Source organism: Equus asinus, chromosome 16 (assembly GCF_041296235.1).
Source record: "Equus asinus isolate D_3611 breed Donkey chromosome 16, EquAss-T2T_v2, whole genome shotgun sequence".
In the NCBI taxonomy this organism is placed as follows: Eukaryota; Metazoa; Chordata; class Mammalia; order Perissodactyla; family Equidae; genus Equus; species Equus asinus.
The window spans coordinates 48128583-48272761 of NC_091805.1; the positions used below are offsets into that span (position 1 = coordinate 48128583).

The 144179-nt window shown below is 46.8% G+C and overlaps 1 protein-coding gene and 2 long non-coding RNA genes across 6 annotated transcripts; 2 read left to right on the top strand and 1 right to left on the bottom strand.

Moving 5' to 3' along the window:
* Positions 1–2077: 2077 nt before the first annotated feature.
* On the bottom strand, positions 2078–94885 carry IGSF3 (immunoglobulin superfamily member 3). 4 transcript variants are annotated; one of them, XM_070487130.1, is made up of 12 exons: positions 94730–94885; positions 93396–94061; positions 43758–44135; positions 41102–41512; positions 35565–35954; positions 34182–34238; positions 31348–31749; positions 27269–27673; positions 15247–15657; positions 11596–12003; positions 7288–7773; positions 2078–5185 (listed from the first exon to the last, which is right to left on the bottom strand). In XM_070487130.1, the coding sequence occupies exons 2-12, from the start codon at positions 93436–93438 to the stop codon at positions 4935–4937; spliced, it is 3642 nt and encodes a 1213-aa protein (XP_070343231.1). In that variant the 5' UTR covers positions 93439–94061; positions 94730–94885; the 3' UTR covers positions 2078–4934. The 4 variants fall into 4 exon arrangements, with proteins under 4 accessions (XP_070343231.1, XP_014703744.2, XP_014703746.2 ...); XM_014848258.3 differs by having other exon boundaries at positions 34182–34241; XM_014848260.3 differs by lacking the exon at positions 34182–34238 and having other exon boundaries at positions 94730–94884.
* LOC139040411 (uncharacterized) lies at positions 7780–11589 on the top strand. The gene is made up of 3 exons (XR_011494935.1): positions 7780–8754; positions 8866–9038; positions 9757–11589. It is a non-coding gene; the product is annotated as an uncharacterized lncRNA (long non-coding RNA).
* A 23991-nt stretch (positions 94886–118876) lies between the features above and the next one.
* Positions 118877–131431, top strand: LOC106835693 (uncharacterized). Its single transcript, XR_006514793.2, has 6 exons — positions 118877–119115; positions 119714–119939; positions 129542–130370; positions 130489–130634; positions 130775–130850; positions 131277–131431. It is a non-coding gene; the product is annotated as an uncharacterized lncRNA (long non-coding RNA).
* The last annotated feature ends 12748 nt before the right edge of the window (positions 131432–144179 follow it).

Here is a 144179-nt window from a genome sequence, read left to right on the forward strand (position 1 = left end):
GCCCCGGGCTGGTAGGAACTCAGGTCGACTTGGAAAGGAAGGATGGGTGGGGTGAGACCTTTAGACACTGGGAGCCCCTGAAAGTTTTTGAACTGGGAAGTGACATAACAGCAAACATCTGTTGAGCACTTACTATGAGCCAGGCCCTGTGTTAAGTGCATTAACTGGATTAATTTAACCTTATTGTCCCTGTTTTTACAGATGAGGAAACAGACTCAGAGAAGGTAAATGACTTGCCCAAGGACACACTGTAATGGGCAGAACTGGGAGTCCAAATAAGGTCAAGTCCAAAACGCCATGCTTACCTTTCATACAGGAGTAGGATGCATATTTTGGAGCAGCACCCATGCTGCAGTTTGGATTGACCAGCAGGAGCTGCCAACCCCGTCAAGAGGAGGGCTGAGGAGAGGACTGCCCAGTCACTTGTGGCTGGGAAGTACCACCCAGGCCATGGTGTCCAGCCGCTGGGGGAGGAATGAGTCATTAGGTCTTCCTTGGTTGGATGCTTCTCTAACCAGCAAGCAGTGCCAGCTCTTTCATTAAGAGAAATGCTGTGCTTCCATCAAGCATTTTTAGAAACGCTTATATGCCTTAGTTTAGCAGACTTCATGAATCAAAAGTGGCTCACAAAGGCTGGACCCGCAGTGCGTTAGGCAGACAGCCAAAACGTTCCTTTCATATACTGGGAACTTACCACCAAAAGGAGAGCTGTACCATTTTTCATCCTGTGACCAGTGTTGAGACAGCCAGTTTTATCTGCTTGTCACTGTAGATAATCACGGAGTAGCAAGTAAGAAAGAAGGCCTCGTTCAGCCTGCTCATGTGGCATGGGGCTGCTGTTCTTCCTGGCATGCCAGTTTCTGGTTCTCTGGCTCTACTTCTTGCCAACCCTGGAACCACCCCCAGGAAGCGTAGGAATCTGAGCACAGAGAGAGCAAAACACTGCTCCTAAGCCCACATACATGAAAATCATCCTTGCCTCCTGTGGAAAGGTATTCACTTCATTTATGAGCACGGGGCATATTCGCTCCAGGGCACGGAGGGGTGATGTTATTCCATAACACTCTATTTCCTTTTTCAAAATGTTCCCTGGCAGAAAGAGAGCATTCGGAAAAAATTAGGCAAAAATAATACATGACTTAACATGGAACCATTCTGGGTATCCAAGGGATAAACGGTCACATATCAACTCCGGGCCAAACCAACAGCTGCACGAAGTTGATAAGAATGCAGCAAATGGGGCTGACGAAAACACACAGTCAAGCCTTTGAAAGGCTTGGGTTTGAAAAAGACAAAGAAAAGGAAGCACCTCCTTCTGCTTTCTACCCTCTGTCTAGTTCCTTTTGCATATTCTTCTGTGAATTTTAAAGAATTACAGATGGGTTCTGACTAATGTCACGCTGCTACGGCTCTCATCGTTCCCTCATGCTTCTCACTTTGCAGATGTGGTGAACTCCTCCCAAACATACCAGCAGTTGAGGTGTGCAGGGAACAGAGACTGGTGTGTTGCATGGTCTCACGGAACAGGAATGCACAGCTCCTGCTCTTTCCTCCATTCTGGAAATGCTTGCTGAATACTACACGGTTTGAGAAAGATTGTGTGGTCTTGCTGCCAAGACCAAGGAGAAAGTTGTCCTATATTCCTGCTCTCCTTCTCCATCAGTCTCCTCTCACCCAATCCTGCCCACTCCCTCCCCCCTAAAAAAGAAAGCTAGCGGTCATAACCCCTGCCTTTTGAACTTGCCTATCAGGCCTCCAGGTGTGTTGTGTGTTGCACAATTCTAGGGACAGCAACGCCTTGACAGTCAGGTAGCTGTGTACGTTTATTAGGATACACTTTCAGCAGGTGGCAGTAAAGTGTCTTGAATAAGGGGTGTTCTCCATCTTTTGTACAAAGGCACCATTTAGGCTGGGGGTGGGGCGTGATGATAAGGGCTGCAATTTACAAACCTTGAGCCTAGTAGGCCAGTGTCAGGGACAGATCTCCAGGCCTCCTGGGTCAAAGTTCCACAGAGGAGAGTGGCTGATTATGTGAGGAGAAAGAAGGACAGCGGACTCCAGTCAATGCAAACAGCCATATTTTCAACATAATTTACTACAGGTCTCTGAAGTGTATATAAAACATTTTAGTGCAACATCTTACAAATAGTTTTCCTTAAAAAAACAAACAAAATCAAATCAACAGCTCTCTACATCATGCATGGGTAGTTTTCTTATCCCATTTCTTTTTTTTCTCTTCAACAATTAACGCAGAGAAACCATTGTTTGTAAAGAATATGAAAACTTGCTACAGAAACACCCTGGTGAAAGAGGGTGTGGTCATATCCATGTCCTGGAACGGGCCTCACACAGTGTAGTTTTTCATGAATGCAACATGGTAGATGTCGATAAGTCAAGAGAGCAGTCAGCAGTTTTCTGCTCCCGTCTCAGAGGACAAAAGCTCCAGGAGGCGATGTGCAGTGAGGTCTTGCAGCCACTGGGGGGCACCATTACCATTCTTCTGACACCACATTTCCATAGAAATGGCCAAAGAAACAAGGTCCTGGGGATTTTCACTGAAAGCTGGAAAAGCTGCCCCTTGGAGGGTATCCCCCAGCCCAATAGAAAATACACAGAAAAAGCAATTATTAAAATACTGGCTTCGGTTTCTTCTTTCAAGTTTCCCACAACTGCTTCACATAATTATGTGCAATGCCTACTTTTCTACGGCTGTGAACTAATTCAAACTCGAACCTTCATTACCCATCCCAGTCCCAGCCAGCCCTCCAGCATCATTCCACTCAGAGGAAAAATCAGTCATCTTCCCCCAGTGACTCATTCTATCAATTAGGGGTCAGCAATTTCCCACTGAAAGCCCACACCCCAGAAATGAAGAAATGGGGCAAAAGACTGCTTTCTCTCCTCACCACTGAGCTGACTGATTCTGTACCCCTAAAGCACGGCTGCAGCATAAGAAATGAAAATGAGCATGTTAGGCAGCAGCGGGGCTGAGGTTGGCACCCACACTGTCTCCTAAGAGTACTGGAAGCCTATGCAAACGCGGCTGAGCAATCGCCGTGCCTCCCCTCAGCTGTGGTGCACAACGCATCCACTGAGCCCCGAGGCCACCTGCACGCCTGCAGACCCCGACAAGATCAGCGCCCACACGGCCTGGGGAACCCCAGAGCCTGCTCCGGAGTCTGTTCAGTCTCAGAACAGAGTTTTGCGGCCATCTCTCTAGTCACACTTAGTTCCAGAAGGCCTAGTGGCTTTTTCCAAATTGAGAAATCATTTGGGATTCAAGAGGCAAGTTCACAGAGGAAGGGAGCTGCCACCCTTGGCCAGCAAAATATGGGAAATCCAGGGCATAGAAACATCTTCAGGGAGTGAGCAAAAGGAAATACTGGCAACTGATGATGCTCCAGGGGAGCCAAGCATCTCGCCCAACAGTGTAAAATAACAGGATGATATCAGCCCTTGTTGGGCTTTAAGGGTATTCAAATGAAAAGCTGCCATCACAATGAACTGAATCACTAAAAACCACAAACAAGATCTAACAAAGGGCAAAAAACCCACACACAACAGCAGGTGATCACTTTCTGCTGAGACTAGGTAAGCCGAAAGGATTACAAAGGGCTGCATCTGGACCTCCTCTGGGCTGATATTCTCATGGCAGTGAGATGCACGGAGAGAGAAATGGTGAACAAGGAAGACAGAATTATCTTTGAGGAAAATCTAAGTGGAAGGAAGAAAAACCTAGTCGTCATACCTCCAGAGAGGCAATTATTCCTCCCCACTCTCCGACGTCAGGCCCGGGAAACCCCCCTCCCACCCCTGGCTGGCCCACTCTTCAAGGAACAGCTGTCAGCCCCAGTGCCCTCCATCAGTGCACACGGTGGCTGCTTGGGCCCCGTGTGTTCAGCTCGGAGATGTCCCCCTTCCAGGTTCAGTGGCCACTTCCACTTTAGAGTTTGGCAAAGCACCTTAAAATAGAAGCCACCTGCTCGCAGTTATCAGAGACTGTCCGTGCAGAACACATCAAGCCAACAACCAGCCTTCTCTCTCCTTCCTTCACTAATCACTGGCTTTGATGCCGAAAGTTGGGAGCTGCTAAAAGCAGCCTCTGCCTCCTTTCACTTGGAAAGTGTGTGCTGTTTGGAGCTTCTGACTTGTTCTCCAAGAAAGTTTTCTTGTTTTTTGGCAAGGTTGGGATGAAGCCTTTTTTTGCCTCCCTAACACATAGTCTGGCCGGGCACCATCTACTCCTAATGGGGTTATGCAGGATTTCTCTTGTACAGACAGTTCTTTGAAGCAAAATTCAATGCTTTCATTTCGGTTCCAAAGTGGTTCCAAGAACTCCAGCTGAGGGAAAAGATAAGATACAAATTGGGCCCACATTACACATAATTTTCAAGTCTTGTTAAGAAAGTAAAAAATGTTTGGGTATATTTTGATCCACAGGCGGCATTTTCAAGTGTGCAAAAACGAAAAGTCTTGGAAGAGATTCCTTTGCGCTATAAAGTTCGTCCTTCCTTTTGCCATCAGTTGTATGTAAGAGAAGTTCGTCCACAACATTACAGAAAAAAGGGGAAGCCAAAGGGATTTAAAAAGAGTCCATTACAAAGAAGAAGAGCCCCTGTAACATCGATCTGAGAATACTATCTAAGTCAGTGAGTAGATGTGGCACCTGGAGCTACTCAGTACGCTACCAAAAATAAAAACAAACCTAATTCCGCAGGATGACGGCATCTGCTCAAAAATAGCTAACCACCAGGACTGCCACCTAAAGGCAGTCTGTCTCTGTGACTGACGGGGACTTGAAACACTTCTCAAGTCTGACAATTCTCTGCGCGAGCACTCCCGAGTTTGGGTGCTATCCGCCGTCTGACTGCAGAGCAAGAGGCAGCAAGGGAGCTCCTCTGCTCCTCCGTGGCCGATGTCTTCTTAGGACCCCCTTAGTCTATGGCTCCTGGGTGGATACTGAGCACAGGGGGCTCCAGGCAAGTGGGGGAGTAGTTGAGGTGTGGTTCTTTGATCCACAACAGCGGCACCCCATTCTTCCCGTCAGAGTTCTTGCTGGAGTTCCGGCTCTTGAAGCGCACCAGCAGGATGGTGATGATAAGGATGCCAAAGATGGGGAAAGGGTAGAAGAAGATGAAGTAGAAGAGAGCGTCGTTGGAGCAGATGACGGACTGCAGGGTGGAACCTGAAAAGGGCCACAAGGGAGACAAGACAGTGAGGGCTGAGAACTGGGATGCTGACTTTTGTTCCTCATGACCTCGCTCAACCCAACGGAAGCGACTGGGTGGAACTCCGGCGCCCATCCTGTCTCTCCACTACTGCCACTCGCGGTGGGGGGACTGCCCTTCTCTTCTTGTTCTCACAACAGCCCCTCTTCCAATTCACAGCCGTCAGTTCAAACAAAGCAGTGCTTCCATTTCCCCCTGAGAGCCAGGATTAGTGCTTGGAAAGCCACATCCTAAAAGGTGGTGTATGGATTGTGAACTCAGCTGCTTCTAGGATGGGGAAGGAGCTGACTCCAGCTCAGCCTGAACCTCCTGCACAGCTCTGTTTCTCGTGTCCCTCTCTGCTTAGTTCTACTCCGAAGGTTCCTCTTTGGGATATAACACGTTCCCTCCCCACCAGCTTCTGAGAGCAGTTTTACCAGAAATGATGCTTAGTTGACTAACATTATCAATGACAATGTCATTATGGACCATTTACAAATGTCCGCAGTGTCTGTGGCTGCACAGAACGCAGTGTTAATTATTCCTGGATATGGAGGAGAATGCAACCCCGTGCCCCAGACTCAGTGGAGAACTGCTCTATGACCTCTGAGACCTCGGCGGGAGCTCAGCCTCTGGAGTCTGCATCTTCTCTGTAAAGTAAGGCTGCCGGATGCTGTCTCTGTTCTATGAAGCTTAATAAATATGGATGTCCACAGTGGACAGATAAAATGTGGCCTAACCCCCTGCCCTTTTGGACAGTGTACTTTTATTCAGTAGCTTGTTAGGGGGTCTGAGTACGATTTAGGTCTTTTTCTGCTCTCCCTCCTACTCGTGCTGTTGCTCATCAGTATGACTAAGAAAATTTAACATACACTTATTAGATTTCCAAAGCGTATGAAATTGCTGATAGTCAACCACTTGTGATCTACAAAAGCTCAATTTCATACGGTTCTCTCTAACACAGTGTAAACAGGAGGTAATCAAAGAAAAGCAGCAGCTTGTGACAAAACTCAAAAACTCAAATCAAAATGGTCTGGTAAGGGGCCTGCCCGGTAGCACAGTGGTTCGCATGTTCCACTTCTCGGTGGCCCAGGTCTCGCCAGCTCGGATCCCAGGTGTGGACATGGCACCGCTTGGCACACCATGCTGTGGTAGGCGTCCCACGTATAAAGTAGAGGGAGATGGGAACGGATGTTAGCTCAGGGCCAGTCTTCCTCAGCAAAAAGAGGAGGACTGGCAGTAGTTAGCTCAGGGTTACTCTTCCTCAAAAAAAAAAAAAGATCTGGCAAAATGTTTTGACTGAAAAGAAACTGAAATTTCAAGCAAATTTTTAATTTCTACACTATACGCTAATGCACTATAACAAACACCATTTTCAGTCTGATATACTCCACATTTTGACAGAGGGCTAACCAAAAGAGTGCCTTGTTAGAACAAGTAATTCAGGTCAGCAAGTATTTCCTGCAGTCTCTGTTCACAGAGTCCCTCAGAATGATGAAAACTGAGTTCTGGACTATTCTGCAGCAACAGCTGATGGGAGTGGGGTGTGTGAAGCTCTTCCCAGATGCCCTGTAACATCACTGGCCTTCTAGGCTGGTCTTCCCAACGAACTGTGCAAAATCCACCCAAACCTCCGAGTTACCCTCCAAAATAAAAACGACCCAGGAATTTGAGAAGAAGAAAGAATGACAGTGAGGTATTCAGGCTTCAATTTTTTTCTTTCCCTTATGAGTCCGAAGCACTTACTAATTAGTGCTAAAGAGAGACTAGGTTGGATATTCTAAAGAGTAACAAAGTAGCATCTAACGATATGCTTGTATAATGAAATCTTACTAAAATAGAATCTGGTGGAGCATCAAGTTGATTATGAAGATTAGGTGGGATATGATGGCTTTAACTCTATCCCTACTTTTTTGCATGAGCTATCAAGGGTCAATTATATAAGATGGTTGGTCAAATCCTAAGTGCCCGTGACAGGTAAGAAAACTGCTTATTAACCTATAATCAAGGTCTGAATTTATCCCCCAGACACAGTTGGAATCAACAGTCACACCTTCCTCTGTAAATTGGGAAAACTCACTTGTGTCCAGAACACGGATGCCGATGGGAGCGGACTCCTCCTCCGTGAGCCGGTACCATTCCTTCTGCGGGCTGGGCAGCCACTCCTCCACGCGGCAGGAGTAGTTGCCCGTGTCTCGGGGGCTTGCCTGCAGCACCGTGAGCCGGTAGAGCAATGGGGAGAGCCTCTGGAAGCGAAGCCTGCCCTCCCAGGGGCTGCCCTCTGGGCCAAAGACAGCATCTGGGCCCACGCTCAGCAGGGCCATCCGCTCCATTGGGTCCTCCTCCTCCCCCTCCTCCGCCTCCGCTCCCTCCTCCCCCTCCTCCTCTTGTTCTTCCAGGCCAGGGCTGCCCCTTTTCCCTCCAGCTTTAGTCCTCAGGGAATACCAGGCCACGGCAAAGCGGGAGTCCTGGCTTGAGCGAGACACGATGCTACAGTCCAGCTGGAAAGCTGCCTTCTCGGACACCGTGGCGTTGGGGACCACCGTATCCACCTGCAGGGCGGCATCTGGGGGCAATGAAGGACAAAGAAGGAAGAAAAGGCTGTTTTAATTTCTTTGCTCAAAACAACTTAAATGTCCATCACTAAATACATTATAGTAACATCCATACAATAGAATGCTATGCACTTATTGAGAGGAATGAGGTGGTGCTATGTGCAAAGACATGGGAGGAGACTCAAGAAACATTGTTAAGAAACATTGTTAGAGGACAGAACACTGCGTAGTCCACCTATCATTGTATGCAGAAGAAATACATTTTATTCTGACATTCTTCTGTGGAAGAATTCACAAGAAGCTGGTAACGTGGCTGCTTATGGGGAATCCAGGGAGGGAGGGACACATTTTCACTGTAACCCGTTGGTGGCTGAACAGTGTCTCCCCAAAATTCATGTCCATCTGGAACCTCAGAACATAACCTTAATTGTAAACAGGGTCATTGCAGATGTAATTAAGATGAGCTCATACTAGATTAGGGTAAATCCAATGATGGGTGTCCTTATAAGTAGAGAAGGGAACACACTGAGAGGAGGACATGTGAGGATGGAGGCAGAGGCTGTTGTGATGCAGCTACAGACCAAGGAAGGCCAGACAACACCCGGGGCCATGAGAAGCTGGAAGAGGCAAGGAAGCCTTCTTCCCTAGAGACTTCGGGGGGAGCATGGCCCTGCTGACACCTTGATTTCAGACTCGGAGCCTCCAGAACTGTGAGAGAATACATTTCTGTTGTTTTAAGCTATCAAGTTTGTGCTAATTTGTTATGGCAGCCCTGGGAAACAAATTCACTCCTCGGCAGCTCTTGAATTTAAACTGTGTGCACGTAGATTGTTGCTCATGCCTTAGTGAACCCAAGGAGCTAAATATTCTCCAAGGACTGAAGCCAAACAGCCAAAAGACCTAAAAGGGCCCCTCGCCCTCAGCGTGGCTCTCCCAGGAGGATGACATGGACAGTGTCCTCCCAACTGAGCCATGGAGAGCAACCCGAGCAGGTGAGTCACATCTCACAGACGCCACCAGACAGGCTGTAATCTGTTTCTTTATTTTGTTGCCTTCTTTTTGGCTCACTGGGGTAGGTCCTAAACAAATAATTCATTCACTAGCTCCTAAAAGGCCTCCCTTCGGCTCTGTTTATGAAATGCTCATGAAAGATGCCAACGTAACATCAAGAAAACTACAGATACTAAATTGGATTCTACTTGGATGAAGACCAATTAGGAGCATTTCCCAAGTATTATCCTGGGCTTTCAATGAATTGGCTTAATGTCACTCGCAGGTGAGCACAAAGCTGGGGTTCCTACCACTTTGTGGGGCTCTGCCAAGCCCCTCCACATCCCCCTCGGCCCATCTGGAATCTCGGTGTGCACCGCTGGCACACAGAGGCTTAGGAACTGGCTACAAGTGGCGGGCATGGTGCATCAGCTCAGCTCTCGTGGGGGAGAAGATGCTGGAAGGCAGAACAGCAGGACAGAGAAGACGAAATCAGTTTAGGCGACTCAAACTGCCTTGCTCATCAGCTTCTCCTTCCAGAGAGCACAGCTGATGTGGAACCCCCAAAGCCATTAGAGAGAAATGCTGCAGACCAAGGGCGGTCTAGATGCTTTTTTGCCCTCCAGAGTCCAACAGTGTCCCTAAAGCTCCTAGTGGCCAGTGTGTCACTGGGCCAGTGTGTCAGTGGCCCTGGGTAACGTGCGCAATGGATCCATCATGGCAAGGTGGTCAGAGACCATTAGGACATTTCATTTCCCCAGAAGGAACTCTTTCCCCCATCTACTCTCCCCTTGCTTTCTTCTATTCTAACCACTTAAAATTTTTTCTGGCCCGTTCAAGTGCCTTGTCCGCATGAATGACTCGATATAAGTTTTTTGAATGAAATTAATTTCCACCTTCCCACAACACCCCTCCTCTACCAGTTTGGTTCCTCACGTCTGTCCCCTTCTAGAAAAGGCCAAATCATCTCCCTGTTCAGACTTTAACACACTTTCCTTTTGCAGGTGTAAGCGACAGGAAGGCAGCTCATCTCGGCCCCTCCCTCTACATCATGCTATCTGCTCCCATGGCCGTTACCTGGACTACCGACTCGTGTCTGGTCTGTATGTGATGAGTTGTGTTGAGCCAAACACAACCTCTCGGCTATAGTCTCACTGAGGGGAGCCCGTCTTTGATGTACTTCATACTATGGTTGACCCTAAACACGCAAGGCAATGATTTTCTTAACATAACTATTAGAGCTATATTATTTCAAGTCTTCTATATGTTCAACTTATACCTCAGAAAAAAATCTTTGAATACATCTGCATAAAGCAGTGAGATCTTGACTTCAACAAGAGAGACAGAGGGAATATGAAGATACATAGGTAGTGAGATTATAGATAACTTTGCTTTTCCTATACTTTTCTGTTTCCCAAATGTTTTGTTATTAACATGATCAGCTTATACAATCAGGGAAGGAAGGAAGGGAGGGAGGGAGGAAGATCGATCCAGGCTGCTCCTTTGGCTGAAAGGTGAGACAGGCTGGGGTTACAGGTTTGGGCCACGCCGGGAGCGCAGAGCGTGCAGGAGGGACAGCTGGGGGACCCGTGCAGTCTGCTCGCACTAGCGTGTGATGCTTCCCTTCAGTTCACTCCTTAGTAAGATCTACCCGTCGGGGTTGTTGTGAGGACTGAACATAAATCGCCTAACTGTGGCTGGGATGCAGCTGGCACTCCATAAACATCTGTCTCCTCCCACTCCACTCAGGGGCCTCAGTGTGGTGATCTGCAAAATGGGTGGGAGGTGGCAGAGGAGGGTGTTCAGTGTCTGTATTTGTAAAGTTTTACCTTTGCAAACAGACAAGCAGCAGTTTTTAGGCAAGATAAAAACAAGAAAGAGAAAGGTCATGGGAAATGTGAGTAACTCAAAGTAGAGGTGACTTCCCTCCAGCTTGGCAAGACACAGGGGAGTGAGACAATGCCCCTTCCTGCTACAGAGGGTGTGTCCGCTCCCAGAAGTGTGTCCTGCGACCTGCGGGGCTGGCGCGATGTGAAGCGCCCATGTCCCACCAACCAAAACAGCTGCTCTGCTCAGACGTGAAGACAGTACAAAGGCTTCTAACAGTACCAACGACCGCGAACAAGAACCTCGGGATGCTCAGAAAGCAGACAAGACAGAGCATGCACACTGACGTGGCTCACAAGTTCATTGCTGCTCCACGTCCTTTTGCTCCGATACGGATGAACGATGGTGTGATGCTGCAAAGGACACAGGGATCCTGCAATCTTAGCTTTAATAATGTGCTTTAATGTGTAACAATAGTTACACCTATTACACGCATTGAGGTACTTTAGAAACAACAATAGAGACAAGCAAAGCAAAAGGCCACACAGAACAGTCATTAGTACCAGGAAAATTAGTAGGAAGTGAGAGAGTGAAGGCTGCAGATACTTCATCTTTTTCTATTTAAAGCGTGTGAATCAATTCTTTTCCACTGAAAATCTACAAACTTAAGTTTTTGAACCACACGGCTGCTGTTTCAAGATTTTTGCATAAACACCACTTGTCCAAATCTGAAGGTATTTTTTAAAAAGAAAATAGCCTGTGCTCTGGAATAACTGACACATGTTATTCTAGTTAAGACACAGAATCGCCTTAGGCCAAAGCCAGATGTGCAATTTTGCATTCATTAGAAAAAAAAAAATGAGACAATTTCGAATGCAAATGCAAAATGTAAATGCTCATATATTGAACTGCAAACAATTTATTAACTAACAAATTAATTGTATGCAGTGCATAAAATATTACACTCACAGGGGAAGCACTGACTGCCGTGGAGACGTGGGGACATTAACTCTCACCTGGTCGCATGACCGTAACAGCCGTCTGCCCAGCAGTATCCTCTGCCCGCTTATACCACACACCACTGGGGCTGGGCAGCCACTCCTCCACGCGGCAGCTGTAGGTGCCGCTGTCCTGCACTGCCACGTTCTGGATGAAGAGCCGGTACACGCCCGAGGAAGGACTCTCCAAGTGCAGCCTCCCCTCCAGGTTGTTTTTCGCTGCCTGCTCTCCGTAGTGGAAGGTGGCCTCGCGGCTCAGGCGGGCCACGGTCTCCCGCTCCGGGTGGTTGGGCTTCCACACAAACCACTCCACCACGAGCTGGGAGGCCACGCGGGTGCGGTTCACGACCACACACTCCAGCTGCACCTGCTGCGTCTCCAGAACCGACAGGTTCCCCTGTGCTTGGCTGAGCTTCAGGCGGCTATCTGGAAAGGCGAGCAAAGAGATATCAGCAACAAGAAAATAAGCAGCTTGCACGAACCCTTTCCAAGCACAGGTGAAGGGGGGCCTTCCAAATACAGAAGGACAGCAGTGCACTCGAGTAGCAGAAACACTTCTCAGGCGTGGCACCCCAAACATGCTGAGTCCCTTGACCCTGTGTCCGAGGGTCTGAGTTTCGAGGAGTTCACTGTTACATTAACAGCTGCACGTCCCCCAGTCTATAACCCCATCAGTCAGACGCCTGGAGAGGAAAAGCAGGAGCTGTGGATGCCTGTACATGCCAATGACAGCTGACCATGACACGTACGGCTGACTGGAGGGGTGGCTGGGAAGGGACAGGAAAGGGCATGTGGCAAACCCTCTCAAAGCATGAGCAAATTTTCAAAACTGACCATGTGACGGCTGGAATATGCTGGGCTGTCAACCAGCTGCAGAGGAAACCCAGTTTAATATGTCCACGAGCTGGCCCTAAGAATCGCAGTTCTTACCTTCCTACAAAAAACCCACACAGGTTCTCGCTCAAGGTGGGAACCGAGCTGATCTGACATCAGTCAAGAAAGGACTGACACTGATGGAACTGGTGGTTTGAAAACTCAGCCAGGGAGGTCCTCCGGGGGAAGTGTCGTGAACGACGGTGTGTCCTGATGGCAGAAACCTAGCTTCATCAAAGGCCCCAACGAGGCCTTTGTACACTTCAAAGTGTACACTTCATACATTTAAAAACTGTCAGAGTGCTTTATAGTGCACGTGATTATGCTTGTAATTACAAAGTCAAAAAATTAGAAATAACAATATATATTTTAAACCAGTTAACTCTGGTTGTCTCTGGACTGAAATATGATTTTCTTCTTTTTGTGGTTTTTTTGTACTTTCCAAAAGTTCCATAAGGGTATGATTTCTCATCAGAAAAAAAAAGAGGGGGTGGGGGGGCGGGGAGAAAAAGAACTAGAAGCAGAGAAAAAGAAAAAACAAAGAAGAAAAACATATCAACCAAAAATCTCAGCTGAAAAGGGGAACATGCTGATTTAATCTGTGCCCTGTGAGACTCCTGTTTATAGCGCTAACAGTCCCCATAAACAGAGATTTCCCTGAATGTGTGTTGATGAGGATCCTCACAGCCCCTCTGCACTGCCCCAGTTCGCCAACGTGAGTCTGCAGTCTCGGATGGGGAGATTCCCTCTGTCAATTCAGGCTCCACCAAGAAGTTCTTGGTTTTGGAACAGACAAAAGGGAAAGGCTAGACGGCGATGAAGCAGGACGGCCGGGCAGGAGGGTTGTCCTGTTCTCCCAGGAGAGAAACGTTCAGAACTGAAAACAGAGGAAGAACAGAAACCCAAAAGAGCATCTGTGGGCCAAATGACAACCTCCCGTCGAAAGTCCCAGGGACTGGCCTGAAGGTCACTGGAAATACCAACAGGAACCATGTAGACCAGAGCTTCCTTCTTAATGTGCCGGAAGGGCTGGCATGGAAGGTAGCTGGGAGGCCGATGAGAATCCCTGGATTGGGGCGGTTTTAGAAATACAGTATCCTGAGGAAAAGGAGGGAACGGTCCCAGGCAGTCAGTGCAGGCCAGGCTGCACGTGGACCTGTGTGTGGCTCCGTTTGCTTACTGAACAAACGTTCATGGAGGCCTCCTGGGAGACAAGTGGTGGGAAGAAAATAGTGAAGAAAACCAAGTCCTGTGCTCACTTAGAGGGCTTCTAGTCCAGGGGAAGAGACAGACAACAAATGTATAGATATGAGAATATATAAATGAATAAGTAATAAATAAATGATAAGAACTGAACTTCCATATGTATAAATATGATTAAGTAGTTCCTAACTACTTCCATATGGAGAGGTAAATAAACAAGATGCCAGGTGGTGTATGTGCTATGGAGGGGATGGGGAAGGGGATGCAGAGGGACTACGGTGCTATTTTAGTTAAAATAAGCCAGAACGCCTCTCTGAGGAAGAACGAGACAAATGAAATGAATATCTATGGTCAACATGTTCCAGGCTAAGAGGACAGCAAGTACAAAGGCCCTGGGGCATTCAAGGAAAGCAACCATTCATTCCTTATTCAACCACTATGTATGAAGGGTGCCATGCCAGTGGCTGAAGATACAAAGACACAGCCCTGTCCTCAAAGTGCCTACAGTATAATGAAGAACAAATATAAATGAGCAGTTATTACACTATGTGTTTTATAAGGAGCCCCTGGTATTATAGGAGAGATCAGGGAAGGCTTCCTGGAGGCGGTACTAAGTGAAGTCTTGGGGATGGAGTGAAGACAGGCAAGAAGCAGCAGGAGAGGCGCATTCCAGGTGGAGAGGGCAGCATAAGCAGAGGCATGGAGATAGGACTTGGGGTGACAATACAGCATCCCACAGTGGCCTGTCAGGAAGCACAGGCAATGACAACAAATTGTAGGGCATGCAGAATGATGGAGTGGGAGCTTAAGGCCACATTATGTTCAAAGAACCAGAGTTCTTTAACAAGGAGGATGGAAGACTGACAGGGGCATCCAAGAGCTCCCTTCACATATTTGAAAGGAAATGACCCAAATTTGTCTCAGGTTGTTCTAGGTGCAGACCCAAAACCCGAGAGGGGAATTACAGGGAGGGGGACTTCTCAATGACCAGGGCCATCCAAAAGTGGAACTGAGGCCTGCGGAGGTAGGCAGCTCGCCCTCCCTGGAAGCTTTCTGGCCATGGTCAGATGCCATCTGTCTGCAGCAGAATAAGGCTGCACCCACAAGGACTGAGAGGGGGAGGGGGAGACTCAGTTTGGGGACAGGAAGGCCTCATCCCTGGGCAGGGGATGGGTGGTAAGGCAGAGGGGGAGGCAGATGAGGGAAACCAGAAAATGCCTTCTGGGCAGGAAACCTGGGGATGGAGCTGGCACCAGCCCGAGATGCAGGGTATAAACTACAAACCCAGAAAGAGATGCAGGAGCTGCCAGGAATTCTGCCTTGCCATATCCTCCCAGCCAGCTGCCCCTCAGGCCTCTCCGGGGAAGATGCTGCCCATAATAGCAGAGTCAGGGATGCTTTTCCAAGTTTGCCATCAGCACCAGGACCCACTACAGGAAGGTGGGTGGGCCCGCAGTGCAGCAGGATGATGGTCTGTGTACCTGCATCCACATGCAGCATGGACCTCGCAGAGCCCTGCGTGCCCCCTCCCCGCTGAGCAGTCTCTCTACACTAAACTCACTGACCCAGGATGGCTGTACCCTCTGTCCTTACCTGGCTGCTTCACAGTGACTTCCGTGCGCCCTGAAACCTCCTCTGCCAGCTTGTACCAGGCGTAGTTGGGGCTCAGCAGCCACTCCTCCACATGGCAGTAGTAGCTGCCGCTGTCGCTGACTTCAGCTCTCTGGACAGTGAGGCTGAACAGGCCCCCAGACACGTGCCTCTCAAACTGGAGCCTAGCTCTCAGGCCCTCCTCCTCCGCATAGGTGCCGTACTCAAAGGCCGAGTTGTGGGTGGTCTTGAGGATGAGCTTGCCGTCGGCATCCGAGGGCTTGTGGACATACCAGAGCACAGCGAAGTGGGAGTTCTGGCTGGTGTGAGACTTGACCGAGCAGTTCAGCTGGATGGGCCTGTCTTCCACCAGGGTGAGGGTCCTCTTTGATTTGCTCACCTGCAGCTTTGTCACTGCAGAGGAAAAGAGAGCAGTCAGCAGAATCACCATACCCTCCTGGAAATGGGGCCCATCCCAAATCTCACCTTTGTCCAGCACAGTTCCTAGAGGATTGGACAGTGCTGGGTTCCCTTCACACAATGGCTCAGTGTGAGGAAAACAGCATGGAGCCGATTCCACTCCAGACATCCCTCCATCTGCCTCCTCCTTGCCTCGCCCCCGGCTTCGGCCCTCACCATCTCTCCTGCTCTCCTGATTGCTCTCCTTGCCATCACATGGCCTCCAGGGGGATCCAGCTAAAACACCACTCTGCCTATATCATTTCCCTGCTTAAAAAGTTTAATGGCTCCCAACGGCTTATAGGTTATAAAGAAAAAAAATTCCTTTTTCCACGACCAAGTCCCTCCAGGATCTGGCCCTCATCCGACTGTCCTCACTCATCTCCATGACTCACCTCCCACACCCACACCCACACCCGCCCAGGGAGTTTCTCCCTGACCTCTGCTCTCTGCTCAGCTGCCCTTTCTGCCTGTCTCCTTCCACCATCTCCCCTCCGACCCTTCTTTCGACTCCTCGTCAGTCCTCGCTCCCTTGTTCCCACCTCCCTGGGCCAAATGGCCCTCCTCTGTGCTTTCATCGGCACCCTCTCTATGTATCCAGGCTGCTTTTCCTTCCCCTAGCCTGTGAGCTCCCCCAGGGCAGAGATCAAGCTTTCTCCATTCAATCTGCAAATATCTAGAGTGTGCCACTCTGTGCCCCTCATGATGCTAAGTGCTGAGGATGCCCTGAAGAAGACAGTCTTGCCTTGTGGATGTTCTCCTCCCCACACCCCCTGAGCACGGCACAGTGCCTGGGCTTCAGACAGTGTTCAATCAATGTTTGCTGAGATATGTAAGTGGGTGAGAGAGTGAGAGTGTGCTGCAGAAATATGGTAGCAGGTAGTTAGGATGCTGGGGTGATCTTCCTGGGGGGAGAGGGGGGAGAGGCTGAGAAGACAACGACAAGCAATAGGACAGAACAGAGTCCCCCCTCGCTATCCTGCTCCAAAACCAGAAGGGAGGGCAGACTCTGGAGCGCCACCCTACCTGCTAACTAATGACTACGCTCACCCTTAAGGTGGCAAGAAGCCAAGATCTAATGAAATATATCCGACGAAGGAATATATATATTACGAAGGTAATGTGAGACCTCACCCACTCCATCATGATTACACTCGGCTCTGCTTCCCCCTACCCTCCGCCCTCCCCCTACTGAAAAAGAAAAAAAGGAAAAAAGACACAACTCCAAGTTCCTCTTAGGGAGCTAATAATAAAAGCACCATCCCACCTCCAGCCCTCTTTGCACTTCGATTTTCAGGGACTAAGCCACTCACCAGCTGAGAAGGAGACCCAGGGCAAGGCAGAGAGGCGGCAGAGAGAGCGAGTCGCGCCTCCTGCGACGCGCCTGCCTGGAGGGAGGCCCGGCAGGTTTGCCTGAGCCCCAGTCTGCACCCCTGCTGGTCAGTCTCTTGATCCAGACCAGGACTGAGCCCACCAGTCCTGCCTGGGCCTCCTCTGGCAGGGTGGCTGGCTGGCTCGCTTAGAGCTTGGTGTAGAAAGACAGCATGAAGGTCTGGGTCCCATGCGCCAAGGCAACTGAAACTTCTGAAAGGCAGAGACTGTCACTTGGGCGCCTGGACACAACCACATAGACAAAAGTTCTGAGTGGCTGAGAGGAGTGGCAGGATCTGATACCCAACACCACTACTGCAAAAGCAACTCTGAGGACGCCTCCCGTGGTAAATGAGGTGACGCTGTACACAAAGGATGGCTGAATTCACATACCTACAGGCCCTCTCAAGCCATCAAGAACACACCAAGCACAGGTTCGAGAGAAACCCCACATCCCAGGCCCCTCCCTTCTGGTTTCAATTATTTTGTGAAAAGCCCAGTCTCCTGCCTTCTCCCTTCTTCAAACGCACAAAGTTCCCAGGGGCACACTGGTCCAGGGCAGGGTTTACCAGTAAGCTACCAAGCTCTGGAGACTAGATTCCCATTAGCCTGCCAGCCGACTTTTCAGATCGGATTCCTATAGTACTTGAAACAACCAGCTCCCTTTTCATTCCTTTCCTAACCCAATTCACCGCATGCAAATGACATCTATATCAGTGCAAATGACACCACCTGAATTCTCTGGTTCTTGGCCAAAAAAACTGGGTTGTTCAGTGTAGAGTAGAAAGAGCTTTAAAATGTATTATTAATTGGGGCCAGATTATTTTTGCAACTGTTACTAAGGAAACCTCAATTGCTATAGTAACTGCATATGTTAAACGGGAGTCCTATGACTAAACTTCAATACAGTCACATGGTCTCAGGACAAGAATCCAAGGAGGAGAAATGTTTCAAAGCATTTCCATTTCTCCCCTTCCCATGTCAAAATATTGTGAAGTGTTGAAAAGCTTGAAAGAGAGGTATTTTTGAAATTTGGTGCATGTCTGACAGGTGGGCGAGGGGTCAGCTGCTATTCTACGCTCTGAATTTCCTCCCACATCTCAAGGGCAGGGAGGACCTTTCCTGAAGCCCAGGGGAGACTGGAGCCTCCAGGACTAATTAAGAAGCACTCATGCATCCTGCCCAGTACTGCCCTGGGCAGCGTGATACGGATCACCTTCCGCCAGAGCTAGGAGAGCCCAGCCCCCTTCAGGACTGTAGGTGTCTTCATCTCCAAGATGAAGACAGTCATAGTACTACCTCATCGGGGTGTTGGGCAGATTAAAAGCAAGAGTCCACAGAAAGAGTTTAGCAACAAGGCTGGGGTATCATAAACACGCAATACATTTTCACTGCTCCCATTTCTTTTGGTTTCTGGGCTCAGGCCCACAGTCAAAGCTCAGCATCAGAGAACCATCAAACATCAGTGGCAAACTTGCTATGAACAGTGCTGTCCATGGACCAACAGCATCAGTGTCACCTGGAAGCTTGTTAGAAATGCAGACTCTGAGCCCCCACCCCGGACCTCCAAAATCAGAATCTGCCTTTTAACAAGATCCCCAGGTGATTCACATGCACCTTAAAGAAAGCCTGAGAGGGGGCCAGCCCCGTGGCCAAGTGGTTAAGTTCGCATGCTCCGCTGCGGCGGCCCAGGGTTTCGCCAGTTCGGATCCTGGGCATGGACATGGCGCCGCTCATCAGGCCACGTTGAGGCAGCGTTCCATATGCCACAACTAGAAGGACCCACAACTAAAAGTACACAACTATGTACTGGGGGGCTTTGGGGAGATAAAGCAGGAAAAAAAAAAAAAACAAAAAGAAAGCCCGAGAAACCGTGGACTTGGCTGTGTGAGTGAATGGACTTAGGCAATAAACACAGAGGTGAAAGAAAAGATGCTGAGGACTGAGGCTTGATTAATCCCCAACAATGAATCAGCAGGAGAAGAGGCAGGAAAAGGGTAAGAGAGGCTGCAGACAGACAAGGCCTCACCTGTGAGAGCCCTACCTGTAAGAGCGCCACCTGTGAGCCCAGACTCCGGCTCACACCAGCAGCTCCCTTCTCGGACACTCCCAGAGCCGGGCTGTACCCTGTTTAAGGAAAGGATCCTTTCTTTTTGCATCTGGAGTTTCCTTCCTAGGCCTCTGATCAAAATGTGGTAATGGGGCTGGCCCTGTGGCCAAGTGGTTAAGTTCGCACACTCTGCTTCGGCAGCCCAGTGTTTCGCCAATTCAAATCCTGGGTGGTGACGTGGCACCGCTCATCAAGTCATGCTGAGGTGGCATCCCACATGCCACAACTAGAAGGACCCACAACTAAAAATACACAACTATGTACCAGGGGGCTTTGGGAGAAAAAAATAAAATAACATCTTTAAAAATAAAGCATGGTGAATGGTGTGTTTTGCATTATCGGAGGGGCTGCTGTGTTCCAGCAGGGACGGGGGTAGGAAGGCGAGAAACAGCAGGAGGGAGGAGGAGCTCGGCAGCAGAGAAGAGCGGCTGCTTCGTCAACCTACCCATCCTGCGGATTCCGCTTTGTGTGTATGCTTCTCACTCAAAACTCATTCCTTCCACCAATAAAGGATTCCCTAAACCCTGCTAGAGCTGCTACAGGCTGCCTTATGTTGAAGTTAAATTCTTTTTAAATTTTTTCCAGAGATTGGCACCTGAGCTAATATCTGTTGATAATCTTTTTTTTCTTCTTCTCCACAAAGCCCCCCAGTACATAGTTGTGTATTTTAGTTATGCGTCCTTCTAGTTCTGCTATGTGGGATGCTGCCTCAGCGTGGCCTGATGAGCAGTGCTAGGTCCACACCCAGGATCTGAACCGGTGAAACCCTGGGTTGCTGAAGCGGAATGCGCGAACCACTTGGCTGCAGGGCCGGCCCCTGAAGTTAATTTTTTAAAGGTCTTATCTTTCCTACTAAATTATAAGCAACCGAAGGGCAGAGACTATGACCCAATCATTTGCTGAACAAATTAATAAATGGAGGATTGAATAAATGTGATTTATCTTTTATTGCAGGTATGGGAACATTAAGGAAAGGCATTTAATTCTGATTGTGCCAGGAGGGAGGGAATGTGTTGAAAATATGTGACATCTGAGCTGGGCCCTGAAAAACAAGGGAGGAGGTGTTCGCCGGGCAGAGGAGGCGAGTGAAGGGCACCCTGGAGACAGGGGACAGGTGAGCTGAGGTGAGAACTTCTCTGTGCACAGTATTCAGGGACAAGAAGCGGTCAGGAGCAGGAGATGAAGTTAGAAAGAAAGCTTCGGCCAGATTGCGAGGGGCCTGGAGCGTGCACCTGTGACCCTCCAGACCAGATCCCGACCACCTGTGGCTCTCAGGGCGCCATCGGTGGACCTGCAGCACCAGCATCACCTGAGGACTTACTGCAACCACTGAATCAGAACGCTGCTGGTGGAGCCCAGCGACCTGCGTTAGCCCTCCAGGTGATTCTGCTGCACACTATGTTCAGAAGCCACAGGTGTGGTGGTGAGGGGGCTGCGGGTCACTCTGGAGACAGCAGTTTCCGTGCAGTGGTGCGAGCAGAAGCCAGAGGGTAGCTGGTGAGGAGACAGGGGCAGTGAGGGAGGAGAGGGGGAGAAGGAAGACACTAGTTCTTCATTAAAGATCTGTGATAGTAATCAGTAATGTCAGGAATGCGGGGGCAGTGGCTAGACAGCAGAAATTTTTCAAATTGAGGGAAATAAGTCAGCCAAGAGACTGGGAGAGAATGAAGGGAGAGCCGCCTGGGAAGCTCCCACCACCCACATCGTGCCCCATTCTCAGGGAAGGAGGTGGCAAAGGCATCTGCCAGTCCAGTACTTACTCCACCTTAGAGACCCTACATCCTTAACACGGCCCTCAGCCCCCCGGCTCCTCTCTCCCCGCGGACACGGGCTATTTGAGCCCCTAATGATCTCTTTCTCAGGCCTCCAGCTTAGCCCCCACCTGGGAGAGCTTCCTAAACTGCCAGCAGAAGCTTGTTGCTCCCATCTTAGAGCCTGCCAGCAGCTCCCCACCACAATTTTCAACGAGGCGGCCACGCCCCAGGACCAGCATGGAAATCTGTGGGCAGGTCTTTCATGGCCACATGGACAAGGCAGGAGGGGGAGGTATTTAAGGGACTAGAACCCGTGATGGATGTAAACTCACATCTGGGATGACTCCATGCAACACATCTCTGCCTCGTGTCCTGCGTGGCTTTCAAATGACACTCATACGGGTGAAAACTCTCTCTCTGAGCCTAGAACCTACTTTCATTTTACTATTAACACAATATATATATTTTTTGCATAGTTTTAATATGTCAGGTCAATCAAGGGAGGATTTTCCTCTGCCTTGCTCAGGATTGTCGCAAGAGCTGCTCAGGATTTCGGAAACTCCATCCCAGTGGCCAGTGCCGCGTGGGGTGGTGCGTCTGACACGCTGAGTCGGTGTCGCCCACCTGCAGCATTGCCCTCGGTGCTGTGCCCCTGGTGCAGCCGTCCCTGAGCACTGACAGGTTAAAACACATTATTCATTAGTAACTACTCTTTAAAAAATTCCTCCCTTCCTCCACAATTAGGACATTGTAACAATTTTTAGGATCATGTGAATAGGAATGTTATATTGCCTATGAATTTCATTTTAGGGTGTAAGGGGACTAATCCAAATTGTTATAAAAAAGGAGTATATGATCTGTCATCTAAAATCCTAATTCTCAGTTTAGAATATTCTCATTTAACATACTTACATAATCCTTTCTATGTGCTGAGCACTATTCTAAGCACTTTATAAATATTAACTATTTGGTCCTCACCAGACCTATGAAATAAATATTACTGTCCCCAATTTTATAAAAGACACTTGTCCAAGGTCACACTGCTGGTAAGTGCTAGCGCCAGCATTCAAATCCAGGCTGTCTGGTCTGTCCTCACTTTTAGCCATCACAGATGGTGACCCTTCATGCTTCGGTGCACCAAAGGGCTCCCCTGGCCTTTGCCAACCCACCTGGGGAGGTGGGTCCCTCCTGGACCCCATGCTTCAGTCACATCAAAACAAGCACACTGCCTCCTCCCTCTGTGATGTTCTTTACTCACACTCTGTTCTGAGCCCCAACGCAAAACAATTCCCTTCTCAGGCCAATGACCCATACCCTGGGTCAGCTCTACACCACCCTTGAAACTTCCCTGCCCTTCTCTCTTCCTAGGCCTCCAGACAGCCCATGAGGCAGGAAATGTGACAAACCCATCTCTGCAGCCGCAGGACATAGCATGGAAACTGGCACACAGTAGGTACTCAAACATGCTTGCAGAAGGCATAGAAACTGACACACAGTAGGTGCTCAAACATGCTTGCAGAAGGGACTGGGAGGGAGGAGTAAGGAGAACAGCAAAAGTTCAGGGGCAGGAACAGCTAATTCGGAATAATCCAGCCATGTCCTGTTGGCTTTACCTGTCTGCAGACAGAGCAGTGACCCTTGCTCGCTGACTCCCAACAGGGGCATCTGGTGTCACCAGGACAAAAAGGCCTGGGTGGGGGGAGGGCTGAGACCCCTCTAGGGCTCTTGCACTCATGCTCACTCTATCTCTGAACACCCAGCAGGCAGAAGCCACATGCACACGGGATGGAAAGAGAACCCCAGGTTCTCCTGAAAGAAAGCAGGGACCAATCCCTCTGAAGAATGAGGCAGCCAGTCACCTACTAGGCTGCGACAAAGAGAGCCACTGTCACATGCCCTGGACTCATGGAAGCCAAAGAACAAGCCCTTAGCTCTCCCAATCTGCCAGGTCAGCACTAAGAAATTGGAGAAAACAGATTTGGCAGCATCCAGAGGGTATTAAATATTCATCCTGCCTACCCATCAGTAAAATCCCGGCAGAATTCACCCACTGACAAGTCGGCTTTCTACACCGGAGGCTGTCCTCCTGGAGGCTTGTTTATTGCTTTGTCAATTTTAATGTGCAATATTTAATAGCCAGACCAAGATATGGTCGTAAACATTTGGAAAATGAGTGCTGACATTTCCCTTATTGCTTCTGTATTTAGGGATATGTAATTGGAGGGTGTTTTTGGTGTTAAAGAAAATCAGAAGGAAGCAAAGCAATGCCTTGAAATTAAAAGAGAAAAGAATTGATTAAGAACTAAGAATCGAACATGTTGAACTGGCTTAAAGTCTTGCCTAAATGCCCCTTGGGGGTCACACTCTTTGATCAATGGGAGTGAGGCTAAGCTAAACCAACAACAGAATGGGAGTGATGGCATTCCTTGAAGATTCCTTGGAGATGTGCATACCGAACAGGAAGCACACATATAGAATGGTCAATAACAGATCCATAACAAGTCACTAGTGCCATCCAGCCAGAGAGTTGAATGAATCAAATACCTGTGATGTGGTCAGGTCAGCAAGTGGCTCTGGCAAGGGCTGGTCTGGGACACAGACCACACAGGGCCTTCCTGGGAGAAGATGACAGCAGCAGTGGGAGGACCAGCCATTTATCACTCACATGAGTGAGCCAACAGCCCCTGGGTTTCTACTTGATTCTGCTGGAATCAGAATATTTGACAAAATATTCTTAAAGTGGGAGACATTCACCAAAGCAGGCATAAGAACCTATGTTTTGTGGGGCAAGGTACATACAGAGAGAAGAAAGAAGAGAAGCCAGCACTGGTTTTGAGGACTGGTGTCCCCAAGTCTTAGAGCCATCTTGTGGCAGAAGTTAGAAGAAATAGAGAAGTCAGAGGTGGCACAAATAAAACTCCTATGCCATTAGCCAACTGTGTCTTGGGAACCTCTACAGGTTCTTGGGAACCTTGGGGTCTACCTTGTGACTCCAATTTACAAAAACAAATTTAAGTATTTGCTAAAGGGGATCAGGGAATCAGGGATGGTAAACCAGAGACAGGAGAGAATAAATAAATTCATGGTACCAAAGAGGATTCCTGAGAAGAAAGATAAATGTCTAGAAAAATACCACCATATAATAAGATTAAGAGCTTAGACTCTGGAGCCAGACTGCCCGTCTGGATTTGAATCTTGGCTGTGCCACTTATTACAGATCACTGGATAATTTATTTACTTCTGTGTCAGTGTCTTCATCTATAAAATGGGTGGGTCAGTACCCCCTCACGGCACTGCGTGGATTAAGTAAGAATTAAGTAAGTGATTACATGCAAAGCATCAGGATGGTGATGACATGCAAGATGTTCCACAAATATCAGCTGCTTTGTTACTATGCTCACCACCAGGGCTAGGACTCCTCCACATCAGCCATCTACAGAGAAACCTCTTCTGTTACTGAGACTAACTGAAGGCACAAAGAATAATTTCTGATTATATGGCCTTAAAAAAGGTCAAAGTCTCCCTTTTGTCCACCCCAAATGCTTTTTAATAAGGCACACCAGGGTTCAAATTCCAACCTCCCACTCACTCTTTATCCGACTTTGGCAAAGCAGAACCTCTCTGAGCCTCGGTTACTTCATTTATAAAGTGGGAAAGCAGTACCTTCCTCCTGGGGTTGTGGCGAAGATGAAGTGAGATGGTAAACACCAAGTATCTGAAACAATCGCCAGCACAGAGTCAGCCCACTGGTATTTTTCCACTTCCACTTCCCCAAAATAAAAAGCACGAGTTTCAACCACAGTGTGGGGGCAAAAAGAGTAAAAATGAACATGAAGCTCTTTGGAAAATATTAAGTGCTAAATGTATAAATATTTAATAAGGGAGAGAGAGTAACACTTAAGGGGATGCACTCCCCCGGGCCTCAGCCGCTCCCCGGGAGGCGTGCGGCCGCAGCACCTGCCTTCGCTCTCTGCAGCCTCCAGAGGGCCCCGGGTGCATTACTGTGCATCTGTGAGCACCACAGCCGCTACTTGTTGTCACTTTACAGTGAAAACAAGCAAACCGACACAGTGAAAGCCACACAAGACAGTGCTCGGAGCAGCTCCTGCAACGGCAAACTGTCCAGCTACTTTTTCTACCCAGGAGGCAATAACACAGTATAATAGAAAATGGAGATATATGAAAGGGAGAGAGACCTGGGCTCCAATGGCAGGTCCCACCCCAGTTTTACACTTGCTAAGATGGTTTGCCTCCATCAAGACTCCTACACACCTGGAGCCTTGGTTTCCTCGTGGGGAAGCCAAAATGAGGATACAAACATCTACAAGATTTCATTGTTGGATGAATTTAAAAAGAAAATATAAGTATTAAGCATAAAACCTGGCACCCAAGAGGTACTCCATACATTTTTGTCTCTTTTCCCCTTTGGGAGGGAACACCATAAATTAATCAGAATCTAAACAACTTGAACCTTCCATGAACTAATTCCTTATTCTTCCCTTAGGCGCTCCAGTCTTAGAATCCAAGCAGCAATAGACAAGCACATATTAGGAATTTACTCAAAAGGCAATGTCAGGCAAAGTCCTGGGGTCAGCACTTCCTCACCCTCTACAGCTGCAGAACCACGTGACAGGTGCCGTGGCTCACCACGCTGACTTTGGGGGCCAGAGGAAAACACAAAAGGCGTAATTACCGTCATGATGTTCTAATCAGCAAGGCAAGCAAGTGGGTCCCTTGGCATTTTCCACAACAAGGGTTCACACAAAATGGGGTCTCTGCTTAACCCTCCATTAACCTGAAAATCCACTTAAGCAGAACAGCCTCTTCCCCTGAGCATCTTATTGTCCAGGTTTAGGCTCTAACTGGCAAAGGAACCATCCCATCATTTACACAGCTTGTTCACTCCACACTCTGGTACAGAAGAGGACTCTGATAGAGGGTTAGAAGAGGCAAAGGATAAAGTCAAACATTAACATTATGAAAACAACATTGTGTGTACTTGGAGTGGTCAAGCAGACAGGGTTGGGCACTGATCATGGCTGTGAGTGGGCAGAAAAATCCTTTTTGCAAGATGTTCAAACCATCTTTGCAAAGTGGGTGGGTCAGAAAGTCAGAATAAGTCTTTGTCAAGCCACCTCCCATCCAACACCCACCCTTCACCGTGTGGGTGCCTGTGTTCAGAGGCCAGGCAACCAGAGGGAAGCAGGACCCAGGCCTGGGCTCCACCCGCCACCAGGCGCCAACCGCAGGAGCCGGGGACAGACACTGAGGAAACCAGAGAGCAGCGCGTACGTAACCGCTCCCCATGTCAGGGGAACGGCCTGATGAAGGTGAGAGTGTTGGCAGACAGCTCCCCTGACTAGAACTGCCCAGATCAGTGCATCCTTACCACCTGCTGTGAGACACAGCCTCCACAGGAGAAGGGAGCTCAGACTCGGCCCACAAGGACAGGGCCTGGGTCACGATACAGCGTGGGAGAAAGATGGACAAGACTTCAAACCCTGGCTCCACCACTTACCAGCTACGTGACCCTGGGCTCGCCACTTCATCTCTCCTGAGGCTGTGGTGAAATTCTAATAAAATAAACGACCCTAAGCACAGAGCACAGAGCACAGAGCAGATGCTCTATAAGTGCCTGTTATCTTCCCACTCCCCTCCAAGCTTCCTTGTCTGCAAATCGGGGGCAACAGTACCTCGTTCACATCACTGCTGCAAAGATTATAGGAGATGGCATTAAATAAAGAGAGGAAGCTTTCGCAAAACAGCCTGAACATCTCACAAACGTCAACATCTTCACACACATGTGCACAAGTACACACACGGCTAGGGAACTGTTCTAGATTAAAGGAGCCTCAAGAGACATGACAACTAAAAATGATATGTGATCCCCAATTGGATCCTGGTTTGGAAGGAAAAATAAACTATAAAATGAGCATTATTAGGACACCTGGGGAAATGGTGATAATGTCCCATAACCACGTTAAATTCCCCGAGTCTGATCACGGCATGTGGTTGGGCAGAAGAAGGCCCTCGCTATTCAGAGACACACTAAAGTGTGCAGGAGGAAGAGTGCTGCCCTCTGCAACTTACCCTCAATGCTTCAAAAACAACAAAACAATACACACGGAGGGAGAAAACAAATACGGTAAGATGTTAACAACTGGCCATCAAGAAAAGGGACTATGACTCTTGCAACTATATAGATTTGAAATTTCTCAAACTAAAAAGTTGAGAAATGAAAGCAGCCATGCCCAGGCTCAATGCTCACTTTTCCCCCCAACCCGCGTGTCTCATCGTTTGGTGCAAGCACACGTGACCCCGAGACCCTCACCTGGCTGCAACACCCTGATCTCCAGCAGGTTGGAGGTCCTTTCGGCCAGCCGCGTCCAGGTGTTGTTGTAGTTCCTCCGCCACAGCTCGGCCACACACTGGTACTTGCCCGCCTCCGTGTCACTGGCTCGGCTGATGCTCAGGCGGACGTTGTTGCTGGACTCAGCCTTCTCGATGGCAGTTCGAGTTCGGAAGCTGGAGGACCTATCCCCCCACTGGACTCCTCCATCCCGGGTGAAGGTCACCAGGTCATGGAACTCGACAGTGCCCACTGGCTGGAACCGCCATGTCACTGACACAGGGACCCGTGCTGGGTAATGGGGTTTGATGATGCACTGCAAGTCAAAGGAGTCGCTGTAGGTCACCCCCGGCGTGCGGGAGATGGCTGTGACCGCGAAGCCTGTTTCTGGGGAGAGAGCAAAGAGACTCAAGCCAGAGGAGACACTTGGCTTTCTCCGGGCCATGTGACATGGCGGTGGGGCTCCTGGCAAAAGCTAGCAGAGCAGGGCCAGGGCTCACCGGTCCCTCTTGATGCAGGCCAATATTACTTTATCATGCTGAGGCACAAACCCAACAGTTCACAAGACCCCGAGAAAGAGGCCAGAGGCAATCCTCCTTAAGCAGCCCCAGCAAACCCTTCCAGATAAAACCCTCATGTCAATTTGCATCCCATCGGTCCCCCTCCCAGGGACTGACTACATGTAGGCAGGGCCATTCCTAGAAATCTTGGGATTCCATGTTAAAACAGGAGAACAAAAAAGCCCCAAAGCCAACTTCCTTTATCTGTGAGAGGCAGCCGCATGCCCCCAGCCCTGACGCCTCCTCTGCCTGGCCCACCAATGCGTCGGTGCTGGAGAAAGGGGAGGCGGATGGAGGAGGTGGGTTGTGTTCCCCGGGATGGGCAGTGTGGCCTTGCTCGCCAGTCCCTTTCCATTTTCCTCATGAAATCCAGGGAAGAAGGCAGTGAGGGACCCACGGCAGGAAGGGCTGAGCTTCAGCAGGTGGGGACCTGGGGTGAGGTGGGGTTCTGCAGTCACAGCAGGCTGTGAGTCTCTCAATGTTCCTTACTGAATGGGCAGCATCACTAATCCCTGACACTGACTCCTCAGCATGAGCGATCAGAGTCCTGCAGCCTTGGGATACCACTTCATAGTAACGCATGGGTTATAATCCTAAACCCAAGCAGCTACTATTACTGGGCACTATCACGGTGCCAGGCGTGGGCCAACTGCTTTGCTCTCATCACACTTCACTGAGTCCTCAAAACGACCTTGTAGGACAGATGGGCTTATCATCCCTTTCTTACAGATGAGGAAACTGAGGCACAGAGAGGTTAAACAAAATGCCCACTATCAAGCTGCTAGTAAATAGCAGAGTCAGGCTACAAACCTGTGTGTAACTGACTCCAGGGCCCTTATTAGGTCCCTTTACCACTGGGAAGCAGAAGGCAGTAAAGGCATAGAGTAAAGGCATAGAGCCTGGAGCCAGATGCCCAGCTTGAATACTTTCTAGCTGTGTGATGTTGAGCAAGTTACTTAACTTCTCTCTGCCTCTATTTCCCCCTCTGTAAAATGGGTCCTCGTGAAGATTAAATGAGTTAGTATTTATAAAATAACTTGGAATAGTACCTGGCACAAAGCATATATCTTGTTAAATATGTAGTTTGCTAAAAAAACAAACAGACATGAAGGAAAGTCCTTTAAACTCTGTAGGTAAAAGACTAGGCACAGAATGAATCTTTTGGCTTTACATGGGGAGATTAAGTCAGCAAAGAGGTAGGCATAAGTTGCTGAAAACTCTGGACCTTCAATTTCAACTTCAGAAGCTATCTTTATGTGTCCTTAAAAAGAACAAGTTGAGACACAGAGGCCCATCCTTAAACATTAAGTCATTGTGATGGCCACTTGTGCATCTGTGTGCAGAATGTTGTCATGAGGGTGGCAGAGCACAGGACCTGGGGGACAGGACCCGCACCAGGTGTTCCTGGCCTCAACACCTGAAGGGAAGAGAGCTTCTCCAAGCAAGTGACTCTGTCCAGGCCTGACACAGCACAGGCCATGTCCACGGCGCAGAGAGCACTGAAGTTACCCTAACTGAATGATTATAACAGCCCATGTGCGGCTGGAGGATGTACCCGCCTATTATCTCACCTGGGCACCTGTCCTTGTCACCTCCCTGCTGGGAGGGGATCTGGACCTAACTGTACCAATATGAAAATTCACGTGTCATTGTTTAGACTACAAGGTGACTTAACCCCAGCGTGCCCTCTCACTCTTCCCTGTTCCACCCCCTTGGGCCACCCTGATTATGGCTTTAGCCAGAGGCACCCCAGGGGTGGAGAACAGGTGATCAGAACCAGGCCCCAGGATCCCAGCTCAGAGCCCCTTGGCATCCCCTGGCTGTGGGAACCACAAACATATGGTGAGTATGAAAAAATTCAGGGGATAACCTGATACTGTAACATTACTTCTAGAGAAACAATCCTGACTAACTCTAACCACCCCTCGGACATTCCTGACCTCACGGAACAGGAAACACTGCCACTGTTGGACACCTGGAACTTTCCTCACAGGTTCCATGGCCACAGGTCCACACTGGTGTGAGCACAGGCACACAGATTGAGCTGACTGGAAACTCAACCACTGGACGAAGTTGCTAGAGGCAGAAATCTGAGCTGTATGATTACACAGAGAGCAGGTCACTCTTCGGGATTAAGTTTTTGGAAAGTCAATGTAATTCTAATCCCGATGGGGGATTGGGGATCGAGGACTCTGTTGAGGGCAAAACCACTGGGGGTGCCATCTTTACTGGGGTGTGTGCAAAAGTACCACCGGCCCTACCTATGAGGAAGGTGGAAAACATGGTCCAAGGAGTGGGAGACACAGTCCCTGAGGACAAGTGATGTCACAGTGTCCTGATAAACACGAAGACCTAACATGACAAGCTGCCTTTCCAGCGAACTAGCAGACTGGCCTTTTAAAATTTAATATACTGATTACATTAGGCAGATAAATGTTGACAGAAGCCTCTTTACCTCATGAAAAGCAAATCTAATATTCTTTGGTTTTAGCAAATCTCAAGGTATCTGTTAATTTCATGCTAATGAAGAAATGGCTTTCTTAAGGAGGGGCTTTACAGAGGACATGAAAACACAGGCTTTGAAAAAAATTATGATACGTGGTGGGTTTCCTGGGTTCAGACTGTGAGTGTGTCATTTAAAAGCTGTAGCCTTGGGGGCTGGCCCAGTTAAGTGTGCATGTTCCACTTCAGCAGCCCAGGGTTCACCGGTTCGGATCCCAGGTGCGGACATGGCACCACATGGCAAGCTGTGCTGTGGTAGGTGTTCCACACATAAAGGAGAGGAAGATGGGCATGGATGTTAGCTCAGGGCCAGTCTTCCTCAGCAAAAAGTGGAGGATTGGCAGATGTTAGCTCAGGGCTAATCTTCCTCAGAAAAAAATAAATAAATAAAAGCTGTAGCCTTGGGCAAATCAGTTAACCTATCTCACTCAGTCTCCTGGTAAAATGAAAGTGTCTACCTCTTGGCTAGGTGAGGATTTAAAGGGACAATTAAGCTAAAGTGCTTAGACTCAGCCAGGAACGCAGTAAATGCTAAATAAATGGCACAAGTGATTTTCTACCCGCATCTGCTCTGCTCTGAGCTTTTCAGGAGGGTGAGCCCCGGCAGCAAGGCAGGAGAGCCTGGGGGAACAGGAGGGAGAGGCTTCTCTTCGCTCTTCCCGGACAGTTTATGCAGGGGCCACGTTCCTCTACCGGGGTCACCACTCTGCTGAGTGGCCTTGATCCCCTGGCCAGAACTCTTATAACTTCACTCCCACTACCCAGACACAGGAGTAGTGACAGCTCCCAGCTGTCGCCAGTCCCTAGGGGCCCCACCAGGCATTGTTGTTTCCTTCAACCCCACCTGCACTTCCATAAAGGGTTCCTTCAATTAAACTCTTTGGGAGGTGCCGAACGTTTCCTGCCAGGACTCCGACTGATAAAACTCAGGGTAAGGGTCTTGACTTGGGAGCAGCCTCCCTAACATTACCACTGAAAGGCTGTCAGACGCTTACTTACCGAGAGCCGTGATGGAGACAGGGGTGCTGGCCCGGCGCTCCCCGACGATCTGCCACTCGCCATCCACTGCCCGCACCCATTCGGTCACGTGGCACTCATACTGGCCCTCGTCCTCCCTCCTGCTGTTGAAGATGCCCAGGCTGAACGAGTTGGGCTGCACCTGCTCCATTTGGACGCCCCCAAAGCTGCTGCGCTCCCAGTAGGATGCCCCTGGCTGCACAGTGCCATCCCGGTCTAGCCACATGATGTTACTGCGGCGGTTCTGCCTGTCCACGAGCTGCCAGATGACGGAGAAGCGGCCCTGTGGCCTGCCAGCCGTGCGGACGCTGCAGGAGAAGTGCAGGTTCTCACCCTCAAGGATGACGCTGGCATTGCTGGCCACCTCCACGGAGATGCTGCTCTCTGGGAAGAGGGAGAGAGTGCGACGCTGGGGCCTTCTGCTCTCTACTGCACCCTCCTTACAGATGTAAAAGGAGGATGGGTGCAAATATGTCACCCTATTCAAGTACAGTGAACTCTGAGAATAAAAGCAATCTGACACTTCCTGCTGCAAGCCCTGGCTGGTTCTAGGCACTGCGCCCCATGACTTTAGCTCTGATATCCTGGGAGGTCCTTTGCTGTGTGTGTGCAGAGGACTAGGATAGTGAGGGTCTAAGACCTGAGACTGTATCAGAACCTAAGAAATACAACACAGTGACATTACACCTAGAGCATAAAACTAGAGATCGGGTAATCTGTTCAGATTCAGATTGGGGTGCAAGGATTTTCAGCTTGGATTTTCTGTAAGTTAACTCAAAACTTCTACTTCACTTCAATCTTCCCATCATTCAGTGCTACAGCAGTCAAATAAAAGCTGAACATCCATAATGTGCCATTTGAGTCCTTCAAGGCAGTATTAGGAAGTAGGAAAAAAAACGACAGAAGTATTTGGAAGATAAGGTGTGCTTGGGTGTGGATAATAACAGAGCACAGACGGTCTAGTATCACAGGGTGTGGGGAGTGAGCTTTCACACTTTCATTAACACAGAGTAATAGACCAAAGCCACTGGCTCGCCACCCTGCCTGCCCACATTCAGCCCTGGGGTTCCACTGCTCTCGACCTTGAAACATCCTGCCAATCAAAGTTTAGGATAAGGATTCCACTCCTTTCACTGCCTCAAGTGTAGCCTGTGCTACTCACTGAGCAACACGAACTCAATCAAATTATTTAAACTCTACATGTCTTCTTCTGTAAGATAGGGAGAGTGTTATTTATATTGTACAATTTTTTAAAGTTTGAAAAGTAAATGAGACAACATATAGAAATCACCTAATACACAGTAGGTTTTCAAAATGTGTCATCATCATTAATTTTACTATTCCCAATAACTTTGTTCTTATAAACATCACAAATATTCTAATCTATCTTAATTATGCACATATTATTTTGTACAATTACCTATATTGAGTTCAAATGGCCAGTAAGTATTAAAGAACCCAAAGTTTGGCTCCAATTTTCCGGGCACCACCCACACGAAACACATATGACAATTTTAAATCAATCAGTTAAATCAAATCCCAGATTAAGAGGCATACCCAAGTACCGAGGGGAAATAACCATGCATTTGAATCAATCCATGAATTTCTCCCCTGTATTTTCCCCACAGGCAGAAACAGGCAAAGGTGAGCATGGAACCCCAGCGTGTAGCTCTTGCTGTGGTAAGTACGCCTGCTACCTATTCTGCATTGGCTTGTTTCATGTGAATAAAGGGTTCTGGACAAGGTGGGGAATAGGAATTTTCCCAGTAGGGCAACCTCCCCGGAGCCATATCAACATGGTTCATGGAGATGATGAGGCTCCTGCGAGCCACCATCTACAGCACAGGTGGCTAAGAACATGGATTTGGAGGCAAGCAGAGGGCTAGAGGCCCGGTCTACTACTTCCTAACTCTTGAGGTTCTTACTTAACCTAATCAAGCTTCAATTTCTCATGTGCAAAATGGAGATACCAATAGTTCCTACTTCTCAGGGTCACAACACTGAGAGCAGATAAGGTAACTCTTCTGCATCATCATCTTTAAAAATAACACTGTTCCTCTTTGAATTAAAGACATCCCCACTATTATGAATTCAAAGTGAGGGATTAAAAGGGCAATTTCAGCATCAAGGGACAAATCCCTTTGCTTGCCTCAAGCAGAAGAATGACCTGGAGGGCGTCACTCTCATCCCCTGGTGTCACCCCAGGGGACTCTTATATGAGCCCTGGCCTGTTTACTACAAGGGCTGCTGTTTGGTGTTCTGTGGCTCACGCGAGCCTGGAAAACCCGCACAGTTAGAATGTGGAACTAGGAGAGGAAAAACCACTCTGGCAGCCCAGGCAAGGGCCGATACAGGTGCAGAGCTGCACTGCCCGTTCAGACTGTTTGCAAGTGCGCTCAGGCCTGAGAAAAGGCAGCCGACAATCTAAAACTCTGGATTAAGTGAAAACTAGGACAGAACTAATGAGAATCTGTGTAGACATCCACAAATGAAATTCCAAACCAGGAGGCTGACGATGTAGCACAGGCCAAGCGCAGGGCAGTGGATCTGGAGTTAGAAGCAAATATTTCCAAGGCGATGCAAGCTCAACCACTAACGGACCCAGCTCAGCCCCTTCCCTGTCTGGTGCTCTGGCTTCTTCATTTGTAGAATGGATATCATGTGAGCCTCTCTGGGGACTTGAGGGGTCGGGGGGGGGGGAGAAGGAGATGATATATGCAGAAGCACTTTGGGATCTTAGGAGGAAAAGCGCCCTTCAAATCCCAGGTAAAATCACCATCACCGACGTGATCATTGCTGTTCTTTGGTAGACTTACCCAAGTGGCCTTGGGGCAGCATCTGGTGGTGCTGAGGGACTTTAACTACCCAGTTATCTGCTGGAAAAGCAATACAGCAGGCCACAGATCATCAAACAAGTTCTCGGAAGGGCATGGGGGAAATCTCTTAGTACAAAAGATAGAGGAAGGAAACAGTGTGGCTGCCCTTCACTGGACCCTTACAAAACAATGAAGAATTAGTTGCAGATTTAAAAGTAGAGAGTCCGTGGTTACGGCAAGCACAGACCAACAGGAAAACAGGAAAGAGAGTGGGCATTCAAGTCAATAATTTTAATCCTACAAATATTCAGCAAGCACCTGTCCTACGCAAAGCCCCATGCTAGGCATTGCAGGGGGAAAAAAGAAGCAAAAGGGGGTCAAGAGAATTAGGGGTGTGGGTGAAATTGTAGAAAAAGGATGAAAGAAAGTAATCCTGTTGGTGAGAAAAAAGAACAGCAAGACCCCTGTGTCTATTTTTTTCTTCACACTTGAAGAGAACTATATTAAAAATGTAGAAGTGTAAATACAAACGTGAAGAGAATTATGACAAGGCTAAGAGAAAGAACAGTTGAGCGGCTGAGAAAGGTTAAAGGTTAGTTTAAACACCACCATCTTATTTAAAATCAGGGCATTATAAGCTTTAATTCTCTTTTTACTAAAAACAGAACTACGAGAGAAATGAGATATTAATGAGAACATCCTGAATCTATGGATGATTAACACAACATGAGCAAACAAAGGTGGTCCCCAGCGTCCCCAGCCACGACCATTACCCACCCAGACAACACTGGCCAGCTCACGTGGAGGCAGGGAGCCCACCGAAGCAGCCTCACACATCAGCTAAGCTTTCTAAGTCTATGCTCCAGGAGACCTGAAGGGTCCCACCTACAGACTTTTAAAAACACAGTTTCGATAAGGAGGAGATAATTAGGGAAATGCCAACCTTTACACCCCAAAAACCCAGACAGCAAATCCTTCTTGATAATGTGCTTTATGATTCAAAATCCTCCTGTAAAAGACCAACTCTCTGAAGTGAGATTTCACGTTAGGCATCTACCCACTTCTTCTGGGGATTAACTCCCACATGGGAGCAAACAGCTGTCCTGGATTCCTGGTTTTCCTCCAAGCCGCGCTGGCACTGCTGGCACTCACACAGAGCTGCTAGAGCTCGGATCTGCGAGGTCCCTCTGCAGCCTGCAAACACAGCCCTGACGCTCTGCCTGCCCGGGGGGCTGCTAAGCTCTGACTGAACCCTTGAGTTCCACCTGCCCTCCCCTCCTCTGCCCTCTCCTCTGCCACAGCTCTTCTTGTCTGCCTTAAAAGCTGCTAGCTCTTGAGCCAGACCAGTGGGAGGGGAAGGGAGCAGCAGAGCTCTCCACTTACTGATGGGGAGGACTATGATGGGGATGTTCTTGGGACGCTTGCTCTCCTTGTCGATGAATTCCCCAGTGACTGTCTTCTCTCTCTCTGTCACACGACAGTTGTATTTCCCGCCGTCCTCCTGGCGGAGGTGGTAGATCTTCAGCACAAAGACACTGTCGCTCTCTTTGGCCACTTTAAGCTGACCTCTGGCTTCCCGATGGGTGAATTCACTGTTGAGGACTGGCACAGCGTTAGGCCCCATACTGGCAATGAGTGAGCTGTTGAAGGCCCAGGAGACAGCAAAGTAACGGTCAGGAATGTTCTGAGCCTCCAGGATGCATCTGAACTCCACCGGCTCACCGACCGTGTACAGCCGCTTCTCCGTTTCCAGCCGGACGGTGAACTCTTTGTCTGAGAAAACAAATAACAAAACGGATGCATTCTGGTGAATGAGGGCCCCAGCTACCAAACTGTATCAGCCAATTCCCATCACCCATGCTTCCTTACACTGCTAACCACAGGAAAGGCTACCACCACCCGTATCTTGAGAGAAAAATCCAACTCACATCCAGGGGATCTAAGGCCCAAAGTAATTCTCAAATATCAGAGAACTCCAAGGTGGCTAGACCCAGACAGTCTAAGGGGCTCGTTATCCCAGTCAAGACCCATGGGGCTCTGCCTGCAGCCTACAATGCCCTTCATTAGACCCCAGAGGGCAAAGAGGAATATCACTCCTAATATCACTGACACGGCAGATCGAGAAGGTCTAGCCTTGATCTATTCTCCCAGAACTCCATTGAAGCAATAGGATTACATGTATTTTCAGCAGATATTATAGGACTTACCCCATTGAGGTTTGAGAGACAAAATTACCAAGTGGCCTAGGTGCTGACCCAAGTTCTAATAAATACTAAAAAAAATATATTGAAATACATTCTCTACCCTCAAGTGAATACTGGAAATAAGACACAGGTAAGACAAGCTCTAACAAAATTACATAGAAAAAGCAAAAATTAATGTCTTTTCACTAGTCTACCACTGTCAGGTCAAATCTTTAGAAAGACGGAATGGGCAAGACCTACTGCCCCAGAAAGCCAGATGACCTCTGAAAGGGGAAATGAACCCAAGCACCCTTCAAAGAGCTGGGTATGTCATCAGGCATCGCCACGAACAGTGACCCGCACACCATGTTATGGCATACAGTGACTGTCAATCCTACAAGACAGTGATCGTATCTCATAGGCACACACACAGCAGAAGTAGGGGGTAAAAGACAAAGGAGTGAAGGGTTGGAGAAAACTTTTGTCCTGGAAAGGTGAGCCACAGAGCCTTGGGGAGGACAGGCTGTAGCCATAACCACTGCCCCAGTCCTCTTCCTTCCAGTTCTAGCCCTGTTCTTCGAAAGAGAACACTGACGGAAAACCACATTGCAGAGATGTTAGAATTCCTTGTTGATTCGATAGCTTCAACCTCAACTGCCTTCCCTACACTGGCATTTCCCAGCCTTTACCACTATCTTCAAGACGCTTGCCCATTCCCACCCCCATCCCATGCCTCTTCAAGCAGATGAGAATCTCATTTCCCCGAGAAAACAGAGGAATCATCAGTGCACTGCTTTGATGTTCCTGTTCTCCAGCCCAAGCTTGGCTTTGGATTCATCTGGTCTTCAGGCTCATTGCCTCCCCTCCCACATGGGCCAGTGTCTTGCCCTAAACACCCATTTTCTCCAGCAAAGTAGCTCCTTCCTTTATTATCTCAACTTCCTGACAGAGCAACCACTCAACCACACCGGGGCCTCACTGCCAATTGGAAAGCTGCTGCCTCAGCTTCCCTTTCCCCAAAGACCAGTCCTAGGAGATGTGGGTTGGAAGAAGTAGGTTTTATTGCATCACCCTCTGCCTAGATGAACACACCCACATGGGACTTTTGCCCATGCTGTCTGCCAGATGCTGGTTCTGATCAACGAAATTACAGTAAGGTATACCTCAACGTCAATGATAAAAAAGTACCCCTTCCACAGAAATGCCAGTGAAGACATGTGAACAGGTGCCCTGGACCTCAGAGCTTTCCATTTCTTCAGAGTTAGCCTGGCTGCAACTGTGGCTTTCTTCTTTTGGCAGCCAAAGACTCGTACTTGTGGGAACACACCGTGGCTTGGCAAAGCCTTCACGTTCCCAGGTTGAAGACACCTGATTTACAGCGTACCACCTTCCTTTCTGCATAGCCATCTGCCCTTGGCTATACCCAGTGGATTAAACCTCTAGAAATTGATTTACGCCTTTTCCGATATCCCCTCACTCCTCAGCTCATGGCAATTTGGCTTCTGGACCTTCTCTCAGACTTTACTGACCTAGCAAATGTCACCAATGACTTCCCAGCCCCCATCACAACTAGGGTCTTTTCTCAGGCACGCTTCAGCCTCTGGACCTGCTCTTCACCCTTGGGCTCCACGACACCTTTGGTCCTGCTTCTCCTCTTGCTTGCCTGACCACTCTGTTTCTCTCTCACAGTGGGACCTGCTCCTCTGACCACCTCTTACTGCTGCTGTTCTCCGGGGCCCTTTCCTATTCTGACCCCATGGGCTTTTCCTGGGCCCTCACCAGGAAATTTCAGCCTCTAATTGAGCTCCATGTCCACTGACCCACTGGGTCTTTCATATACCAAGTGTCTTTATAAGAGTCTGCTTGCAGGATGGCCTCCTTGACCAAAATTTACAAAAACAAAAGCAAAGACAACCAGTGCTGCCACTAATGGGGAAGCAGACTTTCAAGCAGGACTCTGCACATCTTCATTATCTTCTTATCCCCCTCCCTGCCACAGTTCAAGGAATCACCCAGAGCCCCAGCCTCAGGACTCCCATAGTTGGATTCTTCCTTCCACAGTGCTCCCCATCCTTTTGTCTCTAGCACTCATTGTCTGTTTTCCAGGCCACTGCCACTGACCTAGCCCTGGCCTTATTAGCTCTTTCCCACCTGGTCTCTTGACTTCAGACCCAAGCTGTTTAATCAACCTCTAGGTGGCCTCCATGGTTTTTTCTTCTAAACCCCAGACCCCATTGTGTCACTTCCTGCTTGTAAATCTCTATCCATCCCCCGCCCCCCATGTCTGCTGCAGTGGTTTTCAAACTTTACTTGGAGGGGGGCAGAGGAGGGGGACTTCTTTCTTCATACAATGTCTTTTGCTGCCCAACAGAGAAAACATTTGGTTTACACAAGGGGGGAACACTCACATGCCTTCCTCCAGCACCCCATGGCATGCATGCCTGCACTCCAACACACACCCACACCCACATGCAACCTCTCAGCACCTCTAAGGGGCTCCTAAGATTCCAAGAAGAACAGCTTGAAAACACTTGGTCTATGGAATCCAGGCCAAGCTCCACATTACAGCATTCCCCTTCTCCTCTCATCTCTCCTATTCGGAACTCAACATCTACTCATACTTGAGTTCTCTCTGCTTGCCAAACACGTCAAACAATTTTATGCCTTTATGCTTCTCCTCCTGATGTCTCCTCAAGCTTCAAGACTTGGCTCAAGTCACCAAATTTGCTGGTTTTCCTGGATTTGCCTTAACTATCCCATCCAGGAAAACCTACTGTTGCAAGAACATTTCATATTCACTGAGTTCCCAGAGCACTCTATACGCAACACTATCACAGCACTTAGCCACTGCCTTTCACATCTGCAAGTTCCTTGAGCACAGGAGCAAGTGGTAGTCATCTTTGAATCCCCAGTGCCCCTCGCCACACCTTCAACACTGCTGAGACTCCCTGAATGTTTACAGAAATGAACTAAGACAAGGGCGAAGCTGGGGCTGCGGCCACTGAACCTAACAGCACAGGGACACAGAGTGAAGTCATCGACTTTTTTTCATCTTGTTTTCCCTTTGCTGGCTCAGTCTGGATACATTTGCTGGGCAAATTCAAAAAGTCCTAATTCCAAATTGGTGAGATTAAAATAAAGAAGATTAACTGATGCAACCTAATTTAAAAGCATTAAGACAAAATTTGGTTCAGACTTTTGAAGTTGATCTTAAAACCATCCAGGAAGGGAAAGGATAAATATGAAATAAAGCACCTTCCATAGATTTCTTAGTACTAGAAGATCCAGAAGCTGCTAAATGCTCTGGGTCTTACAGTGCAGGTAAAGTGCTACCCACCCAGGAGCCCAACCCTTCTCATAAAAGCCTTCATATCCATTAGACCTCCAGAGCATCATGTCTGCCCTATTACCTCTAGAGCTGTGCCTGACAAGACGCAGACAGTGCAAGAAATCATCTGGGAAATGGATTGGAAATCCAGCTTCCCAGGTCCCACCCAGGAACCTGATTCAGGCATCTGTACTGGTAGGTAAGTCTGAAACAGTGCTCTAGGATGGCCAAAGAACCAGTGGCAGAAGAACTATGCAAAGACCAAGACCACTGACTGTAGCAAGTGAGATAGGGAGGTCAACAGTCAGGTCTTGAAGAGGGGACCCCACCTGTACCGCAGACTCCCCAGCTCATCTCCCACAAACCTCACTTTCACTCACCAGGAAAATGGTAGCCCCTCACCAGAGGTGAGCAGCAACACAAAGACAGGCTCTTGGGCCATTTTCTGCACCTCAGGAACAGCAAAAAGACCACCTCTAGCAAAGCCAGGGGACTAAGGGGCCATGGAGAGTCTGCCCCAGCCCAGCTAAGGCAGCCAACAAGAGCTCTCAGCTCATGACTGGACTCGGGGGCCTGGAGAGTGCAGTCTGAGATTGTGGGAGAATAATACAAAGAGTCAGGGAGAATCTCAACTCACATTCTGTTCATCATCTTGCCCCAACTATAAACATGTCACTCGACCTCCTCAGGGAACCCCCTTTCCAGGTCTTTCCCTAGAGAAGGCATTCACGGTGGAACCTGGCACTCTCTGGGCTGGCCTCAACAACACACCCTGTGATGTCCTGGGGCCCCACCATAAAGCAATCTGCACTTGGCATCTTCCCTATCACCACTCACCTCGAAGAACTTCTGAGGGACTGTGAAGTAATATGTGACAAAGCATTTTGGAAATTATAAACCACCAAAGAAATATTATTCATTAAAAAATAATAAGCCAAAATTTCTCTAGTTCACCATTTTATACCTACGATGGAAAGCTCATAATCTCAAATGTCTTCTACAAATGAAAAAGGATTGGTACCTGACACAGGCAATGTCATCAAAGGGGGTGGCCACTGTGGCTCATGGGAACCCAGGTATGAGACACAAACAGTTTATGTGAAATCTCCCAATTTTTAACAGGGTTTGTAATTCAATAAAATGTAAAACTCCATGTAGGTCAAAGAAACCATGTCTATAAGCAGGATTCAGTCTGTGCGGCTCCTCTCTGTGACTCGCTAGAAGTTCAGGCCTTAGGAGACCTGGGCCTGATCCATCCCTCACCTTCCTCTGGTCCTCAGGCAGGGCCATCTGTAACTTCTCATGAAAACCTAGACGCTTATTAGAGGTCACTAAAGAAGGAGTCTGCACTCCGCCCCAGTGTGTGACAACCCTCCCCACCAGGTAGAGAATGGGGACAAGAGACTGACCAGTGGGCTGGACGTTGACCACGGTGCCCTCAGAACGCTTTCGGGTTATGGCATACCACGAGCCGTCTGGGTCCTGGATCCACTCAGCGGCCTCGCAGTAGAACTCGCCCTGGTCGGAAGGCTGCAGGTGGAAGACAGTGAGGCGGAAGGTGGTGCTCCCCAGCTTGTCCAGCCGCACCTCCCCCAGGCTCTGCCTCTGGCCGTATTCGCTGCTGGAGTGAAGCACGAAATCGCGGCTCAGGGAGATAACCTCCACCGGCTTCTCGCCGCCTCGCTGCCGGAGCCAGGTCACAGACAGGTGGCTGTGCTGGAATGTCTCCGTGGCCACCTCACACGTCAGCTCCAGAGGGTCCTGTTCCACTTTGTGCAGCGTCTGGGGTACAGCGGTGGTCTGCAGAGAATCTGGGATCACTGCAACACAGAAACATCCGAAGGGCACAGTCACAAAGCACAGAATCCCACACTCACGGGCCTGAGCTCCCATCCCACGCAGCCTTCTGCCATCGCTGCACGGCCACAGGGGACCCCAGAGGGCACAGAAACAGAGGGAGGTTTCAGTTTGGATTTGGACTGCAATTTTTTGGCACTTACACATCTATCTGTTTGGCATTTTAATAATACTCAGATACAAGGGGAGTTGTATTTTGTACAAGTGAACTCCCTGAAAATATTATGTAAAAAGCGTTTTCTTTTAGGTCAAGTAAGATTTTGCTATTCATTTTGGTATTGCGTCAAGATATTTTAACTTGGCTTCTGACTCATCTTCAAAAGGAAATAGTTCCCGGAACTGGGAGCTTGATGTTTCTACACAACTTCCTCATTTCCTCCCTCTAGACACCCAACCCTCCGTATTCCCCCAACTGACTTCAGCAATGCATCTAGGAAGGCTATTTAAAAAAAAAAAAAAAAAAAAAGGTTTTGCTAAAGAAAAGTAGCAGGATCTTCAATTTTTTAATAGGTTTAATTTAAATATAATTCATGTGTCAAAGTGGTCCATGTGGGAAGGAAGCCACCATATGGGGATAATTCAGGCAAGTGAAGAGATTTCTCCTGTGGCCCCTTGGTCAGAATTTTATTGTGGAGACTAAAGACCACCCACTCTCTGACTGTTGAGGATCACCCCCTCAATCGCAACTAGTGTGTGTCTCCTCACTTCCCATCTCAGGACTGCATCTTCAGGCCTCCTGTTGGATGCAGACTTGTCCGAGAGAGCAAAGCAACCAAAGGAAGCTGGGGGAGGAGGGGGTGGGAAGATGCAATGTTGGTGGCGTTGGGCCACAATGTTTAGCCAGGGTGAAGGGTCAACAATCCTTGTTTTTATTATCATAAATTAAGCCTGGAAATTATGACTTGGGCAGAAAAACACAGCAGCCTTGATAGTGTTGACCCTTCACCTTGACAAACATTGTGGTCCAGCGCCATCCACATTGCAATCTCCCCAGTGCCTCTAGCTCAAGCTCCCTCTATCGTTCAGGGAGCACCAGGGCCGAGGGAGACAGCTCGTGCACAGCTCTTACTCATGGAGCCACAGGACCTACAGATGCACACCAGGTCTGAGCAAGGACCCGCAGCTGCGTTCACTTCCTGATTCAGCAGCCCCAGGTGTCTCAGAGCCTCCAACGCCTGTCATTTCCGAGACGTTTTGCCTCTTCTAGCTGATGTCACAAGCTTCACCTTCCACGTCATTTCTTTAGATTATCAACCACAAACATCCTCGCCTTACACTTTCATATCCACTTTCATGAGCTAGAGGGTCAGTTAACCTCCTCAGAATTCTTCGCATCTGCATTAGATCTTTCTTAAGTTTCAGCCTCAACCTTTTTTTTTTGTTTGTTTGTTTTTATTAATGTTATGATAGATTACAACCTTGTGAGATTTCAGTTGTACATTTTTGTTAGTCATGTTGTGGGTACACCACTTCCCCCTCCGTACCCTCCCCCCACCCCCCCTTTTCCCTGGTAACCACCGATCAGATCTCCTTCTCAATATACTAATTTCCACCTATGAGTGGAGTCATACAGAGTTCGTCTTTCTCTGACTGACTTATTTCGCTTAACATAATGCCCTCGAGGTCCATCCACGTTGTTGTGAATGGGCCAATTTCGTCTTTTTTTATGTCAGCCTCAACCTTTTGGTATTTACAAGGGAACACACAAACTTTGTCCACTTGTGCTCCCTGTTGACCTCTAAAACATTTGGGGAGCTTTTGTTGTTGTTGTTTTTAAGTCCAATAAAGTTGGACTATTAAAAAAGTGACTCGGTGTTACGGACTGAACCTTTACGTCCCCTCAGAATTCCTATGTTGAAACCTAATCCCCAGAGTGATGGCACGTGGAAATGAGGCTGTGGGAGGTGATTAGCTCTTAAGGGTGGAGCCCTCACGAATGGAATTAGTGCCCTTATAAAGGGACCACAAAGAGCTCTCTCGTCCCCCTTCTGCCATGTGAGGAGACAACAAGAAAACAGTAGTCTGCTACCCACAAGGGGGCTCTCACCAGAACTGCCATCCTGATCTTGAACTTCTAACCTCCAGAACCGTGAGAAATAAATACTTTTTTGTTTAAGCCACCTAGTCTACGGTAATTTGATAGAGCAGTCTGAACAGACGACGACACTCAGGCAGGGCACTGGCCACGTGAAAACAGTTTCCCCTTACCCACTAGGTTCATCTTGGCACTGTAACTCCCAAAGTATTGCTTCTCGGTATTGGGCGTATGGCATTCATACTCCCCCGTGTCCCGGGCCTGGAGATCGGTGATGTGCAATAAGGCCGAGTTCCCCTGGACTCTCTCCACGTAGATCTTCCCACTGCGGACACGCTGGGTGTAGATGGCGTAAGGGAAGGAAGAGTCCATGGTGCTGACGATCTGGACCTCACGCTCTGGGGCGGAGGGCAGGTAAATGGACCACTGGAAATTCTGCTCAGAAGGTTCCTGGTAGCCGCTCACGTTGCACCAGATGGTGATGTGGGAGCCCTCTGTGCGGTACAAGGGTCCTTCCTGGACCGCCACCTGCCGCTGTGCGGACACTACACCTGCGGAGGAGACACATACAGCACACTCGCTGATTTCTCAGATCAAAATGCAAAGCAGGCAGCAATCTTCAAAGTGTTATTTGTGGGACATGATAACAATATAAATAGCTTACTGGCCCTTTCTGCAGCACTGATTTATAAATATTAATTAAAACACTCTGTGGTAAAGCACTGTCCCTAATTTGCATATACGGGAATCTGATGGTGCAAGGACATGGTTCTGTTACTCATTCAATGGCTGGCCCTTGGGAATTTCATTTAGTCCCTCTGTTTGTCATTTATGTGGCAGTTTTATATCTATTTATTAATGCTGTTTATAAAGTTTTTAATGAAATGAGCAGGAAAAGTTGAATCTTTGGCTCAAATCCAGATGAAAACAAATAAAACCAACTGGTTTGCAATCTGGCTGAAATTAAATACTCCTTTCTTGATTAGAGGCTGGTAGGGGAGAGTCCTGGGGCCCTTTCTTTGGTGCTGCACCCTTTATTTTCAAATGGAGCTACTCGCAGGACACCAGACAGAGGAACATTCCTTACTTCCTCTTCCCTCCATAAATGGAGGCAACGAGAGGCCCCTGCAGGCTGCTGCAGCTGTAAGCTGAGAACACACCAAGATGAAGGCGAGGGCTGACGCAGACCCCTGTTGCCCAGATGCCCACATGCTGATAGTGCAGGAACCAACAGGGCACACCGGTACCAAGGAAGTCAGGCTGCCCTTAAGAGCACTGGCCCCTGCCTTCTGGCTGGGATATGCTTCTCCACAGTCACCTCTGCCTGCCTTCTCCACGTTCTGCTTAATCTCTCCTTGCAGACTTGCAGGGGGCAGGGAAATACAGTGGGTTTAATTTCTCATTCCATGCCAGCGCAACACTGCTTGTGCACCAGCCGCTGAGGAGGTGGGAGGGGCACACCACTTTGCCCTTCCCCTGGGCTGCAGCCGGCCACGGCAGCACGGCAGAAGGAGCAGGGGAGTTCTGGTCACAGCTTTACCAGGAACTAGAACCAGCTGTGTCATCTTGGACAAGTTGCTTTTCCTCTCTGGACCTTGATCTCTTCATCAACAAAATGGTTTCTAAGAAGGCTTGGAGCGAACCAGCACAAGCGCCAATGCTGGCTCTGTCACTTATTAGCTGTGACCTTGGATAAATTACTTAACCTGTCCCAGCCTCAGTCTCCTCCTGTAAGGTGGGGATGATAATGTGTGCTTCACAGAATTACTGAAAAGCCTGAGTAAGATAACACCTATAAAGCCACTAGCACAGGGCTTAGCCCACAATTAGTGCTCGATTAAGAGCTGCTAGCTAAGAGCCCTGCGGCCAGAACTTTTGTGGCTCTGAATCCACAGAGGACAGGGTTTGGCCAGTGATTGTTCAAGAACATTCCAATGGCCTTTAGTAATGACACCGTCTCTGGGCCCCCCACAGCTGCAGCCCACTCCCACGAGAGCTTCCTCTCTCCCCCTCCAAAAGGGAAACGCAGCTGCCCTAGTGTAAACCTGTCTCAAGTGGGTCCAGCTGGTGAACAGCCGGGACAACTCAAGTCCTAGTGGGACGCAGCTCTAAACCCAGCCTGGGGGTGTCTGCGCCTCAAAACAAGCTGATCTAATCTGCAAAATGGCAGACTTTAAAACAGACCCTACAAGGAAAGGCCTGTGGCTTACAAACTTTTATTCATGCAGAACCTTTTCTGCCAAACAAAATCTTACATGGAACCCCATCTTGGCTTCAGCAGTAAGAGCAGGAAAACTGAAAAAAGGGGGGAAGGAATAAGGGAGCAAATAACAGATCAAAGTAGGATGTGAATTTACGTGATACATTCTGGTTGACAGCATTCATCTCTATGTTGAGGGTCATCAAGAGGACAGCTCATCAGTTATTTTCAGCACATCAGAATTTGCTGTATAACATTTTAACTATGTGTACTCTTTATGGCAATTTAAAAAAAACATATAGTGACATTTGAAACAAATGTTTGCAGTACTCCAGAAATGCAGAACTTTGAAAACAATTTAACTACATTCATAACATTTAGGTCTCCTTGCACTGCAATGTTCCATGACAAAACAGCCACAGCCACCCCCACCAGCAGCAAAGACGGCTGGAGGCAGGCCAGGACGAGCCAGCCTCTTCCTTCAAGGCACTACTTCTCCACCGTGGACTCTCACTGGAATCACCTGGGGAGCTTTAAAAAATAACAAAGGCCTGGACCCCACCGATGCAACTGGCCTGGGGTGCAGCCTGGGCATTAGGATCTAGAAAATTCTAAAGCATAGCAGGGTCAAGAACTGCTGGTGTCTCTACCTATGGAGTGCCAGCCAGGTGCCCAAATTAAAGAACATATCCTAATTTAAGGCTCTTAATAGCTTTAAGCTCCTCCCTTCTGCAAAGACTCTATATGGATTTGGATCAAGAAAGTTTCATTCCCCTCTTGTGAATGGGCAGAAGAAAGCAGCAGAGGCCCATTAGATACTGGCTATTGTGAGGCAATAATGAGCTTACCCAGAGTGCATTCTATTTACAGACCTCACAGAAGCACTTGATCATACACATTACCCCGTGAAAGGTAAACAGTGTTAAGTGGCCTGAATGAGCCAGGGTGTCAGGGTCAAAATAACTTGTCTAAGCCGGAAGCAGGTTATAAACAGCCGGGACAAATAAACAAATACTAGATTGTACTTTAACCACACACATTCAGCTGCACCTATTTATTAAATATCTCCTTAATTTCCTTCCCACTCCATAAACGGCCTCTGACCCCTGAAAATAATGCTGCTCTTCGGAAGTGGACCTTAACATGGAAATAAAAATTAACTTTTTCTTCTGAGTCCTTTAACTCCCATTCCATACCCACTCTCCCCACTCCCTTCTCCTGGCACTGCCCGGGCTGCGCAGACCTCATCCCCCACATGCTGCTGCCTTCAAACTGACACAGGCCCCCCGCCCCCCCAACCAAGGCAGCCCCTCACCCTGCCGCCCCTTCCATCTTCCCTCTCAGCCTCCAGCAGAAGGTTCCTCCTGGGTGTGTTTTTTAAAATAACTGTTTTTACTTTAAGACATTTGTTTACTCTTTGAATTACTTTGCAATAAGCAAATATCACTTCTGTCATTTAAAAAGAAAAGATCAAAGTATTATGTCTAACTGCATAAAAAGGACTTGACACAAAAGGCAGAAAAAGGTGGAAGACAAAAATAGGAACAAAGAGCAAGAGCAACAAATAAAAAATAATAATGCATATGGTAGCTATTAATCCAACTCTATCAGTAACCACTCTGAAAGTTACTGGTCTAAATGAAACAATTAAAAGACGGATTGTCAGAGTGGATCAAAAAACACAACCCAACTGTATGTTGTCTACAAGAAAACCACTTTAAATATAATAGAACATATAGATTAAAAGTAAATGAATGGAGAAAAATAGACCACGTTAACTAACACCAACCAAAAGAAAGCAGGTGTAGCTACATTAATTTCAGACAGAGCAGACTTCAAACTAAAGAAAGTTATCAGGGATGAAGAAGGATATTATTGTCTCCAAGAAGACATAACAATTCTTAATGTGTACACACATAATAAAGGAGCATCAAACTACATGAGCCAAAACTGATAGAACTGTAAGGAAAAACAGATGAATCCACTATCATAGTTGGTGACTTCAACACCCCTCTATCAGAAATGAACAAATCCAGCAAGCAGAAAATCAATAAGGATGTAGTTGAACTCAACAACACCATCAAGCAACCGGACACTAGAAAAGGAAAAGCAAGTTAAATCCAAAGTAAGCATAAGAAATAATAAGAATCAGAGCAGAAATCAATGAAATTGAAAACAGGAAATCAATAGAAAAACTCAACAAAACCAAAAGCTGGTTCTTGAAAAGATCAATAAAATCGTTAAGCCTCTAGCCACACTACCTAAGAAAAAAAGAGAAAGGACACAAATTACTAATATCAAAAATGAAAGACAGACCATCACTGTAGATCCTGTGGAAATTAAAAGGATGACAAAGCAATCCTACGAAGAACTCTGTGCTCACAAAGTTGATAACCCAGATGAAATTGACCAATTCCTTGCAAGACAATCTGTGAAAACTCACACAAGAAGAAACAGATGATCTGTATAGGCCCATATCATTAAATTAAATTGATAACTCATAATCTTCCAAAACAGAAAGCACCAGGCCAAGATAGGTTCACTGGTAAATTCTATTGAATATTTAAGGAAGAAATAGCAACTTTCCACCATCTCTCTCACAAGACAGAAACAGAGGAAATACTTCCTAAGTCATTATATGAGGCCAGTATTACCCTAATACCCAAACCACACAAAGATATTACAAGAAAACTACATGCCAATATCTTTTATGAACATAGATGTAAACATCCTCAACAAAATATTATCAAATCAAATCCAACAATTTATAGAAAGAATTATACACCAAAACCAAGTAGGATTTATCCCAGGTATGCAAGGCTAGTTAATCCAAAAATCAATTAATAAAATCTATCACATCAACAGGCTAAAAAAGAAAAATCACGAGTATCTCAAGAGAAGCAAAAAAAGCATTTGACAAAATCCAACACCCATTCATGATAAAAACTCTCAGTAAACTAGAAATAGAGGATAATTTTCTCAACTTGATAAAGAATATCTACAAAAAACCTACAGCTAACATCATACTTATGGGTGAGAAACTTGAAGCTTTTCAACTAAGATGAGGTACAATGCAAGGATCTTCCTTCTCACCAGTCCTTTTCAACATCATAGTTGGAAGTCCTTGCTAATGCAATAAGGCAAGAAAAGATATACAGATTGGGAAGGAAGACATAAAACTATCTTTGTTCACAGATGACATGATTGTCTATGTAAAACAAATCCCAAAGAATTGACCAAAAAAAACCCCAAAAACCCTGGAATGAATAAGCTATAGCAAGGTTGCAGGATACAAGCTTAATAAACAAAAGTCAATTGCTTTCCTATATACCAACAATGAACAAATGGAATTTGAAAGTAAAAAAAAATACCATTTACATTAGCACCCCCAAAAATGAAACGGGTATAAATCTAACAAAATATACACAAGATCTGAGGAAAACTACAAAACGCTGATGAACAAAATCAAAGACCTAAATAAATGGAGAGAAATTCTGTGTTCATGGATAGACAGACTCAATATTGTCAAGATATTAGTTCTTGCCAACTTGATCTATAGATTCAATACAATCCCAATCAAAATTTCAGCAAGTTATTTTATGGATATCAATAAACCAATTCTAAAGTTTATATATGGGCCGGCCCAGTGGCCGAGTGGTTAAGTTCGCACACTCTGCTTCGGCAGCCCAGGGTTTCACCAGTTTGAATCCCAGGTGTGGACATGGCACTGCTCATCAAGCCATGCTGAAGCGGCATCCCACATGCCACAACTAGAAGGACCCACAACTAAAAATACACAACTATGTACCGCAGGGCTTTGGGGAGAAAAAGGAAAAATAAAATCTTTAAAAAAATAAAAATTAAAAACATATGAATCTAGACACAGACTTTATACCCTTTACAAAAACTAATTCAAAATGGAGCAAAGACCTAAATGTAAAATGCAAAACTACTCCTTCCCCTAGTCCTGTGCAAAGAGTATGTACTAGGTACACATTTAGGGGAAAAAAATTTAACCAAAAAAACACAATGTTTGATTGCTGTATAAGATTTCTCCTCTATTGACTAATATGATATAATAAAAAACGAAGAATATACAACTATGTACCGGGGGTCTTTGGGGAGAAAAAGGAAAAAAAAAAAAAAAAAACCCTAAATGACAGGGTCAGCAGAACTTCTGCATCAATGTGCTAGGAGGGTGGTGCACCTACATGGAAGTTACCCTCCGATACCTTGCCTTATGCGCTGAATAGAGATGACTTGTGTGACCTAAAGGAAATGTAGAAATGAAGGAGTGTGACTTCCACGGCTAGGTCATGAAAAGACACCAGGGTTTCCACCTTGCTTTCTGGGACTGCATATTTTGAGGAAAGCCAAACACCATGTCATGAGGACATCAAAGCAGCCCTATGGTCAGGTCTACAGGAGGCGTCCCACCAACGAGCAGCATGTAACTGAGCCATCCTGGAAGTGGACCATCCTGCCCCAGTAAAGCCTTCAGATGACAGCAGCCCCAGAAGACATCTTGACTACACGCCCCCAGGAACCTCAGCGTCAGAGATACCCAGTTAAGATGCTCCCAAATTTCTGAGCCACAGAAACTGTGTAAGATAATAAATGTTTACTGCTGTTTTTTGGGGTCGGGTTTTTTTTTTTATCACCAACTGCATAAGAATTTTATTGACAATTGCAGTAATTACTGCTTTAGCTGAACACAGCTTCTCCAATCAAGTTTTCTTTAAGTCTTTTTTTTTTTAAGAGCAGTTTTAGGTTTACAATAAAATTGAGAAGAATTTACTGTTGTTTTAAGCCTTAAGTTTTGGGATAATTTGTTTTTTAACAATATATGACTAATACAGACACCTGTGGGTCTTAAGAGTGAACACAAACTTGTGTTATATGCATGCGTGTGTTCTCCTAGAAAAACAGTCCAGCAATTTCAAAAGATTCTCAGAGAGACTCAAGATCCAGAAAAAAATTAAGAATCATTGCTTTAGACAATAAATTGCCAGTGGGAAAGGCCAGGTCCTTTCAGATTTAGTTTTGACAGTCCCCAGTCACATAAACAAACACATAAGATTACTTAACTAGTTTTTCAAGATATTGCTTATCCAAAGATGCTCCCACTTTTTCCTTTGTGCTGAGTCCTAGACAAAACTGGCTAGGGGCAGTATGATTCAGGAGTTAGTGAGCAGGGAGGGGCCACAGCACCTGTGAAAGCCAGCTTCTTGTGCATTTTTTGGAACATGCCTGGGCTCAGAGACCCACATCGTTAGGCACAGGATCCAATTTCTACGTTCAAGATGCATGATTGAGCATGTCAACCCATTAAAAGGATCTGCCTCACCATTCCACACCTACTCTGCCACTTGTGGCCTCTACAATCCAAGTTCATTCCCCACCCAGTTGTTACAAAGTCCACTTGTGACTCAGCCACACTAGTATATCTCTTTATCTGTAAAATGGCAATAATGTCATGTACCATATATCAATTTCACAGGTAACCCTAGAAATTAAACAATACTGTGAAAGCCACCAAATGAATATTTTAAAATTTCATTTTATTTCTACCAACGTGAGGTATCAATCTAAAAACAGGAAACACCTTTGTAAGTACAAGAGCATTAAAAAGAACATTAATGTTCAACTTTTGGTTAAAAAGGCAAAACTGCACATGCAGTAAAATTATGTTAAAAAAATACTGTACCTAGAAAAATGAGCAAACAAAACATTGGTGACTTGGGGCTGGATCTTTGAGTGGTGAGAATATGGGTGATTTTCCCCCTCTCTTCCTTTTATCTGTTTTCCCATTTTTTAAAATAATCAAGTATGTGTTGTTTTAAAATGAAGACAAATGATGATACTGATCAGCACTTTAGTGTGTCAAGCATTGTCCTACCTGCTCTTCACACATCATCTCATTTAACTCTCACAACAACTACATGAGGTCGATTTCATTATAGTCACATTTACCAGACCAGGGAGTGGTCTTCAAGGTTAAGTCACTTTCTCTATGACAAAGAACATGGCTAATAGTGTTCTTAGTCTGTGGCTCATACTGAATGTGCTTGGTGAATATCGGTGATGTAGGGGAGGAAGACATTTCCTCTACCCATTCTGGGTTCTTCTGGCTGGAGAACGAATTAAATTCACATGAAACAGAATAATAGGAGAAAATTAAACAAAGCTTTATAACACGTATACATGGGGGAGCCTCAGGCAAGCTGAGCAACTCGCCAAAATGGCTGAAACCACCACCTTAAATATCATCTTCAGCTAAAGACAAAGGAGGATGTTGGGGGTGGGGGGAGTCAGTTACTGGAGGTTACCAAACAAGTACAGTAAATAAGAGTAAGGTTATTAAGCAGATTTAAGTGCTTGCCTTCCACATTGGTAAGAGTTTCTAGAGATAAGGTCATCCCCCCTTCTTTCTGGTACAGAGAGGGAGACACCTTTACAGATGGAGATTTCCCTTACAAATGTAAATCTATCTTAACAAAGCGTAAGTAAACTCTGCTTTTCAGAGTTTCTTTCCTGTCTAGTTTTTTTTAAAAGTAACCAGCCCAAAATATTTCTCATGCCAAAGAGACATCTTGCAGTGGCCAATTCCAGTCCCCCACAGTGATAAGTAATGATAAGCCACCCACTAGGTTTTCTTGCCAACCTGATCCTGAAGACTATGATGGGCAATCTGTATAATAAGTTAAAAATGCCTAACAGACCCACCATGGGGTGGAGACCAGGCCAACCAAGTGCTTCATAGAACATAAAGGCTCCAGAGAGAGAGTAGGCAAGATGGCCACTCCAGTAACAAGGTCTGTGGATTCTCACTTTTCAGCCTTCAGCCAAGAGAGGGCAAGAAGTGGTGTGAGCTAAAAGCTCCTTTGTTTGACCCCTTTCTTGACCCGGCAACAGACAGACACAAAGCTTGGCCCTTACTAACAATGACAGCCAGCACTTGCTTGGCCCCAATCAGGTACTAGACATTTTACATGTATTAATGTGTATTAACAAATTTTAATGCTCACAGCAACCCTATGAGGTCTATACTCTTATTGACTTCACCTTACAGATGTAGAGCCTGAGGAAAGGAGTGAGGGAGTCAATGACGCCAGGCTGGAGACGCTACACTACGAAAAGTACTTTTATAAAGAAGGGCCCTACTAGGTCAGTGTCACCACCCTCCAGGGGAAGCTGAACAAAAGTCTACACACACAGGAGAGCCACAGAGCCAGGACAACTCAGCTTCTCAACACCATGGGCACAAGGACCTGCATCTGGGTCCTTACTTCCATCAAAAATATCCCTTGAAACAGCCATCGATCACCACATGATATATGTGGTGCCACAACGCAGCAGACCTGAAGGACAAAGCTAATTCTGGAATCTTCCCCCTCCCTGACCTCTCACAGCATGGGCAGTAGCTGTGAGACCTTTGCTGGTAACTTAACCTCTCTGTGCCTCAGTGTCCTTATCTGCAAAGTGATATAATCTTCATAGTGTTGTTCAAGGAGTAAATGAATTACTACATTTAAAACTCTGAGTACCTGGCCCATGATAAGTGCCCAGTAGGCAGTAGGCCACCAACTACAGTAGCAGCAGTGGAAGTAACTGACATTAGCTCTAGCTCTGGAACTAATGTCTCCCACCCACCACGGCAGGTTGCATTTCCAAACACAGCAGGGACGCTATCTCCTGTCCCATATGCTCTTCTGCAATGTGACCATGCTATCAAGAGTTTACTCCCTTCCCTAAATCTGGGCAGGCTTGTGACACTGCGACTTTCCAGGCTAGGTCATAAAAAGCAACAAAGCTTCCACTCTGCCCTCTGGTGTCCAGTGTCTAAGAAATTAGACCCTCCTGAGGCTGCCATGCTATGAGGGAGCCCAAGGCACAGGGAGAGGCCAAGGTAGGGTGCTCTAGTCCAGGGCCCCGGCAGAGCTCGCCATCGACAGCCAGCGCCACCTGCCAGCCATGTGTGTGATCAAGCCTTCATGTGAGCCCAGGCCTCAGCTGCCGGCCACCTCCCAGCCTTGGAATCGTCCCAGCCGAGGATCTAGACATTATGGAGTAGAGAGAAGCCGTCCCTGCCCCGCCCACCCAAATTTCTGACCCACAGACTCTGTGAGCACAACAAAATGGCTGTTTCAAGCTGCTGAGTTTTGGTGTAATTTGTTACACAGCAAAGACAACTGAGACATACATCACACTTTCAACCAACATTTTTTGAGTATTATTATAATATGAGGAATATCAGGCCAGAAACTGTGAAGGGGAGAGGAGTAAGACATAGTTGTATCCCAAGCTGATAACGCCAAAGGAAATACAAAAAACTAATTATTATTACACAATGGGATGTGACAGCAGTGAGGTGCAAAGTTAAGACCTGTCAGAAGGAGAAATGGGCCCAAAAAGGCTTCACAGAAGTAGTGACATCTAAATTGGGTCTTGAAGGATGTGAGGGGAATACACGCCACACAAAAACCTAGTCATATATTCCAGGATGTACAAGAAGCTTGCCAAGGCCTCTCGTGTCACACGATTGGAGGGTGCATCAGTGCCAAGTGGGAAAGGGCTCAGAAAGGCAAACCCCTCCCCTGAGACAGGGCAGGTGAGAAGCAGGCTAGCAGAGGTAAGGAAGGACACAGAGCACATCTAGGGTTCTGAATCATCACTCGGGTGGCAAGTGGACGACACAGCAGAGGGCAAGACTGGAGGCAAAGAGACCAAATCAACAGTCAGGCGAGACAACATGAGGGCCTGGCCTGGTTTTAAGTTCAAGGACAAAAATATCACTCATCCAGTCTTTCATTCTCTTTTTTTTCTGTTTAAATCCCCAGTGGTTCTTAAAATAGTGCTGGTCTAAGGACAATGATTAATAAATGTTAAATTATTGATGTCCCTTCTAAGAAAGTGTCACTAGCAGCTACAGAACCAGCAGAAAGACTGCAAACACAATGATTCACCTCATCCCAGCCCAACTTTGATCTCGGTGACCTCTGCACCCTGAGTCACCAGGCTGCCTCATTGTCCTACATCGGGGTATTTAGCTACTGAGCCCCTGGGCAGGGCCCCTGCTTCCAAGCTGCTGCCTAATTCACTCACCACTGAATGTTGAAGCCGCCACCTCAGAGCACTGCCACACTAGGACTTCAAAAATATTTTAAACATTCTACTGTTTACCTAAGATAACTTACTTATTTTTAAAAAATTTAATTAAAATATTACAAGCCCTCAATCTCTTCTGAGTACCAGTCCCAATCCTGCTTCCCCTCATTTCCCTGGAGACTGGCATCGCTGTGACTTAGGGATAGATCACTCCAGATTAAAAAAAATACTTTTACATACAGATATACGTAACCATCGAAAATATATGGTATTGTTCAGCAATTTTTAACATTAACGTTATCATTCCATACAGACATGTTCCTCAGTTTCCCTCCTCAATATTTTTGAGTTTAAATATAATTCCAGTTCTTTCCTTTTAGGCAGTTGTATAGTATTCCATCACAGGGTTACACCGCACTTTATTTCTTCCCACATGGATGGATATTTAGGTTCTTTCTAATTTTAAATTATTTATTTTATTTCATTTTTTGCTATAACAAGCAAGCCCTTCTCTTTTCAAACGCCTCCTACCTCTCGTCCATTCCTCACTGGAATTTATACAATCCTCCAGCTTCTCTCCTTGCCCACTTAAACCACAGGGAAGACCTGGGCACTTCCAGCACATCCATAGCTCTTTCATCTCACGACATGCTTGGCATTAGGACCAGCCCAAAAGACCACACCTCCCTGCTCTTCTGTCTCAGTTCCTCCTCTTCTGTCACTCACCTCTTGCCACACCCTCTACTCCTTTTCCAGAAAAGGCAGGGAGAACGCCCCAGAGTCCGACCCACCCTCTCATATTCCTCACCAGAGTCCGACCCACCCTCTCATATTCCTCACCAGAGTCCTACCCACCCTCTCATATTCCTCACCTCATGCCCCCTCATCTCCATCCTAAGGATGGAACAGAAGCAGCATCTGAAAGGAAAGGCCACCAGGGGGAGCCCTGTAGCCTCCCCTAACCAACCATGCCCATGGCTACCCTAAGACCCTTTCCCCAACTCCACCAAGATTCGAGGCAGCAAATCCAATGGAAAAGCCTTACAATTGAATATAAGTACCAACATTTGCCTTCTAATTTCTGGAGGGGAAAAAAGTTAAAAGATGGAATCAGATTACTTGCCTGTAAACGCTCTTCCTGTAATTACCCTAGATCTCCTGACCACTGTCTCCTTCCATTCGGTTTCAAAGACAACAGAAATGGGCTGAGTGTCAGGCTGATTCCTTTAAATAAGAGGGCAGCCTCCTGACACAGCTTCCCCTGCCCAGTCCAGTGGCCTAGGAACCACAAGCTTAGAGTCAGTTCCAGTAAAAGGACCGTCACTCAGAACCAGCAGATGCCTTATTCCCTCTCACAAACATACATTTCATAACTGTTGCTGCTGCCACTGTTTTAGGCTGCATCTCTGGACCTAGGATGCCCCAGTTTCTCCAGATTCTCAGTCTGGTCAAGAGGAGTCTGCTGGATTTCAAAACAGTCTCTTAACTGGCCTCCACCACCCTCCCCACACAAGGGGAATAACTTTTCCTCAGCTTCTGTCACACTCAGTCCTCCTGGAAGCTGGTGGACTTCTGTCTGTGTCCCCCTCAAGGCTCTCATGGCCCCAGGAAGAGGACATGAAGCCCAGGTCCTTCCTGAAAAATGCCAGAAGGGCTTCCTGGGGCAGCATCAGGATGTCAGCTGGCTGGGACAGCAGGGGATGCAGATGACCTGGAGGGGCTTCTCCAGTGGCCTCAGGAACACGACCTGGACGCGAAGGGGAGGCCCTGGCTTCAGGAAGCTCACAAGGAGTCAGTCCGCTGTGTTCCTCAATACAACATCCCCTCATCCTGTCTCCCAATGCCCAGGCCATGGAGACACAGAGCTGACATGGGGGCTGCCTGGCTGCCAATGGACATAGAGGTTTGAATGGGTGGTCTTCAGAGGGGCCTCAGAGCAGTTTGCTACTCCAGGTGCAGCCCTTCCAGCTCGCTGCTCGGTAAGCACTCCTTCTTCTCCCAACTCCCCCAAGGCCCTGCTGGCCAGAGCCACCTTCTCCACATCCCCTTGCCTCCCGGAGGCATGCTGTGGCTCTCTCAGTGGAAGAATCAGTGGACGATGAGCGATTGTGTGCCTTCCTGTGCATACCCCGAATGGAGCTCAGGGCTTGGGGCTGTTTAGATCTCCCAGTAAACGTTTCTGATGAATGACTGAATGAGCCCACGAGTCCAGCAGGGGTCTGGCTCCAAGTGTCCCCTTCCCCAAGGTTAGGAAAAGCCCTGAACACTTGCACTTGGTTCCAGAGGTTCCCAGCTAGCTTCCTGTGATAAAAGGGAGGTGGCTCTGAGAGCTGGGGGTGGCTGCACTGAACAGTGACGGAAGCAGCTTGGCTGGAAGCAGAGAAAATCAGCCTCCTCAACTGCGGCCATCTCCACACACGTGTGGGTCGTCCTCTTGGATGTTAGCTGGATAATCACACGAAGCTGAGCACCATCAACTAGCTCAAGTGTATGCGGGGGGGAGACGGGGAGGAATGACACACTGCGGGAGATCAGAGCCACCCAAGAGTATGGGTTGCAGCACAGCTAAGCCTTGGAAGGCCCAGAACTGGAAAACTTGCTGGACGCAGGCCACGTCCTCAGGACAGCATCACTCCACTCTTCCGAGATGAGATTCCTTTACTCAGCCACAGTTTCTGTGTTCCAAGCATTCAGCTCATGTATGCCTACTGCTGCCACTGCATTCACCTGCAACTCCCTGCCATGGCTCTCGGTGCAGATTCCCCAGACAGCAACCTCAGTGGCTGAGCAACTCTTTTATTACCCAGGCCTCCAAAGCTGTAGATCTTGGGGCCATTTGTGATACATACTTCATCCCACCCAGGTCCAGCCAAACTTGACCAGATGGGCATCTGCATTCCATTACCTGGCATACAACACTCAGGGCAGCAGGGACCACGGGGAAAGGGGGCCACCCCTGCTTTGAGTGTGGATGCCAAGGCACCCCAAAATATGTCTAAAACATTAATAAAGCACCAATGTCCACACTCAACTGAAAACTAAAAGTCAAGTGCATTGACACTGCTTCTGGGGATTTTCCCAAGCACCTGTTACTTATAACAATGGTCCACGGCCATTCCTTCCTTCTCAGCTTTGACTTTCACTGTTGTCGGTGGTGGTGGTGGTTCAGTCTCTCGCACTTAGCACTCCTCTGTGGGCAGCCCTTGGGTCGCATATTTTTCCAGTTCAATTCAAGGAACATGCTTTGAGCATGGCCGTGGACAGGCAGTGAGCAGTGGGCCTCTGCTCCTTCTTACTGGGGTGGCAGAAGCACAGACACATAACACGGAACCGTGGAGGCGGAGACGGATTCTGCAGCCCCCAGAGAAGAGAACTGGGGAGGAGGAGTTCAGAACCCAGCTCTGGAAGATGCACAGGGTTGTGCTGGCCAAGCAGAGGAGCCTTCCACAGGGAGGTGGGAGAATACGCACACACCACGGGGGGAGTTCCCAGAACCAGGAGCGTCCACCGAGGGAGACTCGACCACCTAAATTACAGCACTTCCCCACGCAGTGAAGTATCATGCAGTCATCAGAAGTCACAGAGAAAAATATTAGAAAAAATGCTGAAAACACATTACTAAGTGAAAGGAGAAGGCTCTCCAAGGGTTGGAAAGTATTTTTGTAAAGAAAAATGCCCCCACACCCACATACCTCTATATATGTGGGGAAAGTGCAGGGCTAATTCACAGGAAAATGCTAAAGGGTGGGAGGGTAAGCGTGATTTTTCTTCGCACTTGTTGTTTTCTAAGCATTCTGCGCTCTGCACGGATTACTCCTGTAATTAGGACCAATGGTCGCAAGTCATTTCTCAAACCACTTTACCTCTCACCCCCCTCCAAAAAGGAGTCCGAGAGGGGAGAACATCCTGGTGCAGAGGAATCAGAGGTGTAAGTGGGGGAGGGGGTGGCCAAGGGGCCTGTAGTAGGGGAGGAGGCTGATGTGACCCAGGGAAGGTTTGAGTGAGAAAATGATGGCAAAATTGGCTGGGGCAGGTGTGTGACGTGTCACATGGTTATCAATTGCCCTCTATTTGAGTTACATACTGCTCACGAGCCTCGGTGAACAGGTTTGACCTCATCTCCTTTTTTTTTTTAAGTTGTTTAGTCACTTTCCTAAAACTCCATATTTTCCGAGTTATTAAACTTTCAATTCCATGCTGATCCCTTCCAAGCCTCTAACGCATCTCTTCTGTTGCTTCTTCCAACTGGATGCCTCTGTGCAGCGTTAACAGATATGGCAAGCCCTGATGAGAACCATCCTTCCAGGGTACAAAGAAGGCACCTGAATGACAGACAGCTGGAAGAATCCTGAGAAAGCAGAAGTCCAGGCATTAACATGCAGGCCACCGCTGACTTGCACAGGGCCAAGGACACAACATACCTCACCGGGCTGTTTCTGACAGTGAGGGTGGGCCGCACCGTCCAAGGCCCTGGAGAAACCTTGGGGAACAGCAACTTCAGAATTTGGGTTCTGAACACTTGCTGAATGGTCCCACAAAGAAGGAAGGGTTCAAAGCCTCTGCCCCATGGTGGCAAAGCCAGCCCAGATGCTGTGAGGTGCTCCCCAGGCACACCCCCCCTAATTAGAGGTGAGATGAGAAGCCCTCTCTGAAAGGCAGTTTTAAAAGACACAAGGTAGTAATAAGATGCATGATCCTGAAATTAAGGATTTCTCCCTGGCTGTCACCTGAGAAGGGAAATACAGATGAGTACCTGCTAAGTCCCAGGCACTAGCCCAATGTGCACCATACTAGCACTTTCCCAAGTGTCTTCTCATTTTAACTTCCCGATCATCTGGTAAGAGAGATATACTGTCCCCATTCTACAGATGAGATGAGCAAACTGAGACTCAGAGAAATTAAGTGTCACCATGGATGGAGAGCCAGCACCACAATCTCTGACTCCGTGCTCCTTTTTCATTCATGACAAATATTGATAGTGCCGCGTCTTTGTGCACTGTGCTAGGCTGATGAGCCTCAGACCCAAATCCTCAGTCCAGGTGGGGAGACAGACATGTAGACGGAGGCTGCAAAGTGCTCGTGGCACTGTGAAGGATGCAAGGAGGACACAGGGCAGGGAGGCCCTTCTAACCACGGAGCCTCAGGGAAGGCTTCAGAGAAGAGAGCTTCCTTGCACCAGGTTTTAAGCAGGATGAGTGCGGGCATTCCTGCCTGGTGAGGGCGGGATGGCACAACCAGGATCTCAGCAGAGAGCAGCCTGAGTACACACAGAGCTCCAGGACAGAGCTGCAGGGTCCAGAGACCTGCAGCAGTTACCAGTGATAGGTGCGGGGTACAGAGGCGAATAAGGAAGACCAAGATGAAGCAGCAGATCAGGGTGGGCTCTGTGCCATGCAAAAGAGGCTTTGGCCCACGGGCACTGGAGAGCCACTAGGGGGTGTAAATAAGGGAATATATATTCTGAATCGTGTCTTGGGAGGATGGTTCTGGCAGGAGTGACGGGAAAGGGGCCCTAGCAGAAGATTCCTGCAGTGATCTAGATGAAAGCTGCTGAGGCCCCAGCTAGAACAGATCCCTGGGGGTGGAGGAGGGAGGTCTGGCAGAAGAGACGCTAAGGAAATGCAGTCAAGAGTCAAGAGCATGCGGGGGTGTCCAGGGAGGTGTCCGGAACAACTCCCAAATTTGGGTGACTGGGTGGGTGTACAGAACGGGGACAGAGATAGGGTAGGCTGGGGGGGAGTTGATGAGGTCATCATCAGACTGAGAATGTATTCCCATGGCCCATCTAACTGCCTAGACCAACCCACCACATGCAGCTAGAAATCATCTCCTCCAGCCAGCCCTCAGCAGGACAGAGGGAGCAGAGAACAGTCACACAGCTGATGGATGGCAAACATCCAGACAGGAGGTGCTTCCACAGGCCGTGATAACCCATCGATCTATTTGACAAAGATGCCAGAAGATGGTTCATTCAAGGCTGCTCCCAATTACCTGGGATTCAAGTCCTCCTCAAAGTCTCCATCAGCTGCAGACCCCACAGCTCCCAAATGGGCATCATTACCACCAAGGTCGAGACGTAGCAGAAGTCACCAAGGGCAGAGCCTGTTCCTGGAAAGCATCAAGGACTCCAGACTCACGCAACTCAATCAATGAAAAGGCTTGATTGAGAAAAGAGAGGAAAAACAACCAAGATGTTCAAAATAGAAAATGATCCCATTAATGAGGATATAGTTGTGAAGGTGTATCACTTTGCTGGAGCTGCACACATTTAAAATACTTACGTGGTAATCAAAACCAGAAAACACTGACCATCCCTAAAGGCCTCCAACCCATCTAGTGCCGGCTGGAACACCGGAGTTACCAGGTGTCTTTTGTGTACGGCCAGATGAGTTATGGATCTATGTGTGGCGGTGGGCGAGAGGTGACCAGCATCTCTCAGCAGCAGCAGACTAGCATCAAATGGTGACATACTCTCCAGGATTTAAACGGCATCTCAGAAACCACTTTCCAGATAACTGCAGAATAACTAACCACCCAACATACTGAATGAGGAGCCCTTGGAGGCGGAAAAGAAAGCAAACCCGGAAGGAAACGAATGGGCACATGGATGCTGAGGGATTAGCTTTTAATCCTTTATCAGCCGTATATTTCTGTCTCCCCAAACTTAGGACGGACTTTAAAGGAAATCCATGCTGTAGGGGGGAGAAGAGAGAGTGTACTCATTAACTCAGAGCTGCCCTTGACTGACAGGATTAACTCACCATACCTGTGAACAGGCCCCAGCGCACGGAGGACTTTTTAGGCGCAAAGGAGCTGCTGTTTAAATCCTTTCTACAGAACCTCCAGCCAAATCCAGAAAAATAAAGGGCTGCAGTGAGGAACAGATGAGGCAACAGATACAAAAGGGCTTTGAAAAAGTCTTAAATCCTCACGGGTAGGGATGGTGACATTAGTATGTTTACAGAACACTGGAGTCACTTGCTAAGGCAAAACTCCAGAGGTAGGAGACACTGGGACCCGAGTGGAGAGTTTCTTCACTGCAGCTAACCCTGACAGGCTCATTGTAAAGTAATGAATTCTGTGGACACTCAGAGAGAAAAAATAGCCTCCAATGCTATGGATCGATGCTGCGCACTGCAGAGAGACAGCCTTTGGTTTCCACGACTGCATCTGGGTACCGCGCAGAGGTCAGCGGCAATCTGTCCATTTGAAGGCCAGCTGAGGAGACGTCAGCCCCAGGCCCAGTCACAGGGCCAATGTCCCCACACTCGAGGCATCTGGAATACCCCCAGGCTCAAGCATTCCTGTCCGTAGCTGGACCAGGTACTTCCCACTGCTGGCACCAGGGAATCAGGGGGTCTCAGCAGGGCACCATCCATCCAGGAAGTACAGCAGAATTGGTTTGGGGGTTTTGTGGGGTTTTTTTTTGCGGAGGGGACTTGAGACAGTCTTTTAGTCTCCTCTCTAGGGCTGAATTCCCTACATACAAAAATTCAAAAATTTTAAAAACCAAAACAAACACAAAAGGGAAAACACCTACACAATGTGTAAAGTCCCCTTTCAGCTCCAAGATTGTGTGATTCTGTGACACCAAAATTCAAAGGCCTTGGACTCCCCTAATTATATATTTTCCCCTCTGCCAGGGAAATGTACATGTAAATGACAGAAGAAAAAATATCAGAATCATGATCTTGGGAGTAAAAGAACACTCAGAAACCATACAAAGCAGAAGTGAAGAACCAACACGGAATGAATCTGACTTGAATTAGAAGCAACATTTAAAATTACAGGTTCGGTGGCTGGCCCAGTGGCGCAGTGGTTAAGTTTGGCATGCTCTGCTTCAGTGGCCCAGGGTTCATGGGTTCGGATCCTGGGTGCAGACCTACAACACCCATCAAGTCACACTGTGGCAGTGTTCCACATACAAAATAGAGGAAGACTGGCACACGTTAGCTCAGGGACAACATTCCTTAAGCAAAAAGAGGAAGACTGGCAACAGATGTTAGCTCAGGGCTAGTCTTCCTCACCAAAAAAAAAACCCCAAACAAACAAAAACCCACAAAATTACAGGTTCAGAAAATCTTGAACAGAATCCCGGGCTGAGGTTAGCCCTGTCCGCAGGCCCTGCCTTCTCATGGAGGAGATCGGTCTGGAGAGGAGGCACTGGCTAAGGAAGAACCTCCGAGCTGTGGAGGCTGAAACGAGAGGCCAGAGAGCAGGAGCCCACAGTCAGCATGCCAGCAGCATGGAGAAAGCATATTTTCTGAAGGTGACTCATGAAACCAGTCACAGAGCTGGTCTCTGGGGGACAGAGTGAGAAGCAGACAATTTTCACTGTCTACATCCTTTGGTATCCTTTTAAATTAAACACATGCTTGCATTACCTATTCCAAAATAAATGAATAAAAATATATGCCATGCCAAAGTACAAGAGGCAGACAATAAAAAAGACAAGGACAATTTAAAATTTCTCCTAATCGACTGTCATTTAGAAATCTAAGGGGAAAATGGGGTGGGGAGTGCCCAAGCTAGTGAAGAAAACAACTAATAAACAAGAGCCACGTGGTCCCTGACAAACCTACATCTCTCCCGTCCTCATTCATTCACATCTGCCTTCAAGCTCCCACAAGCCTGGTCTCACGCCCAGAACCTCTCCTGGTTTTCCCCCTCCATCCCTGCCCACAGCTCCGCAGGCACTTGCTGCCTCCTCTCCTGTCTCTTGCCCAGTAACCTGGGTTGCCCAGCAAACCACAGGTGGTGCCCTCCGCTCTCCTCTGCCTGTAATGGCACCATTAGGGAGTTCATCTGCTCATGCAATTTCCCCAATGAGCCAATGTGTGCTTCCCAAAGTTGGCTGCAACACGATCTCCCATCCCACATGCTCTGCTCACGTGACACTGATACTGTTGCCATCGAGAGACAGGATCTGTTTCCTCCCCTTGAATCTGGGTGGGCTTATGACTATGGCAGAAGTGACACTCTGTAACTTGAAGGCTAGGTCATGAAGGCTTCTGCCTGGCTCTCTTGGGACACCCACTGGGAGCACTGAGCTGCCACGAAAGCAGACTGACTGCTCTGAGCCCGCCATACTATGAGGAAACCCAAGCCAGCTCACAGGAGTGACCACGTGAAAAGAATGAGATGCTGGCCCTCTCTTCCAGCTCCTAGTGTCCCAGCCCAGGCCACCAGCTGACTAAAACTACACAAAAGACCCTGAACCAGGACCACCAGCCAAGCCCCTCCTGAAGTCCTGACCTGCAATCCCTGAAAGAGAATAAAATGATTTTTGTCTTAAACCACTAAGATTTGGGGTGATTGGTCACACAGCACTAGATGACTGATAACCTGCCTCTAACAGCAGAATCCCAAATGTCTAGGCCCCATCTCACACTCACTGCACATTCCCACTTCTTACTGGTTTTAAGGAACTGAACTTGATGAAACCCTCCAGTCACTAATGCTAGAAATCTGTTTCAATAAATTCACTGTCTGCCTATACTGCCTATTCCTCTAAAACAACTCCCCCTGATTCCTGCCTTCTTCAGCTCTCTTCCTGGCATAGAGGAGTCTGTGTTCTCCACCTCTCCTTCCTTAATTTTACCCTTACTCATGGAACTGTCCCTAAATTCAGCTTATTCACAGTAACTCTTTACCCGACTCCTTCCTCTCCTTTCTGCAGCCACATCTCTGTCCAGGTCTCCAGGCCTCTGCACCTGGGGCTGCATCAGCCACCTCCCAGCTCCTCATTCTTTCCAACTCCCCACACACAGAGCAGGAACGACTTTGTTCTGCAGCCACCATTTTGCAGAAAAGACTTGAGGCAGCTTAAGCACAAAGACTTCTCATTCTCAAATCTGTAATGGCCATCCTCTTTTTTGGGCCCTCAAGTATATCCACCATCATTCCAAGAATCAAATGAACAATACCGGGTTCTGGGGTCCCTGACCTGCACCTACAATATGAAGGCAAACTCGGAAAGATTCCAAAGCCCTCCACCTGGGATGGCCTTTTCTCTACCCCACCCCCAGCCAACTCCTAGTCACACTTTAAGGCCCAGCTCATTTGTCATCTCTGCTGGGAAGCCTTCTGTGCCCCTTAGGCAGGCAGTCACTCTCTCCTTGTGTTGTATGCCCGCCACCACAGAACAATGCCCCTCCTCACAGGTGCCTCCCGTTACCCCTCACCCCACTCTGAAAGCCCCCTACAGCCTCTCCTCAAATAAACCAGGGCCCCTTGTCCTGCTTTCCCTGAGCTTTTCCTGTCCTGCTTTGTCCTGAGAGCCCCACTCCACAATGACCTGCCCAGGAAGAATTCCCCACACCAGGTGTACGATTCCTTCCATACTCAAAGCTGCTTTTATAACCATCTGTTCAGCTATCCAAGACTTCATGGCTCGAGGTTCATGCATTTCTGAGTTGGCCCCAGCTCCCCTTTCAGGCCTCAAGCACATCAGGAGGAAAGCTGGTGACAACTTTTCCCGAGCTCAGAACAGCTTTCATGCGCATGGTTCTCATGCCTGGAAGAAATGCTGCTCTCCAGTCACACTAATGAAATGGACAATGATGTACTTAGCATCCTGGGTCTTAAAACTAAAAGAGTATTGGCACTGCTGGATCCCCAGCTTCCAGAACGGTGCCTGGCACAAAATAGGAGCCCAAAAATATTAGTTGAATCAATGAAAGGTCATGTGGCCCAGCCCCTGACTTGGAGAAGCTGTGGTCTGCCAAGGCCCCTCTACATCAGGCATCGAGGCCTGAGACGTTACATGACTCAGCCAAGGTCACCAGCAAGCCAGTGAGGGAAACTGGAACCCCCCGTCTCTTGCCTCCCAGCACATGGCCCTCCTTCTGCCCAACCCCAGCTTTCTCCCCACCCACCCCTTCCACATTCCAAAGACGGCATCTCCACAAGAAGCCCTGGACAGCATCCAGGAGTATGTTTCTTCCTGGCTTTAAAATGAATTGTGACAAATGGCTCGCAGATCTACTGGGCCATGAAGCTGAGCAGATGGGACTGCAATTCACACTATTAACTTAAATTCCACTCGATGCTATTTCAAATTAGGGCATTTTATCTAGAAATTATAAAAGAGTGTGGTGGGGGTACACTTGTAAATAAGTTTGCCAGCAGATGCATTTACAAATCTACTCACTCCTGGCCACTCTCAGTGATCACAGGTTTTTACCCAACGCGCTTACTCTCCTCCACAAAAAAGTCCTGACTCACATAAAGAATGACAGATCCTTGGGGTCCTCTGGTCTAACCACCCACCTAAGCTTGACTCCCCGTACCTAAGGACATTCTCCCCACAGAGGCACATCTCCACTGATGGCAGCCCCGGTGGGAAGCTCTACGACAAAGTCCTTCTTTACTTTGAAGTTGGGCGTAGGGGTCCTGGACACAGGACAAGCCCAGTCTCTTACTTATCCCTTCAATGGGCAATAACTGAGCACATTCTAGGCACCGGACACTGAAGGAGGCACTAAAGCTAGAGAGTGATGCACAGGAACAACCTTGACCCTCAAGGAGCTTGCCATCTAGAAGCCCTGAAGCTTTGCCTCTCCAGGCTGAATGGCCCGAGACCTTTCATGGCTGCATGTATGACCTGGATTCAGTTCCTTTCCCTGTTTGTTACAAACTGGCTCCAGTCTGCCTCTGTCCTCCAGGTATGTTGACCAGAACTTCACTCTGTTTCCCATGTGTGTTCTGAGCGTGGAGCAAGCAGACCACCACATCCTGGTTCTAGACACCAAATTTCTTTCAGTATAGACAAGGCAGCTTTGTTTGATGGCCACATCGCATGACTGACGCCTGCCAACTAAAACCTTCCATCCTTCCCACAGCCTTCTCCTCCTACTTGTGCACCTGGACTCAGAACCTTGCATCAATCTTTGTTCCATCCTAACAGGATCCAGACCGTCAGCCTATCTTGTTTTTCATCTTCCATATCAACCAACATACTACTTGCTATCCCTTCTTGGTTTAAAGTCACGTGACTTCAAATGATTAATGAGTATGACTCTATTCTCACCAAAACTCATCAGAAAAATGCAGAAAGGTCAGAATAGAATCCCACGACACACCAATCCAGCCACAGAACTCTGAAGACAATGCTTGGGCACCTTATTTCCCTGCTCGTGTCCTGCCTGTAAGAGTGTTCCATCACAGTGTCTCTTGCTGGCATCCACAGTAGGTATTCTCAATAAATACACCAGTGTGATGCCAAATCTAAGTCATTCCACACATATTAAAAATAAAAATAAATTTTTTAAAAAATGTGTTATCTGTACTATCTTCACTCTTTTTGTGGCTTCCTGAAGTCTAACAAGCTAGAAATCTCAGAGCCAGACACTGCAGCTCCCTTCCTTGACCCCTTCATCTAGCCAGCAAGTCCTGCTCCTTTCTCACCAGAATCTCTCCCGTTCCACCGCCACCTTCAGAAGACCAATCCAGGCATTCTTTAATCTTAAAGGTCTTTAGCATATTTTAAAACTTGTCTCCTTACTGCCACTCTCTCCTTCCGCCCCAGCCAATCCACCCAGCATGTCTCCCATGGCAGTTTCCTGCCATACAAACATGGCCCAGTGACTCTACTTTGCCGGTCCCTTCAAGTCCCAACTCCTCCTCTTGGTATCATGGTGTCCAAATTCTAGCCCCACTCCATCCATCTAACCTGACTCCCAGTAGTCCTTCCAAAATGTGTCTTTTCCCCTAAGCCCACCATTAGTCATTCACACCCTACAGGTTTTGCTTACAATGTTCTCCAACTTCTCATGTTAGCGAGCCAAAAACAAGAAGGAAAAAGAGGAAGGAGGCAGGGAAGAGGGAGAAGAGAAAGAGTGAAAAGAAAAGAGAGGAAGGGAAGAAATGGAAAAATAATAGTAGCAGCACCAGCTAACTCTCACAGCCCGGAGTCTCGCCAGGCCCTGATTTTAATGCTTTATACATTTAACCCTCACAACCACATGAGGTAGGTACCACTCTTCTCCTCATTCGCCAATAAGGGTGGCACCAAGAGGTTAAGTAATCAGCCTAGGGCGACATATGGAGTCTGTCCTCTGAACCATTCCACCCACATCACTGCCCAGAAAAGTCACAGGTAAGGAGACAGGCATGGAATTCAGCACCAACCAGATAAGGAGCCAACTGTACAGGTCCTGTGGGAGGGTGGGGTCAGCCTGGGGAGTGAGGGAGGGCACGACACAGAGATGACCTTGACCTGAGTCTTGGGAAGGAAGTAGGAGTCGGGGTGGCAGCCCAGGAACAGGTATGAGGAGGCATTCACTCCACGTGAGAGGACAGGGCACGTGCAACGCCAGAGGGCAAAAGGTGAGTTCAGAGATGGCCAGTGTAGGCTCTGGCTGGAAGGGCAGAGTGAAAGGAGGTAGGTAGTGAGCAGAGGTGAAGATAGACAGGCAGGGTCCACATCTTCAAGGGTTTATGTCTTGCTAAAAATGGGCCCTTAATCCTGCGACACACCTAGTTAACCATGTCATTATCTAAATCCTACCTCCTCCAAGGCCTGCCTGCCCTACGAAGTGCAAACCTCAGGCGTGGAGACAAGTGTTAACCAACTGCAGATGAAAGGAGGGAAGCTGCATCTAGGACCGGTTCACATACAGGCACGGAGGAAGCCCCCTCAGCCTCCTCCCCTCACGCTGTCCTTACCTTCTCCAAAAGGAACAAAAAAACACAATGTAATTGCTTCTTCTCTAAGCTTGTTAAGTCAAATCATTAGGGCTTCATTACTTGGCTTTTTCTAACTATTGATATAAGTGTCTGGAAAATACGTGGAGTCAAGGGCTTCTAGAAATCCATTAAATTTAGGGGGATCCATGATGTACTATCATTAGGTAACAAAGAAAATATGCATTTTCTCAGGATTAGACAAGTTTCTTAGCTTCAGTCAAGACACTGACAACATCATGTGACAACAATGTCCCTCTCAAGCTCATCAGAAAATAAAGAACAATTACATATTTCTTAAATTAATTTTTGAATGAGGAAGTATTTAAAACAGAAAAGCATAAAGAATAATAAATACCTGTGCACATCTAGGACTGTCAAATCCTGGTATGCTTTAGATTTTTTCTTAAAGAAAGCAACTATTACAGATGCTCCTATAATCCCTATTTCACTGCCTTCCCAATCCTATCACCCCCACCCACCCACCCCAGAAATAACAACATCCTGAACTCAGCATTTATCACTCTAGTGCATTTTTATGCTTTTACTATACACATATGTATCCACAAACAATACAGAGAGTTTTTACTGTTTGAAAACCGTTGAAATGGTATCACATTGTATGCACTCTTTTGCATCTTACTTGACAAAATATTTTTGAGAGTAATCCTTGTTGACAAATGTCACTCTAATGCATTCATTTCGATTGCTATATACCACAGTCTACTGTATGACTATTCACTATATATAACACAATCTATTTGTTCATCTTCCTGTTGATGAACTTTTTAGTGGTTTCCCACTTTCCACTGCAATACTTTTGGAAATGTTCATCTAGGGGTATTTTCAGGAACTCTCGGCATTGCCCAACTGCTCTGCAACATTGGTGCACCAATTTTATATTCCCAAGGTCAGTGTTTAAGCCTTCCTTTTGTTCTGTCTCTTCACCAACTCCTGTTATCCTTGGACTACTACATTTTCACCATCTGATGGGGACGAAATGCTACCTCCTTGTTATTCTGAAAATTAATTTTAAATCGGAAAACAAATTACTAATAAATACAGCTTAGTAAACAAGAGCTTTCAACAACACATGAAAATATAATAAGTGTTCCTTGGGGGCTGGCCCCGTGGCCGAGTGGTTAAGTTCGCGCGCTCCGCTGCAGGCGGCCCAGTGTTTCATTGGTTCGAATCCTGGGCGCGGACATGGCACTGCTCATCAAACCACGCTGAGGCAGCGTCCCACATGCCACAACTAGAAGGACCCACAACGAAGAATATACAACTATGTACTGGGGGGCTTTGGGGAGAAAAAGGAAAAATAAAATCTTTAAAAAAAAAAAATAAGTGTTCCTTGGATTTTCTTGAAAATAATACAGGAAGGGTCAGGAAGTGAGTAAAGATACAGATAAAACAAGATTGACTGTGAGCTGATAATTGTTGGAATTGGGTGATGGCTACATGGGGGTCCATCATCCTATTCTCTCCACTTTACTAGATATTTAAAATTGTCCACAATAAAAAATTAAAATAAGGAAAAGCAGTAGCAGCAACCAGAGTAAAGAATATCTAAAAAAGAAGAGCACCTCTAATTGTGGAAGGCAGCCTTCAGAAAGGGCAGAGCCACGGAGCTGCAGGCAGCAGGGGACAAAGGCAGCTGGGAGAAGGGCTTTCGAATTGTATCAGGATTTAAGTCAAGAGAGTCAGGAACATTCTTTTTCAGATGGGTGCTTCTGATGACCCTTCACAACACTGTACCATCTAATAAAATGTTACCTGATTTTAAGAGTATGATTGATACAATGATCACCATTAAAAATCACTCCAGTTTGTGTTGCATAAAATTTTACTTGGAAATACAGAACATTTCAATTTTTTTCATGCTCCCAAATTTGCTTTTTATTATGTGCAAGAATTACCTGTTATGAAGAAAAAATTGGTCCTTAGCTTTTTTTTTAAGTCTGGGATGACATCAGTAAGGATAAGAGATCATACTGCGTGCTTTTGAGTGAAACTGTAATCATGATGAATACTCCTAGAATTCTGGATGCCTCCACGCTGCTAGAGCAGGCAGGACCTGAGTCCCCATGCTTGGGGCAGGGGTCCAGGCACTGGTTGGTCAGGACCCCCAGGATATGAAAGACAAACCTCAAAGAAACAAACAGTAGGATTCGGGACAAAGCAAAATTTGACCTGGAAGAGAGCTAAAAACCCCTGTCACATCTGTGGGAAGAAGCAGATCTGCTCAAATGGGTAAGAAAATGTGGAAAAGGAAAAGCCTCGACAATAATTAGAGCCAATGGTTTAGAACTGGAAACTGTGAGACTGTCAGCCCACGTGCCCTGAACACAAGGGCATGGCGGTGGCAGGCACAGAGCTGCTCCTGGGCAGGGGCGCCCCGGCAGCGCCATCAATCACACCACTCCACGCTGGGCCGTGGGATCTCAGGGTGGCAGATGTCAGCAGGGCGCCACCAGGGCCACCTGCCAGCGAGCCCACGGCAAAAACTGCTTAGTTAAGTCATTTTCAGGTTCCTCTGCATATTTGTGCCTGAAATCATCTCACCTGGTGGAAGCTGTATGTCCCACCCATTTTAACTTCAGTCTTCCCTCCCTCCACCTCTGCCCCTACAGCAATTATTCATTAACCACAGGGATTTACCATCCAGTAACAAAGGAGGCTACAAACCTGTGCAGGCAGCACAGCTCAGTCCGAAAAGCCCAGCGTGAAGAGTGAGCGGTGCTGGGGTGGTACACCAGCTCCTCTGTGGAGCTTTATCCACCAAATGCAACGCGAAAGCTGCCGAGGGCTCTAGAGTCCATCATCCGGTCCTACGCCCTCATCTACAGCAAAGGAAACTGAGGTCAACTCGTCCAAGGTCACACGACTAGTTCCTGACAAAGGGGCTTAGAGAACACAGGTCTCCAGATTACCAGATCAGTGCCCTGTCCCCTACACAGCCTCCCTCTTCTAAAGATCCAGCCATCAGAACATCCTCGTTGTTGAATCCCAACTACTCTTCTACTCACGCCTCTGGGTCACTAAGAAATCCCATCGGGGAGGGACATTCATCACATGACCTTCAGGAGCCTTGACTCACTCCACTGACAGTGCTTTGTGTCCTCGTCCTCAACTCCTGGCTGGTTGGCAGTAGCTCTCTCCTCTTTTGTGCATTTATTACTGTCAGTCTGAGGGAGTAAGCAGGAAGTTTGCATGCCGGGTGCTTAGAGGCCAGCCATTCTCAGCTGATTATCGCCCCGGGCCAGCCTGCCCCAGTCACACCCGTCCACGCCCCATCCTCCTGCGGGTGCAGGCACAGCAATCCCAGAGGAGTGGAGGAGCAGGTGGCTTCCTGGTGTGAGCCCGGCCTGCCCACCCCAGCACACTGCAGGAGGTGGGCCAAGGCCAGGTCTCATGTCACCCTGCATGTAAGAAGGGCTTTTCCGTGCACAGGAAGCTTTCCCGTGTGCAGTACAGCTGACCGTCCAACCCCCTGTGCAATGGGGACAACTGTGCCTATCCCACAGTGAGGAAGCTGAGGTCCAGAAAGGTCAGATCATAAAGTTAGAAGGAGTCAGGGAAAGGGCAGGATACCAGGACTTCCCACACCAAGGGAGGGAGTCTTTTCAGTCCAGTGGGCGGGTCCTTCAGCTAGTCTCCATGCTCCCCAAACCCGAGGCCCAGATTTGGTGAGGCCGCTCCATGGCCCACGCGGCAGAACAAATGTCTGTGCTCAGTGCTCTCACTTGGTGACATCAATCCTTTAGAAAGGAAGACCCGGGGCCAGCCTGGTGGTGCAGTGGTTAAGTGTGCACGTTCCACTCCTTGGCGGCCCGGGGTTCAGGGTAAGGACATGGCACCGCCATGCTGTGGTAGGCATCCCAGGTATAAAATAGAGGAAGATGCGCATGGATGTTAGCTCAGGGCCACTCTTCCTCAGCAAAAAGAGGAGGATTGGCAGTAGTTAGCTCAGGGCTAATCTTCCTCAAAAAAAAAAAGAAAGAAAGAAAGGAGGACCCACGCTTCCTTCATCTGTACCCCTACCAGAGAACACCCATTATCAGCTGTCCCCACTCAGGAAAAGCTGGCACAAATAAACAGAAAGTAAACCCAACCATATGTTCTTCAAATTCCTCTCCATCTCCCCGAGACACCACACCAGGGCAACTGTGATCTGACAGCGACCCTGTGCAGTTTTGGCCCTGCTAAAACCTCAGGGACCTAAGAAGAAAGCAATGGAGGAAACTGCAGTGGCAGGCCACCTGTTAAGAAGAGCCTTGAGCATCAAGCTCTAGACTTGAGACGCTCGTAAAGCAGCGGCTGTCCCACACAGCCCTGCACACCAGCAAACCCGAGCAAGCAGGAGGATGCTGAGGCCATGTCCCCAAGGGTCCCAGCAGCATCTGCACGGGGCTTCACTGGGAGAGGGTATCTCTAAATGCAGCTTTGGCCAGGAGACAGCATCAGTGGGGCCCATGAAAGCCGGGGAAGTGAGCAATACAGGTTTAGAATGTTCCAGTGTCCACAGGCTGCAAATGGGTCCCAGTTACAGCAACAGGAATTCTATAGGTGAATCTTAATTATGAACCCAAGTGATAGCTAGGAGGAAAGCCAGTACAGGAGGATGTCTGAGTGGTGGGCAGCCGTGAGAGGAGAAGGCTGTCCCGAGGCACCAACAGCCCTCCTGGAGAAAACCTCTCCAGCATTCAAACTTCTCCAGAAATCCCCTGTTAAAAGGGAAGATTCAGGACACTATAACAAGATTATCAGCCACTAACACCTCAGCAGCTAGTGACTCTATGGTATGACCAGAAAGGCCCTAGATTAGAAGTCAAACATACCAGGTCCCCTTCATACACTGCTGGTAGGAACATGGCAGTCACTTTGGAAAACAATCTGGCAGTTTCTCATAAAGTTAAATATACACTTGCCATATGACCCAGTAATCCCACTCCTGGTATTTACCCTAGAGAAATGAAAACCTACGTCCACACAAAGACTTATACATAGAACGGCAGCTTTGTTCACAATAGCCCAAAACTGGAAACAACCCAAATGTCCAACAGCTGAGGAACGGATAAACAAAATGTTACATAGCCGTACAATGGACTACTACTCAGCAATAAAAAGGAATGAACTAGATACATGCGACCACACAGATGACTCAAAAACATTAAGCTGAGAGAGAGAAGCTAGATTCAAAAGGCTACATACTACAGGATTCCACGTGGACCACATGCTGGACAGGGCAAAACTGTAGTAACAGAAATCAGATCTGAATTTTGCTGGATGTAAATTATACTACAATAAAGCAGATTAAAATGATACTGGTTCCTTTTCCTTAACTAGAGCTCAAAGGGGGTCCATGCTGGCTGTGACTTGGAGAAATCACATAACCTTGCCAGCCTCAACTGCCCCATCTGTACAGGATAGGCTATGTGACAGCCCCCGACCCGAAACTGTAAGGATGAAGTGAGAGAATGTGTGTGGGTGCAGAGTCTGGACCAAATGGGGGTTCAACAAACGTCAGCTTCTGCTTCCCCTCCTCAACGTAAACGAGCAACTCTACTGATCCATAACCTTCCAACCAGCCCAGGTCAGGGATGAGCTGGATGAAACACTGGGGAGAAGAACAGACAAAGGCTGCAGCCGGGATGGATGGAGGGGGTGGAGGGGGTGGAGGGGGTGGAGGGAAGCCCACAGATGTGGCTGCGGGAGTGAGCGGGGAGGTGGAGACTGGGGACAGGACAGAGAGGGCGGGGAGGGCTGAGGACCAGACAGCTGCTGACTTGACCACTTCACTCAAGACCAGCCTGGCTGTGGCCTCCAGGCCTCTCATTTCCTCTACCTTAACGAGGGGTCATTTAAGTGCCTTCCCATAACGCCCTGCACAGTCGTCACTTAAATACAGAGCTGAGCTGGAGCAGGACAAAGTCTCCTTTATAACACGCTGTGATTTGTTCCCTTGGGCTGTTTGAACCCTTGGGCTCTGTGACATGGAACACAAGTTCCAGCAGTTCCCCGCCACTTCCCACAGGCGCCAGGACAGAGCATTCCTTTGCCTGGCTTCTGGTTAAATGCCATTATCATTATCTTTAGGAGGAAGCTGGAGATTTCTGGGGAGTGGGGTCAAAAAGAGAATGGAACTTTCTAGGAACTTTAAAAGGCTTGGAAATGAATGGGTGCCAGTTCTTTATTATGTCAAATTTTTAAAAGTTTCTCTTAGCATAACACACTTACCGGCCAACATGCTTAGTTTCTGGCTCATAAATAGCCAAGGCGAGAATTTCCTCACTTCACAGGAAGGGAGTTGGAATGAGGCAGAAAGTGGCCACTGAGGAGTATTCACAGTAAACCAAGACTGCCAGAGGCAGAATCAAGTGAGCTGTCAGTGGTGAAATATGGAGTGGGCAGCAGCTAAGTTGGGACAACAAAGGAAGCTGGGAGAACAAACGGTGGGTCCCTCCAGTCATGGGTCATCGCCACCATCAGGAAAGCCTGGTGGCTAACCAGCACGTCCTTGCCTGCTAGATGCCTGTGTTTCAGGTGATCCGAACTCAGGTAACACAGACATCGCCCTGAACCCTCCCCCGGCCCGCCATCCTGTGATAAATCACTCATTTTCCCCAGGACACTCTCATGAGATCCCTGCCATTCCCTTACACGCAAATGGCCAGTGCAGGTTCTTTCGATGAAAGCCAGCACAGTACGTGAGACAACACCAACCCCGCTCCCTGAAAGGCCAGGAGAGAACACAAAATGAGCAGAATCCTAGAGAACGGGCAAGCGGTACCGACAGAAACAGGAACTTGAGTAGATGCAGGAGGGTACAAGTAAAAACGGTGTATTCATTGGTCGGACATTTAGAGGCCGAGGTGTGGCAGCTGGCAAAAAAGCGGAAGCTGAAGGGCAGGTGAGACCCAGGCAGTAAAGCCCAAACCATGGGGTGAGGAAGCCCCTCAGGGCCAACGATGCTCTCAACATCAAATGACGCCAAGGCTGGGGAACACTCAGTGGGCTGGTGTGTTCAGTCAATGGCTCAGAGATTTCTGGAGCCCAGCTACAATGGCCTCACCAAGACTGAAACAAAAACAGTGAGATATCCTGAGGGAGGTGACAATGTGGTCCAAAGGTTGTGCCTTTATGGCTCAGCAACTATGTACTATGGCCTAAATCCAATCTCCAAATGGCCACATGTGTCTAAGGCAACCTGAAACCAGGCAGCTGACCAGGGTGGCAGCCCTGGCCCTGGGCAACAATAACGACAACCACCATTTACTGAGCATTTATTAGGCACCAGGCAGGATGCAGAGCACTCTCCTCGGATGGCCCCAAGTAATTCTCACAATAACCCAAATGAATAGCTCCCATTATTTTACAGAATAGCAAATGGAAGCTTAGAATAGTTAAGTAGCTTGCCCCAAATCCTATTGCTGGCTCAACAACAAAAGCTTATTGAATGTCGGTTGGGTGGACAGATGGACAAAGGAAAGTCCAGGCTGGCAGACAGCTCCAGGGGCATCCTCCTCCTGGGAGTAGACGTGGACCTTCTAGGCCTGTCAGAGGAGGCAGGGAGAGCAGTGGGTAAAACAAGAGTGGCTGCTCATGAATAGAATGGCAGGAACAAATATTTATGACACCTCTATTCTGTTGAAAGTGGAGGAATAATACAAACACCAACTCTCCATTAGACAGAGCACTGGTCCCTCCCTGTCTTGAAACTTTCAGATCATAAAGAAAAGCCCAAGTGGCCAATGCCAGCTATCCTCAGGTCTGAAGGGCTTTCTTCTGGTTGTTTGTGGAGTCAAGGTTTCCAGTGAGAGGAGAAACAGGACCCACCAGAGATCACCCCCGGAGCAGCAGAGGCGCCTCACAAAGGCCTCTCCCTTGCATCTAACTCGGCTTGGTTTAAAGCAAGATCAGATTCAGCATCTGCACTTTTACTGCTGCCTGACGAAAACCAGATGCCAAATGCCTCCCAGCACTGCACGGGGGCCTCTGCCCTTAGGAAAACAGCGTGAGTCGGCCAGGCAAAGTGAACAGACACAGCCCTGCAACGAAGAGCAGGCACTCCAAGCGCCTAGCTCCACACTCCTGGGCCCTTAAGAAAAGGCACATTTTGAATCTTTCGAGAGTAGGAAAGACTAAAAAAGATGAGCTTTGCACCTCATTCTTAGCTAGTCTGGAGGTCTGGAACTTTTCCTGAAACTCCACTTTGAACCTGATGATCGAGATGCTTAAGCTGGGCACCAGTGGATACCAGCCACCAAAACATTCCCCTCTGCAAGCCACTTGACATTCTGGCGACCCACGGAGAGAGCAGCCATCTCGCTAGCACTGGTCATGAAGAGCGATCCCCATTCCCAGAAAGCTAAAGGGCCTTGGGGGAGCCAGGAAGTAAACTTGCCCTCCAAAAACACTAAGAGCCCCAAAGAGAGAGTGAAAGTCGGCCAGGCAGCTCTAGCTCAGTCATCACTGACCTCTGAGCAGACCAAGTCAGAAGGAGGCAGAAAAGTGTGACCTGAAGACCACATGTCACCTCGATCCTACACAAATAGCAGGTAGCAATGCCACTCTGCTACAGCTTCAGGGCTGGCTTATTCAAGGATTTGGAGCAAAGTCTGACCCTGGAAGGGCAGCCCTCCTCCCCTTGTGGCCACACCCCCAGCCCCTGGCCCTTGGCCCCAAAGATGCTATGGCATAGGAGGAAAAAATGGAGGAATACATGGCTCCCAGCTGCCTTGGCCAGGAGGTGACATCTGCCACTTGCTCGCCCATTTTATTGGCTGAAGGTAGTCACACAACCCAACAAAACTTGGGAAATTTGGAGGAGTATGCCCATCGGGGGAGCGGCTGTCCCTGCCACATCATCTGAAGCCCTGAGCTCTCATTCTCAAGGTCTAGCCCATATTTTCAGATGAATTCCAGGTCTCATTACTTACAACCTCCGTTATTACCTCAAAACCCCAGTGGCAAAAACCAGAGAGTATCTTCCTAAAATGGATCCCCCCTTCCAAATTTCCATTTTATGTCATTTCCCAAGCCATCAACTCAAACACTTAGACCCATTTTCTAGACTTCCCCCTTTCTCAATATTCAATCAACCCACCTTTAAATTGCTATTTGATTCCTTCACAATTTTCCTTTGATATCTTCCCCCATTTCCTACTGCTTTCACCTCAAATCTCACCACCTATGACAGAATTTGGTCACTCGGCTTTTACTTTCTTTCCTTCCATCAGCCTGGTACATGGCTGCCTAATCCTCCCTCCAAGGTGAGTTTCTCCCCTGCTCAAGGGCCCATGATCCTTCCCCACTGCATAAATCGAGGGTCCCCCTCCAAGCCTGCAGTTCTCAGGGCTCTAGAATCTGCCTGTGGAATTAGTCAGGACGTAACCTCACTGTTCTCTGACAGTGCCACATCCACTCCTGTCTCCACAGGTCTGCTCATGCCATCCGCTTCTCGGAATGCCCTCCTGCCCTTCCTACGCAAATCCTAATCCGACCTCAGGATCCATTCTAAATACAATCTCCTTTCCCACCAACGTACTCACCTCTCTCCCTTCTGGCTTACCACAGGGCTAAGCGCTGGCTCTGGCTATAGTATACCTTTTGATGATAATCTGAATTGTATTGTTCTATAAAAATCAATCTTATTTCCTGCTCCTTTGAGGGAGTGTCTAACACAGATTGCCTTTGACTACGAGTAGTAGAAAACACCAACTCAACTGGCACAAACAGCGAGGACAAGAAGGATGGAGGCCAGTCTGCTCGGTCTTCCACGGCTCTGTCATCAGGACCTGGTTCTTCCCATCTTTTCCCCTGTGTTGGCCTCAACAGACTTGCTTTCCTCATGGTGACAAGATGGCTGCCTCATTGCCAAGAAGCTAGTGGAAGGAGCTGTCCCCTCTTCTGTGTTTCTTTTTAAGAGAGAAGACGTCTTTCCCAGAATCCCCACAGGAGACTTCCCATATCTCACTGGCCAAAACTGTGTCACATGCCCATGTCTAAACTATGGGCCTCCATGACTAGGTTAGATCAATCAGCTTTCACCCTGGAGCTGGAAGCAGGGTCATCTTTCCTTGAGTAGTGAGGGTGGAGAGGCGTGGCATTCAAGCCAAATCAGGGCTCTGCCGTCAAGAACAGAAAAGAATAGCTGTTGTGTAGGCAACCAAGAGTGTCCGCCACAGGCAGGGACAATGTCACATATTTGTGTTTTCCCTTACTAGCCACCCCCATCCTGTGCTGGCACATAAGGATGCTCAACAAATAGCTGTGGAATTGAGCTGAACTAGAAATTATCCTGTGGGTGTGAGAAAATAGTGAGCATTATAATAGAGTGGCACAATTGGACATTTGTGCATAGAAACGGGAAAGAGGGCCATAAAATCCAAACAGATGCAAAAAAGTAGTTAGCAGAGGAGATTTCAGAAACTCTAGTCCAAACCCTAGGCTGGGCCCGACTCCCAGTTCCACAGAGAGGGAGCAGGCCCCAGGCCAGAGTGCTGGGCTCCTCCCAGCAGGGCCCAGCTGGGCCTTCTCCTCAGTTCAACCCTTGCCTCCAATGGGCCAGTGGTCTGCTTCCAGCCCACAACCGATCAGGCACAAAGGAGACTCACAGTGAGGAATGCCAGCGCCTAGCAAGTAACTGAGCCCATGGTGGGCACAATGTGAATCCCTGCATGCAGGAGGGCTGCGTCGGAAAATCAAGCGCTCCCTTCACTCAGGATCAGAGGGACGGCTCCTTCAGCTGTGCTGCTAGGTCTCTCCTCCCTCTTTCCTCCTTGGGGCCCGCTGCTCCTGCCTTTGCCTTCCATCTCAGCTTTCTAGCACACTCGTCCAGATTCTCTGGGCTACTGACGGCACTCCAGACCCCAAATGCCCACGCCTCCACTCTTGACTGGGAAGTGTACCAAGAACTGCACAGAAAATACACTGAGCACAAGGCTCTAAAGTCCCACTGATGCCCTGTCTACATCACAGGCCCACAAGTTTTAGCTATTTGAAGTTTTGGAGTTCCTTTTCCAATTCTGTAGCTGGCATTTCTTTGGCTAAAGAAAACTGTGTTAAATGCAGCCTGTTATAAAAACTCATTGATTACGACATGTATTCAGCATTCAATACATACTGACTGGGGAACTATTAGCATCAGAACCGTATGACGCTGCTGATATTCAACCATTTTTGACCTACAGACAGGGCAATGTCATTCGGTTCAACCTAATATTAACCGTATGTCAGAATAAGGAGGGGTCCGGGACACCAAAACCAACAACTCAGACATAATCCCTGTCCTGATGGAACTTACAGTCTAGTGCCTTAAACCATTAATTAAAAAGTAATCTCGGGCCAGCCCGGTGGCACAGCGGTTAAGTTTGCACGTTCTGCTTCAGCGGCCCGGGGTTGGCCGGCTCGGATCCTGGGTGCAGACATGGCACCGCTTGGCACACCATGTTGTGGTAGGCGTCCCACATATAAAGTAGAGGAAGATGGGCATGGATGTTAGCTCAGGGCCAGCCTTCCTCAGCGAAAAAAGAGAAAGATTGGCAGCAGATGTTAGCCCAGCGCTAATCTTCCTCAAAAATAAAACAAAACCAGAACAGTCTAGCTTCACTAATGTAATTAATTGTACGTGTACAATAGTCCCCCTTTAGCCACGGTTTCACTTTCCACAGTTTCAGCTACTGTAACGTGGTCAACCATGGTCCAAAAATATTAAATGCAAAATTCCAGAAATAAACAATTTCTAACTTTTAAATTGCATGCCATTCTGAGCGGCGTGATGAAATCTCATGCCGTCCAGCTTCAGCCCACCCAGGACATGAATCATCCCTTTTTCAGATTCCCAACCACTGACACTGTCCGCTCCTGACATCCAACCATCAGCATCGTCATGGCTCAGTGATCCTCCTTCTAACATATCATCAGAAGGTCAGTAGCAGCCTAATACTATGTCCCAAAGCCTACATCATTCACTTCACTTCATCTCATCACATAGGACTGCATCATCTCACATCATCACAAGAAGGATGAATACAGTACAACAAGGTATTTTGAGAGAGAGAAAGAGACCACATTCACATAACTTTTATTACAGTACATTGTTATAATTGTTCTATTTTATTATTAGTTACTGCTGCTAATCTCTTACTGTGCCTAATTTATAAATTAAACTTTATCAAAGGTATGTATGCATCAGAATAAACAGTATATGTAGGGTTAGGTACTATCCACAGTTTCAGGCATCCACTGAGGGGTCTTGCAACATATTCCCCGTGGATAACGGGGGACTACTGTATTTATTTGTTAACTGCTTGACTTCTTGCTAGCCTATAAACTACACAAGAATGATGACTGCGTCTCCTCCACATAACACACTGCCAAGCATGTGGCAGAACACATTAGATATTTGTTAAACCTATTAATTCATGTTACAAGTGACAAGCACCGGGGCTATGGAAGCATTTGGCAGAGTGATCTAACTAATCTTGGGAGGTGAGGATCAGAGACCTCACTAGCTTGGAATTGCTGATATTGCTGATAAGGCTGAATTAGGTCTTTGCAAAACAGGTCTTTATGCCACATATAAACCATCAGCAGCATACATACATGGGGTTTCATAGGGACTATTTAAAATACTTAAGAGAACAAACTGTTTTCAAGCACAATCTAGTATTTCAGACTCGCCATTTACATAAACAATTGGTACGCTAATTGCAAATCATTCTTATTGCTCTCCTGAAGCAGGATCCCCCAAGGATCTTTATTAGGCACTCTGTTAGCCTAGTTTGAGTTACAGTGTTTACTAAAGCAATAACAATGAAGTTCTTGAAAAATATTTGGTAATTCAGACATTTTACTAATTCCAACTAACCCTCCTCATTAGTCTACATTGTTAGGTATTTTATCACCTCGTTAAGCGAAAGTATCAAAGGCTGCACTTAGAGCAATAGTCACCCAATTCTTCTGCAGGACACTTCTGGTAGCAAGAACCTGAGCTAACATCAGAAAGCGGGTGGAAAAAGGAAAATGAAGAAACGACAATTTGAAGAGCAACTGTAGTCCAGTTTAGTCTAACCAACAACACATATATGAAGTCACATTCAAATTATAAGCAAAGCACGTGAAAACTTTAGATCCTGCACCCCTGACCTTTTGATTGACCCGATATAATTTAATGAAAAGCGTCGGTGAACACCACTGACCAGCAGACCCCTTATCTATTTTGCAACATCTCTGTGAGAACCAGCCCTGGACACACTGCACAGACACCAATGAGCTCGGACAGTATCATCATGCATGTTTGGCCTGTCACTGTTCTCTGTCCCAGCACAGAGAGTTAGTAACACACTGGTCACATTCATGGCGCATCTTGAATGCTCTTAACAGAGCAGATGATCAGCAGGCCCTGTCCCCACACCAAAAGCGACAAACAACCTGTTGCCAGCAAGGAGGACACCCGGTCTCTCCGAAGGATGCCAAAGTCCCGTCCTGCCTCCTTTGCAGAACTTTGCAAATCTCTTGGATGCAAGCAGGATGATCGGGGCTGGCGGAGATTATGCTCTGAATGTCTTAAGAGATTAGTTACTTAAAATCCTCCACATGACTTCAGTCACCCCGGTTACAGATGACAGAGTAAAAGCTTACTTGATTAAAGCCAAATGCCTATATATTTGCAAAAGGGAAAATATGCAGAAGAAAACAAGAGTCAGATTACTGATGGGCACTGCACCAGCTCCAGGACATCAGGGCTGCTGAATAAATTATGACAAGGAGGCACATACAGTAATCACAGATTCACCATAAATACCACAGCCCTCAAGGCTCTCATACTTACTTTCCCCCAAAGCAAAGATTGAATCTGGCCTTGTCCTCAAATAAGGCCTGGCTCTCCCCAAATTCCAAATATGGGAAATCACAGCTCTTCTGCAGTGGGGGTAAGAGTGGAAAGGCAAATCTTTGTATTGCGTCAGGTTTTCATTAAAACAAAGACAATGTACATCAGAGTCTCTTTCCCTTCAGTTAGGGGCGGTTTCCAGTCCTCCTTGCACTCGCCCCCCTCCCCCACCACCCAGGCTATCACAGTCTTTTCATCACCTCCAGAATAATTCTCCTTTAAAACAAGAGGAATAAGCATGAGATCTGCAAAGACTCTTCCAAAATAAATTCAAGCGTAGAGGCACAGTAGCTCTCGATCTAATTTCTCCCTTCTACAAGTCCACTGCTCAGGGTGGAGAGCCAGTCCTAAGAGCTGGATTCACGACATGAGAGTGAGAAAGGAGTGACGGACGTCATTCCTCCCAGCCAGAGAGGTGCCAGAACACCGGGCAAGAGGCCATCACCCGCTCTCACAGAGGAAGGAGAAAGAGCTAGCAGAGTGCTTGGTGATCTTGCTTTCTTGAAATGAAATACCAGAAACAGATTGCAAAACTGTTCAGCAAGCTATCTTTTGTACCGAAACTTCAGAAGACATTAAGAAACTGTTCAGCAAATCATTTCTAAACAATGTCACAGAGAGTTGTCTAGTTTGGGGGTGAGCCTAGAATGACTCTATCTGCACTCCTCATAGACTCACAGACATGTCCATCTGGGAAGCAGCATTCCCAACAGACCATCCATCTCCCAACCAACACAAAACCACTGTGGAACAAAACCGATGAGAAAAAGCGGAAAAGCCTCTGAGAAGTGGGGCTTGTTGGCAAAAGGACGACCCTGCACAGAGGTTCTGGGGAACATGGGCCACCTGCCTTGGGGCTAAGGCAACTTCCACCAGGCACAGTTTACCACCTGCCTGGGACCTGCAGACCTAGAGGACTCATGGAGAAGGGAGAAGCACTAGTGACAGTGGAGAAAAGTACAGATCCTTCCCTTCTTAGGGCCAACCCCAGGGCGGCAGAGGGTACCTGGCAAGGTAGAGATCTGGAAGAGCTGACACCCCACTGAGCTGACACAGCAGCTCCTGGAAAACAGGCCGAACCGTGGGACCCTGAGCTGTCCCCAAAGCCTCCCCTCCCACGGCCCCCTAAGAGGAGTCACTCTGTAGGGAACTAGGGAGGCCAAGTACAAGGTGGGAGAGACATCAACCTTACCACCACACCTCCAACACGGGGTCCTCAGGGAAGCCTGGTGTGGATGCCATCTCCTGTCTGATGGGAAGTACATGATTGCTCTATTTCTCTTTTGTTCTTCCTAGAAATTCAGAACTAAGTATGAAATTCCCAATTCCCACAGACAGACAATTTCCCCAGCAGTTAATAAGGACATTCCACATTTCCAAGACCGGGGATATTTGCAGATTTTCAAAAGAAAGAATTTGCCTTTACCCGCGCCTCCCCCCCACCCCCACCCCCCCAACACTCCCAATCTCCCTCCATCACTGGTATTCATCTCTTACTCCTAAAGGGCCCTTCACCAGAGCTGCCCAAAGTATTTGTAATTCATGGTGGCTAAAGAAGAGATGAGAACAAAACTGGAAGAAAAGATGTTAAGTAATAGAAAAAAGACTTACCTTAGGAATAGAAAAGAGTTCCCTAATGTCAGAGTGTTTTAATTAATCTTTCTATTTATTGAAGATTAAAAATACATATCAGGCGACTACTTAAAATGTTCGTCATGATTTTAGCTTTTAATTCCTGGCATTTGAGATAACAGAACAATGACTGCTTGTGGCAAGCACTCAAATATTTGCCGAATGAACCGAGGCAAAGTCTTTTCAGGGAAGTATCGTAAGTAGATTCTAACAGAACAGTGGTTGTGGGATGGGTGGTAGCAGGTCAAACCCTGACGTTTAAGAAGGGTTGACTGTGATACGTGAATCCAACAACCATCCCCCCGAAGTAGCAACTGTTTTAAAAATCAGGTCTAAAGGCGAATCATCTAAGAAACCTGCTTTTGCTCCAGGGGTTTTAAAGACAGTCATATCAGTGAACTTGAGAAGCAACCCAGCACTTTGAAATGATAATCTTTTACAGCCATCGCTGCTTCTGCAGGGCTGGAGGAAAAAAAGCTCTCTTCCTTGGGGTGAAGGTCTTAAATGTCTGGTAGCCATGGCCTTAGAGGTTAGTCGAGTCCAGTTCATTCTAAATGGAGGAAGCACTTAGGAATTGAAAATGCAGGAAAACTTCTCTCAGTTTTTTCCTAGTCTCTGAACAAACGAGAACCCTTGACTGAATTAGACATGAAACCCAGAATTTATGGTTGTCCTCTTAAGTTTTAAACAGGCTTTATTTTAATTCAACATAATTTCAAAATTATAACTAAAATAGTTGCTAAAATACATGTGCTTAATTTGTTAAATTTACATTTTTAGAGAAAATATTCAGAATAAACAAGTCAATTATTTTCATTAAATGCATTAAAATTTAAGGGTAGTGTTTTTATTATGACTCTTGCTCTTGATACAGCAAGACAAAATTATTCCGTTATATAGCTATCGAGTGAGGCTCACTACTCCCCAACGAGTCCACAAATTACAGTTTCAACTAGCTATAAAATAACCAAATAAGTTCTGATATGGCCATAAAATTAAATCTGAAAAAAGAGCGAAGTAAATCACCTCTTTAAAATCAAGCTGTTGAACAATATGCTCTGTATGATTCCATTTACGTCAGGAAAAAAAATCTCCATTTGTGTGAGTATAGGCATAGAAATTATCGAAGAGATCTGGAAGAATCTATATCAAACTGTGAAGAGCATATGTCAGACTCAACAAGGGATGGAGAGGAGAGCCTTCACATTCTACTTTCTGTCTGAACTGCCTGGAGTTTTCACAAGAGAACTACATTTACATGTTACATATGTCAAAAAAAAGAAAAATCAAAAAACTAACGCAAACATACAAACAAATACAAGCTACTCTCTGAAATTGAAACCAATCTCTCATCACCTTACTTTTATATAAGATTTTACCATAAAGCACTTTATTTGCTGTTTTAAATGAAGACTTAATTCAAATCAAATCTTCAGGGAAAATTAAGATTTCCTGATGGGGGTATTACACCTAAGAGGTTGTGAAATTTCATTCTCTGGAAGTCTTTAAAAAAAAAAAAGAAGTATGTTATACCTGGCCAGGACAGGGTAGGCGTGGTTTGACCTGAGGCAATGGATGGTTCTCACCTCCAAGCCTCCTGTTCCTCTTCCTACTCAAAGTCCTTCCTAGCAAAGTCAATCAAGGTCACCAACGTAACCAGTCAATGGCCAAACACCACCTAGATTACCCAAGCTCCCTAGAGATCGCAAAGTAACACTTGGAGAGGTTTCAAAAACACCTAACAATGACACCACCTGCCTAAGTGTGTCCTCTGGTCCTCGGCAACCCTGAGCACCAGGCTAATTTTGTTTTAGAGCTGGACTATATCAAGTGTGAGCCATCACACTGGTTATCACATATGAAAACAGACTGATTACTATTTAATACTTGCTGTCTGTCTGGGAGACAGAAGATTTCAAACTTATGGCGCTCCTGGGGAAAAGGAAGTTAATAAAAGGGGTCCGTGAGAAGGAAGTTGGAAGCTCGCCTCATGACATGTCTCTGTCAACAACATACCACAGGCAGGATCCAGTGCCCTGTGAGGGCAGAGACGGTGTTCTCAGAAGTTATCATGAAAAAGGAGGCATGGACAGCACTCCGGAGTATGGGGAAACAGGTGTTACAAAGAAAAACAGTACTAAATCCACAAAAATAATGCCAACTTAACATACTCCACCACATCAAAGAATCATAATGGGAAAAAACATAAACTGGTATCAGACTTTTTTTCCCTGTTTTAAAAAGGGGCAGGGTCCTGAAGATGAGGGGAAGAGGCACCACTGGAAGACTGGATATGAGCTTCTTTGAGTTTACAGTTTTGTTAGAATGTTCTTGCCCTGATGATTTTTTTGATGGATACACAAAAGCTCTTCTTTTGATACAGAACATGTCCCCTTCACTTCCCTCCTGAACTCCCCACTCCAGGGACACCTCCTGCTCTCCCTGGTCACCTCTGCCCTTGGTCCTCCAGCATATCCACTTAATAACGCTCTGGTATCTTCCATCTGTCTCTGGCCCAAATACCAAGACCTTTTGCCAACCAACTGCTCCAATTCTTACCAACCAGCATCTTTAGGGCCCTGGCCCACTGACACTCAGGCTTCTCCATGCTTAGAAGCCTTCTCAAAGCAGCCCCACATGCCCAGGGTATCCTACACCCCACAATTCTGCCTGGACCTCATTCTTCTCTTACTTAAGAAATGCCTAACATGCCAGCTCTTCCAGAAAGCCTTTCCAGACTGACCACACATGAGCAACTCCAGCTTCGTCCCTCTCCTGGACAGAGAATTCCCTCACTTCTCCTGCTGAGCTGAAAACAAGAACAAACTTGCCTCGCTTCTCTTTCCCTAATAGACGCCATCCTCAGAGAGTACATAATATCAATGTCTTCCTGTCCATTTGCAAAGTGATTTACCATTTGTTTTATTGCTGGCCTGAGATTATCATCTCCTAGGGAGCAAGGACCAGGGCTGTGTTCAGCAGAGCTCGGGTCACCTGGATGATGGGGAATAGAGTATTTGGGCGAATTTAATTAGAGGGTTAATAGACGGTTAGGCAAAAACTTTGCTTCAACTCTCGTTATTATAATGCCTCTTATAAAGCTTTTTAAAATAAATCTGACCACTTTCCAGCCTGGGTAGAGTTAATATAATTTAATCTTTGATTTACGATCTTGCAGTGCCCTGAGGCTCATCATTCTCTCCTGCTACTATAATTACAGATGCGGAAGATGTAGAGACTGGGCTGACTGTGGCCTGGAAGCTAATTTCTAGAACAAATCCTTGCTACCACATCTTGTGATTTTTGCCTTCCTGAAAGGTGGAGTTCAAAAATAAAAACAGGGTCTGGCCCGGTGGCGCAACGCACATTCCCCTTCTCAGCGGCCCTGGGTTCGCCGGTTCAGAACCCGGGTGGGGACACGGCACCACTTAGTAAGAAACCATGCTGTGGTAGGTGTCCCACATATAAAGTAGAGGAAGATGGGCACAGATGTTAGCTCAGGGCCAGTCTTCCTCAGCAAAAAGAGGAGGACTGGCAGTAGTTAGCTCAGGGCTAATCTTCCTCAAAAAATAAATAAATAAATAAATAAAAACAAAATCCTGTTTAACTGAGGATTCCGGTCAAGGGAGGTCCATTGCCATGGTCGTTGTTAAGTACCTGCCACAATGGCCCACAATTAGTCACTTAATAAAGGATTCTTGATGAGGGAATCTGGTAATATGTGATTTTTCTACAAATATAAGCTTGATTTTGATGCAACCACTCATTTCTATGAAAATCAGGGGCATTCACACACAGGTGTCCTAAATTTCCTTAAATTAAAAACCAACTCTTTACGAGGAATAGCTGTGCTCACTTTGAAGCTGCGAAGAAACACGTGTCCAATCACGGTGAAAGAAACTCCCAAAGGAACCTGAAAATATTAATCAAGGAGCCAGAACTCAGGATGCACAAGGCCAGGGACCACAGGAGGAAAGCAAGTGGAGCCATTTCATTTAGTTCCCAGGCCAGGGCTCAGCGGAAGCGGTCTGCCTGGGCTCCAGAGACCCAATCTAAGCCCAAATCCCAAACTCATTACAATCTAAGCCAATTCTGTGTCCACATCATCCCACATGAACTGTCCCTAAAACCAGTGACAGTCATTTCTCCAAACCCTAAAGGGCCACTCTATCACCATTATGACTGCTGACTCCTCTGCGTTCTCAGGACTCTGCTGAGCATGGAATGCCCTCCCCAGTCAAACCCTGCCCATTCCTGAAGCCCAGCCCAAGTCCTCTTCCCAACGACTACCAGCTACATTGAACTTGACTTTGAACTTCACAGGGGTCCACGGACGGAATTCTGGAGGTATGTGAATTTGAATGGGGAAAAAAAATTACATCATTATTTCCACTAATCTCCAAGTAAATGTTAACTGTTCCTTTGATTATGAACGTAGGCAACCATCATGGTAATGTCTGCAGGACCTGTGACTTTGTCACAATAGAAATCACATACACTTTCATAACACATCACAGTTTGGTGTAGATACCTCAAAATGTCATTTTCACTCTTTGCTATGCCATAATTACAGTAATTGTTAGACCTGCTGTTAGAGCTTGTTATTTAATGTGCTATTAAAAAAGCATATTGCTATATCACAGATTTGTTTTTTCATAATCTGATGGCTATATTTCAGTATAAATTGATTTCCTTTGTTATCCTGTCTATTTTTATTTATGCATTTTAACATGCTATCCTAAGAAGGAGTCCATAGGCTTTACCAGACTACCACAGCACAAAAAAGGCCTAGAACCCGTTTGGTGGAATAGATCAAAAGCTCTATAGCCAGCCAAACTTAGATTCAAATCCAGGCTCTGCCAATTTCTAGCTCTTTTCTTTTGAGCAAAATGACTTAAATTCCCTAAACCTTAAACTTCCTCATCTTGATCAAGGGAGCCAATAAACAGCACTTAACCTCATGAAACTGTTGATTCAACAAAAAATTAAGTGAACACCTAGTTACTCTGTGCCAGGCACAAGGCTGAGTTCTGGGGCTCCAGTAATGAACAGGACAGACTTGGTCCTTAAGCACCTTACATAGAAAGGCATGCTATATAAAGTGTTTAGCAGTGACTGGCACATAAGCATCCTATAAACACTACAGTACTACTGCTAAGACCACCACATTGAGTGTTTAATTATATGCTGATTTATGTTGCTTCCCATGTAACAACTGTGGGTTCACCTAGCTCAGGCCTTCCCAACAAGGTTTCTTAGAGGTCAGGGGCTGGGCTGCATACACAGAGGGAGCAGTTTGTTAGAGGGAAGAACACAGAACTTGAACCAAATGGTCCTGGCTTCAAAACCCTGCTCTGCCACTTACTAGCTTTGTGACTACACCAGAGACCAGCAGCTGTCCCTCCAAAATCTGCTCTCTCCTTCCTCTACAGTAATAGAACCCCCACTTTTTAGCTGGACACTCAGAAGTAAGGATATTATTTCCCAGCCTCCCTTGCAGCAAAGTATGGTCACATGATCAAGTTCTAGCCAATGGGGATGTAAGCAGAAGTGATGTGTGCACACAGAGTTGAATGGCATCCTAACCAGTCTGGTCCTTCTGACAAGAACTCCCTTCTCTGGCATCCTTGAAAATGGTCCTCAGGAAAGGGAAGTGCACTACCTCTGGAACAACTGTTGGGACAGAGGTGTCGGCTCATCAATAAATCATGATCCTCAACCTCCTGCTTCAGAAGCCTTCCCCCGCCTGTCCCCAGCCACTTCACTTCTCTCCTCTGCCTCTTCCTTCTCTCCTGCCTTTGATCACACCAGGCCTGCCTCTGAGCTCACTACCATCAGAACATCAAAGTTCCTTTCAATCTCTTTTGGAAGCACCCTCTGGTCTCTCCCCTAAGAAGTCTTCCCTAACCAACTGGGAGGTAAGTGATCACTTCCTCAGTCCCATCCTATTCAAACAAGAGGCCTCTCAAACTCTACAAATGAAATTCTCTCCCACTGGAGAAGCACACAAATGATCATTAGCATCTACAAATTCTCCTGTGTTGATCCAGAGATGTCCGAACCTCCTACATTTTCATTGCTAACACTTTTAAAGCTATTTCATCTTGTTTGCAAAATCAGCACTGGTCTGGGAGGCATAATACTTCACGGCTATGCAAAAAAATCGAAATTTGCCTTATGTGCCTAAAGCTTATATCCATCTTTCCTGATTACTCCCTTCCTGTCTTGCAGACACAAATCCTATTCTCTCTCTCCCACTTTGCTGTCATCTTTCCATGTCACTGTCACTCACACAGGCTGCTCCGAGATACAGGCACAGCCTCTCAACCACCTTTCTCTCCACATTCCCTCTTTTCGCACTCATGCCACATTCACAGCAGCCCCTACTCTCTCTCATCTTCTGCCCCTCTGGCTCCACACATTCTCGGTAGTGGACAGCTTACTATCCTCATGGCTCAACCAGGCCCAGGCTCAGGAGGGCTCTGGAATTGGAACAAGGGTGGCCGTGGCAGCCAATGGCTCCCAAGTTGGGTGTGGCAACCAGAGCTGCAATAGGAAGAAACAAGACACAGTGGTCAAGAGGACAAGAATCAGTACCCTAGTGGCTTCAGTAGGACAAGGACATGGGCAGGATCAGCACCCAGACAGGCAGGAAAAGTGGAACCTGATCCAACTCCTAGACACTGGCAAAGGAGAGGAACAGCAAGCACAGGTCTAATGATGTCGAGGGAGTTGCAGGAATCTCGGAGATTGACCCTGTATATCCCCTCACATACTGTCAGAGGGTTTTCTAACTCAAATTGCCATTTCTAGAGGATGGCACCCGAATCAGTCTCACTTTGCAGAGCACTTAGCCTTAGTCCACTTTTTACAAACAAAATTTTATTCCAGGTGTGTGACCCACAGGGGCATAAAACCTTGGGATTCTTTGCTGCTTTAAATTCACATTACACACTAATTTGCATGACACAACAAGAATGCTGACGCACGAATCAGACCACACTAGACTGCAGGCAGGAAATAAGACCCCAATGTGGGTTTTATTCCCTCCCCAAGCACCTTCCGCTCCCCAAGGTTAAAAAGGTAGTGGCAAGGCTCCCTTCTGCCCCACTGAGAATCATCAAGCGGGGAGAAAAGACGAGATTTCATCAGTGGGGTTCACAAAACCAGGCAGAGATTACAATGCACATCCACAGTTCTAAACTGTCCCACTCTCACCTGCGTCTGGTCTGTGAGTGTTCCCCTTCAGCACCACCCTAACACTTGTTTTCCTCCACGGTACCTCATTAGACATGAGGCTGGGATGGAGGGAAGATAACAGTGCCCGGTGTCAGGGCCCAAGCTCCACTGCATAGGGCGGCCGGGAGCAGGAACCACAAGGGGACCAGCAGGCAGCCTGACATTTCTTGCGCAGCCACAAGAAACAAAAGGCACAAATGTCACAATTCCTTATTTTCCCATTGGCGGCTCTTTCTCCTGCCCTGGGCCCCACCCTTCCACTCAGCTTTTTCCCACAGTAGCCACCCAACCCCACCCCATGCCCAAACCTCCCAGAGGGCTTTCCTTGTTTGTCCTCTTGAATCCACATGAATCACTAATTACTGATTTAAATCCAGACACTAAGTGAATGACAAATACCGTGTAACAAATACCAATTCAGCATTGAGGACTGGCAAACGGAGGGTTACCTGCCTTCCTGACTCTGCCTGAGCATCCAGAAGACACTGCGGCCCAACCCACACCTGGACAGAAGACTGACTAAACTTGGTGCCAGGCGGTGCGTCTGTGTGTGTGTTGGAGCCGAAAGGGCTGGCACTAAGGAACTCACACACCGGTTCTTTAACTTGGCTACACATTGGAATGACCCAGGAGAGCTGAAAGACTGATGCCCGGGTCACCTTCCCAGAGAATCTGGTTTAATTGGTCTGGGGTTGCTACCTGGAGACCGGGATTTTTAAAAGCTCCTTCAGTGATTCCAACATGCACCCAAGTTTGAGAACCACTGACTGAACACTTTTATTATGTGTTCCAGACATTTTTCAAAGCAATTAAGATGATTAGAACACCTCAGTGTGTTTAACTGTCAAGATAGCCCTTGGAGGTATCATCCCATTTTACTGAGATTCAGGCATCAATCACGGTGAGGCTGAGATCCAAACTCAGGCTCTCTAACTCCAAAGTCCATTCTCCTTCCACCCATCTGTGAATTCTTGCAAGGGTGTAGACAACGCATGAATACAATCTCCACTGCCAGTAGGTCACAAATAAGCTCCATAAATGCAAGTCACCTAGATTTCGAGATGCAGACACCCTAGGCAGCAGTGACGACCTCTTCTGAATGCAGGGACCAGGCCATACAGAGGGCAGGCAGTGTGCTCATGGGTGTGCTCATGTGTTTCATGGAAAGAGATAGGATGCACCAGATTCTGGCCAGGGAACTTTTCCTAGACTCCAGACGTGTCCTAAAATACCACATTTAAGACGGTGCTCAATGGCAAATTTGAGAATGGATGAGTGTTAGGCAGAGAGGGGCCTCTTCAGTGGGGAGGGAATCCTTAAGAGAGGTGACAAGAGATCGCCTCTCGGGGCCACAGTCTCTTTGTCCCACTCCAAGCATTCTGACCTTCTGTAGGGGGCAGAGAAACCAATCCTAATACCTCCCCTCCCAGGCAGCTTCAATTCCTCCAGTCTCTCTTCCTCCCAGAACTATGCCTATCAGAGCGTCCTTGGGGAGGGGACACATGACTAGTATGCTCAAACGTTTTTGGTCTACAGACCACTTAGGCAGGCAGAGCACTCCTTCAACTCCCTGTTTACCCACACCTACTCCCCCTCAAAAAAACCACCATCATTGTCACCAAACCAACTTTCCCAACAGAGTGGAAATAATGCTGCCACTTCGGATTAGAAACTAATGCGGACCAACACAGAAGTGAAGATACTGAAGCCCCACGTTTATAATACTACAAGAAACCAGCCCACGATCCACATGCAGTCCCTAGCCCACCAATGTGCAGATGGGGGACCTCACTGCAAGGCCTGGGACAGACACTTTAAGGACAGTAAATGTTCCTTCTCAAAGACAACAAACGTGTTACTCCACCATTCCTCCAGTGGAAGGGTCAGAAACAGGCCTTTTGGTACTCTATTCCAACCTGTGACACACACCGGCCGCCTCCCGGTGTCCCCCAAAGCCGAGTGTGGATGGGAAAGAACCACAAGGAACTGCACGAACCAACAGCAGGTTAAACTTTCACATCGATCGCACTGATAAGCAGCGCCACTTACCCAGCACAGCCAGACAGCTCAGCACTGGGAAAAAGCACTTCATGTCGGCAGCCAAGAGGAGACACAACCCAGGGCGCTTCCTCTTCTCCCAGTACTTAATCTCTCATGTCTGGCAATCCACTTATAGCTCCAGAGGACAATTTTGGAAACAGAACTTAGAAAATGAAAACAGGTTAAAGAGAAGAGATCAGCAGGAGGGAGTGGGGGGAGGGGCGGCGGGTGGCCGGTGTTAAACTCCCCTATGCTAAAGAAGGGTCCAGAACAATTCGGAAAGCGCTCTAGGCTTCTGGCACATCGTGTGCCTTGAGGTTTGCACTGGAATTGTAGATTGCAGTGGATTAATCCTCAAGGAAAAGGGGAAAAGAAGAGTCTGAGAAAATCCTTTCATCCACTGATTATACAGAAATGTCCTTGGCTTCCCAGTGAAGGTGTCTGTAATCTCCCTCATTCGGATTCCCCAGAGGGAACAGAGCAGGTTTTGTCAAAACCTTTGACAGCCAAATCGCCCCGGCTGGCATCGACTGTTTTGATTTCTTCAGCAAAGAGTCGGTCTCCATCCATGATGTTAGGTCACGGAAGCTGCCACCTGCCCCAGACCTGCCCAGAACACACGAAGCAAGTTGGCGTTCGGCAGCCCTGAAGCGGTCCCACAATGCCAGCAGATTTCTAAAACAAACACAACAGAGATTTATCAAAGGCAACACAATCGCCGCCAAACCGAGAGGGGCTGAGCGCTGAGCTGGTCCAGACGCCGGGGTCCCGCTCCTGGACCACGACAGTCAACCTTGGCATTCTGACCTTGGGCAAGTCGCTACACGTGCCTCCGCCTCAGTTTCCCTGTCCAGAGCAGGACAATTGTGGAAGCCCGATTGTTCCTGCAATACTTTCAGCAAATGCTTCACTCCTGGGAATTCCTTTCGCCTGCTACCGAGCCCCGACGCCGCGGGGAGCCCCACCCTCCGCGGGGGCAAATCGGGAAGGGGCTCCGCGGTGGGGCTGCCACTCCCGGTTCCACCCCCGGCCCCCGCCCCAAACGTGGGAGCTCTGCGCGCCGCGTCCCAGGTGGCCCCGCTATTGTTTTACCTTCCTGGGTGTTTATTTTTCGCTGATTGGAAAGAAAAGAGACAGAAGGAGAAGGGAGGCCGGGGCTCCGCTTTCTGCTACCGGGGCGCGCTCGCCGCGCGCCCGACCGGCCAGAGGAGGGCCCTCGGGCCGACCCCCGAGCGGAGCCGGCGCCGGGCCCGCCGCCACCCCTCCCCACCTCCCTCCCGCCGGCTCCCGGCTCCCCTCGCCGCCGCCCCTCCCCGTGCCGCCCGCTCCCACCGGACACTGACCTGGCGCCGGCCCTCTCGTCTTCTACTCCTCCGTCCGTCGGTCCGTCCGCGCCGGCACACGCCTCCGGGGACGCCCGCCTCCTCCCGCTCCTCCCGCAGCGGCACCAGCAGCCGCGCTCCGGCCCCGCCCGAGGCCCCGCCCCTCCAGTCCGGCCCGCTGCACCCGGGCAGGCGGAGCGCGGGGTGAGGCGGCGGCCGCGGCGAGAGGCTCCGCCCCCGGGCCCGCCCCGCGTCCTTTCCCCCTTCCTGCCTCTCCCTGCGGAGCCGGCGGCGGGTCTCGGCCCGGGGAGGCGCGTCGGGTGCCGCCGCGACGCCCGCCCGCTGCTGCCGGCGGCCGGGGCCACCCGAGGACCTGGCACGGCTGGCGCGTGGGCCGGCAGCCCCGAAAGTTCCTGCGGGGTTCTCACGCAGACGGCCGGGCCGGGGGCGAGCCGCCAGGCGCTTCCCGAAGGCCGGCGAAGGACCCAGGAGCCTTGACGAGGGCGGCAGGGGAGCGCGTCCTCTGTCCGGGAAACAAAAGCAGAGCCCTTTGCAGAAACGGAATCTGTTCATAAACAGCAGTGGAACCCCAGATCGCGCTTCACTCTGGGACAGAATTTCCCAGAAGTCGAGACGGAATTGGACTCTGGAAACTGCCTGCGTTCTAACCCCCATTCCTGCACTTCCTTGCTGAGGACCTTGGCCGACTTACTTAGCCTCTCTGTGCCTCGGTTTCCCCATCTGTTATATAGGGAAAGAGCCCGCCCCTACTTAATATGGTTATGTAAGATGGCCATGACACGCTTGTAAAACACTGAGAAAGGTGCCTGCCGCATCCTAAGCGCTCAGTAAATGTAAGCTATAATTATTTTATGAGGAACAGTCTTATCCAAGCAAGTGCATTTTCATTCATCCAGTGCTTATGGAACGCACACTGGCTAGGTAGCACCGTCACAAGGCGACCAAGGCGGAATAGGATAGTCTTGCTCTCCTGGAGCTGGCAGCCTATGGGGAGACAACAAAGCAAGTACGGGGAGAAAAGAACAGTGTTGAGGAAGCATATGCAAGGACCCACACCCTGTGTTGAGGGGTCGGGACATGAGAAAGATCGGGGTTTGGTTAGGTCAGGCCAGGTGCCAGAAAGACTTGTCAGAGAAAATGAAAATTATAATCCAAAGGAGCAGAAGGAGGCACCAAAGGAAGGAAGAGGAGGGAGGGGAGGGGCCACGAGCCGTGGAATGTGTATCTTCAAAGGCCCAGAGAGGAGAAAGTGGCCCAGTTAGAGGACCAGAAATCACTATTAGGCCCAAACGAGGCTGTACGGAAGTGGCAAGAAATGGGCAGAGAAGAGATCTGGTGCCAGGCTGGCCCCGTGGCCGAGTGGTTAAGTTCACACGCTTCGCTGCAGGTGGCCCGGTGTTTCGTTGGTTCGGGTCCTGGGCGCGGACATGGCGCCGCTCATCGAGCCACGCTGGGGCGGCGTCCCACGTGCCACAGCTAGGGGGGCCCACAGCGAAGAATGTGCAACTATGTACCCGGGGGCTTTGGGGAGAAAAAGGAAAAAAATAAAATCTTAAAAAAAAAAAGAAAGAAAGTAATCTGGTGCCAGAACCTGGAGGGCTTTGTGTGGTGTGAGGGGTTTGGGCTTGAGCCCAGCACCATAGCAAAGCCCCTGCGAGTTCAGTGTAAGGCAGTGCTGTTATCACATGTATATTTTAGAAAGACCATTTTGGCCTAGGTATGGGGAGGGATGAAAGGGGGGTTCTGCAGGAGGCTAGGGGATGTTGCTGGAAATCCAGACAAGAGATGATGGTGACCAGGACCACAGAAGTAACACAAGGAGGGAGAGGGATGAGCAGGTCCCCTTGATATGGGGAGGTGGGCTCTGAGGAAGGCTAGGTTGAGGGTGAGGAATGGGGCAGAAAAACCAGCTGAGCTTCAACAACTGAGATCAGGATACATAGGATGAGGTTGGATGTATGGAGTTTGAGATGCCCCAAGAGGCGTGCAAGGGAAGAGGTCCAAAAAACAATTGAGGTGGAGGTGGAGTGGAGTTCAGAATTCGGAAAGGGGTTCTGGGTTTATAAGACGTTTTTCACCCTATTAGTATGACAGTGAAAGGATTTAGTGAAGGAATAGACTGATGATTCACTTACACAAAAAAAAATAATAATAATAATACCCCAATGTACAGGGCAATGAAGACCGTGCTATGGGGGATACAGAAATAAAGGATCTTATTTGCCTTCACCTCTCTCCCTTAGCTGTAAATTCCTTGCCAGCAGGATCTGCCCTTTGTCATTTATTCCAAACAACTCTTGGCATTGTGATCTGCATATAGTATAAATAAGTATACATAAATATATTTATAAATATGCTAGAAATACTTGAATTGGATTTAATTGAATATTTATCACATATGCCAAGTACTGTATTGAAAATCTCTTCTTGTGTGTTAAACATTACCTTTCCCCCAAGACGAGCCTGACTCTGGCATCTCTCACTTCTCTTTACCTACTAGATTCCTTCATTTATTTACTGAGCATCCACCATGTACCAAGAAAAGACTCTGCTCTCAGGGTGCTTATACTCTGGTGGGAAACACAGACAATGAGACAAATAAATATATAACACAACATGACATGTTCTGAGGAAAAGTGGGATGAGGGAATCCTGTGTGTATGTGTGAGCAGAGACCTGATTAGAGGGAGGGAGTGACCCTCTGAGATTTCTGGAGGAAGAGCATTCCAAGCTTAGGGAACAGCAAGTGCAAAGCCCCTTAACGTGCTCAGAAACTAAAGGTGCATTGATGTGCCTGAAAGGGCCTGAGAGAGAAGGAGAAGGAGGAGGGTTTTCAAAGAGTTTGCAGAAGCCAAATCCTGTGGGACCTTACAGGCCAGGGGAGAAGTCTGGATGGCTCACTCTGACTGCAGGGGAGGACAGAGCACCAGGAGGGAGGGATGGAGGAGGGACACTAAAAAGGAGGCTCTTGGAGTGGCACAGGTGAGAGATGACCACGCCTAGGACTAGCGTGGGAGACATACAAGTTATGAGAAATGAGTGGAGTCTGGAAGCATTTTGAAAGTGGAGTCAATGGAATTTTCTGGAGAATTGGATATGGAGGGGGAGAGACTTTCAGAAGATCCACCTCAGCCTACTTTGGAGCTCTCTGACCCAACCAAGAAGCCTAACCCTTCTCCAAGACCACACTTCCCAAGCATTCACTCCCCAGGCCTCTCCCCGGGGCCGCTTCCTCCATCCTTGCACCTTGTACTCAATTATCGCTTCGCAGTTCCTTCCTTCTCAGCCTACCCCACCTCCTACCACCTAGACCCCTTGCATCCTTCTGGGTGATCTGTCACTTGACTTCCATCACCACCCCAGATATGTTATGGCTGGTTCCCAGCATAGTGTCTTTCTAATTCCCACACTGATGGACCATCTAAGATAGTCAAAGAATGGTGCTAACTGTAGGGCAGGGAAAGTCAAGTGCAATTGAAAATCTGCCTCTGCCCTGCAGTCAGAGAAACAACTGAGTGAAGTAAGTGTGGAGCAGTGGCAGGATGGTGGCCCTTCAAGGAGATCACCCGCAGGCAGAGAGAGTGAAGGAAGGAGAAGCATCAAGGGAGAGGAGGAGACGCAAGTCCCTAGTCAGCAAATGCGCCTGGTCCCCGGGGAAAACATTAGTAGCCTGCTTCAAACCATCTTACGCGGAATGTTGAAGCCTCTCCTGGGCTGGCCTGGAATCAGGTGGATATTTTGGACATTCTGGAGTGCTCCTTAATTCTCCCCAGGCAGTTAACCTCAGAAGCCTACAGAAGCCGGGCTGGAGCACAACTTCAGCAAAGTGTTACAGTTAGGAATGAAGGTCCAGTGTTAGCTGATTTCTCACTTTTCTTGAAAAGATTTTCATTGAATTCTTCCTAATTTTATTCATTGGAAGCTAGTGTTTAAAAATAAATTAAACACTGTTGGGGAATAACAACACAAAATTTGTTTGTGAATAAGACATGGCCAAGTGGTTCTATCAGTTTAAGTTCTCCTGACCTGTTGTAGCTGTAATCAAAAGGCTAATATAAAACCACAAGTGACATAAAGTTGTTTTTTTAAAAAGAAAAAAAAAGGAGGGGGCGTTAGACAAGTTCTCTTTTGTCAAATGGAAGAAAGTTGAGGGCAAGGCATTTTGCCTAAAGACAGCCTGCTGCTGTGCTCACAAGCAGCGATGTTAATTGCTCCTAATGCACTTTGAAATGCCAAGTGGAAAAAGCAAGCGCTCCCCGCCTCACAAAACAGCCAAGTCAGAGCTAGAAGCTCTGCTGAACAATCCTCCTGATAGCAAACTTTCTTCTTGGTGATTACCCTCCTACACAGGCGAGGATCCCCAGAGCTGGAGACCAGGAATAGCTTACACAAGACACCATCTGTCTTAAAGAAAACAAAAAAACTAGAGTTGACTATTATATCTTGAGATCAGGGTGGCAAGGGGTAGTCCCCTAAGGCTTTCCCCACAGATGCGTGCTCAGAACCTGAGGTGCGCCATCTAGCGTTAGAGGGGGGTCTGGATTTGCGCCCGATGGAACTCTGAAGAGTTTATCCCACAGGGGGACATAAGATTCTATTCAGCTCACATTCTCCTTCCTCCACAAAACCCCGGAGCTGTGCTCGCTTATTCTCCAGCTGACAGAGAACAGTGGATCTGGAGAAGAATGCCTGGGTTTCTGCCCCAGGTCTGTGCTTATTGATGCTTAACTCTGGTTGCTTCCCTCTCTCTCTCACCCTGGGTTCCTCATTTGTAAAAGGGGATGACAATAGCACCTGCCCTCCCAGGAGGTTGTAAGGATTAAATGAGTGATATACAGAAAGAACTTAGCAAAAATACTTGGGACTTAGTTCTCAGTACTCGTTAGCTATTCTCCTCTCTAGTTATGAACCTCACACAGTCCAAAGAGCAGGGAACCAGGAACCAGAAATCCTAGCTTTGGTCCAGGCTCTGCTACTTAAGCTGTCTGTTGACCTCTCTGGATCCAAGTTTCTTCTTCTGTAAAATGAGGTTGGTTAGACTAGTCAGAAGGTCCCAAACTGGCTGTGCATGAATTACTCCAGAAGCATTCAAAATACAGATTCTCAGACCCCATCTGGAAGATTCAGTCTCCAAACATTGGTGTGAGACCATACTAAATGATTTTTAAGGGCTCTTCTAGATTAAAATTTTATGATGGATTTTCACAAATTCATGATCCCATCTCCTCTGTGCAAGTGAATTTCTGAGTTTGATTGATAAGCTCCTCAACTACATAGCTTGTCACCGATATCAAAGAATTAGAAATGCTCGTCTTTTCCGCTAATATTCCACTCTAAACTTAGTCCTCGCCATGGTCAAGAGGCTCCCCACCCTTCCCAGCTCCAAACTTTGAGCATTTCATTGCTCTCCGTTCCTCTTTCCAAATCTCAGCAATTCAGATTTTTTTAAAAACTCCAAAACAGCCTTAGATCCACTTCTTACACCCAGCTCTGGCTCACTTCCCGTGCTCTTGCCTCTCTGGGCTCCCTCCCTTTGCTAAAAAATGGAAATAACCCGGAGCCTGTGGGTAGGCAAAGATTTTGAGCTCAGGCTGAACGCCATGACACTTGTCACGGTGGAGTGACTTCTCTGAGTTCAATTGGCTGACCCCCAATCTCTCTCTCAATGTCCCAGAGCAGCTGGGCTGGCCGCCAGGGCTGCCATTTTCAACCATACTGTTGTCCAGGTGGAGGACTCTTAAGAATTTGGCTTGGCCTCTCTGATGAAAAAAAGTTAGTTTGCTCACCGAGTTTCTGTCCACACACAAGGGAAGGTGTGTCACCATAGATCTGAGATTCTAAGAACCCAAACAACCATGAGCTTATAACAGAACAGAGCCTTCTGGAAGTGAGGGCACTCTTTCTGAGACATCTGTTACCCCGCTGATCGCCAGGGCTGTCTGGCCCAATCCTGCTGGCATGTTGCCTCTTTCTATAAAAGAGTGCAAAGACATTGGCAAATCTCGCCCAAATATATGTAAGCGCGGCTGACAGTTTCCAAAAGTTCACTTGGAAGTTAATTGTTTGGAACTCAGAACATATTTCCCCATAACAGTAATATAATAAATGGTGATTATATTTCCAGCCTGACACACAAGTCTGCTTAACTCTTAATGTGCTTAAAATACTACGTTTTTAAGAGGAAAAAAAGCAGTAAACCAACAATATAGTTGATATCCCAGTGATTAAATAATACTGAAAAATGACAGTGGAACAGAGGTTTTTTCCTTTTTAAATAAAACTTGACAAATATTCAGTTAACATAAAGCACTGTTCTATGCCCTGAGGTGCTGAAGAGAGCAGGCAAGCTTACTATTCTGATGGAGTTTTTACATTCTGTATTTATTTTTCTGTTTTTTGTCTGTCTTACCCCTGAGAATGTAAGCTCCCTGTGAGGCAGAATCTGGTCTGTCTTGTTCTCTGGTGTGTGCCCACTGCCTAGAATAATGCCCGGCACATAGGATGTGCTCAATAAATATTTGTTGAATGAATGAGTAAATAAATCCTAGTTGGGGAGACAGACAGTAAACAAGTAAGCACATAAATGTGCAACCAAATGTCAGCTGGTGATAAGTGCTATGAAGAGAAATAAGGCAGAGAATGCAGGGTTGGAGGTGGCGATTTCAACAAGGTGGTCCTGAAAGGCTTCTTTGAGGAAACAACATTTGCACAGAGAGCTGAGTAAGGAGTTGAGTCATGGAAGAAATGGGGAAAAGGGACTGCCACTTTTGGTAATACCAGACCAGGGTATTTGGACCAATGTTCCCACTGTTCACTAAAATACCTGGACAAAATTTAAATAATGTTAAAAATAGAGTGATTAAAGTGGCAAGGAATTACCAGGCAAAAGCTAGGAGAAGGCAAGGACCATCACTCAGAGCCACTGTGGCCCTGAGGACATCTGTGAATGTGCAATCAACAGCTGCCAAACTGAGCTGAACTTTTGGTGACCTCATAAGGCAAGGGACAAACACCAGAGCCCAGGAAGTAGGTGAGGGCTCTGAACTTGAAGCTGGGGTCCACCAAGAGCTACATCTTCAGGGTGACTGTGAACGATCATCAGCTCTCACTCACACTTGCAACCTGCCTTCAAGTCATCTGGATGCTACAGGAGACCTTGAGCCTGGACCTTGGCTTAAAGTGTATCCAGACCGAGAGCAGCGCCAGGTACCTTCCAGAAGTAAATGAATATCCTTTTGGGAGAAAGATCTATCACCTTGGACCTCAAATTATTCCAAAATGAAGTTTCCAGCACCCAGTCAGACATAACCAGGAAATAAGACAATATGAGTGAGAACCAGCAGAAACAACAGAAAACTGAAACAGGCCCACAAAACCCTGAGATGCTGGAGTTATCCGACACAGCCAGTAGAGCAACTATGCTTACTATGTTCAAAGAAATAAAATTCAAACTTGAAAATTTTGTCGGAGAACTTTAAATTGGAGAAAGATCTAGGGGAAGAGCATTTCAGGCTGAGAGGAAAACAGGGGCAAAGGCTCTGAAGCAGGAACAAACTCGGCGTGTTTGAGAGAGAGAAGGTCAGTGTGAGCAGAGTGAGCAGGAAAGAGGAAATGAGTTCAGAGGGAAGGCAAAGGCAGATCCTGTGGGTCTTATGGGAATTTGGCTTTTATTCCATGTGTCAAGGGAAACTGTTGGGTGGTTTACAGCATAAAGTGGCATGACCTAATCTACATTTTTAAACGGCCAATCTGGCTGTTGTATAGGATATAGATTACAGGGAAGCAGAAATAGAAACAAGGAGACCAATTAATAGCTTATTGCATGGTCCAGGAGAGAGATGATGGAGGCTGGGACTAGCACGGTGGTGGTGGAGGTGAGGAGAAGTGAATTCAGGATGTACTTTGAGGGGAGAGCTGACAGCTCTTCCTGATGGACTGGACATCATGTGTGAGAAGAAGGTCAGAATAGCTCCCTACCACTTGTACCTGTTATGGCCCTGTTCTCCTCCAACCCCCACCTGGGCTCTCCTTCTCTCTCAGTGACAACTCCCTAATTGGCATTTTCAGCCCAATCTTTTTTCTGAGCTTTACACCTATAGAGCCAACTGCCTTCTGAAATGTTCTTCCTGGATGTCACCAAACCATAGACTGAACGTGCCCCAAACTTAGCTCATTATTTTTCGCTCTGTTTTTTCCTCCTCAATGTCCTATCTCAGTTATTGACACATTTTTCGCTCAATCATATAAGCCAGAACCTTGGGGTTAATTATAGACTTATCATTTTCCACATCCAGTTGGTAACTGGGACTCCCAATGCTACCTCCTTAACATCTTTTGAAGCTGTCTGTTCCCTTCTGTTTTCATGGCCTCCGCCCTGGCTCAGGCTTCATCTTCTCTTTCTAGACTATCGTCATGGTTTCCCACCTAGTCTCCAGGTGAAGGTCTCACTCCCTACCCATCCTTCCTTTGTGACCCTTCTGGGGCTGCCAATTGCTTACAGAAGATTCGAACTCCTTAGGATGGGTCACAAGTACCCCTCGCCCCCTTGATCCTTCTCCAACTTTTCTATGCTCTTGACTCCCCACTCTGATCTGGTCTTACCCGGTTACCTATGGTGTCCTGGACATGCCTTTGTAGATGCTGTTATTCAGCTAGGGATGCCTTTTCTGCTTCCACTACCCATGAACTTGGCAAACTCCCAACCTTCTTGTAAGAATGACTGAAGCATCTGTTTCTCTGTGAGGCACCCCTCCTCCCTGACCCCTGCTTCCTCCTCCCAGCATTGAGTTAATCGTCCATGAAAGCTCTGTGCTTAGTAAAGACCACTCGGGTAGTGCTTTTTCACTAATTTAGGTTATTTGTTTACATGTATGTTTTACCTAGTGAGTTTCTGTCTGAGACTACCTGGTATAACTGTGCCTTCTGTTCCCCGCACTGTGCCTGATACCTAGCAGGTACTCAACTAAAGCTTCATTCCATAATGAATGAAAGAGTGGTTAAGTGAATACTTTGGATGATACCCTCAAGTCTACAGAGTGGACCCCTAGTCCCTGGGCTCCAGGAAGCTGCAGCAGCCAGGGGTTGAGGGCATTTTGAGTTTCCTTTGGGTGACTTAGACCTTAGTGTGGCAGACACTAAGCTGCTTTGAATAGAAGATTCATATAAATAAGGAGGAGGTCAAATTTTTTGTTTCTATTGTGCCTACAAGTCTTTATATACAGATCACCCTTTCAGTTCCATCCACAAAGTCCTCTGGGAATGGACATCGGCCCTCTACCACTACCGCCCATCTCCCTGATCCCCAAGTTACCCCCTGCAGCCCAGACCTCCTGGCCCCAGGAACTTAATCAGGGACAGCATCTCCACTGAGGCTATAGATGAAGCTGACAGTGTTCAGCAGCCTGGGAGGGAGAGAGGAAGGAAGGAAGGAAGAAAGAAAGAACCTCAAATTAAGTAACTACATATGTGGCTGTGAAATGTATCTGCAGTGTCTCTACTTAAACAGCAGGGACCTCATGGCAGATATTAAACATTTAATTGACTAGAGAAACCAATCTTAGAACAAAGCCCCTTTTCTTCGTGAGCTATCATGCTAACCCAAGCACAGTAGTTGCTATTTTTCTTCAGACACTATCAGCCACAGCCGTCTGTCTTGGTCTTAGACTATTTTTTTTAAAAACTTAAAAAAAAATATGACTGTGTGTGTATCAGTCACAAGACCAAAGGAGCCTCTGTTGCACCCATGGCTGACCTGTGGAATTCCTCAGTGATTCTCCCAGCCTGCTCCTGACCGCCAGATGTCAGATGTCAGGCAGTCAGGGGCTCCCTTTCATCCTCACCCACCACAGAGCCATTTGAGTCTGTGTCGTGGTAGGGGTTGACAACTTTTTCTGAGCCCCACCTCAGATCTGAGTGAGGCCTCATCTTGCCTGAGGCCAGCTGGCGGGTAGGAGACCGAGCAAAATGCCTGGGAGTGGAGATGGGGTGGGGTTAGATTTGTTCCAAAAGTTCAGCAAGTGCTGCTTATTCAAAGGCTTGTTTTCAGCCTGGGAATCCAGTTGTTACCAGGGAGGAAAATGAGGACAGATCTAACACCAGAGGTTGAAAGGAGCACCCTGAGCTGGGGGATGTGAATGGGACACACGTGTCCTCCTCCTGTGGTGCTTTCTGGGTGGTCCTGTGTTCTACTGCAGACCCAGGAGGCAGCTGGATGTTCCCAGACCCCACCACTTCCACCACCTCCTCCATCTCCTTCTCTTCCAGTGCTTTCTTCTTCTCTTCCTCCTTTGTGTCCTTCTCCTTTTCTTTCATAACTGCACAATTGGATCAGCCATGGAGCTCCAGCAAGGCAGTCAGAAGTCATATCACACAAAGATGTTGACCAGAGGCCCCAGAGCTGCCAGCCCACCCCTGGGGCTTGAGAGAACTCAGCAAGACAGTTTAGCTTGCTAGTGAAGAGCTCGAATTCAGTCCTTCCTCTTTCACTGGCTATGTAATCTCCAATAATTTACTTAACCCACCAGCCTCAGGTTCCTCGCCTGCAAAATGGAGATAATAGGACCTGCGTTACACGAGGAGACACTGTAGCACTTCTCCATAGGGTTAGCATGGGGAGAACAGGGGTCATATACTGAGTGAAATACTTAGCACGTAGCAAGTGCTCTATGAATTTAGTCATTTAACAAATATGGTTAAACACCTACTGAATGCCAGGCTCCAGTCCAGGGGCCACATAAACAAAACAGACAAGAAAGAAATCCTGCTCTTAGGGAGTTAATATTCTAGGAGGGGGAGACAGACCATAACAAGGAAAGAAGTAAAATATATCGTATGTCAGATGGTGAAAAGTGCTTTGAGAAAAATAAAACCAGGAGGGGATAAAGGAGCACTGGAGGAGGAGACATGACAATTTTAAATACAGCAGTCGGAGACTCCCTGCGAAAGAGACATTTGAATACAGACCTGAAGGAGGTGAAGGAGCCCAGCACGCAGATGTTTGAGGGAAGAACCTTCTTTGCGAGGGAACTGCAAGTGCAAAGGCCCTGAGCCAGGAGCCAGTGCCCCAGGGAGGACTGAGAAACATCTAGGAGGCTGGTGGCTGAGCTTAGTGAGGGAGAGGGATAGTTGGAAAGGAGGTCAGAGAGGCGATGGTATCCGTGTGTGGGAGGGAGGGTGGTAGCAGGGAGCGCAATCACGTAGGAACTTGTTGGCCATTGCCAACACTCTGGCGAGTTTTAAAGAGAGGAGTGATACAATCTGATTAATGTTTTAACTCAATTGCTCCGGCTGCTGTGTTGAGAGTAGGCTGTGGACGTCAGGAGAGGCAGTAGGAAACCAGTTAAAGGCCAGCGTAACAATCCAGGTGAGAGACGGTGGTGGCTTCACCAGGTATAGAAAAAAAAGTGACGAGAAGTGGTTGGATTCAGGATATGCCCTTTTTTGAAAAAATTATTTTATTGAGGTCATAATGGTTTATAACATTGTGTAATTTCAGGTGTACATTATTAAATATCAGTTTCTGTACAGACTGCATTGTGCTCACCACCAATAGTCTAGTTTTTATCCGTCACCATACATACATGCCTTTCACCACACCCCACCCTCCTTCCCTGTGGTAACCACTAATCTTTTCTCTTCGTCCATGTGGCAGCTTATCTTCTACATATGAGTGAAATCATATGATATTTGTCTTTCTCTGTCTGGGTTATTTCTTTTAACATAATACCCTCAAGGTCTATCCATGTTGTTGCAAATGGGACAATTTTGTCTTTTTTATGGCTGAATAGTATTCCATTATATATATACCACATCTTCTTTATTCAGGATATGCTTTCTAAGGAAGACCTGACAGAATGTGATGATGGATTTGATGAGGAGTATGAAAACAGGAGAGTTCTAGAATGTCTCTGAGATTTTTGGCCTGAGCAAAGAAAAAGATGGAATGGCCATTTACTGAGAGGGGAAGGACAGAAGATGGAGCAGATTGGGGTGGAGGGTAGCAGATGCTATGAGTTTCGCTTTGGACATTGTGAGATACTATTAGTTAATAGCCCCCAGTGAGTCACATTACTGGGGCTTGTACACTGAGGTCTGCCCTCTTAGAATGCTGCCTCAGCCAGGCTGTCCTGCTGGAAAGTCATATGGAGGACAACCAAAGTGTCCTGGTCAATAGCTCCAGCCAATGGCCAGATGTGTAAGTAGGGGAATCTTAAATCATCTAGTCCCAGTAAAGCCTCCAGAGGATTTCAGTCACGTGAGTGATCCCAGGTGAGACCAGCAGGAGAATGATCCATCTGAGCCCAGCCCAAATTGCCACTAAGCTTTAGAGTTTGTTAAGGAGCAATAAATAACTTGTAGAATCTTGTGAGATTTGAGATGCCTTATGGACATTCAAATTAGCATGGCAAGTAAGCAGTTAGATGTCTGAGTCTAGAATCCAGTGGAGATGTACAGGCTGAAAACACATCTTGGGAGTTGTTGACATATAGATGATAGTTAAAGCCATGAGACTGATAAAAGCACCAAGGATGTGAGTACAGGTAGAGAAGAGAAGTCCAAGGACTGAGCCCTGGGACACTATAATATTTAGAATCGAAGAAGAATTACAAATGTGACTGAGAAGGACCAGGTGGCACAAGAGGAGAAAAACCAGGCATGTGTGGTGTCCTGGGAACCAAGGAACAGAGTGTGTTTCTGGGAAAAGCAGGGATCAATTATGTCAAATACTGCTAACTGATCCAGTAAGATGAAGACTAAGAATTGATTACTGGATTTAGACAGTGAACATCTTTGGTTACCTTGAAAGGAAGAGTTTCAGCAGAGTTATAACTATAGAAGCTGTTTAGAAGGAGTTAAAGAGAGACTGAAAGGAGAAGAATTGAAGCCATGGCAATGGATAACCTTTTCAAGTGTAGGGGAGGAAGGCAATGCCTCTACCCTTTAGGTCCTTCTGGCTTGTCTAAGAATTAAATTGACATGAAATAGAATAACAGGAGAAAATCAAACAAAGTTTAATAACATACATACATGGGAGAAACCCAGGAAAGCTGAGTAACTCACCAGAATGGCCAAAGCCAAAGCCATCACCTTAAATACCATCTTCAGCTAAAAACAAAGGAGGATGTTGGGGGTAGTGGTTTGGGGCTTCAAAGGGGAAGAAGGCAGTTCACACGGAGATGGAAAAGCAAATATCTGGGTAGACAGAACTTTGATAAGAATGAGCTTAGCAAGGACTGGAACAGTCTACTGATACCCAGAGTTATCTATGGTGATGGCCTGTCCTGGGGACAGGACTTTTATCTTAAATTCTTTTAGGTAGATAGGGGGAAGGTCAAAATTTCTTTCAGTCTTTTGTTCTTAAAAATAATCAAGGCAGGCCGGCCCAGTGGCACGGCAGTTAAGTTCACACATTCCGCTTCAGGGGCTGAGGGTTCGCCGGTTCAGATCCTGGATGTGGACATGGCACTGCTTGGCACGCCATGCTGTGGTAGGCGTCCCACATATAAAGTAGAGGAAGATGGGCACGGATGTTAGCTCAGGGCGAGTCTTCCTCAGCAAAGAGAGGGGGATTGGCCTCAGATGTTAGCTCAGGGCTAATCTTCCCCAAAGACAAAATCAAGGCAAAGAGACACATTTTAGGGTCGCCAATTCTGATGCCCCATACAAGGAATTCTGACATAAAGGAAAATAGAGAAATGGATCCATAGCGGTAGAAGGATGTGTGGTCAAGAGAGGGTGTTTAAGGTTGAGAGCATGTTGTTTATGGGTGGGAATGATCTGGTAGAGAGACGGAAACCAAGTGATGCAGGAGACAGCAAGGAGATTTGCTAGATGATGTCCATGAGCAGATGAGTGAGAATGGGACCCAGGGTACAAGCAGAGGCATTGGCCTTAGCTGGGAGCAAGGTTGGATCATACATAATGTGGGAGGAAAGGCAGAATATGTGGGCATTGATGTAGGAAGAAGAATGTGGAATTTCTTTGCTTGTGTTTTCTCAGCAAGGTCATTGGCTGAGTTTGAGGATAAGGGAGGGGGTGTGGGAAGGCTGAGGAGAAACGGGGTATGAAATTCTTTTCTAGAAATGAATGGTAGCCATTGTTATATCTCCCTGTAGGAGGTGAGGTCTCCCATCCTACCCATTACTATCTAAGAGCTCAGGACTTCTGTTCTGGTGGGCCCACCTTTAAATAGCCAATCAGATAGACTGACTTTGGCTGGCACTGTTGTGCTTAGATAAAGCCATTTCTTACTTCCTCCTCAACACAGAACCTAGTTTTGTTCAGATATGTGGTGGCCATGTGCTTAGGGGAGTCTGAGTCTTTTCTCTGACCAAGGCTGTGAATCTTGATTAGTCTCAGCCAATCAAGGTAATTCTGTTCCCTTTGCCAGCAATTGTTTTAGATATGGATGGGTGTTGCAATTCTGATCAATACTATGTGAGAGGAGATCTGCTGGAAGTCTCTTAGAGGAGATTTTCCCTTATGATAAAAAGACAATCGTGGAAGGAATGATTTCTTTTCTTTGCTCCCCAGTATGTATCGGTGTGTAGAATGGGGATTTACAGCAGCCGTATGGTGACCAGGTCTAAGGGTAGCCTACACGCTGAAGAAGGCAGGTATTCAATGACGTCACTGAACTCCTAAATTCAACTCTGGAGCTTCTCTGCTTCCAGACGTCTCAGTCATTGAGAAATTGTTATATGTTTTCCTTATCTACTACGCCCTTTTGTGTTGGTTCATCTGTGATTTGCAACTGGGAGAAGTCTGATACTCAGAATGTCAGCAAAATAGATGCAGAACTCAGCTTGGCCTTATTGAGGATGCAAATTTGATTCAGTGCAATGCAGATAAAATGAGAACAACGTGCCAGGCATGGTATTAGACACAGATAAAGAAAACTCCCTCACTGTGAATATCTTATAAGAAATTTGTGTGTGTCTGTATTGTGGACTGGGGATAATAAAACACAGGGATTATTATTCTAGAAAGCAGAATATGTTAGGTGCCTTGAAAGAGATATAGGAGGTCAAGGAAGACAAGATAAGATCCATTTGGGGAAGTTGGGGTAGTCTCCACTAAGGAAATAGAATGTGAGCTGGGTCTTGAAAAGTAGGCAGGATTTTTGGAGATAGAGATGGGGTGAAGGACTGCTCACGTCCAGAAAATAGGGAGCTGTAGTAGCAATGGTAGAGACCACAACGTGGACTGCTCTGGAAAGCCACACGGTGAGGTCAGTTGAGCTGGCTTATCCATGTGTGCGTAAAGGAGTAGTGTACATAATATTGGAAAGTTACATTGGATCAGGAGTTGAGAGCCCTTAGATACAAGGCCAAGAAATTAGGCTTTGCTTAGGTTTGGAATGGCAGCCCCTGGAGATTCTCTCCATAGGTAAGTAATACCATCAGAGCTAAGCATGGGAAGATTCATCTTTAGCAGAGGAACCAAAGGCATTTCTTTATTATCCAATAATAACTAATTGTTTCAGTCATTTGCCACACCCTCTATATACACAGACATTAAGGTAGATACACCTAAAGCCTCAGGAAGAACAAACGAGAGAGAATTACCTTCTTAGACTCTGTAATGGGAGGGAGGAATGGGGACAGGTCATTGCCTTGGCCTCGCACAAACCTCTCCAATCCTTCTTCTTGTATCCCTGTACCATTCTTTTTGGCTTCTTGTAACCAAAGAGAGCTCCCATTCCATTTAAAATCTGCCCTGAGAGTCCAAATTTGCACCAGGACAGTGGTTCCTATCCTCTAGTCTCTAATATTTTCATACAGTGAGCTCCTATCGGTCATGGTACCCTTTGCAGAGCACCATGAAATATTAATATCTTTAAGTCCAAAATACAGCCTATGATTGAGCACAAAATTACACATTTAGCTACTGGATGCTTAAGTGGCTTAGAAATGTTAAATTTAATTAAATTTACAGACACTAACACACAATATAAAACCACAACCATAAGCCCAAACACCTGTCCATAGGAAAAACAAGCTGTCAAACTAAGGCCCGGCGGCTCGGTCTGGGTCCATTAATATTCATTTGCTACTTGCTAATTCTTTCTGTCATCTGCTAGCACTGGCCAGTGGACAAGCAGTAACAGGTGCCAAAGATTTAATAAAAATGTAGGGAGAAAAAAACTAAAAGCTGGAGAAATTCTATCCATTAACTTAATTTTTCTGGGAATTAGTCTATTTCTTCATTCATTCAACAAAGATTGATTGAGCAGTTACTGTGTGCCAGGCACTGTGCCAGGTGGAGGAGACATAAAGAACTAAGGTGCAGTCCTGCCTTCCAGGAGATGGCTGGTAGGGGAGATAGACAAGAAAACACTAACAGGACCAGAGGAAGTGAGCACTGTGGTTGAAGTAGTGCAGGGACTCCAGAGGGGCCTAGAGGCCGGGGTCAGAGAGGGCTTCCTGGAGGATGAGCCAGGAGAGTAAGTCTTGAAAGAAAACTCAAGTGATCTAAGCCCGTGCTTGTTGGACTGTGGGATGTCACAGACCAGTACAAGGGTCACGAATTTAGGGGAGGGGCAGGACCAACAGAGGGTTACCAACTTTTACATTTTATGCAATAATGGTCCTTCAAAACATCATCTGTCATTACCATGATTTTGTAGACAAAAGGACATTTTAGCACCAAAAATAAAAAGTAAGTACAAAATATCAGAAAAAAGAACGATCCTTTAATTGATATAAATTTAGCTTTGTGAAGAACTCATCATATTGTGCTTATTTGTCTTATTTTGCTGCAGATTCATGAAAACGTGAGCCCTAGAGCTGCAGTGGGGAGAGAAGTTGGGGAAGGTGCTTGAGAAAAGGAACATGGACAGAGGTCCTGAGGCATCTGGGGCTTTGTCTTTCTGGGCGCCCCAGTTTGGGGAAGGGTCAGGGGGTAGAGCCAGCCAGACCCCAAGGCTGCATTATGACCTCCCAGGACCCAGGCATATTTTCCTTTAGGGGAGAAGGGTGGGCAGGCTTCCTCTATAAAAAAATGTTACAAATTACATTTTATGACTGTGTTGTTATAAAGAAGAATATAATCTTTGACCCTAAAAGTTTTTTTTTCCTTCTGATGTTAAAAGAAATTAAAACATTTTTGTGGGCCCTTAAAAGTATTGTGGGTCTAAGTGCTCTGCCCAGTAGCCCTAATGAATAAGTCAGGCCTGGCTGCCCTAAAATGTGGGCAGCATCTAGTGAGGTGGAGTCCCAGAGGGCTTCTGTGTCATCATCATCCCCACACTGGTTCTTCCTGTCTGAGGAGCAAGGAGTGTACTAGAGGAAAGCTGAGCAATGAATTCACAGGAATTCCAAGATGGACAATTACCACAGATCTGTGAATGAGCACAGCCAGGACTGGACACTCCAGAGGGCAAAGGGCCACTTGCCAATGACCAGTAGGACAGGCTGGTCTCTTCTGGCTTCAGGGACAAGAAGCAGCAGGGACCTGCCCTTTCTAGAAACTCCTCCAGATGGTCTAGCATCCTGGGCTTGGCCTGATCTGCATCTAGCTGCCAGGGCCAGACCAATGCTTTCACAATTCAGAGCCCCTCCTCCACCAAGACCCTGTCCCAAATACCATTCTCTGGTGGATTCGATCAACTAAAGATAATTTTAGTCCCCCTGTCCTTTTTTCCTCCATCTCAGGTATGCGTTTATGGTAGGTGGGCGTTGGGGGCTGTGACTGGTGTTTTCTCCCTTGCTTCTGACCAAAGGAAATCTTATCTAGGATATGCAGGGCTGGAGGGCAGGGGCCAAGGTCATTTAAATGCATGGGGTCCTTGATATCACTGGTGGGAAGGCAGGAGAGAGAGAGAGAGAGAGAGAGAAAGGAAAGAGGCACAATAGAAATACATAACAAGAGACTAGTTAATGATCTTGAAAGAATGCTGCATCCTTACAAACATGTGTACTTTGTTGTGTTCCCCTGATTTTTCTAATTTAACCTAGGTAAAAGAAATCCAAAGACAAATGCATAACAATAAAAATTGAGAGAATCAAAATGGGCAGAGTGTAAATATCTAACTGGAATAGTGTCTAAATGAGTAAATATGATTTTCACACTCTCTGCTGTCTTTCCCCTCAGTATTTTATGGTGAAAAAGTTCAAAGTTACAGAGAACTTGAAAGAATAATGCAATGAATACTTAGAGACTCCGCCCCTAAATTCAGTAGTTAGCATTTAGCCACATTTGCTTTTTCTCTCTGTATCTGAGTAGTGTGTGTATTTTTGTTTGTGTATTTATGTGTGTGTGTGTGTATATATATATTTGCTAAACCATTTCAAAGTAAGTTACAGATATCATACTTCACTATGTAACTTCTAAGAATAGAGACACTCTCCTAAAATATCATTATCACACTGAAGAAATTTAACACTAATTCCATAGTATTATCCAATATGTAGTCCAACTATCCAAAAAAGATGTATTTTATAGCATTTTTATAATCCAGGATCTAATCAAGTTCACTTGTTGTGATTTGGTTGTTACACCTTCTGAGTCTCCATCAATCTGGAAGAGGCCCCTGCCTTTTGACTTCTTTGTCTTATTAATGACTGACATTATTAAAGAGGTCAGCCAGTTGTCCTGTTGAATGTCCCATGGTCTAGGTTTTGCTGGTTGTTTCCTCATGTTTATACCCAGGCTGAGTGTTCGAGGCAAGAACACTGCACAGGTGATACTGTGTCCTCTCAGTGCACGTATCAGGAAGCCATAAGGTCACTTGCCCTCATTGTCTGTGATGCCAAGTTTAACTATTTGGCTAAGGGAAAGTCCATCAGATCTCTCCACTGGAAAGACAGCTTTTGACCCTTGCAATTCATAATTACACTGTGGATGTTAAAGTCTTTTTTTTTTTTAGGAGGCAAAAGCCATCTACTTTTCCAGGAAAAACCATCTTTCTTCCATTGTCTCATCAAAACCCCGCTGCCAGCATGGTGTGCTTAGAGCTCACATGGGCATCCAAGAGGCTGCTCCTATTACAGGAAGCTTCATGATTGTCATCATTAATAATCATAACATTTCCTAATGTTTTTATAGCACCTCACAGTTTACAGAGCATTTTCACACTTATTACAGCTTTTTATTTTCCCCAAATTTCCTTTTCCTTCTATAAGGAATCATTCACTTAGAATCATTTGCTCATTTGTTCACCCATCCATTCCTCCTGACCACATGCTAGGCACTGAGCTAGAGGCAGGGGGCTCTCAGAGATGAGTAAGAGGATCAGATCTCAGTGAGGAGACAAACACAGACTGTGATACAGCCCAACACTGCAGTAGAGACGGGCTCTGGTGTGGAAACCCTGGGGATGAAAGGAATCCACCCAGGAATCACAGGGCAGTGGAAGTGGAGGCTCCAGCCTGTCCTACGCAGTGCCATGTGAGAAAATAGATTCCCTCCTTTTTAAGCGTTGTGAGTTAGGATTTCCGTTACTGCAGCCAAACGCATCCTGATACTTGCAGTGTCCTTACTTGCAGATGAGGAAATAAGTCTCCAGAAGCAAAATGATTTTGCCCAGTGATGCTCAGCTAGTAAGTGCCTGAGATGGTTCTTGATCCTGAGTGCTGATTCCAAGTCCCAGCTCGTCTCTGTGCCCTATGCTCGTCTCCTTTGGGAAGAGACAAGGAGAGCCCCTCCAGTCTGAGCCTTGGTGCACTCCCTGGCTCCCTTCCTCCATACACACAGCAGAGACGGCTGGAGCAAAGGAAGATGATAAGTGACATTTATTCAGGTGGTAGGAGCATTGGTCACTTCTCCCAGGCAGCTGAGTGATGGGCATTTCAGAATAGGGAGCAATTTCATGAAGTTCAGCACTGTCCACATGGAGAGGGAGGGGGTGTCCAGGGTTAATCAGCCCACACAGATGAACACACTGTCTGAGGGCTACAAAATGTCCCACGAATAATTCCCTGTAAATAAAGATCCAGTGTCGCAGCTTTGGAGAGACTGACTGAGTGTGTAAAAGACTGAATGGCTCAGGGAACAGGAGTTAATGGATGGGAGGAATCTGCGGGACTTGAGGCCAAAGAGTAAGCCCAGCGCAGCAAAGAGCAAGGCTCACCAGCCTGCTGTGAATTTGAAGTACGGGGGCAATTAGGCATGAGCTATTCACAGACAGAAGGAAAAAAAGGTGAGCTATGCAACTCACTTCCACATGCCATTCCATTGATGCTGAGCACTGTCACCCTCAGTAGAGGCTGCGAAATGATGCAGAGGGTCATCCTTGCAGAGGGCAGGGCTCAGTCAGAAATATTTAAAGTACACCTTCCGAGCTTTAAAAGAGGCATCGTATAGACAAACAGGAAAGTAAAAAATTCTAACCCCTTGGCTGCTAATCGTCCCGCTTCACTTTAAGTAATTTTGCTAGGGAATGCTGATGCAGCCTGTATTTGTGGTGGTGGTATGTGTGTATGTGTGTGCACGCATATGTGTAGGGGAGGTGGTGAGAAGGCGGAAAATGTGGCATTTTTGCCAGCATTTGCCTTTTTTTTTTTGGTCTTTTTTTCCTGCTGTTCTCCACCCCCACAATAAGCTGAGGCAGTGTAAGTTACAATTTATTAGCCGGTTGCTATGGGTTACACCAGTGCTCCACAGATATTCCCTTCAGAAATAGTAACATTTAATGTAATGTAAAACAGAACTACTGTATCACCACTTGGTTGGCTTCTGCTGGCTTGCAATATTATATCCTTCCCTGCTGAGCCTGAAGCCTCAGGAAATTAGCTGGTGCTGTTATTTTATTATGATGATGGGTGTCTGCCATACCCCTTGTTTCATGAAGAAGAAAGCTTGCAGACCAAGGTGTCTGCAGGATCTGGGTGCCAACTTGCAGTGCCACATGGTGCCCAGAGACGCAATGTTTGTTTCATCTTCCTGTTCATCATTTAAGCCGGTCTTCTCGAAGCCGAGTCCCTGGGAGCCCAAGGCCAGTTACCATTTCAAGGAGGCTAGTCATAACTACCAATGGGTTTTATTTATTTTGCCATCTGTATAATATTTGTAGCAAGCTGGTTAACAAAAATTTGTGGGCTGGTAAATTTTTAGGATGATATTTAGCTGTAAGAGTGATTTGAAAGGAAATGGTTAGAAGATGGCAACCCTGAGTATAGTCATTCAACTTAAAATAAACACAGCCTAAGAGAGATTGGTATTTTCAGGTCACCTACATTCTCTCTTTTCTGCCCACTGTCTCCATCAACCACCCACCTCAACACTATGCCACCCAGAATACACCTTCTCCCAGCTGTCGGCTCACTCACTTCTCTCTCTTGCTCTCAGAGCTGTGTTCTCTTTCACAGGTAGGTCACTGGGTTGGTCTATAGGTGTGTGCTTTCCAAACAGGGTCCACTTCTGTAAGAGGAGTGCTGGGGTGGCAGAAAGAATATGGGCTCTGGAGTCAGACAGTCCGAGTTCAAAGCCTGGCTCTGCCACTTTCTGGCTATATGACCTTGGACAAGTCACAACTATTTGGAGCCTCAGTTTCCATATTATGAAATGGGATAACAGTATTTACCTTGCATGTGTGTCCTAAGGATTAGAGGGGGACAATGCATGTTAAATCACTTAGCACAGTGCTCAGCTCATTGTAGATGTTTAAAAAGTGGTCCTGCTTACTCTTTAACTTCTCTGGAACATAGGATATTGTTGTTCCCTCTGCCTGAAAGATTCTTGGCCAGCTCGTCCATCTGAGCAACTCCTGCTCTTTGTTCAAGATAGCTCAGATACGACCTCTTCTGTGAAAACTGTTCAGTCACCTTACCCACCCCACCCCTGCTCTCAGCTCCCCCGTGGCACCTTGTGCCCCTCTGTCGTGGCAGGTGCATTTTAGACTGTCAGTCTCTCTTTACGAGTCTTCCTCCCATGGGATCTGGGCTGGTTCGAGGCAGGGACTATGCCTTGTCAATCTCTCTTTCTAGCACAGTGCCTGGTACACAGAGGTTTTCAATGTCTGGATGAAGTAAGGAAGAAACTAGTTCATTAATTCATGTTTATTTGACATTATATCTAGGGGATAAAAGCCAAGACTCCAGTCTACAGGCCAGTGGCAGCCACTAGGACTAAGGGACAGCATACGCTGTAGTCTCTATGGTTCAAATGTCTTTGGAAGAAAGTGTCAAAAGATGCAACTCACAATGGCTTACTAATGAGAAAATATATTATGGCCCATAACAAGATGTACTGTTCTTCAGTAATGTCATAGAGGACCTGGGTTCTTCAGCTGTGCTAAGCATCTATCCAGATCAAATGGCAGTGTCTGCTTCTCTTTTTATGAAGGGAAAAACCTCTTTTAGAACCCTCTACCTGGACCCAGTAGACTTCTGCTCATGGCTCTGGCCAGAATTATGTCACATGTCCTTTCTGAAACCAGATATTAGCAAAGGGAAAGGGAATGCTGCAAATGGCTCAGTGAAACACATGGTCATGAGTAGGACAGGCTGCTAAGCAAAATCTGGGGTTCTGTTAGGAAGGGGGAAGCACAGGGGTAAGGTTATCTTGGATAAGAAACCACAGCCCTTGCTGCAAGGCATTCATTCATTATCGGCTCCTTTAACAGATATTTACTAAGTACCCACCATGCACCAAACGTGGTGCTGGAAGCTCAGGACAGTGGTGAACAAGAAACCAAAGACCCCTCCCTTATGGGAGCTAACACTCCAGTGCCCTCTGTACACGTAAACAGATAAACAAGAAAATTATGGACTGTTGTAAGTGTCAAAAATGAAATAAACAGGACACTATAGCAGAGAGTAAACAGGGGCTACCCTCGCCGGGGTGGTCAGGGAAGGGCTGTCTGAGAAGGTGACATTTGATGGAGAGGGAAGCAGCAAGTCAGGTGAAGATCAGGAGGAAGAATATTCCAGGTAGGGGAACAGCAAGTGCAAAGGCCCTGAGGCAGGAATGAGGTGACTGTGTGGCTGGGGCAAAGTCTATGCCTAATGACTGATCAGAAGTTGCTCTGGCATTGAGCCTGGCTCCTGCCTCAGGCTGGAGACAGATCACTGGCAACAGCTCTAGCTTTCTGGAGCCTCTCCTGCCCAGACTTGCAGCCCCACCCAGGTCAGAGGCACAGCTGCAGAGGCCACAGGACAATGGGCTGGGCTGTGGGTTCAGCCCTGTGGAGAGAGGAAAGGCCATCATGGTTTTGGTGAAGAACCCACAAATGGGGTCAAAGTCTTCTTGGGCACTACCTAATTTGTCAAACAGAGATTTCCTCGGCCCCATCTACCTGGAGGTCTAAAGAGACAGGCTCAAGGTAATCATGGGCCTATTTCTTGTGTTTGTCTTTACGTGTCCCCCACGGTCTTGCACACCTCATAGCCCCCCATTATGGCATTATGGCCCCCCGCCGCTCCTACTTGATGTAGAGGCAGGGCCATGCCATTGCTGTGTGTGACAGCTCTGCTGACGACTGAGGAGGCAGCCACCAGCATTCTGTGCTGTAGGTGTAATAATCCCTCCCACCTTTCCGGAGCCCACTTTCTGGGTGGGCATAAGGATTGACTGATGGATTGGTCCCCAAATCTCATTCCACTTCAGCGACTGCTCGTTCCCCTTCTTTGCTCCTGCTGCCTACGGTGGAAACCTCTCCCAGGATTTTTACCTGCTCCTGCCAAGTTTAAGCCGGTGAGGCCCAGAGTGCCAGCCAGAGAGCACGGAGGTCTGCCTCCTTCCTCCTCTGTCAGCTCTGTCAGCAGCAGGCATGCTCACTGGCCCTCCTCAGGAGACTAGTCCCTTTTCCTCTCTCTCCCAGGCAGCCACTCCCCAGAATGTGGTCACCAGATCCGTTTTAAGTCTTGTTCTCCTTTGAAGCTTTTGTGAAACTAATATAGGCTCATGGAGTGTCCAAAGGAGGCCAAATTAACATGCGTACCCAGTCCCTGCTCACCGCCCCAGGACACCAACCTGCTCAGTGTCTTTTATACTCACAACTTCTCCCAAAGTCCCTGAGGACGTCTCACCCCCGTCTGCAAATTGTTTGGCCTTCCTGGACATTTGACTCTTGGTGGTCTGCTTGGGAGCAGAAGGAGAATGGCTCCCTGCCCCCAGTGTAACAATTACAGGGCCCTAGAACAGGGTCGCTTGGCATCTGGGGGCTGGGAGGCGGGTGAGACACCCCAGCTGTCTGCTCGCCTCCAGGGTGGCTGGGTGTAGTAGAGGCCACCGCACTAGACCCGCAACCACTGCTTCCTCCTGACTCGGAACTGTGCTGCTGAGTCTGCCAGGCTCCTTGCTCCTGACGTTGGACCGTATCCTAGGAGCTCCACATTTGACTTTCGTCACTAATCTCCCCACCTCCCTCCTCTCCTGTCCCAAGTCTGCAGGCAGCCTCAGCTGTGGACACCGTGGGACACTTTCTCTGGAGCTCCAGAAACCAGGTGGGAAGGAGTGGGAAAAGATGTCACTGTACCATCCAGCCATGTCTAAATCTTGGCTCCAGCCCCAGCCCCAGCCTGCTGCAGCATATTAGCACGGAAGGGGCTGTGGAGGTCATTAAGACCAACTGCCTCATTTTGCAGATGAGAAAACAGAGATCCAGGGAGGCGAAATGTTTGGACTCAAGACATGGACCACAGAACTCCTGGCAGGGCGGGGCTAACCATAACTCCTGGCTTTCACTCTGGGTCTCTGTTCACTGGATCTTCTGCTCTCTCCCCTTCAGAGTTTTCTAAGAGGTCCTTTTAGATTGGAGCACTCTGTCCTTCAGTGTTGCCCGAACCCCAGCCTTGTACAACATAAGGGGCCTAAGCCATGAATGGCACTCCTGGTTTGTGCTGAGGATAAAGACCAGCTTTGGCACTCCCTCTTCTAGCACATAGGGGAATCAACACATAGTTATTCGATCAGATTAGGGCATAATTTCCCATTGTCTACTTCTTCTATAGTATATTAATATAACTACTGTGAAAATGAAAGTGCATGGCTTTTGCTCAAATAAGGAGGTTAAACAGACTTTGATTGTTGTTTTTACTGCAGGACTTGGAGCTAATAACAGGCTAAAGAGCATTGTGATTATGGTCACCTAATAGGAACCTTTGACAACTCCAGAGAGTATGCTCTGCACCACATTTCGGGAAATGCAGCGCGGGGGTGGATGCACGGAAAATCTGAGGCTGCCCTGCTTCCCCATCAGGGCCTTCTGCTTCCCTGTGACAACCAGAACTCTGATTAGTCTCCGGGAGACGAGCGTTCCTGTTCCTGGGTGAGGCGCCCCTCCATGGGCTTCGGGCTGCCGTGGAGCAGGGCGGATTTCAGGTCACCCCATCGGCACGGGTGGGGTGCTGGAGTGGCCGAGACCCTTCTACTCCTGCTCCCCACATCCCGGAGCAGAGCTGAGGAGGCAAAAGGGGGCTTTTGGCCCAGGAGCCCAGACATGAAACGAAACCTGTCTTCCGACGGGCATTCTTCAGGCTTTTCCTTCAAGTGGGATTTCCACTGTAGCGTTGGGTTTAAACACTGAATTTCAATTTTGTACACCCACACCAAGAGGCCCCGGGGCAATGGGGCTGTTTGAAATGAACACCAGCCCAAGTCCCCTACCTGCCAAGCGTTCGATTAAGCTGCTTAGGTCTGTTTCCACCATCCTGTCTCTCAAATATTTATGTGGCAGATTATAGGCAAGCTTCAAAGGCAAGGAAATGCAAATCTGCTCCATAAATCATAGAATAACACAGCTGCTGTCCTCCTCAGAGTGACAGCTTACGGATGCCAGCATTTCTGTCTGTGAAGGGCTGGTGGGAGGGGGCCTCTTGCTCTCAGCCAGGCCTGGGGCTGGGGTGTGTGTGTGTGTGTGTGTGTTGGTGGGGGGGGGGGGGGAGTGGGAAGTTCTAGCAATATTTGCTTTTTTGCGAAACAGCAGGTTTTATTTTTTGTTTTTTGGATTTCCCAGCAGTGAAGGAGTTAACTTATTGTGCTAATCCCAGCGAACTGTGGAGGAATAGGGCCTCTCCAGGGATCTGAAGCATCCAGGGAGCCAGAGACGGGAGTGGCTTTCAGTTTGGGGAAAATGTGTTTCGAACTGGAAGTTAGGGGGGAGAACTCAACAAGCAATAACTTTAAGAATTCCAAAATGAATTTAATTTAGTCTAAATGAGTAAAAAGGAAATTGTGCATTGCAAATAGTTATGCACATTAAGCTCTGCCCCCAGGGTCTTAAAAATCTGCCAGTAGAGGCCCCTGTGTACTGAAGAGTAGACTTCTGTGGGCTTTTTTTGGCTGTTGCCATGAACACATGGATTTGGTACACTGGTGTTCAGTGACACATTAACATCCACCAAGACCAATGCTGGGGTTTATGGTCCTTGCCCAGCAGCTGGTTCTGGCCTGGTGTCATCCTGTGCAAGTACCTAGGGAAGGCTGCAGTCAACAGGGTGCAGAGGCCCAAGGAGAATGATGTATAAGAGAAAATGTCTGGGAAAAGCTTTGCTGAGTATTAGTCAGGATTCTGCTGCAAGTGACTCAACTCGATTAGGCAATAGAGGAATTTTCTGGGTCACAGAAGGGAGCATTGAATAACAAAATCATGGGAAAGGAAGGGCTGTAGCTGGGATTGGGAAGAGCTGGAACGGACTGGAACCCTGCCTGGGCTCTCTTCCATCACCTTTAATTTTTTTTTATCTTAATTTGTCTATAATTTTTCTCTGTGCTGTTTTCTAACATGGCAGGCAACAACCAGCAGATTTTGTAACTAACACCTTTCACCACTATAGAGACTGTTTTGTGCCTAACAATTTTTGCAACTATCAAGTCCTATTTTGAATAATCCCAGGGAAGAACTGTGATTGGTCCAGCTGTGATCAGGTGCCCATGCCTGGACCAAGTGATGGAAGGGGCACAGGTTCATATGAAAACGTGGCAGCTTTTATGGTTGCCATATTGATATGAACAGTCCTTCCTAGCAAAAGGGGTGGACAGACAATCCAATAACCATTTAGTACAGCCAAGCGAGGGCTGGAAAAAATAGAGCAAATAAAGTCGTGAAAGGAGCCAGGGAAGATGGTAGGAAGAATGAGTTATATGTTGGAATTCCACCGGCCTCCTCCTTGAAACACAGTATTCCATACGATTCCATATGACACTAAATTCTCCTGGTTCTCCTTTTTTTTCTGACAGCTCTTACTCTTTCTCTTTGATTGCCCTGGATCTTCCTCTTCTCTGCATTGAGGATGCCCTCGAGGTTGCAGGCCCTTTTCTATCTTGCCTCTAGAGACCAATAGACTCCTTCCTTCCAAATGCATATAAAGCACTGCCCTGTCAGGACCCTCCCCTTATCTTCCAGAAGAAATCTTGAATTTCCATTAGCTACTCCAAGTGTAGTCCCTGAGTCACCATATCAGAATCACCTAGGAACTTATTGGAAATGCAGAAACTTGAGACTTGTCCTCAAACTACTGAATCAATCTGTGTTCTAACATGATGACCAAGCAAGCTCATTAATTTGAAACACATTGCTTTAAGCAGTTGCAAATTGAGCTCATGGACTTTCTGCTCTCGATGCCTAAATAAATATTTCTTCACAATTTTCCCATCAGGTCAAAAGCAACTATATCTAAAAACCCAGACTCACCATAACCCTCAGAATTATTTTTTCAATACACTCTTGTCTTCATAACCTACATCCAATCCATCACCAATCACCAATTTGTACCTCTTCATCCCACTGTCCCATTGGTCTGCTGTTCCTATCCACGCCCTCATCACCTACAGCAAGCTCTCATAGGTGCATTTGACAGTCAGTTTCCTCATTTATAAAATGGGTCTAGTAAGACATTATGCTCATTTACACATTTATATACTATGCAAATTTAATGTGTAATTATTTTCATCCTAGTAGGAGCAGTTTTCAACCATAGCTTTGTGAGCTGTTGTAAGGGATATTGCAAACAATGTATTATTAATTATAAGCTGCCATGATTTATGAACAGTTTATATTTTAAAATAAATTAGAAGGGGATTAAATATTATTTCTAAAATTATATTCACTCACCTGCATTCTGATATGCTATAATAAGTAGCAGAGAAAATGGTGGAATAATGCCTAGTGGGCCAGGAATTGTACATGGGAGTGCGTCTTATATACAAGCATCATCTATCCCAGGGGTGGGAAAACTCTTTCTGTAAAGGCCAGAAAGTAAATATTTTAGGCTTCGTGGGCCATATGGTCCCTGTCGCAACTACGCATCTCTGTGGCTGCCATAGTGAGAAAGCAGCCACAGACAATACATCTTGATTACTGTAGCTTTAAAGTAAGTCTGAAATCAGATAGCTTAAGTCCTCCAATTGTGAATTTCTTTCTCAAAATTGTTTTGGCTAACATAGGTTCTTTGCATTTCCATATAAATTTTAAGTTCAGCACTACAATTGCTAAAAAAAAAACAAAACAAAAGCAAAAAAATAACAAACAAAACAAAAGTGTTCCAATTCACAAACATAGTATCTCTCTCCATTTCTTCAGGTCTCATTTAATTTCTTTCAACAGTTTTTTTATAGTTTTGAGTGTATAGGTTCTGTACATGTTTGGTTAAGTTCATTTTGAAGTATTTTCTATTTTTGATGCTACTGTAAATGGCATTTTATATTTTACTTTCCACTTTTTTCTGCTAGTGTACAGCAATACAATTTATTTTGTATATTGATCTTGTATTCTGCAACCTTACTAAACTCACTTATTAATGTAGTAGATTTTTTTGTAGATATGTTAGTATTTTCTAGGTACACAAGGAATAGCAAAGTTTAACTTTGTTTTCCTAATCTATAAGTCTTTATCTCCTTATTTTTTCATGTCACTGGCTGGGACACCAACACAATGTTGAGGAGAAGGTGAGAGTAAATAGTCTTTCTTTGATCTTAATATTAGTAGAAGAGTACAGAGTCTTTCAATATTACCTTATAGTGTTTGCTCATGTTTTTCAGAGATTCCTTTACTAAGCTGAGATAGTTTCCTTTTATTCCTAGTTTGCTGAGCTGGTTTTTTTTTAATTGCTACTGGGCATTGAATTTTATCACATGATTTTTCTACATAGATTCTAATGATCATATGATTTTTCTTCCTTATTCTGTTAATGTGGTGAATTATATTGATTGATTTTTAGATATTAAATTAACACATTCAGTCATAATGTATTATCATTTTAACTATATTTCTGGATTTATTTGCTAATATTTTCTTAAGGATTTTTTAATCTGTGTTCATGAGGGATGTTGGTCTGCAGTTTTCTTTTAATGTTTTTGGTTTTGATATCAGAGTAATGAGTTGGGAAGTGTTTCCTGCCCCCTCTATTTTCTGAAAGATTTTGTCTAAGATTGGTATTATCTCCTCCTTTAACGTTTGATAGAATTCATTTTTTAACCCATCTAGGCCTGGAGTTTGCTTTGTCAGAATATTTGAAATTATGAATCCAATTTCTTTAATACACATAAGGCTATTCGGATTTCCTGTTTCTTGTGTTACTTTCGGTTATTTGTGTTTTTGATGAAATTGTCCATTTTGACTAGGTTATTAAATTTATTGTCATAAAGTGGTTCATAATATTCCTACTGATTCTGTCACCAATTCCAAAGTGTGGGTTTTTTTTTCCCACACCAAAGAATTCTCTGACGTCAGCTGGGGGTCCTACAATTCAGCTCAATTCTGACACTATCTACCTGGAGATAGATAGCATCAGATCCCACAGGTTAAGCACTCAGTCCTACAAGACTGCCTCCCCTCCCCACTTCAGAGGCCAACCAAACCATGAGTTCAGGTTGTCACCTGTGCTTCTGACCAACCAGCTATAGATCAGAGGTTCCAATGACCACCTCCTTGGGTTTGATTAATATGCTAAAGCAGCTCACAGAACTGAGAGAAGCATTTTACTTACTAGATTACCAGTTTATTATAAAAGGCTGTAACTCAGGAACAGCCAAATGGAAGACTTGTGTAGGGCAAGTTATGTGGGAAGGGGCATGGAGTTTCCGTCTTCTCTGAATGTGCCACTTTCCCCAAATCTCCAAACGTTCACCAGCCAGGAACCTCTCCAAACCCCATCCTTTAGAGTTTTCGTAGAGGCTTCATTACATAGGCATGATTGATTAAATCATTGGCCATTGGCAACTAAGTCAACCTCCAGCCCCTCCCCCTCCCTGGAAGTCTATGGGGTAGTGGAACTGAAAGTTCCAACCCTTTGATCACATGATTAGTTATCCTGGCAATCAGCCCCCATCCTTAGGTTGCCTAGGGACCTTCCAGAAGTCACCTCATTACATAACAAGAGACACCTTCGTAGCTCTGATAGCAGAAGATTCTAAGGGTTTTGGGAGCTCTGTGCCAGGAATGGGGATGAAGACCAAATATGTTTCTTATTATAAATCACAACATCACAATTCCCTTATGTTTCTAATGTTTGTAAGATGTGTAGTGATGTCCTCTCTTTCGTTACTGATACTTGTTTTTATGTTTTTGCTTTTTTTTCTTGATTGATCTTGCTAAAAGTTTATTTCATTGATTTTTTTTAAAGGGTGAACTTTTGGATTTTTCAGTTTTCTTTATTGTTTGCCTGTTTTCTATTGCATTGACTTTTTTTTTAAGATTTTATTTTTCCTTTTTCTCTCAAAGCTCCCTGGTACATAGTTGTGTATTTTTAGTTGTGGGTCCTTCTAGTTGTGGCATGTGGGATGCTGCCTCAGCATGGCTTGACGAGTGGTACCATGTCTGCACCCAGGATTTGAACTGGTGAAACCCTGGGCCACCAAAGCAGAGCGGGCAAACTTAACCACTCAGCCACGGGGACTGCCCCAGTATTGCACTGCTTTTTGTTATCTTTATCACTTCTTTTCTTCTATTTACTTGAGATTTAATGTGCTCTTTATTCTAATTTCATAAGGTAGAAGCTTAGATCATTGATTTTAAACCTTTCTTCTTTTTCTAATACAGGCATTAAAGCTATAAATGACCCCCTAGGCACTTCTTTAGCTGCATCTCACGTATTTTGATATCTAGATCTCTCTAGCTATCTATCTAAATATAATTAACATTGAACATGTTTTCTAGTTTCCAAAAATATTTTCTAATTTCATCTATAGGTTATTTAGAAGGATGTTGTTTAATTTCTAAATATTTGTTAATTTTACAGATTTTTTCTTGTTACTGATTTCTAAATTAATTCCAATATTATCTGATCAGAGAACATATTCTGTATAATTCGAACACTTTTACATTTATTGAAACATGTTTTTTGGCTCAGTCTGTGCTCTTCTGTGTCCTCTAAGATAAATATCCTATGTGTACTTGAAAAGCATGTGTATTTTGCAGTTGCTATGTGGAGTGTTCTATAAATATCAATTTGATTCAATAAGTTGATAGTATTGTTCAAATCCTCTCCATCCTTACTGATTTTCTGTCTCCTTGTTCTATCAATTACTGGGAGAGGACTGTTGAAGTCTCCAACTATACTTTGAATTTGTTTATTTCTCCTTTCAGTTCTGTCAGTTTTTTCTTTAGGTATTTATAAGCTTTGTTTTTAGGTGTGTAAACATTGAATATTGTATGTCTTCTTGATGAATTGATCCTTTTATCTTGATGAAACATTTCTCTTTATCTCTGGAAATATTTCTTACCATGAAGGATACTCTGATACTGATGTAGCCACTTTAGCTTTCTTATAACAACTATTTGCCTGATATATCTTTTTCTATCTTTTAACTTTTTATCTATGTTAAAATTAATAAAGCAAACTCAATTAAAATTAGAGTCTGGAAAGTCTGTAGAGTGAGGTCTCATGCCCTACCACTCCTAGTCAATTACTTCAAGCAGGAAGACATCAACTACAGCAGCAGATTATTACAGCATCAGTTACAGACCCCAACAGGAAGCGACAGTACCTTGCATACCCATACAGGGAGTGTCACTAGTTTACCACTCCAACAGGAGAAAGGATTTCCTTCTTGCCCAACAACAAGCTCAGCCAATAGAAACGTGGCAGCTCAGCCAATAGGAAGTCATCATCACCTGAACTCTTACTTTCCTCCAATGAACTTTCATTTTTCCTTTTCTGATGACTTCCTTGTCCCTCCTTCCTTACCATAAAAGTCTTCCATGTTGTGTATCCCCTAGGAGTATCTCTCTGCTTACCATATGAGATACTGCCCAATTCATAAATTGTTTAATAAAGCCAATTAGATCTTCAAATTTACTCAACTTAATTTCTTTTTTTAACACCTATATGTAACTTTATATTAAAATGACAAGTCTTTTAGAAAGCGTATAGTTGGGTCTTATATTTCTACCAGTATACCAGTATCTGCCTTTTAATAGACAAATTTAGTCCATTCATATTTAATGGAATAGTCAATATCACTGTGTTAAGTCAATTAACTGTTTATTTGTCCCATCTATTATTTGTTTTCTTTCTATCTCTTCTTTTGGATTGAAAACTTTTTAGTATTTCATTTTACTTACACTATTGTCTCACTAGATGTAGCTTTTTTTTTTTTTTTTTTTTTTGCTAAGGAAGATTCTCCCTGAGCTAACAGCTGTGCCAGTCTTCCTTTATTTTGTATATAGGCCACCACCACAACATGGCCGCTGACAAGCGGTGTAGGTCCCCTCCTGGGAACTGAACCTGGGCTGCCAAAGTGGAGCACACTGAACTTAACCGCTAGGCCACAGGGTCTGACTCTAGCTTTTTCTCTTTTTTCAGAATTTGCTCTAGGGTTTACTGAAAGTACCTTTAACTTATCATAGATTATCTTTAAATAGTATACCACTTTACATATTTACACATAATATGAAAACTGATTTTCCTTTCCCCTTTTCTGTGTGGTTTCATCAAATTTATTCTGCATAGGGTTCATTGAACTTGGCTCTGTAAGTTCATATTTTTTACTGAATTTGGAAGATCACAGCCTTTCTTTCTTAAAATATTTTTTTCTGTATTGCCGCTCCCCTTCTCTCCTTTCCTTCTGGACATTCTGTCTCGTAAGTCACTGAGGATCAGTTCACTTATTTTTTTTCAGCTTTTTCTCCCAAGTGCTTTAATTTGAATATTTTCTATTTCACTTTCTTCAAGTTAATTCATCTTTTCTTCCATAATGTACAATTTGCTATTAAGCCTACCTAGAGGGTTTTTTCTTTCAGATACTGAGTTTTTGTTTTGTTTTGTTTTTAGCTCTGGGAGGTCTATTTGTTTCTTTTTATAATTTCCATTTACCTTTTCATTATGTTCGTGTTTTCCCTTAATTCCTTGAATGAGTTTATAATAGTTGTTTTAAAGTCCTTGTCAGCTAATTCTGTCTTTGTCACTTCTAGATCTGATTCTATTGACTGATTTTTCTCTTCATAGTGGGTTACATTTTCTCGTTTTTGGCATGTCGTGTAATTTTGATTGGATGCTGGTTACTGGGAATGTTACATTGCTACATTTTCTTGTGTTCCTTTAAGGAGTATTGAGTTTAGCTCTGATAAGAAGTTGATTTAACTTCAGATCAATTTGATCCCTTTGAGGCTTTTTAGGTCAGGTCTGGAGTAGCCTTTGCTCTAGAACAAGTTTACCCCTGCTGGTAAAGTGCACTCTTTCTGGAGTTTCACCTGAACTCCCCAGATATTCAATAAGGTCTTCCCATTCTGGCTGATCTGAAATATCTCCTAATCCTGTGTGAGCTCTGGTAGTCGTTCAGCTTATAGCACTTCACGGTTTATCTTTCCTTGATAGTTATCTTTTGCCTGTGTTTGTGGAGTTTTCACCCCAAACATGTGCATCTTATTATTCAGCCAAAGATTTATGGGGGTCCTCTGCAGATTTCTGGAGCTCTTTCTCTGTGTTGATCATCCACTCTGGTACCCTGCCCCACAGATTCCAGCTGCCTCAGCCTTCCTGAACCTTAATCTCTGACTCTTCAGCTCAGTGAGATTGTCATACTCTGTGTGGATTCCCCCTTCCTGCACACCAGTCCAGGAAATGTATTGAAGTGAAAGGCCAGGGCTATAGTAGGGCTCATCTCATTTGACTCTCTTCTCTTGGGAATCCCATTCCTGAAATATCTGTTGTTGAATATCTGAAAAGAACTATTTCATATATTTTTTTTGTGTAGTTTCCTAGTAATTTACACTTGGAGAACTAGTTGTGTACCTGTTACTCCACTATGGCCATAAACAGTCATATTGAAATTTAATTTGGGGCTGGCCCAGTGGCACAGCAGTTAAGTTCACACATTCTGCTTTGGCAACCCAGGGTTCACCAGTTCAGATCCCAGGTGTGGACCTACACACTGCTTGTCAAGCACTTATGGCCTTGGAGTTTTGTACAATTTTTTGGCAGTTATTTTACATGTAACTATTTTGCTGATGATAATCAGCAGGAGCTTATAAATGGAAAAAGTCTTGTCTTCCATTTATTCTCTTTGTTGCAAACCCACCTAAGCCAGCTTGGCTGTTCCCAATTTGGTAAATATTGGTAACTCTCAATAGAGTTTGGTGCAGAAGCAATGTACCATGAAACAAATGAAACTAAATATGAGAGCTCTCATTTGATGCTAGGCAGGTCCCTAGCAATCTGTTTATATGGTAGAAGTTTTTATAAATTTCACAAAGGACAGATATTTGAACCACAATCAATTAAGGTACTCTCTCTCTCTTGCCTTTTTGAATTCCTTTCAGCCAATCTCCTGTTGTCAAGTGGTGTTGAGCGGCCATAAGCATTTTGGGGATCTAGTTATGTTGAACTTGAGTTGAGTTGGTAATACATTTAGTTTGGGTTTGGTGGGATGTATTTGTGTGGTCTGCAGACATTTCCATGTGTAGTTAACTTGTTCCTCTCTTGTCCTGTGCAGAAATACTCCTACCACCCGCTGGGCAAACTTCCCCATTGACATGATGGGAAGATGCAGGACCAGAGGGCCTACTGCGATGTGAATCTGTTCCACGGCACCCAGCACTAGATACAGAAAGGGGAAGAAAAACAAGTTTTTATGTGCAAAGCCAGAAGCTAATCTGTGGAAACTTCTTCCAGTCAAAACATATAAAATTATACTTGGAGGATTTGGTTCTCATCAATTCTTAGAAAAAAGAAATTCTGTTAGGAACATACTCTGTATGCAGTATATACAATTACAAACACTCCAAGCATTTTCTTCTTTTTCAAAGAGATTATGCAAAATCAAATTGATCAAAATTCTTCTATTTATAGAGCACAAGTCCTGTGGAAGAACTACAGGGAACATGTTCATTGAAGTTGCATATTTTATGAATTTTAAAAATTAATAACGCAAAAATTTTTTGATCAACCAAGTTAGAAGAAGGACTGAATTATTTTATTCTCTCTACAGAAAATGTTACAAAATAGAGAGTATGAGGGCAAAGAATGTAGGAATATATCTTATCGAGTTATATCAGCCACTAACTAACAAAAATATTGCATTATTTTCTGAATTTTTGTGGCATTTATTAATTTTTTAAAATTTGAAATGTTATATGTTCTTTCTTCACTCTGTATAAACATTCACTTTTGTACCTAATTTTGTATTTGTAATTTTAAATATTTTTTCTCCAAGAAGGCCCTCGAAACGCAAGTCTCAATCTCACAAAAGTTGGCTCCAACCTAAGATAGGAGAAGCTATTGGTTCTTCTTCTTTATGACCTTGCCACTAGATTACAGCAAGGGTGAGTGTCACGTAAGTCCTGCTTCGTATAACAAACATGTATCATCCAGCAGGCAGAGGAAACCATCACAAAACCTCTTCTGTAATCTCAACGAAGATCCGGTTCTGTGTCCTTTTAGGAGCTACCACAGAACATTTCACAGAAAACTTCTAGGAAGCAAAGAATAATATTCTAAAGGCCAAATTCTGCTGACCATCTGGTTGGAGTCAGGCAAACAAGAATCCTGTCACCCAGGATTGTTTAGGAATTGAGCCCAGGTAAAAGGTAAGCACTGGCTGGATTCTTATATCCTGTTCCTACAAGGCAGGGAGCATCTCTATAACATTTTATCTGATCCTCACCTCTTGACCTTTACTCATGTCACCAACAAAAAAGCATTTCTAAACATTCATTATACTCATTAGGAGGCCTCTGATGATTACTGGAGGTGACGATAGCTGAAGAACTCAGAGTTCCTGCCTCTGGAGCATGGCTTTTGTGGTAAATATTAGCTAACCACCCCTGGGGTATGCATTCCCAATTACAGGAAGTGACCATCCCTTGGATGCAGAGTAAATCTAGATCTCACACATACAAGTCACATTGTCAACACTGAGGCATTTCAAAGGCAGTTACAGAGACTATAACACACTCTTCTTCTTCTTAATTTTTGGTGAGGAAGATTGGCCCTAAGCTAACATCTGTTGCCACTCTTCCTCTTTCTGCTTGAGGAAGATTGTTGCTGAGCTAACATCTGTGCCAATCTTCCTCTACTTTATATGTGGGATGCCGCCACAGCATGTCTTGACGAGCAGTGCTAGGTCCGCACCCAGGATCCAAACTTGCAAACCCTTGGCTGCCGAAGCAGAGTGCACAAACTTAACCACTATGCCACTGGGCCAGCTCCAACATATTCTTCTTTTACAGTCACCTTCTCATTGAGTCCTGAGGAGCCAAGTTTCCCGTGGAGGGTGGCACAAGGAAAGCTTCAACTACAGCAGCTCTGCTCTTCTCTGTTCTGCATATTGGGGTTCTGTGTACTGTTTCCTTTGTGATAAATAAAGAGGGTTCGGCTGCATTTGAAACTTTGAAAACCACAGCTCTAGCACTAAACACCTCTCTCGGTGTAAAAACTATAATGTCATCTAGTCTTCTTCTCCCCTCTCTATTCCCACCACCGTTGTTTCCAATACATGCTCCCACCACATTTTACCTACAAAAAGCTTTTTGTGCTGGGGTCAAACTTTCCATAACCAAGTTGCCAACTGTGATGGTTAATTTTATGCGTCAACTTGACCAGGCCACAGGGTGCCCAGCTATTTAGCTAAACATTGCTTCTGAGTGTGTCTATGAGGGCGTTTCTGGAAGAGATTAGCGTCTGCATCAGTGGACTCGGTATAGCAGGGTGCCCTCCCCGCTGCAGGTGGGCATCATCTAATCCACTGAGGGCCCGAAGAGAACAAAAGGTCAAGGAAGCAGGAATTCTTTCTCTCCGTCTCTGCTTGGACTTGGTTATTAGCCTTCTCCTGCCCTTGGACTCAGCTCTCCTCTTTCTCAGACCTTCAGACTTGGACTGAGACTCCTCCACCAGCTCCCTGGTCTCCAGCTTACAGACGTCATGGGACTTCTCAGCCTCCATGATTGTGGGAGCCAGTTCCTTGCAGTACATCTCTCTGTATATACATCCCTTATTGGTTCTGTTTCTCCGGAGAACTCTCAACAATACACCAACGTAGGAGGATTTCTGGACTGGAAGCCTTGTCCCAGCTTTGGAGAGGGGGCTTATGGAGGAACAGATGAGGGATGGTCAGAGCCAGGATATTTAACCTTGGTCCCTAGTGAACATTTATTCTTTGTCTGCGAATAACTCTTCTTTTTCTGGGGCCAGTCATCCTTTTATTTAAGACTGTGCTCCAACGATGAGGTTCTGTAAGGGCTTTTCTAATTTGCCCTTGTTCTCACAGATGACCCAATCACCCAAGACCCCAACCTGGTGCTTCCAAGGGCTTTTGAACTGAGAAGCAAGCCCTGCCCTGTCCAATGGCAAAGCTGGGAACCTGTGAGCCTGGAGCTGCTGGTGTCCACGCTTCCGGCCTTGAGAGGAGAACCACCTGAAGAGCATAAAGCCACTCTGCAAGCAGGAAGGAGGCATGAGGAGTGTCGCAAGAGTGTCCAGGCCAGGTCTAGTCATCGCTGGTGCCAACCTTATTCCTGCCCCTCTTCATTGGGCTACATGAGTCCACAAATTCTATCTCTCAAGCTTCTTGGAGTTCACTTTCTGTCATTTTTTCAAAACCAAAAAATATCCTAAACAAAGCACCAGCTAAGGCAGCAAAATTACAGAGCTTGATAAAATAAAAGAAATGGAATCAACAAGAAGAAAGGTGGAAAAGTCTGGTAATTCTCAGGAACAAAATAACCAGGGAGAATAAAATTTGCAGTCTTGGAAGTCTACACCTCAGGGTACAGTGTACAGAAACTGAAAAAAGTGACCTTAAGATTTTAGCTCAGGGAGACAAATGTGACTGTGCTGGTTTCATGAGCCTTGGAGGATGGGCTGGGATGGCAGCGATGGAAGAGTTCCTTTTTAAAAGACAGAGCTGGTAGGAAGGGGAGGAAAGGGTGACCACATGTTAAGAAGAGAGCACCTGTGTGGAAATCCAGAAGCCATGAGGGCAGAGAGGGAAATGCAGAGGGAGAGAAAGGGAAATGAGACTGTGGCACGAGCTGTGGGTTGTGCAACCAGATATAAGTAATTGATGATGTGCCCCCGAGAAGTGCCGCAATCCACCTGCTAGGCTGGGGCAGAGGGGCAGGGCTAGCTCCCTGGGAGCAAGGATCAGAGGCTTCAAAGCAAAGCAAGCCAGGCCAGGAAGCAGCCAGGCACGGGCACACTGGGAGCACGAATCACACTGGTTGCAAAACGGATCAACTCAAGAGCAGACAAATATGGGCTCAAGGTCAATCTAAGGGCAGAAGCCAGGTGACACAAGTGAGTCAAATCTAGAAAGAAAGTCGTAAGAGTGAGACACAGGGAGACACAGGGGGGACCCCAGGAGCAGACGCTAGAAACCGGAAGTAGATTAGCTGGGGTGTATGTAGACGAGGCAAGCAGCCGAGAGTCTGCAGACACAAAGGCTCACATGGCATTCCACCAGATAGCCATCTGCTGCCGAGCCATCACTTTGATGCCTGCTGTCCACATGCAGGTGGCTCTGCCCTCAGGGCTTGGAGGCGTGAGCAGGCCCCCATGGCACATTTGACAATGCTGGCACGGCAGCAAGACGGAGTGGGGGTAGTTGGGCAACTCATTCTACTGAACCCAGGGTGTCTGATCAATTCTCCTCGTGGTGCTGACAGTTTCATCTCTCATAATTTAAAGGCAGAAATGAGAAAAACTCCTCCCCTGAACCTAATTCCAGACATCCTGCCTTGCAGAAGTGGAAGTGACAGAGACCCTGAGAGGAGCTGGCCTTTACAAAGCCACTGACATCCAGGACCCAAGCAGATGAGGGCCCTGAACCTGTTGGGAAAGCAGGTTTTAGAAACGTCCCGAGAAGGGTTAGAAATGTCCAGAATAGGTCTCCATGAGCAGAGACTCTCAATGAGCAACAGCTCCATAGGAAAGGGAGGCTAATTGGGGCTAAATGGGACTAATTATATTTTGTTAACAGATGATAGCCAGAAAGCAGAACTCCTCAAATTGCACTTTACTTCCAAATTCTCAGTCAAGAAGACTGATGTTCAGGCTGGAAAAGCAGAATTAGTGCTGGTTAGAGGGAATGAAGCCGTGTAGAACTGATATGAGCAGGCTTCACATACCCCTCGCAAATGTAGAGTCCCCACGCAGCAGGATTTAGCCCCCTCGCTGCGTGCCTCCGATACTTCTGAGATGCCCAGGGTGCCAGGCTGCGAATGTCTGTCTACCGCCCACATCTTCCCTTGCTGCTAATGATAATCAAGAGACTAACCCTCTTGCAGGCCACAGCCAGCCAGTTCCACCGCTGGTACCACCAGGCAAGGCTCGGGGAGAGGGCTGCCAGCTGCCCTCCGCCTTTGCATCTGAAGCACGGGATGCAGCATTCCCTAAGTCCCTCGGCACACAACTGGGACCCATCAACCCTGCCTCTGGGACACAAGCTGCACCAGGGCAGGGAGTTCTGTCTGGTTTTTTTGTCACTATGTATCCCCAGGGTCCGGGTCCCTGGCAGATAGCAGGAGCTCATCAATCTGCAACTGTCAACAAGTCTTTACTAAACATTCCAAAATAAAAGAGGAACAAGGCGGAGAATAAGTAACAACAGTACAAAGATGTTGCTAATTTCGGGGTTCTCAGGCCCAGATTTCCAATGTCTTTGTACAAATTACAAAAACGTAATTGAGCAGGCCCATGGTGTTCGTTGCATGTAGAAGATGCCTGTATGGGAAGTGACTTGCCTTCATGCTGCATTGGAACAAGAAAGATCTGAAGTGAAAGTAGTATAAGCAGAATTAGCCAAATATCAGGGTGGCAGAAAAGGGAAAAGAAAGTCTGAAGCCGACAGTGTAGGTGATTCCATTAGCCTGTGAGGTCAACACAAAAATCAGGAGTGTCAGGGTTCGGCAAAAATGTGGATATTTAATGCTGTGCAACTGCTAAACTACGCGTTTTTTGTTGAAGAAACTAAAATGATTAGCTCACCAACAGCCTATAATTATATGTCCTTTTGGCTTAAAGTGAAAAGAAGAAAAATAGATTTCCAGCAGAACTCAATGATTATTGTTTACGATCCATACTTCTCATCACTTTAGTTTTTCATCAGTCCATAAAATTAATTTAATCTTCCAAAAAAAAAGAAAGTTCATTGGCTGACAAAATAGAAAAAGTGAGTCCCCCCTCCCTGCCCCACGGGTGGACAGATGCATTGGAAGGAGACCCCACTTGGTGGGCAGAGGGCTTGGTTAGTAGGTGGTACCTTGGTGTGAAAGAAAGAGTGATGCCTTTCTCCTGGTGGGGGCAGCCCCACACCAGGGTGGACATGGCCCTGTTCTTGGACACATGGCTTTGTGTTACCCCTTGGCCAGGAGCCTGTGTTCCATGAACAAGCTGCACTGTCCCTACAGGGCTCCCTCCCTCCCGTCAGGTGGCACGAGCCAGCACAATTGTCCATTTGCAAGCTCCCTGGAGTCAGGTTTGCTTTACCTGGAACCCTGGCTATGCCTAACCAGAGGCCTGGAAAGGGCTTGCCTCCTCATGCTCATTTCCTATCCCAGCACCTGCTCTTCTCTGTTGATTGACAATAGACATCCACTCCCCCCAGGAAAGCCAGCCCTCCCCCAGGCCTGCAATCTTGTCCTGTGGTGACCAGTAGCACAGTCCCATCAGAACACAAAAGTCCAAAAGGCTTTGGGGTCATGAGTCTTCAACAATGCCGCTTGAAGGACAGAAAGGGTCCCATGAGTTACAGCGCTCCAAGTGTCCTCAGTCCTCTTTTAGAGTCTCTCCTCCAGGGAGAGGTGAGTCCTCTGCCTGAGTGTCCCTCACAGTCTCCTGGGCCTCAGCTCCTGCGAACAATTGCTCAGGCAAAAAATACTCTCAACTCCACAAGAGTAAGCAAATGCTGTAATTCACTACATTCTTGTAGAGTTAAGAAATATTTCTCCCCTTCTCTGAAAGCAAGACGGTAGAGACTTAGCTCAGGCTCAATCGTATGCAAAAACACACGCTGTCAAAGCAAAACATTCATCCAAACCTAAAATCACCATCCAGAGAGCACACACTGGGCACTCACTTCACCTGTGTGTAAGTACATAACAAATGACCCAGGAAGTGGACCCAAGGGTTGACTGTTCAGAAGGATTCAACTCACCATTTCATTTCTGGACAAAGATCAACGCAGGTTTGAGTGGCAGTTTCCTCACATTCTGCTCGTGATTTCAGAGAAAACGGTGGGTCCCAGCTTCATCCAGGACACACCCATTACGAAGAAATAACCAAGGGAATATGGAAGACCTTCTTACTACTGGAAGTGGCGTCAAGTTTCTTGGCCTGAAACCATTTAAACCCTTGGGTGCTAAGAGATCTTGCAAAGGTCATTGCTGTGTTCTGTCAATAATCTTTGAGGGACCGTAGAGAACAGCTGGTGCTATAAGATTAGACCCAAGCAAATGTTGTCCTGAAAGTAAAAAATGGAAGAAGAGGAACTCTGAAAATCACAGAATGGCGAACGACCTGGATTCTGGGCAATGTTTATGAATGAATTGTTTAAAAGGAAATTTATGAGCATCTATGAAAGGAAATAGTGATTGCTAGGAGCCGGTATAGATTCACCCATGATGTTAAGGCACAGTAATGATTTTTCTCTTTCTGAAAGGACTATTAAGCTCAGGGAATTCGGAGCCAGCATCTGTGTTTCAGGAAGAGAGCAGGACTGTTCACTTCATCTCTGACCCTACAAAGTAGAGGCTGTAAATTGGCTGCCGTGGTTCCCTGTGCTTTGTTTGGCTCTGCCCAGCATTTATGACACTTTTGATTCCGCTGCCAACATTTAAAAAGAGGGAGCATGGCAGATCATACTCTTGCCCTAATTATTCACCACACTCCCGCCAATGGCCATGTGAGCAGCAATGTCTCCCCGTGAGATTTGGGGGTTGGGGGGCGTTTATCCTCTTTCGGTCGCTCTGGCTTGGCCAGGGTCCTTGCTTTGGCTGATGAGTGTGAGCAGGAGTGACCTGTGCCACCTGGGAGCAGATACTTGAAGAAGAATCACATGGGTCTGTGGGCTCTCTTTTCCTTCTGCCATGAGGGGGCACGTCCGGGATGGGGTCTGCTCTTCAGCCTGGATCTGGAATAAAAAGGCACACAGAGTAGAGCCATAGGCGCCAATACATAACAGGAACAGAAATGAACATTTTCTGTACATTTACTGTTATCTTTACTCTTATGAGCCACTGCTTTTTGGGGCTGTTTGTTACTGCAACCTAACCTAGACAAATTGACTGATAAAGGAGATATCCCATAAGAATCTGGGTCTTCCACTTTCTTAGAGTCAGAAGATCCAGTGACACTGGACCCCAGGGGCCCATGGAAACAGATGGCTGGAGACGAAAGGTGACCCACTTTGTATGGAGACCAGTCTCCTCCTCCCACTATGCTTAGATGGCTTGTTAGCCCTTCTAAGCTTCTAACTCAAACTTCCATGCCAGCCATGTATAACGAGAGCCACAGAGAGCCTGGAAAAGCCAATCATGGGCAGTAATACCCTCTGTTTCAGGCATCTGTCAAATCCTCCACATGGCTTGCTCTGCTTCCAACCGCACTCACACACCCACCTTCTGTGGTCCACACTCCAGCCTTGGAACTTCTCTATGCTCCTTGAATGCAGAAGATTCTCCCACAGCACAAACCATATGAGAAACAATGGCTGTCTTGAGCCTCTTCCAGCTTTCATGACTCATTGCTGGAAGCCAGACCTCTAGAGTTCACTCACTGCTCAGCACACCCTGAGACACCCCACTGTACTCTCCTCCCATTCCTGGAGCCCTCAGCAAGTGCTCCATGGGTTGGTGAGCGTGGGAGATGATGGAAATGAAAGTATCCAGAGTTCTGCTGCTACGTGGACACTGTTGCATGGTGCCAAGTGTCTGGGAGCAAACCAAGGGTCTTGGAAGATCTACTGCTGACATTTGGGTGGCTACAGCTACCCATTGCTGACATCCCCCTGTCTTTCTTGGCCTCTCCTAACTGGAGAATGCCAACTCCACTCATCTGAAATGCAACTGCATCGCCTAGACACCCTAAATGTCCCCTCTCTGGCTACCCCTCAGATGCCCAGACTCTAAACACTCAGGTTACAACATGACAGACTTGAGTACTGGGGCCTCCCAAATGCCCTCCCTTCGTCCGGATCCCAAGGCTCCTGGCATGTTTGTAGGCGCCGGTTTGTGGCAGTGATTCATCAAGGTCCACCATCCCTGCAGGGGCCCTGCTGGATAGTGAGAGAATGCAGAGCTCAGTGGATTCAGAGATGCCACTGCTTGAGACCAGTGCCTTCTCCTGGAGCCCACAGTTTTATGAAACTAGACCCAGATGGCACCCACCCCCTCGCCTGGCACAGGGAGGAAGAAAGTGGAAACAGCTTCTCAGGCTCCCGTCGTCTAGAGCTAGGCCATGCGACTTGTGTTGTCTCCCAGGAGTTAGGGCTGGGATCCTGGCCCACCCCGCACATCTCGATATATTTGCCTCATCTGGCCTCTAATCTCACACACATGCCAATCCAGTTTACAGGCTGCTGCCAGAAAGAACCTTATAAAATGTACTCCTGATTGTGCCATTCTCCTGCTTGGCCCTCTCTTGCCTGGTTCCCATCACTTTCAGGATACAGTTCAAGCTTCTTAGCATAACAAGCAAGTCTGTTCATGATCTGGGCCCCACAGGCCTTTCTGCCCGCCTCTACCCCACTCCCTGCCTGCCCGCGAGTTCACGCCGCATCAGACTGCTCAGGGCTCCTCAAACCACCGGGCCGCGGCATGTCTCCTGGTCTCCCTGATGCCAGGAACACTTCTTCTGGCTTCTTCTCCCAGTCAGTTTCTCCTGGGTGTTGCCTCCTTTGGCAAGCTTCGCCCAACCCCTCAGGCTAATTTCGATGCCCATTCCCTGAGCTTCTGAGCACCCTTGGCTCCCTGTCACAGAGCAGTTCTCTGCTGCCACCTGCGGCCCACACCCCCGTGACTTCTCTCGGGGGCTCCACATGTCTAGTGTATGTACTGTCTCTGGCATAAATAATACTTTACATAATATTAAAAATTGCGAAAAGATGGGGCGGGCCCCGTGGCCAAGTAGTTAAGTTCTTGCTCTCGGCTTTGGTGGCTCAGGGTTTTGCCGGTTCGGATCCTGAGCATGGATCTGGCAGTGATTATCAAGCCATGGGGAGGCAGTATCTCACATAGCAGAACTAGAAGGATCTACAATTAGAGTATACAACTATGTACTGGGGGGCTTTGGGGAGAAGAAGAAAAAAAAAGATTGGCAACAGATGTTAGCTCAGTGCCAATCTTTAAAAAAAAATTGTGAAAAGAATCATCCCACATGTATCATTCTTTCTTCTCCCCACCCTCCCCCCTTCTACTCCAAACCTTATTGTTTCCCCCATGAATCCTCGTGTGTATAATTAGGAAGACAATCCTTGGGATTGTTCGTTCATTCATCAAACATGTATTGTACCCCTACACTGTGCTAAGTGATGGGGCCACATGGGAGCTTGCATTCTAGTAGAGTGAGAAAGATGGCAGATAACTCTGGCCTGAATAATAAGCTGGTCAATAAAGACCATGTCTGGAGGTGATGTGTGCTGTGAAGACAAATGTGACAGTCCCAGGCGGATAGTGCTGGGCTAGCAAGGGATTTGCTCTTCTATTTAGAGTCATTTGGGAAAGCATCTCAGATAAGACGGCAGGTGAACAGAGACCTGAAGAAAATGACAAGGCACGCAGATGTTTGGGGAAGAGCATTCCACGAAGGGGGAACAGCAAGTTCAAAGTTCCTGAGTTAGTTAGGCTCACGCTAACTGCCCAACGATTCCCCAGCTTCGCAGTAGAAACATGGCACCGTAAATGTCGATTTCTCACTCAGGCCCCAGGCCAGTGGTAGGTTGCTGGTGGATGGGTGGCAGTCTTCTTTTGGACCCAGAGACTTAAATGCCTTCTATTGGTGGCTTTTGCATTTCCAAGAGTCTCAAAGACCTTCCCATTAAGATGGGGAGGGGGAGATGGAGAGTAAAGAAGGCGCAGACGGCTCCTAAGACCCACACCCCCCAGCCGGAAGTGACAAGCATTGCTTCCTCTTGTGTTCCATTGGTGAGAACCAGTCATGAGGCCACATCCCAATACCAAGGGTCTGACTGGGCGGCTGCCTCCCAGCAGCAAGGCCGCTCTGTGGATGGGCATTTTTGGGGGCCAGGCAGCCACCTCTGCCTGTGAGTGGGGACTGTGCCTGGCAGTTCAAGACTCAGGGAGGAAGCTGATGTGGCTGGGGCAGAGAGAGCCAGATGGAGCAAACAGGTCAGTGAGGTAACATGGAGGGTGGTAGGCAGATGATGTAGGGCCCTGTGGGTCACTTTAAGGACTTCAGATTTTACTCTCCTTGAAATGGAAGCCCTTGGAGGATTCTGAGCAAGGCAGAGACATGAAATGGCTTCTTTCAAAGGTGCCCTCTGGCTGCAGCATGGACAATAGACTGCAGGGGGACAAGGGGGGACCAGGTGGGCAGGAAGGAGGCTGGAGAAGTCATGCAGGGATGAGATGATGGTGTCCTGGACCAGGTGTGAGGGCAGGGTCAGTGCGAGCCCTCCCAGAGAGTTACCCGAATGGGACAGGCCTGACACCTCAGAGCTATAACTCCTGCTTTCTAGGCAGAGGGCTGGTAAAGGGTCATAAAGTATTTTAGGCTTTACAGGCCATACAGCGTCTGCTGCAACTAAACTCTGCTGTTGTAGCGTGAAAACAGCCATAAACAACATGTAAATGAATGAGCGTGGCTGTGCTCCAATAAAGCTTTATTTATAAAAACAAGTAGTCAGCCTGCAAACAAAATTTGCTGACCCTCCTAAACCAGTCACAAATGATGCTGGTCTTCTCTTGTCACATATTCCTGTTTAAGACATTGGTGCTGCTTGCACAACGTGGCTGAGAACTCTGTCACTGCTTAAAGTTTGTGTGACAGCCACTCCCACTAAACTGAATTTCTTGTAGTAACACTTGTGGCGTAAGAATGAATCACGGCTTCCTGCTGTATTTGAGCAAGTTCTCTCTTGACAAAGGAAATGGCTTTTGGCAAGACCTTTGTATTATAGTTCAGGCTCATCAGCTATTCTTCTATAACTAAATACCTTTATTATGTGTAATTAAGGCAGCAACTGAGAAAAGATGCAAATGTGTTCTTGAAAATCTGACTTCACAGCAGCTGGGAGTCTTGCAACCTTTTAAAAGAGCAGGTTTAAACTGAAACACATTTGGCATGTGTCAAAATGGGAAAAGGAGAGAATAAAAGCTAAAGAAAGGAATTAAAAGGTAAGGGAGCTCCAGCTTAGTGTTCCGGAACGCATCCCAGTCTAGCGGTCCCCTGTGAGCCGAGCCGGCTGCAAACTCCAGGGAGCGTCCTCGAGGCCAAGCCGGCTCTGCCCCTCCCAGTGGCTACCCTGCCCCGAAGTTAAGCCCTGTAGCAGCAGAAATATCACAAGCTGCTGCTTTTCCAACTTTATCGGGTATTTTCTTTTTCAGAATTTCTTCCATCTCTTTGAGTGGCTGGGCTGTATAGTGTAACAAGACAGGGCAAGTGGAAAACAGGAAAGGAAGCAGGAGAAAGGAAGAGAATATCTCTTCATCTCATCTACGATGGGGAATGGAAGTCAGAAACGACCCATTCCTCTAGCATGGCTCTGTCCAATAGAACTTCCTGTGATGTTGAAAATGTTCTGTATCTTCACTATTTAATATGGTGGCTATTGAGCACTTGAAATGTGGCTAGTGGGACTGAGGAACGGCAATTTTATTTTAATTAATTTAAATCTAAATGTCCATAGCTACTTGTGGCCAGTGACCACTGTATGGGACAGCGTGGCTGCAGCGTGTTGGTTAAGGACTTTGGCCCAGGAATCAGACAGACCCAGGTTTCCATCCTGGCTTCCCATTACTAACTGTGACCGGACAAAGTACCTACTGCCACTAACGCTTGGTTTCCTCGTTTGCAGGCTGGGGACAACTGTGCCCACCTCATGGAGTGGTTGTGAGAATGAGGTGAGAGAGTGGAGATGCCACGCAGTGACTGGCAGAGGCAAATGCTCGATAAATATTCACTATTTTTGTTATTCTCTAGGAAGCTTCTCGAGGGACCCATGACCACCTTCCAGATGTTTCAGAAAGGTGGTCCTCAGGCACCTGTGCTCGTCTCTCCCACCGAGGCTTCCTTGACCTTAAGTGAAACCGTATAAAGTTGACTTGGGAGAGGAACGAAGCGGGGAGCAGAAAGAGAGCCAGTGGTCACCCAACCAGACCTGTGACTACCTCTAATCACCTTTGAGACTTTCTTGGGGAAGCAAAGACTGCTAGTTTCCCACTCAGTCTTTGTCTGGCAACGTGCCCAGATAAAAGACCATATTTCCCAGGCTGCCTGCAGATAGAGGTGATGAATAAGATGTAGGCAGAGATTTTTAACTTTGACTTTTAGGAAGTCTTAAGAGAGGTTAGACAGTTTGTATGTGCCCTTCCTCCTTTCATCCCTTCACCATTACTCCTACTTCCTTTCTGGAATGCAGACATGATGGCTGGAGCTCTAGTAGCCTTAAGAAGGCGTCTTTGTGGATGAAAGCCCTAAACTACTAAGTATAGCAGAGCAAAATAAAAGAGGCCTGGGTTCATGAGCACTGTGAAACCATCCTACAGCCTGGGACTGCTCACCTCCAGATTTCTTTTATGTAAAAGAAAACTCCATATCATATTTATGAAATTATTCCTTTTATTTTTCTTATATGTAGCAGAACCTAATATCAGCTGTGGCTAATTATTCCTAAGCAGTGATTAATTCTACAATTAGTGACTTTAATGGCATATATTTGGTGAAAGAGCAAGCTTGAGAAAATCATTTCAGTCCTTGTTCCTCCTTTCTGCCTGCAGGGGGCACCTGAGCCTGGAAGTGACATTAGAAATCATCTATTATGGTCAATCTTTTTTTTTTTTTAATCATCATAAAGCCTGTTCGTTATGTGCTCTCCCATGGATACTAGATTTCAAAATCAATTCTCCCCCACTGATTAAGCTCTAATTGGTTTACTCATCATGACAAACATTTAACAACCATAGTGGACATCAGTCATTTAGGGAATTCTCCTAATAGAATAAGGTCTCTGAAGACCTGATACTTGCTGTTTCTGTCCGATAGCAGCTGGATGTGAGCACAGAAAGCTTAAGATTAGCCAACTGGATGGTCCTACAGGAGATTCTGCATCTGGAGTGAGTGATACACAGCAGCAGCCATGGTTTGGAATTCGTTCCACTGGCAGAAGCATCCCGTATCCTAGAGTGGTGCTTCTAGTGGGTCTGTGTGTGGTGTTCAGTGCCACCCCAACTGGGCTGCTACTGTGGTGGGACCTTGGCTGAGTGCCTCGATGCTCAGCTTTCTCTGGTTCCTGCCCATTGTCAGAGCCTGGCCCTCCTGCTTTTCCGTTTCTTCTGGAGCTAGCTGACATCTTTCCAATGCACTTATTTTTTCGCTTAAGTCAATCGGACTTGTTCTCTATCCTTTGCCACCAGGAGTCCTGACTGATGCACCTGCTGAGCAATGTGATTTCACCTCTGATATCACACAGAATTGACATCCTCCCAGCCAGATCAAGACAGAGTGCTTACAGTAGCCAGTGCAGCCTGAACTGGGTAAACGCACACTTTCTTTTGAGCTTTTACAAGCAGTCAGAGTAGTTTGCTCCAGTTCTCCCACTATGAATCCCTAGGACTAGGACCTCCAGCCTGGAAACCACTGCTATCATTGCATTTCCTCATCTTACAGATGACAAATGGAATCCCAGAGAGCTGAAGTGACTTGCTGCGTACGTCAAGCTGTAGAAAGAACTTTCCAGGGAGGGTTGCTGGCTGTTCTTTCATGCACTGTACTTGGCCTGTGGAGGTGACCTTTCAAGGAGCTCAAAGTCAGGTAGGAGAGATGGGTGATTCGAGTGGATGCAAAAATCCCACCCTTCTGGAGAAGAGCTTGGGGAGAACCAAAAAGACCCAAACACCATGAAAAAGGGCAGGTAAAGCTGTTCAGAAGGTGATCCATAAAGAAGAGTGAGAAAGAGAGGA

Bases quoted from the DNA above. Each gene is read 5' to 3' on its own strand.
- IGSF3 (XM_014848258.3), bottom strand. From the start codon at position 93,438: ATGAAGTGCTTTTTCCCAGTGCTGAGCTGTCTGGCTGTGCTGG. The intron at 41,513-43,757 runs GTAAGGGGAAAC...TCTGTGTTGCAG, and splicing joins TGCCAAGATGAACCTAGTGG to TGATCCCAGATTCTCTGCAG. The intron at 5,186-7,287 runs GTGAGTTTTCCC...GGCCCTTTTCAG, and splicing joins CATCCGTGTTCTGGACACAA to GTTCCACCCTGCAGTCCGTC.